Below are 144179 nucleotides of genomic sequence, written 5' to 3' on the forward strand. Positions count from 1 at the left end.
GTGGCCACTCGCCAAGGTCACCACACCGCTGCGGCTCCTTTCTGGGGCCTGAGATGCCCAGGGGTGGCTGGGGGAGGTGGGGGGGTGGCTGGGGGAGGTGGGGAGTTCGCTGTGATGGGGACGTGTGGGATGGGGGTCCTGGGCCCTGGGTCGCTCCCCGAGGAGGAGTGGGGGTCATGCCCAGAGGGGAGGCGGCCGGTGACCATCCTGGGTGTCAGCAGGCACAGTGCCACGCCCCGCAGGCCTGGTGTGGGATTCCTGTGGTCCTGGCATAGAACACCAGATGGGGGGCGGTGTTGGGACAGGGGATGCTTCCTCTCAGGCCTGGAGCCCAAGGTCAAGGTGCTGGGGGCCCGCTCCTCCGCGGGTTCTGGGCTCAGTCGGTCCCAGACCCCTCCCAGCCCCATCTCCGTCTCTGCCATGACATCGCCTTCTCCCCCGTGTGTGTGGGTCCAAATGCCCCCCATGAGGATGCCCGCACACAGGTCAGTGACCTCGGCTCACCCCGGGCAGCTCTGTGGTGGCCCATCTGCACACAAAGTCCCATTCTGAGGTCCCGGGGAGTCCGTCTTCCAGGGCCTCTTGAAGTGACAGTCCTTGTGGTTGACACAGCTCGTGGGGTCGTGTGGGTCCCCCAGGCCGAAATCCAGGAACCTCACGGAGGAAGCCATGTCCTGACTCAGGGAAGACGGACGGACGGGCAGCAGTGAGAGGGAGGCCGAGGGGCAGTCGGCCCTGCCCTCTGGGGAGTGGGGAGTCTCTAGAGGGCCGGGCCGGAACTGGCGGGGGGACGCGGCGGTCAGAGGTGGGGGGACGCGGCGGTCAGAGGTGGGCGGCCTGGGCTGCGACGGGTGGCGTCACTTAGGGGCAGGGGCACGGGGGCCTCATGGATGCCCTCTGTCTGCTCCTACGAAGGTGGCCAGCCGCGGGTTCCCAGCCAGTTTGGGCCAAACGTGGAGCGGTTTGAAGACACACCCCAGGGCCGCCTTCGAGAAGTGCCTTTTGCCTGGGGACATGGAGCCTCCAGCCTGCCGGGGAGTGTGTGGGCTGGTGGCACGTGGGGCTGCATCAGGGCCCTGAGGAGCTCGAGATGCCTGCTCCAGGCCTCACCTGGTCCAGGACGGAGGGCAGCTGCCCAGGGCCTCCTTCTTCGGGCACCACTCCTGGGCTGGGCGGGGCCAGCGGGTCCCCTGACCCGTCACTGCAGCCAAGCTGAGGCTGCTGAGCGGCCAGGGCCGGAGCACGACCTGTGGGTGGGAGGTGCGTGAGGAGGTCGCAGGACAGCGGTGGGGCGCCCGCATCAACGGAGGCGGGTCATCCACTGGACATACGACAGGAGCGAGCGGGACAGCAAGGCAGCCTGACGCCCAGCTCGGGTGGGGAGGCAGCTGCGTGTCCTCCATCTTCAGCACCCAGACGTGTGTGTAGAGATGCTCGTCCAGATGCCAAGAGGCTCTTTCCTCCGATGCCTTGTGTCTCATCATCTGGCAGGTGTGGGGGTCCTGGGGCGACCGTGACAACATGCCACAAGCTGGGGGGGTCACAACAGCAGAGATTTCTCTCTCGCAGCTCTGGACGCTGGAAATACAAAATGAAGGTGTGGTTGGTTCCTGCTGGAACTTCAGGAAATATGCCCTGGCCTCTCTCGGCTTCTCTGGTTTCCAGAAATCCTTGGCGCTCCTGGACTTGGGGCTGCATCACCCCCACCTCTGCCTCTATCGTCACGTGACTTCTCCTCTGTCTGTGTCCAGATTTCCCTCTTCTTATAAGGACGCCACCTGCTGGATTTAGGGCTCTCCCTAATCCAGCATGACCTCATCTTAACCACATCTGCAGAGACCCTGTTTCAGAAATAAGGCCTGATTCTGGGGTCAGAACGGATATAAATTGGGGGAGGGGGGACACTACTGAACCCACAGTAGTAAGTGAGGTGTTAGCGGATGGAGGGAACGAGAAGTGCCCACCAAACTGACAGGGCATCATCAGACTGAAAACCGAGGCAGACAGCTCCAGGTAATTAAAGGATCAGTTTATTATTGGGTAGTTTACTCACAGGGTGGGGTTGGGATGTGGTGAACGATGACCGGAAGCATGTGCCGCCGCGCTCTGCATGGCCAAGGGGCCACCGGGAAAAGTTATGGTTAACTTGTGGGCGGGGTGTGCTTGGAAACAGAACACACATTCCTAAGTCAAGGTTCATGAATGGGTAACTGGCCTCATGGGCACCGGGGACACATCAGCGAAGGTCTTCCTTGTTTGGGGACTAACAAAGCATACAGGCCACCTGGTCCTGATAATTACTAAACAGCCTCTATTAACTAGAAAAGGCTTGAGGACAGAGAAGTGACTGACCACACAGTACAGTCCTGGGTAAGGTCAGCGGAAGGACGAGCTCAGGATGGCATCAGTTATGCTGACAGCCTTACATGGCAGGGAGGCAGGGCTGGGGAAGTTGCGGGCTTGAGTCCCGCAGGTGCCCCAGAGAAAGGGACGTGGGCTGGCAGTGGGGTGGGCCTTGCACCTCGAGTGGGACAGGGGCATGGCCCTCAGAAGTGACCTGACACTTGTTCGTAGGGACCCCTCTGTGCAGGGTGGACACACCTGTGTCCAGAGTCATGTCCTGCTGCATGGGGCCCGACCTCTGCGTGACCTCTGCAGACCATCCTGAGTGGGAGTATATTGTGTCCGGAGCCTCAGGTAGGACATCCTCCGGGTTTGGGGAGGACCCCCAGGAGGCCTTGGAGGGCAATTCTGGTGGGGGAGGGGTGAGGGTTCAACTCTGCCGCCGTAAGGGCGTCCACACATGGAGGGGGCGGTGTTATCAGTTTACCTGAGAAAACACACTTTCAGGTCCCCCTTGCGTTACGGGAAAATCCTGTCTCTAACATGCGGGTGTTCAGGTAGCTGGAAGTGCTCTGGCCTTACTCTGTGGCTGGGCCCGTGCTCCTGCAGCTCCCGAAGACTGACTGCAGCGCCGTTGGCTTCACCTGGCAGGTCCCAGCCTTGGGGCGAGGGAGATTGGGCCACGGCCTCGGTGTCCAGGGCTGCAGTCAGGCAGTGCCCGGCCACCGGCCCCATGGGGCTGTTCACAGTGCAATGACAAATCCAAATGGATTCTGTCCTGTGCTGTTTGGAACAAGCTCTGGGTCTGCCTCTGCACTGTCCCTGTGTGGGGTTGTTCATGCCATCATTTACACTCCACAGCCCCCACGAGGTCACCTGGGGTCCCAGGAATCACCTGGGAAAGCAGACAGGTTCTCTTGGCAGAAATGGAAATTCCCTGAGGTGTCAAGTTCTTGATGTGACGAATTTTTTTTTTAGTTGTGATGAAAATATATGTAACATAAAATTCACCATTTACCATTAACTTGAACAACTCAGTGGTATTGATCACATTCACAATGTTGAGCCAGCACCACCTCCATCTGGTTGTAAAACATTCTCGTCCCCCCAAAAGGAGACCCCTCCCCCTCCCCTAGCCCTTGGCACCACTAAACCCCTCCTGTCTCTGTGGCTTTGCCTCTAATGGACATTTCATATAAATGGAATCATAGTTTGTGGTTGTTCTTGGCTGAATGTTTCTGTCCCTCCAAAATTCACATGTTGAAATCCTTACCCCCAAGGTGATGGTATTAGGAGGTTGTGCTTTTGGGAAGTGATTAGGTCATGAGGGTGGAGCCCCTATTATGGGATTAGTGTCCTTATAAAAGAGACGTCAGAGAGCTCCCTCACATCTTCTCCATGTGAGGACACAGGGAGAAGATGCCATGTATAACCAAGAAGAGAGCCTCACCAGAACCGGACCGTAGTGGCATCCTGATCTCTGACTTCTGTCCTCCAGAACTGTAGGAAATACATTTCTGTTGAATACCCCAGCCTGGTAGTTTCTTACGGCAGCCCAAGCCGACTAAGACAGTGTCCTTCTGTGTCTGGCTTCTCTCACTGAGCACTGTGTTCTCGAGGTTTGTCAACATTGTCACGAGTGTCAGTGCTTCACTCCTTTTCATGGCTGAGTAATATTCTATTGTGTGGATGGAGCACATTGCGTGTATCTGTTCTCTGTTTACCTGTTGATGGTCATTTGGGTGGTTTCCACATTTTGGCTGTTGTGATTCATGCTGCTATGAACATGCATGTACAAGTGTTTGTGTGGACGTGTGGTTTCCTTTCTCTTGGGTTTATACCTAGGAGTGGGATTGCTGAGTCTTGTAGCGACTCCGTGTTTGACACTTTGAGGAACTGCCAGACTGTCTTCCAAAATAGTGGCACCATTTCACATTCCCACTAGCGCTGTTTGAATGTTCCAATTTCTTCCCTATTTATTGTCTGTCTTTTGGATTCTAGCACCTTAGTAGGAATGAAATGCTGTGCATGGGTGTTCTGTCAGCCCATCAGACCCTCACCCCTTTTATATCAAGTACTTTGTAATGCTCCCCTCGCTTTCTGAAATCAGAGGCAAAGATAATCTCTCTACACATATAATTTAAGTATAATTATGTATATGTGTGTATGCATCTCTAGTTACAATAGAGAGAATTAAAGATAAATACACTTTATTGAAATAATACATAACTTAATAGGTAAATGCTTGGCTTCAACTACACTAAGTAATCAGATGTTTGCTTAAATTTTTCTTCAATTTAGATTTAAGAAAAGGCAGGTAACATTCAACTCGATTCAAACTTTATACTTAATGTTTTTAAATGAGGACAAATAGGCATTGTTTTATAGAATTCGAATTATTTTGGTGACAGCAATCCTAGTGCATTTACTGACAATTCAGAAACTCTGAGCCACTTTACCAGGAGATTTGATTTTCCAAAATGTCAAAGAATTCTTGGTAAAGTTCTGAATAACTGTGAGAACAAGCTTTCTTAGAATCACATGGTTGTTCTTTTCCTGAAAAATTCAGTATATCTTAAAGCCATATAGAAATAACTTGTGTGTAAAGCAGAAGAGAGTCAGAATCTCAGCTCAGAAAATCACGAGCAGGTCCTTCCCAGGAAGGGCGGGCAGGCACAGGACAGTGCCTAAAACAACTGTCAAATACATAGACCTATAAGATCAGTGATTGTAATAGTATAACTCTAGATATGGGAAGACTCTATAAGAGTGAACCATTTCCTGGACCCTAAGAGACTAGTAGGACAGGCAACCCAGTGGCTTTGGGCTACTGTTAACAGGGCCTAGTCCAGTAACAGCACATTGAGTGGCCTATCAACGAAATCCTCACCTGAACTGGGAATGAGTATTCCTAGCGCCGTGGGATAAATTCGTCCTGAAATGCCTCCTAAACCTTGGTCAAAATTAAGACCAAAAGAGAGGGGATTGTAACATAAAGAAAGTTGCCCACGATTCAGTTCCACAAGAATGAAGTCATCATCCACCACAATCGCTGACTTACAGGACACCCTGAAAGGAATTCAGGGCAAAGGTCAGGATGCGGCACTTTGTGCTCTGGGCCAGAACCAGCCCGCAGAGAGTTCGATATTTTCAGAGAAAATTTTTATGAACCTGGATTCTTGCCTCTTCCCACATTTAGAAAAGCGCTAAAACCATTAAGGTATCTGTCCCTCCTGAATAGCATTAACCTCCTATCAAGCTGTGTGCTTGGTTGCACGTACCCCTTCACCAAATTCACACAAATGGGTCACTTTTTAAATACAAGCAGTTCTTTTCAGCTTTCACGTAGAGGAAAGACAGTCATGAACAGCATTTCACAGGAGAGCAAACTGAATGGACCAAATGACAGTGGTGAGATGTGCGCCGTGTCCTACGTGGTCTGAGGTCCCATGTGGCGGTCCTTTCGCCCACCGTGTTGGGGGAAGATGAACCAGAATGTCCGGCCCTGTGTGTCTGACATGCCCCCACTGGACCCCCTGGATATGAGGCTCCTGGTGGGAGAAAGCGCAATCCCTCAAGTCCTTCTCTTTGGTCTCAGGTGCAGGGACAAGCCCTCTGCGGCCCGGATGCCTTGCTGAAAACATGCACTGGCAGGGGCGCCCCCACTGAGGCAGCAGAAGAGGAAGGTCGCCGTCACCACGGAGGCGACCCTCTTCAAGAAGTACTTGCCCAGGGGAAGTACTCTGTGCAGGTGCAGCCACTGTGCAGTCGCGGACGTGGGAGCTGCTGGGGCACGTGGTGGGGGAGGGATGCTCCACACCAGGCAGAGTTGGTGGCTCGAGCCCGTGGCAGCACTGCAGCCCTGTGGTGCCCTGCCCCCTAAGACGCCATGCGAACTTGATCATGTGAGTGTGTACCGCACCTGATCTCAGACACGTGCGCTCACTGCTGACCCATCACGTGTGCCTGATGTCACACACACAGATGTGCTCACCTGCTCACTGCAGGCCCGTCACATACACTTCATCACACACCCACCCACTGCTGCCTGTCGCCCCCAGTCCATGTGGGTCGAGTCCTCTAAGGAGCTCGGGGTTGCCCTGCTGGACCTCATCAGCTGGTCCACCACTGCCGCTGCGAAGGGGAGCCTCACACGGGTGCTTCCTGGTGTCCTTCACACTCGGGTCCTGAGCCACACTCTCCTGCCCAGTCAGTTTCCAAGAGACCAGGCAGGCTCAGACCTCTTCGAGGGGCTGGCTTAGGTAAGGGGCTTGCTTGTTTCGTGGGCAACATTACTGTTACCTCAGACTGAAGGGGCATTGTGTACCCCTCAAGGAAAGAGACGTCCATGCCCTGACCCCAGGGGCTCAGGCCAGGACCTCATTTGGAAGTAGGGCCTTGTCGTGTAACTAGATGAGACACGGGCCTTAGGGTGGTCCCAATCCTGTGTAACTGTGTCCTTATATGATGAGTGGAGACACAGACACAGAGGGGAAGCCACATGAAGATGAAGGCGGAAATGGGAGGGATGCAGCCAGAAACCCAGGGATGCCTGGGGCCCCAAGAAGCTGGAAGAAGCAGGAAGGACCCTCCCCTGGAGCCTCAGCACTTTCCAAATAGACAGTTAGTATGAGTGGGTCTGAACTGAAGGCAGCACCGTGGTCCCTGACCAGTCTGTCTTGCCCGCTTGGCACGGTGGGGAGCAGCTCTCACGAGACGCTGACGAGCGAATTGGTTTCCCATGAGACCGTAGGACGCTGGTCCTGTAAACAGGCAGGCCCATCTCACCCTTCCTCCTGGGCTCTGGTCACACACGGCGACTGTGCACCGTGTGGGGCTGGGCTTTCAGCCTCTGCACAAGACCCCTTGGTGTTGGTTCAAAGTTCAGCTTACAGCCCAAGAATGACGGAAGGTGAAATCCTCATCAGCCCTGTGTGGTGCAGGCAGGGAGACACAATTAATTATAGAGTTAAAAGCAGAGAGACTAAGGGTGACTCAGCCATGGAAAAGGAGAGAAGCACGGACACAGGCTATGATGTGGATGAACCTCGAAAACATGATGCCCAGTGAGAGAGGCCAGACAGAAAAAGACAATCAGTGGATTCCACGTACATGAGACATGCAGAACAGGCAAGCCCACAGAGACAGAACGTGGACCGGGGATGCCGGGGCTGTGGGAAATGAGGGGTGACCTCTAAAGAGTGGGGCTTTGGGGAGATGATGGAAATGTTGTCAAATGGATTGTGCTGGTGGGTGCACAACCCTGTGAATATGCAAAACACCACTGAGCTTAATACTTAAAATGGGTTAACTAACCGTGTGGTAAAGAAATTCAGTCTCAATAAAGCTGTTACCAAAAGCGAAAACCTGGAGGCTTCCAGGCCCACCTCCAGAATGTGATAGCAGAGGTGCGGGGTCGGACAGGACCTGCGTGTCTGAAAGCCCCGTGTGTCAAACCAGGTGGTCTGAGGGCACCTTGTGAAATTCTCCCTGTGGCACCGGAAGCGTGGGGTGCTAGTGTGGCCAGGCCTCAGGCAGAGAGGCTGGATTCCGTGGTCTTGCTGTCCTCTCTTAGGGACTGTGGCTTTGTCTCCATAGAAGGAGGTGGGTCAGCTGGAAATCCGGTTCCCTCTTCTGCACGTTTCTTCTTTTTCTCCCAGCGATGGTGCCGGCTGAGCTGTGCCAGAGCAACCAAGGCCAAAGGGTCGTGCACAAAAAGACTGAGAACTCTGGCCAGGTGCCGTGGGCACCGCAGAGGCAGTGACCCAGGACTGAGGCCCCAGAGCCTCCTTCTGAGTGTCGTGGCCGTGGTGCCCCTCTCACGGGAGTTGGTGTCAGGCTTGATGGTTGAAGCAGCCACGGTATCCATACCTCACCGGTAGAAACTATTCCTTTTCTTCCCTGGAAGAAGCAGGTCTCCTTCTACTTTGTTTGGGAGACCCCCTTTTTAATAAACAAAAATGATAAGCTGTAAGTACATATTAAGGATTAGGTTATATACATGTAAACAATAATCATAAACATCAAGAATCAGAACCTGATGGGTGGGCACCCAGGAGTGCCCTTCCCTCGTCCCAGCCTCCTCCCCGCCGTGAGGTAGCTGCTCTCCTGATGTTGTGTCAGTGACTTGTCCTCATAGTTTACACCCTAGCACGCATCCCTAAACAACGCAGCCCAGCTTTGCCTAGTTCCAATGTCCATAAGTGGGTGGACCGTGCTTGCTGCTTTGTTGCTCTTGATGGCTCAGCACTGTGTCCATGAGATTCTTTCATCTTGTGAATATAGTTTTTTTAAAAAATAATTTTTATAGTTTTACTACCTTTAAACAAATCATACTCCATTGCTGTGGAATATTCCTTCCTAGGAGCGTGCAGGGCTCACTTCTGCATCCACTTGTGATGGCCTTCAGGTTCTCTCAGGTTTGGCTCCTGTGGCTGCGGAGTCCATGTGTGTGTGTCCTGGTGCAGGCCTGGGTGGTTTGTGTTCAGCTGGGAGGAACACTGTGGGTCTGTGTGCATGGAGTGTGCTCTCTGAGGTCCGATTGTTTCAGAAGTGTTTGCACCGCCCGCTGCTCACCAGGCTTTCCATTGCTCCACGTCCTGCTGATATTTGATACTGTGTCTTCATGTCTGCCATTCTGGTAGGTGTGTGCACAGTAGTTTTCTTATGGTTTTAATCCCTTGGTTGTTAGTGAAGTTGTGTGTCTTGTGGTATTCACGGACTACTTCCTGTTTTTTTAAAAAAAGTTTTAAAAATTGTGGTCAAATACACATAACATAAAATTTACTATCTTAGCCATGTTTAAGTGCACATTTCAGGGTCATGAAGTAATTCGCACTGTTGTGCAAACCTGACCGCCATCGTCCTCCAGAACTTTTTCATCTTGCAAAACTGAAACAGTCCCCATGAAACACTCACTCCCCGTTCTCCCTCCCTCAGCCCCTGGCACCTACCACCCTACTTTCTGTCTCTGTTTCCGACTGCTCTAGGGGCCTTGTATGAGTGGATCAAGCACTGTTTGTTTTTTTGTGTCTAGCTTACATCACTGAGCATAATGCCCTCAAGGTTCATCCCTGCTGCAGCCTGTGTCAGAATTGCCTTCCTTTTTAGGCTGAATAACATCCCGTTGTATTGATGGACCATGGTTTGCTCCTCCATCATCCATTAGTGGACACATGTAATATCTACATTCATTTCTCATGTCCTAATATTTGTGGAATAACGTCAGAAAGTCCTATGAATCAAAAGTCATTTGCCATTAACTTTTTTGTTAAACTCTTTACTGTGAAAAACATCAAAGCTAAGAAAAAGAGATGAATACATGTCAGCTTCACTTGTGTTCAGGAATTAATGCTTTACGAATTCACTTTATTCCCTGTGTGTGTGCTATGCATGTTCATGTGCCTGTTTGCATACATGTGCTGTGCATGTGCATAGGTATGTTCGCTTGCACACGTTAACGTGTGCATGGGCATATGCGTGCATGTGTGTTCATATGCTAGTGTGTGAATATATTTGTGCTGTGCACGTGCATATGTTTGTGTGTGTGCTGTGCCTGCCTGTGTGCACAACTGTGTGTTTGCTGGAACCACTTGCAGATATATCCACACGCAGCTGCTCTAACAATCCTGCGTAGCCACGTAAAGGTCACAGATCTCAGGGGTTTAAATGGATGGAGCAGGATGTTCTGACACAGAGTCTGTCTTCCAATGACTGTCACTGTCTCAGTAACATCCTTCACACCTTCTTTAAGCCCCATTCAGGGTCCAGTTTAGACCCCCATTACATTCAGTCACCTGCCCCAGGTCCCCTAAAGCTACAATGTCACGGTTGGAGAGCCCGGCCAAGGCTGGGGGTGCCCCTCCTGTTGGCCTGGCCTCCAGGCTCTGCACTTGGCTCCTGTGTTCCCATCTCTCAGCCAGGCCCTGACTTGGATGGGGCCGCCACCTCTTTCCTCACAAGGTCGCATCGCCCAGTCAAGGGGGTTCATTCTCCCCAAACTCAGTATCAGGAGTGGGGGCGTGACAGCCCCATTGGATCTCCTTCATGTGGGACCCTGTGCTGTTGAAAGAGCAGGCGCCTTGCCCTCGGGGGTGGGAGCTGGGGGTGACATGCGGCCCACCATGGGCAGACGGGTCACCAGGTTGGGCGAGCCGGTGTGCAAGGATTTCCGTGGTGGGTTCTCCTCTCCAAAGGCTTCTGTGCCCCTACCTCTCCCCGTGCCTCCCCTCGAAGACAGCGCGGTGCCCGGGATCGGAGCCATGGGAGCCGTCAGCCACCGCCCTCTCTACATACACACAAACGCACATGCACACGCACACGTGGCAGGGAAGCAGGACCTGAGTGCAGGGCTCTCAGCGGCTCTGAGCTCCCCGCCCGGAATCGGCCAGCGGAATGGACAGACCGGATCTCCCGGCCCGGACCACGCAGGAGTGTCCTGCCTGGGCTTCCAGTGTGGCCGCCTCCTCTGGAAGCCTGGGAGGCTGGAATCAGGCCCCTTCTTGTCTGTCCTGGCAGCAGACTGGGCTGCACTCGAAGAAGTTCGTGGCTCACCCGTGGATCCTGACCATCAGGTGGCCAGAGAAATTGGTAACATTTCTGTTTTGCCTGTTGAAATGTTTAATGACAAAGATTTTGTTCAGTTTCCTGATGTGGGTGTCCAAAGATGAGAGACCCATGTGTGTGATCTGTACCTCCTGTGAGATCAGCCCTAAGCTAGTCTAAACATGATCAAGTTCTGTCTACACGGTAGATTTAGACCTCTGCCTGTCCTGTCTACTGACTATGTTTAGAGCTGACCATGTATTGTCTATAATAAGAAGATTTAGACTTGACCATGTTCTGCGCACGCTAGGACTATGGGAACATGGGTAGAGACCCGGCCTGGCCTCAGTACTGGGAAGCTCCGTGCCTCCATCTGAAGGTCAGTGCTTAGATGTCTGGGGTCTGGAGCTGAGGTGGGCTTGTCTAAGTAACAGCCTGTCTTCTGAGTGTGGTTACCTGGTCCTCCCAACGGTCAGTGGTATGGTCGGGGCCTTAGTCTATATCCCTGCAAGTTTCACCTTCCCTGGGGCTCGTGGAGAATCCTTAGGAGGGCTACCTGCCAATTATTCCAATTCACCAGCATGTGCATGGTGCATAGGGAGGCAGGTTTAGCTGGTGAATTGATTGCAGGGCAGATCGGGTAAAAGGCCGATGGGTAACAGCTGAGGCTGTTGCTGAGCTCTCCTTCCGGTCTCCCGTCCCTACTCAGCAGCGTCCAGAGCTGCCCCTAAGCTTTCAGCCCTGCTGTCCTGTGAGTTTTCTCAACAAGTATGTGAGACAAGAAAGGACTGAGCCTGCGAGAACCAAGGAAGTGCATTCAACTCTAGCATGAAAGCTTTAAAAACAGGTAAAATCAACAGAACCAAAGGGAAAAGAGGAGGGCTTCTCTGGGACAAGTGTGGGCAGAGGAGACCCACCTGCCACTTTTTCCCATCCCAGGGACCCAGCTTGTTTCCACAGTAGGGGAGCCACCAGCAGAGCCATGGTGTCCCGACCAAGGGGACGTGTGACCTCCAGGTGCAGGGTCTGGGGAGGTGGAGTCACCCTGGAGACTGTGCACCTGTGACCCCAAGGGGGGAAGTCTTGGGAGGGCAATTCACTCTGAGACTGTGGACATGTGACTCAGGTGGAGGGGTCTGGGTAGGAGGGGTCACTTTTTGAGAGAGCACGTGTGACTTTAGATGCAGGGTCTGTGTAGGAGAGGTCACCAGTTGAGATAGAATGTGTGACTTTAGGTGCAGGGTCTGGGGAGGTGGGTCACCCTGGTGAGTGTGGATGTGCGACCCCCGGTATAGGGTGCGGGGACTGTGTGGGTCTCACCACATCTGCATGGGTCAGGATCACATGTACGGGGAGACCGCATATGTACTCTTTGACTGCACTGTGTCCGGTCCCCTTTGAGATTTCCAACCTCTGCATTAAGGGTTTTGCCCTGATTAACCTGTGGTTCCTTTTCTTCTCTTAATCTTGTCACTTTCATATGAGGTCAGCCATGTTTGAGTGTGTTGCTGCTCTGTGTTTTGGTGAGTGACAACCCTTCGTGGTATCATATTAATATCATATCATATCATATGTCTAATCTATGGGGGTCTCCACTTCCTGGGTCCGCCTGGACAGAGGTCAGGTCAGCACAGACAAGTCCCTCTTAAGAATGGTCTCCCATGTGCTCTATGAGGGTACCGTGATGGGCCCTAAGGTAGGGGACTGTGTCTGGGCCTCCGACATTTGTGATGAAGGGGAGTCGAAATGGAATCTCAATTAACAAGACATTATTTTAAGAATTTATTTTAAGTGAAATAAAACACACGTCACATTCCCTTTACCATCATCACCATTTTAAGTGCATGTTTCTTTTTTTTTTTTTTTCGGTACGCAGGCCTCTCACTGTTGTGGCCTTTCCCATTGTGGAGCACAGCCTCCGTACGTGCAGGCTCAGTGGCCATGGCTCACGGGCCCAGCCGCTCCGCGGCATGTGGGATCTTCCCGGACCGGGGCACGAACCCGTGTCCTCTGCATCGGCAGGCAGACTCTCAACCATTGCGCCACCAGGGAAGCCCAAGTGCATGTTTCTGAGGCAACAGATCTATTCACTCTCTCGTGGAGCCATCACCACCATCCCTAGAACTTTTCGTCTTGCAAAACTAAAATTCCACAACCATGAAAGTCTCACTCCCCACTCCCTCTCACTGCCCCTGGCACCGATATCCACTTCAGTCCCTGAGTTGCTGACTCCAGGGCACCCACTGGAGTGGAATCCTGCAGTGTTTGCTGACGGGTCACTGTGGAAGAGCTGACTTTCAGTCTGAAGCTCTGCCTGTTTGCCTCTGAAGAATCTGCATTTAAGGAGAGGGTGTATGAGGAAGGGGGTGTATGAGGGACAAAGGTGTCCGGGGTGCAGATGAGCCAGGACCTGACCAGCTGCCTTTTGGGTCCTCTGGTTCCATCTCTAGGTCTGTGCCTCATCTGCATCATCACTGGCCCCGCTGGCAGCCCTGGGGTGTTGTTGTCTGAGTGAGATTCCCCTGGTGCCCCTGCTCTCCTCCCCTCCTCCTGCTGGTTGGGGAGGGAACTGTTTGCTGTGTGGTCTCTACTCCTGAGGCACGAAGGACCCCGCAGCATGGACCTGCAGAGTGTGGGTGTGGTCCCAAGAGCATGGGACCCACATAGGACACAGCACTGGGGTATGACAAGTGCTAGGGCTGCCTCATCACTGACAGGGAATGTTGCCAAGATCCTGCTCGGTAGAGCATGGTGGGTGGCCTCGGATCCCAGAGACCCCATTCCTATCCTGGAGCTTGGACAGTGCATCCCCATGGGCTCCCGATTCACCCCATATCTGAGCCATATCCCTCTGTCCTTTCTTTGAACTCAGGAAAACGAGCTCTCTTGGGCACAACATAGGCCTGGTCCTGTCGGTGTTAGGATTGTTTAATTTAGGCGTCCTGGGATAGCAGCTCTTTTTAGGCCTGAGAAGGAACAGCTCAGGAGTGTAAAACATTTTCAGATGAAACTAATATTCAATGACTGTCTCTAACTACTCCGTTGTTGACTTCTGTTAGTCATTATTCTCCTGGTTTCAGCTCTAATGTGGGGATTACAGGGGAGTCAACATTTAAACCTTCATAATCTGTGTATTTGTAGCTTCAGTATCATTACTGACCCATAGTTTGTATGGTTTGGGAAGAGTTATTGATTTCATGTATCATGTAAAGGATTCACAATGATGATAGGACAATTAAGATTACAATAATGGGGCTTCCCTGGTGGCACAGTGGTTGAGAGTCCGCCTGCTGAGGCAGGGGACACGGGTTCGTGCCCCGGTCCGGGAGGATCCCGCGTGCCGCGGAGCGGTTGAGCCCGTGAGCCATGGCCGCTGAGCCTGTGCATCCGGAGCCTGTGCTCTGCAACGGGAGAGGCCCGTGTACCGTAAAAAAAAAAAGATTACAATAATGGCTGGTAAATTGTTCACATTTTCTCCCCCTGTGCATCTATTGTACATATATGAGTTAGTTTAGTTGTCAATATTAGTGAAATAATATAGAGGACTAGAGAACTTATTTTAAAAATCACTATTGTGTGATGATGAATATGTAAAAGTTCTTCCATAATTGGTGATGCTGTATCTTGAGACCCTAGATGAAATTTATATGCCTTCGTGATAGACACTACTTTAGCCTATAATTTTACTTTGAAAAATTTGCATCACTTTTTACTTTTATCTCATTTATTGAGAAAGACATAATTGTTATGCTGTTGGCTTGAAACTGGTTGAAAAAGGCTTGAGTCCTTCCTTATTTTACATTTACAAAGGTAGGATCTTGAAACATAGGATATGGTGGAGTGCATTCGTGTAACCATTCTAGGTTAGGAGTAGCAGTTTCCACTGCTAAGACTTCTTGTTTAGATGCAAATGCTTTCCATACTATGAAGATTGTTAGCATTACTGCTGCTACTGAAATGAATGAGCCTAAAGACAAAATATTTAATGTTCTGTGTGCCTCAGAGTAATGTAGTGACATCCCTGAGAGACCAAGAAAGTGCTGCAGGAAGTCATATTTACTACTACAAATATACCTGTGAAGTGAATTTTGCTACTGCTGAGTTAACTGTATAACCTGAGAATCGTGGGAATCAGTGTAGGAACCTCCTATAATAGTGAAGACTTCTCCCATTGACACTCCATCATGGAAGTGTGTTACTACATAGTATGTATCCTGGAAGACAATGTCCGGGGATGAGTTGGCTAAGATGATTCCTGTCAAACCACCTACTGTAAAAAGATAAACTAAAGCCTAAAACTCATAATATATTGGGAGGTCATATAATATTACCTCCATGAACAGTTGCTAATCAGGGACATCTCTGGTGATGCAGTGGTTAAGAATTCGCCTGGCAATGCAGGGGACACGGGTTCGAGCCCTCGTCTGGGAAGATTCCACACGCCGCGGAGCAAAAAGCCCGTGTGCCACAACTACTGAGCCTGCCCTCTAGAGCCCGCAAGCCACAACTACTGAAGCCCATGCGCCTAGAGGCTGTGCTCTGCAACGAGAGAAGCCACTGCAATGAAAAGGCTGCGCACCGCAGCGAAGAGTAGCTGCCACTCACCGCAAGGAGAGAAAGCCCACTTGCAGCAACCAAGACCCAATGCAGCCAAAAAAAAAAAAAGAAAAGAAAAGAAAAGAAAAAGAATGAGTTGCTAATCAGCTAGATACTTTTACTCCTGTAGGGATAGAAGTAATTACGGTAGCTGATGCAAAGTGTGCTCCTGCGTCGACAGCTATCCCTATGGTAAACATATGATGGGCCCACAAGAGAAATCCTAAAAAGCCAGTAGACATGACTCATACTATTCCCAAATAGCTGAAAGGCACTTTTTGTCCTAAATAGTATGTAATGATATGTGAGTTTATAACAAACCCTGGTAGGCCATGAGTGCAGACTTCAGGGTGACCAAAGAATCAAAATAGGTGTTGGTATAGGATTCGGTCTCCTCCTGAAGGGTCAAAGAAAGTAGTGTTGAGATTTCTATCTCTTAACAGTATGGCAATTCTGGGTGCTCGGACTGAGAGTGGTAATTATATTAAGATGGCTATAGTTGGGGGAGATTAAACAAATAATGGTGTTTGGTATTGGGATATGACTGCTGCTTTTGTATGAAAGACTATAGTAATTAAAGTAATAACACCAAGAATTGAAGAGACACCTGCTAAATGGAAGGAGAAAATGGTTAGGTCGACAGAGAATCCTGCGTGGGTCAGATTGCAGGCTAGAGGTGCATATACGGTTCCACTGGTAACAGAACCAGCTTCTACTATTGGTGATATGAGTAGGAGTAAGAATGATGGGGGAAGTAGTCAAAAGTTTACGTGATTTTTTTGGGAAATGCTACCTCAGGTGTCCGAGTTATTAGTGGCCCAAGTCCATTTTCAAACCCTACAATATAATGGGTACAACTATAAAGAGAACTATTACAAGTGCAGGGACTGTTATGACTACCTTACAGTTTTGGGCATCTCCAAGTAGTGCTCCAGGTTAGCATAGCTCAGCCTGGATTAATATACTTAAGGTGCTGCCTGGTACTCCAGCTCAAGCACCAAATAGTAAATATAAAATATCTTTGTGATTTGTTGAAAATAATCAGCAGTGTATGAACAGAGGTAAAACGACTGAGCTAGCATTCGACTGTAAATCTAAAGACAGAGATTGAGCCCTCTTTCTCAAAAACCCTGTGCTGAATCAGCAAATTGAATTGTAGAAGCTGCAGAGAAGCAGCTTCAATTCTGCCCGTGATTTTCCTGCCTTTTTTTTTCTTTCTCTAATGAAGGAGAAGTAGACTGAAACCAGTTGACTGGAGGATTTGCCTGTTAACTAAAGTTTCCTGGGGTTAAAACTCATCAATATTGTAAAGATTTGGTTTAATTACAATGTTTGCTTTACATTCAATTGATGTAGGATAAAGTCTTGCAATCTTTATTTTTAGGAATTAAGTAAATTTTACTTGTTTAGGGTTTTGAAAGCTCTTGGTCTGAACTAACCTAAATTCCTAGTCCAGCACCGATAGAATGGGTGTTATGTGTAGTAATCGTGTGGGTATTATGATTGGTAATGAGAGGAAGGTTATATTTTGTATGTTCAAATTGTTTTATTTTTATGTTGTTTAATGAAGGGACATAGTTACTGATGTAGAGTATGTTAGCTGCAAGTAGAAATATATGTTGAGGACTGCTGTGATGGCTATTAGTGTTGGTAAAATGATGTTATCATTTTTGTTATCTCTTGGATAATTACTCATTTGGGTAAAAACCCTGATAGTGATGGGTGATGTCCTAATGATACTATAATGATGAGGAAAAGGATTGTGATGGGAGGTGTTTTATCTCATGTGTGTGATAATGATACTCTTGTAGTACATGATCTGGGCATAAGTAAGAAGAAGAGAGTGTTGTGATGATATAAATTAGTCTGTTTAGGATTGTTATAATTGGAATATACTTTATAATAGCTGTTACTCATCCTATATGGGCAATTGATGAGGAGGGTGTAATTTTTTCCAGGTGAGTATGGCTAAGTCAGCCTCAGCCTCCAGCTATGATTTATAATATCACTATGATTAACAGTATATTTAGGTTGATGGATGGTGACATGTGATATAAAACTGATAGGGGTGCAATTTTGTCAGGCTGATAGCATCGGGCCTGCTGTTCATGGGATGCCTTGTGTGACTTCAGGCACTCAGAAGTGAAATAAGGAAAGCCCTACTTTTGTGACAAGGGCGATTGTCATGAGAGTGGATGCTGCTGGATTAAAGATTTTTGTTATTCATTGTGTTCTTTGACCAGAGCATATTAGATTAATGATAATAGCCATTATAAGTACTATTGATGTGGTGGATTGTTTTAGGAAATATTTGTTGGATGCTTCTGTAGCTTATGGGTTCGTGTTTTTTATTAGAATGGGGATATCATTACCAAATGTGAGCTTGTTATACAATTATATTTCCTGAGATAATAGTCAGTAGAATGATAGTAAAAACAACGAGAGTTTATTGGTACAGGAAGGATATATGACAATATTTTGGGGGTATGGGCCTGAAGCTTACTTAGAGAACCTTACTATATAGCATGTGGTGTAATGTCGTAGCGTGGAGAATGTAAAATTCTTAGGAAGAATTCATTTCCAGGAATAAGAGCATTGAAACCTCTATGATTTACTCTATCAAAGTAACTCTTTTGTCAGACATATATCTTAAGTATGTGGTGGGTTGCCTGGTATTATGACAGGTAGTGAAAACTCTCATATACATCGGGCTAATGTTAGTAGTAAAAAAAGTTTTTATAAGAGATGTATATGTTGATCATATCAAACTTCTGGGTAGGATGCTCAAATTCATAGAAAGGAGATTGTTAGATGAGTTTGAATGATCACTTGGGCTGTATATAATTCTGGCACCTAGGGATTGTCGAATGCTCCGAAAAATAGATTGTTGTGGAAATGTTTATTATAAGGAAATTGACATATTCTCTAGGAAGGGCGGGCTGAATGGGCCTGCTACATTTTCTACATTGAAGACATATACAGGTTTTGATTCTACTTCTGTGAAATCAAGTGGGGCTTCATTGGATTTCTGCTACTGTGGAGATAATCTAATTCTCAGTAGGGGTCAGGAGAAAATTAGTCATAGGTGTTCTCGTGTAATAATTACTGTTGAAATTGTAAATGATCCATTTATCAGTAAGACTGAGAATGGAATAACTGCTCCATTACTTCATATGAGATTGTGTGTGCTATTGTCCCTAGAGCTCCAGTGAGTGAGTATTTTGAATGTGAAGCTCATCCAGATCTGAGGATGGAATAAATGGCTACGTGTGATATGGCTAATATAAATAATATGCCTACATTTATATTAATTAGTGGATAAGATACGGGAAGAGGAATTCATGTTGTGAGAGACAGGGTTAAGGCTAGCATTGGGGCAATAATATATAAATTGATGATGTTGATGGGCATAGTGGTTCTTTAATAAGAAATTTAAATGTCTCAGCAATGGGTTGCAATAATCCATGGGGGCTGATGATTTTTGGCCCTTTCTGCATTTGTATATAGCCTAGTATTTTCCATTTAGTTAATATGAGGAATGCTCTGGTCAATTAAATTGGATCATTTGTGAAAGAATGTTGATTATAAACATATTCTTAGGAAGAGGACTTGAACCAGTGCAGATAAAGGTTTCAGTTTTACATAATTACCGAGCTCCGCCACCGTAACAAACCGGGTTCTACAGTAGGGTATGTATAAATTACTTGAATGTAGATTATATCATCATTTACTTTGCAGACATTTTGTAAAGTAAGCTGTATTGCTCATGTCCTTTCATACTGGAAGAAATCTGCAAGGGACAGCAACCAGGATGACTCCAGTCTGAACTCAGAACACGTGAGACTTTAATCATTGAACAAAGAGACAATTAATAGCAGTTATACCATTGAAATGTCGTGATCCAGCATCAAGGTCATAAACCATATTGCCGAAATGAGCTCCAGAATACAGTTATACTGTTATCCCTAGTAAAACTGGTTGCGTTGATCAGAGTTTTAGAAGAACAGGTGATAAAGCATTTTGACTAGCTGGTCTAAATTTTAATCACTCAGAGGTGGTTGTATTCTCCAAAAAATAAATGGCGCACGGGCTCAAGGCGCACCAGCTTCAGTAGTTGTGGCGCACAGGCTCAGTAGTTGTGGCCCACTGGCTTAGTTGCTCTGTGGCACGTGGGATCTTCCCAGACCGGGGATCGAACCCATGTCCCCTGCATTTGCAGGTGAATTCTTAACCACTGCATCACCAGAGAAGTGCCAGAATCGCAGTCTCCCTTTTAATATACCTTAAGCCCAAAGAATCCATGGAAAATTGTTACAGAAAATAAGACAATAAAATATTGTAAGGACTATAATAGAAGCATATAGTACATAGTTCATATAGACACGTCCCAAGCAGTTACAAAGTATATTAAAAGGGAGGCTGCAGGGCTTCCCTGGTGGTGCAGTGGTTGAGAGTCCGCATGCCGATGCAGGGGACACGGGATCGTGCCCCGGTCTGGGAAGATCCCACATGCTGTGTGCTGGGCCTGTGAGCCATGGCCGCTGAGCTTGCGCGTCTGGAGCCTGTTCCCTGCAACGGGAGAGGCCACAACAGTGAGAGGCCCGTGTACCGCAAAAAAAAAAGGGAGGCTGCAATTTTATTTTAGTTTTTTATTATTTTTTAACATCTTTATTGGAGTATAATTGCTTTACAATCATGTGTTATTTTCTGCTTTATAACAAAGGGAATCAGTTATACATATGCATATGTTCCCATATTTCTTCCCTCTTGCATCTCCCTCCCTCCCACCCTCCCTATCCCACCCCTCTAGGTGGTTACAGAGCACCAAGCTGCTCTCCCTGTGCTATGTGGCTGAGGGAGGCTGCAATTTTAAAAGAATAAGATAAATTATACCCACAAACTCCCAATACTTCCTGAAACGTTGCAATGTGAAACCCTATTGTAGGAAGCAGAAGATTCCAGGAGACATTCTACAAATGAAGGACTCTAAACGCTGTGGTTGGATAAGGAATTCTAGAAGGAAGGTATCCTCACCCAAGGAGAGCAGGTTCCTATACTTGTCTAACATCACATCCCTGTACAATTCCCACTGATGTTGGTCCAGGCATTCTCACTCCTCTTGAGAGAAATGTATGGCCATATCCTTGAATGTCAGCAGTCCCTGAAATTAAAGGTACACATGCCATGTGGCCATGGGAAGAGTTCATAATGTGACCCAAGAAGAAAACAGCAAGTTAAGAGAACTGGTTTTAATTTAGAAGAGTGTTTTCAGTTATCCACTAATATATATATATATATATATATATATATATATATATATATATATATATATATACTTATATACTTATCTGGAAAAGAAATGATAAAATGATGGTTTCAACACAGGCATATACATTTTGAGTGTTTTATTTATATGAAATTGGATAAAATGTGTGTATTTCTCAGACACAAAAGACATGTAGAGGTAGAAATGTACCTTTCAACTATTCTTGGGTACACAAGTACACTGGGGAGATTGTAGAAGTGCAGATTGTGATTCAGTAGGTCCGGTGGGCCTGAGTTCTATTTTTTTTCACAAGCTCATTTTTAACTAGTGATGCCACAGTCTCTGATTCATTAACGACAATTCTGAATAGCAGAGACATAATTAGAAAGGTAAAAATTCATATTTAATTTTGAACTTAAAGTGTTTTATGGATTTTACACGTTTAATAGAATAGTCAGCACAGCAGCAACAATCATTTGTGAATATTTACTATAGACCGTGTATTTTTCTAACTTTTTTGTGTAGGATTCCAGGAAAAAGGCCTGGGCTGCGGCTACAATGGGCGGGGCCCCCAGGCCGGGCCGCCCCTCCAGGACCCCCGACGGGGCCCTGCGCTCCTGGCGGCTCCCTCCCCCGGCGCCCCTTTCCCTCCCGGAAGGCCTCGTGGCAGAGCGGTCCCACCCCCTGCGCCAAGAACGGAGCCCGCGTTTCCGCAGAGCTGGAACTCGCGGCTCGGAGTCTCTTCCCTCCGCCGTCACGGAACTGTCCCGGAGCCTGAGGGGAGGGCGGCCTCACTGAGGCTGCCGGCTCTGCAGGGGCCCCGGCGGCCGAAGCCGCCACAGTCGTGGGGACGGCGGGCCGGGTAAGTGGGCGCCGACCCTCCGCCTGGTCCGCTGCCCGGGCGGCAGCGCAGGTCCAGCTTCTGAGGGGCAGGGGTTGGCTGCCACCCGCCGCTGCTGTGCAGAAAGAGCGGTCCCCAGCGTCTGGCCCGGGAAACTTCGGTCCCTCCTCTCCCCCCTGCCCTCGGCCTGGCTCGCGGGGCCTGGGGGTCGTGGGAAGGGGGTCGGCCTGAGCGTCCTGAGGGGAAACGGGGCAAGGGAGGCACAGGGTCCGGCTGCAGCGTCAGCGCCCCTACTCCCGACTGCGGGGAAAGCGGCTGAAAACTCCTCCCAAGGCTCGCAGCCCCCTTATTCAGCTGAGTCCCTCTGCGCTCCTTCCTCCCTGAGCCTAAAGTACCGAGGTGAGGTGGGGGGACAGGGCAGGGGGCTGACGCAGGTAATGGGGAACATCAAAAGGTGATTGTCAACTAAGGAAAACCTGCTCTCCCAACGTGAGGAATGTAGCGCTTTTCTTTGTATGCGAAGATGCCAGAGTCTGGGCTCCCTGAAATCCTTCCTTTGATATGCACCTCAGCTCCCTGGGGCCTGCATTCTGTATTTGCATATCCTGAGTACCTCAGGGCCCGAGGCTCACACTGGAGGACTGCAAGTGCTGATGACTGTGACATCCTTTGTCTGCTGAGAAGAAATATTCCGTTTCTCACAGGCTTGAGGGGCAGACAATGAAACAGTGTCAGAGAATCTCATTCAGCTTGTACTTTAGTTTACATATAGATAATATTTATACGTAACTGTGTTAATAGAGGTTCTCAAGTCCAATCAACTTGTACTACTGCCCTCTATGTATTCATTTCATCAATATTCATAAGAAATGCCTATAGATTTGACTTAATCCATTTAAATAGGATAATGATTTTAAAGGAAACAATAGAAATAGAACAACAAAACCTTTACCACTAAAGGCTGGGTCTGGAACAACCTACATAAATGTTCCATTGTTAAAATATTGAAAGATGTATTCAATAGAAATATTAACAAAAGTGACAAATAATAAGGGCAGCAGAATGTTGAAATGTTCTATCTTTATCATTAAAGTGGCAGAAAATCATTTATTAGTAGGCACTGGGGGCAGAAGATGCCTGATTTTATATCTTTGTCATATTTGTACAATTGTTTCAACAAGTTACTTAAAGACAAAATGGAAAAACAAGGAGGTTTGTGCCTGAGATCACGTTGATGTGAAACCGGGGGTGGCCACCTTGTGCCAGGTGAGTTAAGTTTACCTGGCAGGTAGACCGCAGAGCTCCTGAGAAGCAAGGGTTGGAATTTTTCTGCTGGGTGCCCCTTAGGTTCTGTGACTTGACTGATTATGAGTCATGTTTCGGGAAAGACCTGATCACAGGAAAAGGGTGAGAATAGAGTGATTTGGGGAGCAGCTAACAACATTCATCACGGATCATGGCCTGAATGAATTTTAAAGAAACAGAAAAACAAATGCTTCTTATGGAATCAGAGAATGTGAGGGCTGGACAATCCCAGAAAATGAGGAACACCCGTCCCATTTTCCAGATGAGAAAACAGAGGCCCAGCAAGGTGAAATACCTCACCCAAGTTGCACCCGTCTCTCCTGTCCACTACGTGGTTCATGAAAGCAGGACTCTTCCTGTCGTGATCACTGCTGAACCCCAAAAAGGGCTAGGCATCTAGCATTTGCTCCACAAATTTTGGTTGGCTGTAAGAACAATGCTATTTCTTTCATTCTCACTCTTATTCAGGACTGTGCCAAGAACTCCCCAGTTTTCAATGTAATTCGATAAATGTAAATATGAATTGAGTTTTTTTGTGATGAGGACTTAGGCTTTGAAGGTAACAGACTTGGTTCAGATCTTGGTTCTGCGACTCAATAGCTGTTTGGCTTTGGGAAAATTACGAAACCTCTCTGAGCTTATTTCCTCCTTTGTAAAGTGGGGATAAATGTATCTGAGCCAGCAGAGCACCTGCATGAGAGATGTGCACTAAATATTGGTCTTTCTCACTCTCCCATGCCATCTCTCTGTTCTTCCCAGAGAAGTTGTACAGACGGATATAGTACTTCTTTTAAAATAATTAATTAATTAATTAATTTTTGGCTGCGATGGGTCTTCGTTGCTATGCGCGGGCTTTCTCTAGTTGCAGCGAGCGGGGGTGACTCTTTGTTGCGGTGCGCGGGCTTCTCATTGTGGTGGCTTCTGTTGCTGTACCTGCTGTGGAGCACCGCCTCTGGGTGTGCGGGCTTCAGTAATTGTGGCCTGCAGGCTCACTAATTGTGGCACATGGGCATTGCTGCTCCGCGGCATGTGGGATCTTCCCTGACCAGGGCTTGAACCCATGTCCCCTGCGTTGGCAGGCAGATTCTTAACCACTGAGCCACCATGGAAGTCCGATATAGTACTTTATAAAGAGGGGTTTTAATTTATTTCAGATAGTGTACATTTTTCTTCTTGTAGAAAAGATTATTCCACTATAGAAACATTAACATGCGATACCACTACAAATGCAGTATTCTATGGGCTAGATCTTATCAGTAAATTTTATAAGTAATTGTGCAAATGCCAAAGCACTAGGTACTGGGGATTAAGAAGACTCAAATATGGGGTGCCCCCCCACGTCAATTTTAAGAGCAGGGTGTGTTTTGCAAATCCATGTTTCATCTGGTCTTTGTTTCTCATCCATCCTCTGTGTCTGCCTTTCTCAAGAAGGCTCAGATCCTACACTTTCACACCCTCCCGGCTGGCTGTGCCCCAGCTCCCGTCCTGGACGCTCTGCATGCATGGGTGTGCCTGCTCTCCCTGTGCATCACCAGCTTTGCCAGGGAGCTGCTGTATCGTGCACTGCTCGCTGTACCCCAGGGTACCTAGACCCTTCTGGTACATGAAGTACACCCTCATCACCATGAGTGCACGCCCATCCCCTTACCTTATATCTTGCCTCTAAGCCAGGCTTGGGGGTGACTACAGTGTGCGTTCAGCTAGGTGAGCTGCTGGGATGAAAGCGAAGTTCCCAACTTTTGAAGTTGCAGGCTTGAGGGGCACAGAGTGATTTAAAGTCGGGTCACTTGACTTAAAGCGGGGGCTGATTGATTTAAAGCCAAGACAGCTGACTTAAACCCTGTGTCCCTCAGCTGCAGGACGAGACCAACTTTGGGGGTGCACGGGTTCGCTCCAAGCCAGCACTGCTGTTCAGGAAGAGCTTCCAGTAGCGCCTTAGTGCAGGGGGACTTGGTGCCTTGTCTTGCCCCTGCCCTCAGAGGGGGGCCACCGGCTCTTCTGGAGGAGAATCAGGGAGGGGGAAGTGCAGAACCCGGCTGGAGTTGAGGCACCCCTTGTCTGATGGCAGGGAAGGGGGGGCGGGGCTGTGTGGTGTCCTGGGGCTGGACTCACCAGGTCGACTCAGCTTCTCGGCCACCTAACCTACCCCCACACACCCCACAGGAGCTTCCAATAATATGTAATTGCGCCTTAGGTTCTCGGTCTTCAAACTCATACCCAGGCTCCCAGGTCCCTCGATTCAGCCAATTCCTCTGTGCTCTTTCTTCTATTATATACGGTCCCAGAGGGAGGGGCTGGAGGATGGGACTGGAGGGACCCCGGCAGCACTTGGCTCAGCTGACTGAATAGATCTGTGGCCTGCGCTCTCACACATGTGTGAGGACCCTCAAGGCGGAATCGAGGGGGCCAGTTAGAGGCAGTCCTTGCTGCATCAAGTGAGTATGGATCACTGTTGGGTGGGGAGCACGCTGATCCCTGAGAAGTACTGTTAGGAGCATGTGTTCCTCTCTCGGCTTCAAGGACATGGGTGGACTTCAGGGCTCCAGTTCCCCTCCAGGCCTCCAGGTCCGACTGCTCCCCAGCGGCCTTGCAGACCTGGCTTCCTGTCCCAGAACTTTCCAGGCTCCAGAAAGAATCCAGACTGCAGAGATGGTGCCTGAGGGCTCCAGCTTAAGAAGTGCTGTCCCTGGAGACCCAACAGTGGAGGGAGGAAGGCTGAAAGGAGTGTGGGGGTGGGGTAGGGAGGGGTGGCTGACCTGGGAGTTGTTGAGAGAGAAATATCGCCTTCCACAGCCCATGCCCCCTGCAACTGACGCACTGATGCCATAGGATCTCAGGGCCGTTTAGTCAGAGATGCCTCTGCTTCTTTACTCCTGTGTTCAAAACTATGCAAAACCAACTCTTCATCCTCTTGCTGCCTTGCCAGGACTTTTAAAGCACTGTTCTTTTGAAGCACTCGTTCCCTAAACTGCAGTTTGGAGCTGTCCCAGTTATTTAAAAGTGTTCTCCTTAAACTGAGACTAAATCCTACTCTTTTGGCAAACCGACCTTCACTTCAGAGGAGATCGTCTTTTCTGCCCATTCCTTCCTTCTACTTCCCTCTTAAGAACCCCTGTGCTCAAAGAGCTTGGTGATTTATTTTTTGCTTGATGTCAAAAACAAACCTTCCCCATGCACCCCAAAAAGCTTTTCTGGAACATAGATGTTTCAAAACCATGACAGTGTTTTGCAGTTAGTATACACTGGGTAGACTGCCTAGCAATCCCTCCAAGAGCCAGAGGTGAGCGACACCTTTACTTATTTGATTGGATGTCCTTCAAATTTAGGAAGGTCCCATTCTTATGCCCCAGCGGATAAGACAGAGCCCTGGATGGCTGTGGCTGTGATTAGATAATTTATGATGATTTTATTTCCCTTACTGAGCTGCTGCTTCTAGGTTAAATTCATTTTATTACCTGTCCCTTTTTTTTTTTTTTTTTTTGCAATACATGGGCCTCTCACTGTTGTGGTCTCTGCAGTTGCAGTGCACAGGCTCTGGACGCTCAGGCTCAGCGGCCATGGCTCACAGGCCCAGCTGCTCTGCGGCATGTGGGATCCTCCCGGACCGGGGCACAAACCCGTGTCCTCCGCATCGGCAGGAGTACTCTCAACCACTGTGCTACCAGGGAAGCCCTACCTGTCCAGTTTTAAAGAATGACTGACAAAGTCACTGTAATAGGTCAGGAGTCTGAGCTCAGGGTTGGTCAAAGGTACTCACAGGGAGGAAGGTCGATAAAAATAGGTGGGTAAAATAGGAGGGTTGGCAAGTACAGCCAGGACCACCGTGTTCACCGTGTGTACTAATAAAGGCCAGAATCTCCTCATTTATCTCTGGTGGGAAGTTCTGATGGTTTCACAGGATCAAACTCAAATCATATTCAAACTAGGGGGCTTCCCAGAGGGCGCTGAAGCACCGGCAGAGCCCACCTGCACTCCCACTTTGGCACTCCAGGGTCAGAGTTGGGTTTGGAGATGGGGTTGTTGTAACCCCAAGGAGGTGAGCAGAGAGGAGGAGTTGATTACCGGTCTCCTCTGACTCTGTGGCCCAAATTGCCTGGCTTCACAGGGGGGACAGGGTTTTGCTTTCAGCAACTGATGGGGCACTTCCAGGCTGGTGTGGTTGCCCAGTGGCCCGACAGCCTGACAGGCTGACTGCGCTGTGACCGCCCTTTGTTTCTCCAGAATCTGTACATCAGGTGCATGGCTGCGGGAGCCCATTCACTGCCTCCTCACAAGGGGGATGGCACCTTCCCTGGCTGTACCCTGTGATCACCAGGTAGAAATGAATGCAAGTTTTTTGAATTCAAGAAAGAGCCCACATAACCCCTTCTGCCTCATAATGTGTGGGATTTACTATAATGGAAGGACATTACAAAGAACAGGTAGAAAACTCACCTGTTGGTCTTCATGTAGGAGTTTATTTTGCACGAATCCCTCCTACATGAGTAGATAGCAGAGGTTTATTTTTGTTCCCGTGTGTGTAGTTGTGGCAGAGGATGTAGGTGTGGTGATTTGAAGCCCTCAAAGTAATATTTTCAGAATTCTTAAGACTTCTCTTGATTGGAACCGAAAGAGACGTGGAAAAGGAGGAAAAGAAAAGGAGGAGGGAGAACGAATGACTGTTTCTCAGTAAATTCACCTTCCTGGTTGATTGTTCTGTCTTCTCATTTCTTTTAAATTCTATGTATGTCTAATGGAATAATGTAGAAGATTTTACATCACAAAGAGACTAGAAGTGGCTAACAGAACTTATTCAAATCAATTTTACATAGAGACTTTGGTATTAAATTTGTATACTAAAATGGGTTAATCCAAATTTTCTCTTTCTTTTTGAGTGAATATTTGTAACATAGTTTTATAGATAATAATTTATCCTAGATATAGAAAATTATGTTAATGGGTACCATTTTTCTCCACTTAAATGAATAGGTTGTACACTTTAAATGCCAATGTTGTGTCTTACATGTTGTTTTTTAATTCCTTGATTTCCAAAACTTGTGTTTATTTAATTGATTTCTATCTAATAATCTGTCTCCCCTTTATTGTTTCTTACTTTATATTTTATTGATCTATAGTTAATTTACATTATTATATTAGTTTCAGAGGTACAACATAGTGATTCATAAATATTTAGGTTGTTCTCCATTTATATTTATTATAAAAGAGTGGCCCTATCCCCCATGCTATACAGTACGTCACTGTAGATTATTGATTTTATACATAGTGGATTCTTCCTCAGAATCTCCTACCATTATTTTGCTCCTCCACCCTGTCTCTCCCTGCTGGTAACCACTAGTCTGTTCTTTAATCTGGGAGTCTGTTTTGTTGTTGTTGTTGTTGTATTCAATTTTTTAGATGCCATGTGTAAGTGATGACCTACCAGGCTTGTTTTCTCTGCGGCTTATTTTACTAAGCATAATACCCTCCAAGTCCATCCATGTTCTTGCAAATGGCAAAATTTCATTTCTTGCTGAAGTCATCATAAAAAATCTTTTTTATCCCCTAACCTATTAATGAACACTTAGTTTAACTCTATATCTTGGCTATGACAAATAACACTGTTATGAACATTGGTGTGCAGTTATGTTTTTGAAATAGTGGTTTTGTTTTCTTCTGATATACCCAAGAGTGAAATTGCTGGATATTATGATAGTTCTATTTTTAGTTTCTTGTGGAAACTCCATTCTGCTTTCCACAGTAGTTGCACTACATCACATTCACATCAAGAGTGTACAAGAGGCGAAGACATGGGGGAGAAGCTGGAGCTGAGCCTGGAGTCGCTCTTGGGGACCTAGCCCGCCGTCTACCCGTGGCCGCTGCCGTTCTACATACACCAGAAATACATCTACACGTGGAACAACTCCTACAGAACACCTACTGAACGCTGGCAGAAGACCTCAGACCTCCCAAAAGGCAAGAAACTCCCCACGTACCTGGGTAGGGCAAAAGAAAAAAAAGAAAAAACAGAGACAAAAGAATAGGGATGGCACCTGCACCAGTGGGAGGGAGCTGTGAAGGAGGAAAAGTTTCCACACACTAGGAAGCCCCTTCGCGGGCGGAGCCTGCGGGGGGCGGAGGGGGAAGCTTCGGAGCCGCGGAGGAGTGCACAGCAACGGGTGCGGAGGGCAAAGCGGGGAGATTCCCGCACAGAGGATCGGTGCCGACCGGCACTCACCAGCCCGAGAGGCTTGTCTGCTCACCCGCCGGGGCGGGCGGGGCTGCGAGCTGAGGCTCTGAGACCCGGGATTCGGTCTCCGACGGAACGCAGGGAGAGGACTGGGGTTGGCGGCTTGAACATAGCCTGAAGGGGTTAGTGCACCACGGCTAGCTGGGAGGGAGTCCGGGGAAAAGTCTGCACCTGCCGAAGAGGCAAGAGACTTTTTCTTCCCTCTTTGTTTCCTGGTGCGTGAGGAGAGGGGTTTAAGAACGCTGCTTAAAGGAGCTCCAGAGACGGGCGCGAGCCGCGGCTAAAAGGGCGAACCCCAGAGACGGGCGCGAGCCGCGGCTAAAAGCGCGGACCCCAGAGACGGGCGCGAGCCGCTGCTGAAAGCGCGGACCCCAGAGACGGGCGGGAGACGATAAGGCTGCTGCTGCCGCCACCGAGGGGCCTGTGTGCGAGCACAGGTCACTCTCCACACCCCTCTTCCGCGGAGCCTGTGCAGCGCGCCACTGCCAGGTTCCCGGGATCCAGGGACAACTTCCGCGGGAGAACGCACAGCGGGCCTCAGGCTGGTGCAAAGTCATGCAGGGCTTTGCCGCCGCAGGCCCGCCCCGCACTCCGTGCCCCTCCCTCCCCGCCGGCCTGAGTGCGCCAGAGCCCCCGAATCAGCGGCTCTTTTAACCCCGCCCTGTCTGAGCAAAAAACAGACACCCTCCAGCGACCTACACGCAGTGGCAGGGCCAAATCCAAAGCTGAGCCCCTGGGAGCTGTGAGAACAAAGAAGAGAAAGGGAAATCTCTCCCAGCAGCCTCAGAAGCAGCGGATTAAAGCTCCACAATCAACTTGATATACCCTGCATCTGTGGAATACCTGAATAGACAACCAATCATCCCAAATTAAGGAAGTGGACTTTAGGAGCAAGATCTATGATTTTTTTCCCTTTTCCTCTTTTTGTGAATATATATGTGTATGCTTCTGTGTGAGATCTTGTCTGTATAGTCTTGCTTCCACCATTTGTCCTAGGGTTCTATCCGTCCATGATTTTTTTTAAAAAATTTTTTTCTTAATAATCAATTTTAATTTTAATAACGTTATTATACTTTTCTTTCTTTCTTTCTTTCTTTCTTTCTTTCTTTCTTTCTTTCTTTCTTTCTTTCTTTCTTTCTTTCTTCCTTCCTTTCTTTCTTTCCTTCCTTCCTTCCCTCCTTTAGACAACGAATCATCCCAAATTGAGGAGGTGGTCTCTGACAGCAAGATTTATGATTTTTCCCCCTTTAACTCTTTTAGTGAGGGTGTATGTGTACGCTTCTGTGTAAGATTTTGTCTGTATAGCTTTGCTTCCAACATTTGTCCTAAGGTTCTATCCGTCCCTTTTTTTTTTCTAAATAAGAATTTTTTAATTCAATAATTTTATTATACTTTATTTTATTTTTACTGTATCTTCTTTCTGTCTGTCTTTTTTCCTTCTTTCCCTCCTTCCTTCCTTCCTTCCTCCCTCCCTCCTTTCTTTCCTTCTTTCCTTCTTTGCTTCTTTCTTTCTTTCTTCCTTCCTTCCTTCCCTCCTTTCCTTCTTTCTTTCCTCATACTTCTACTAATTCCCTCTACTTTTTCTCCCTTTTATTCTGAGCCGTGTGGATGAAAAGCTCTTGGTGCTCCAGCCAGGAGTCAGGGCTCTGCCTCTGAGGTAGGAGAGCCAACTTCAGGACACTGGTCCACAAGAGACCTCCCAGCTCCACATAATATCAAACGGCGAAAATCTCCCAGAGACCTCCGTCTTAACACCAGCACCCAGCTTCACTCAACGACCAGCAAGCCACAGTGTTGGACAACCTAGGCCAAACAACTAGCAAGACAGGAACACAACCCCACCCATTAGCAGAGAGGCTGCCTAAAATAATAATAAGGCCACAGACACCCCAAACACACCAACAGACGTGAACCTGCCCACTAGAGAGACAAGATCCAGCCTCATCCACCACAACACAGGCACTAGTCCCCTCCACCAGGAAACCTACACAACCCACTGAACCAACCTTAGCCACTGGGGACAGACATCAAAAACAGCAGGAACTACGAACCTGCGGCCTGCAAAAAGGAGACCCCAAACACAGTAAGATAAGCAAAATGAGAAGACAGAAAAACACACAGCAGATAAAGGAGCAAGATAAAAATGCACCAGACCTAACAAATGAAGAGGAAATAGGCAGCTTACCTGAAAAAGAATTCAGAATAATGATAGTAAGGATGATCCGAAATCTTGGAGATAGAATGGACAATAGAATGGACAAAATGCAAGAATCAGTTAACAAGGACCTAGAAGAACTAAAGATGAAACAAGCAACGATGAACAACACAATAAATGAAATTAAAAGTACTCTAGATGGGATCAATAGCAGAATAACTGAGGCAGAAGAACGGATAAGTGACCTGGAAGATAAAATAGTGGAAATAACTACTGCAGAGCAGAATAAAGAAAAAAGAATGAAAAGAACTGAGGACAGTCTCAGAGACCTCTGGGACAACATTAAACGCACCAACATTCGAATTATAGGGGTTCCAGAAGAAGAAGAGAAAAAGAAAGGGACTGAGAAGATATTTGAAGAGATTATAGTTGAAAACTTCCCGAATATGGGAAAGGAAATAGTTAATCAAGTCCAGGAAGCACAGAGAGTCCCATACAGGATAAATACTAGGAGAAATACGCCAAGACACATATTAATCAAACTGTCAGAAATTAAATACAAAGAAAGCATATTAAAAGCAGCAAGGGAAAAACAACAAATAACACATAAGGGAATCCCCATAAGGTTAACAGCTGATCTCTCAGCAGAAACCCTACAAGCCAGAAGGGAGTGGCAGGACATACTGAAAGTGATGAAGGAGAAAAACCTGCAGCCAAGACTACTCTACCCAGCAAGGATCTCATTCAGATTTGATGGAGAAATTAAAACCTTTACAGACAAGCAAAAGCTGAGAGAGTTCAGCACCACCAAACCAGCTTTACAACAAATGCTAAAGGATCTTCTCTAGGCAAGAAACACAAGAGAAGGAAAAGACCTATAATAACGAACCCAAAACAATTTAGAAAATGGGAATAGGAACATACATATCGATAATTACCTTAAATGCAAACGGACTAAATGCTCCCACCAAAAGACACAGATTAGCTGAATGGATACAAAAACAAGACCCATATATATGCTGTCTACAAGAGACCCACTTCAGACCTAGAGACACATACAGACTGAAAGTAAGGGGATGGAAAAAGATATTCCATGCAAATGGAAACCAAAAGAAAGCTGGAGTAGCAATTCTCATATCAGACAAAATAGACTTTAAAATAAGGACTATTAAAAGAGACAAAGAAGGACACTACATAATGATCAAGGGATCGATCCAAGAAGAAGATATTACAATTGTAAATATTTATGCACCCAACATAGGAGCACCTCAATACATAAGGCAGATACTAACAGCCATAAAAGGGGAAATCGACAGTAACACATTCATAGTAGGGGACTTAAACACCCCACTTTCACCCATGGACAGATCATCCAAAATGAAAATAAATAAGGAAACACAAGCTTTAAATGATACATTAAACAAGATGGACTTAATTGATATTTATAGGACACTCCATCCAAAAACAACAGAATACACATTTTTCTCAAGTGCTCATGGAACATTCTCCAGGATAGATCATATCTTGGGTCACAAATCAAGCCTTGGTAAATTTAAGAAAATTGAAATTGTATCAAGTATCTTTTCTGACCACAATGCCATGAGACTAGATATCAATTACAGGAAAAGATCTGTAAAAAATACAAACACATGGAGGCTAAACAATACACTACTTAATAATGAAGAGATCACTGAAGAAATCAAAGAGGAAATCAAAAAATACCTAGAAACAAATGACAATGGAGACACAACGACCCAAAACCTGTGGGATGCAGCAAAAGCAGTTCTAAGGGGGAAGTTTATAGCAATACAAGCCCACCTTAAGAAGCAGGAAACATCTAGAATAAACAACCTAACCTTGCACCTCAAGCAATTAGAGAAAGAAAAACAAAAAAACCCCAAAGCTAGCAGAAGGAAAGAAATCATAAAAATCAGATCAGAAATAAATGAAAAAGAAATGAAGGAAACAATAGCAAAGATCAATAAAACTAAAAGCTGGTTCTTTGAGAAGATAAAATAGATAAACCACTAGCCAGACTCATCAAGAAAAAAAGGGAGAAGACTCAAATCAATAGAATTAGAAATGAAAAAGGAGAGGTAACAACTGACACTGCAGAAATAAAGGAGATCATGAGAGATTACTACAAGTAACTCTATGCCAATAAAATGGACAATCTGGAAGAAATGGACAAATTCTTAGAAATGCACAACCTGCCAAGACTGAATCAGGAAGAAATAGAAAATATGAACAGACCAATCACAAGCACTGAAATTGAAACTGTGATTAAAAATCTTCCAACAAAGAAAAGCCCAGGACCAGATGGCTTCACAGGCGAATTCTATCAAATATTTAGAGAAGAGCTAACACCTATCCTTCTCAAACTCTTCCAAAATATAGCAGAGGGAGGAACAGTCCCAAACTCCTTCTACGAGGCCACCATCACCTTGATACCGAAACCAGACAAGGATGTCACAAAGAAAGAAAACTACAGGCCAATATCACTGATGAACATAGATGCAAAAATCCTCAACAAAATACTAGCAAACAGAATCCAACAGCACATTAAAAGGATCATACACCATGATCAAGTGGGGTTTATTCCAGGAATGCAAGGATTCTTCAATATACGCAAATCTATCAATGTGATAAACCATATTAACAAATTGAAGGAGAAAAACCATATGATCATCTCAATAGATGCAGAAAAAGCTTTTGACAAAATTCAAAACCCATTTATGATAAAAACCCTGCAGAAAGTAGGCATAGAGGGAACTTTCCTCAACATAATAAAGGCCATATATGACAAGCCCACAGCAAACATCATCCTCAATGGTGAAAAACTGAAAGCATTTCCAGTAAGATCAGGAACAAGACAAGGTTGCCCACTCTCACCACTCTTATTCAACATAGTTTTGGAAGTTTTAGCCACAGCTATCAGAGAAGAAAAGGAAATAAAAGGAATCCAAATTGGAAAAGAAGAAGTAAAGCTGTCACTGTTTGCAGATGACGTGATCGTATACATAGAGAATCCTAAAGATGCTACCAGAAAACTACTAGAGCTAATCAATGAATTTGGTAAAGTGGCAGGATACAAAATTAATGCACAGAAATCTCTGGCATTCCTATATACTGATGATGAAAAATCTGAAAGTGAAATCAAGAAAACACTCCCATTTACCATTGCAACAAAAAGAATAAAATATCTAGGAATAAACCTACCTAAGGAGACAAAAGACCTGTATGCAGAAAATTATAAGACACTGATGAAAGAAATTAAAGATGATACAAATAGATGGAGACATATACCATGTTCTTGGATTGGAAGAATCAACATTGTGAAAATGACTCTACTACCCAAAGCAATCTATAGATTCAATGCAATCCCTATCAAACTACCACTGGCATTTTTCACAGAACTAGAACAAAAAATTTCGCAATTTGTATGGAAACACAAAAGACCCCGAATAGCCAAAGCAATCTTGAGAACGAAAAAAGGAACTGGAGGAATCAGGCTCCCTGATTTCAGACTATACTACAAAGCTACAGTTATCAAGACGGTATGGTACTGGCACAAAAACAGAAATATAGATCAATGGAACAGGATAGAAAGCCCAGAGATAAACCCATGCACATATGGACACCTTATCTTTGATAAAGGTGGCAGTAATGTACAGTGGAGAAAGGACAGCCTCTTCAATAAGTGGTGCTGGGAAAACTGGACAGGTACATGTAAAAGTATGAGATTAGATCACTCCCTAACTCCATACACAAAAATAAGCTCAAAATGGATTAAAGACCTAAATATAAGGCCAGAAACTATCAAACTCTTAGAGGAAAACATAGGCAGAACACTCTATGACATAAATCGCAGCAAGATCCTTTCTGACCCATCTTCTAGAGTAATGGAAATAAAAACAAAAATAAACAAATGGGACCTAATGAAACTTCAAAGCTTTTGCACAGCAAAGGAAACCATAAACAAGACCAAAAGACAACCCTCAGAATGGGAGAAAATATTTGCAAATGAAGTAACCGACAAAGGATTAATCTCCAAAATTTACAAGCAGCTCATGCAGCTCAATAACAAAAAAACAAACAACCCAATCCAAAAATGGGCAGAAGACCTAAATAGATATTTCTCCAAAGAAGATATACAGACTGCCAACAAACACATGAAAGAATGCTTAACATCATTAATCATTAGAGAAATGCAAATCAAAACTACAATGAGATATCATCTCACACCAGTCAGAATGGCCATCATCAAAAAATCTAGAAACAGTAAATGCTGGAGAGGGTGTGGAGAAAAGGGAACCCTCTTGCACTGCTGGTGGGAATGTGAATTGGTTCAGCCACTATGGAGAACAGTATGGAGGTTCCTTAAAAATCTACAAATAGAACTACCATATGACCCAGCAATCCCACTACTGGGCATATACCCTGAGAAAACCGAAATTCAAAAACAGTCATGTACCAAAATGTTCATTGCAGCTCTATTTACAATAGCCCGGAGATGGAAACAACCTAAGTGCCCATCATCGGATGAATGGATAAAGAAGATGTGGCACATATATACAATGGAATATTACTCAGCCATAAAAAGAAACGAAATTGAGCTATTTGTAATGAGGTGGATAGACCTAGAGTCTGTCATACAGAGTGAAGTAAGTCAGAAAGAAAAAGACAAATACCGTATGCTAACACATATATATGGAATTTAAGAAAAAAAAATGTCATGAAGAACCTAGGGGTAAGGCAGGAATAAAGACGCAGACCTCCTAGACAACGGACTTGAGGTTATGGGGAGGGGGAAGGGTGAGCTGTGACAGGGCGAGAGAGAGTCATGGACATATACACAGTAACAAACGTAGTAAGGTAGATAGCTAGTTGGAAGCAGCCGCATGGCACAGGGATATTGGCTTGGTGCTTTGTGACAGCCTGGAGAGGTGGGATAGGGAGGGTGGGAGGGAGGGAGACGCAAGAGGGAAGAGATATGGGAACATATGTATATGTATAACTGATACACTTTGTTATAAAGCAGAAACTAACACACCATTGTAAAGCAATTATATCCCAATAAAGATGTTAAAAAAAAAAAGTGTACAAGAGTTTCTCTTTCTCCAAATCTTCACTAACCTTTGTTATTTGTGACCTTTTTGATGACAGCCATTCTGACAAGACTGAGGTGATATATCTCATTGTTTTGATTTGCATTTTATTGCCAATGAGCTATGTTTAGCATCTTCGTGAGTTCTGGCTGTCTATCTGTATTTTCTCCTTGGAAAAATGTCTATTTAGGTCTTCCCATTTTTTAAAAAAAAGATTTAGGGTGTTGTTCTGATATTGAGTTTTATGTGCTGTTTCTGTAGTTTAGATATGAACCCTTGCTTGGTCATCTTTTTGGTGTTAACCTCTTATCATGTGCAAATATTGTGTCTCCTTCAGCAAGTTGTCTTTTCATTTTGTCTTTGGTTTCCTTTGCTGTGAAAAATCTTTTAAGTTTGGTGAAGTTCTATTAAGTTTGGTGAAGTCCCATTTATTTTTGCTTTTGTTTCATTTGCCTTAGTAGACTGAAACTAAAACTGTTGCTATCATTTATGTTGAAGAATGTTCTGTATTTTTCTCTAGGGGTTTTTGGGCCTACATTTAGGTCTTTATTCAGTTTTGCATTTATTTTATATATGGTGTGCTAAAATACTCTAATTTTATTCTTTGCCATCTAGCTGACCAGTTTTCCCAGTAACACTTAATGAAGAGACAGTTTTTTCTCCATATTGCCTGCTTTGTCATAAATCAAGTAAATATAAGTGTGTGGGCTTCTTTCTGGGATCTTTATTCTACACCAGTGATCTTTGTGTATATTTTGGCTGTGGCACAATTCTTTTTGATTACTGTCGCTTTGCAGTATAATCTGAAGTCAAGGTGCGTGAGGACTCCAGCTCTGTTCTTTCTCAAGATTGTTTGGTTATTTGGGGTCTTTGTGTTTCTATACAAATTTTAAAATTACTTTTCCAACTTCTGTGAAAATGCTTTGGTATTCTGATAGGGATTGCATTAAATCTGTAGATTGTCTTTGGTAGTATGGTTATTTAAAGGCGACTCCAATCTACCACTTGAAATCTGTTTCCTGTAATTCTGCCTTGTTTTGAAATCCTCTTCGTTGTCTTACTTCAATATATTTTGGGACGATAGCTGTCCTTTATAACTCTGCAGGTTTGTGAATAGCAGAGACCCTGAGCTCCATTTTTCAACTCGCTTTTTTGTGAGCTAGCCACAAAACTGCAGGATTGTTTCAGGCCCTATTCTGGTTCCGCGGTGGCAGGCTGAGACTTTGATTAATTCTTCTTCCTAATGGGAAACTAGAGTGACATGTGCCCATCCAAAACCCTACAGCTAGTCTCTCATTTGTTCCCCCTCTCCCCGTTCATCCTCCACCCTAATTGCAGACTGTGCGAAAGAGGAGGTTAAAGGCGCTGACTCTACAAGTGGGGAGATTGTTAGTAAAGCGGCTGGAATGCCAAACCCGAGTACCAGGAGAGGAAAAATGAGGTGCATTTTACAAACCTTTCCTGATGACACGGTGTGCCATCCTCTGGGTTCCCCATGCATGTTTAAGCTGAAGGAAGATACCCTTAAAAGTGGAGAGTTGGGACCCATGGAATGGGTAGCACGCAGATTGCTTGTAAAGGTCTGCATTTGCTCACCCAGCCTCACCAATCCTCTCAGCCCCAAGGGTCCAGCCTTATGTCTCATCCAGCTGTGTGTGTACAAGTGGTCAACCCAGGTGGCATCAGAGCCCCTGAACGCATTTTGTAAGAATTTCTCTCTCTTTCGCTGTCTCTGTGTTTTGTTTTTGAAATTTATTTTTATAGTGGGGTTTAGCTGATTTTCACTGCTGTGTTTATGCCGCTCTACACACACTTGATCCCTTACGAAGACATATCAATACATAGCTGTTAAGATCCTTACTAGTCAGATATATTCCTCTGCGGTGAATAGGCATTGTTGAGTCCAGTTAATTGAGCAAGGAGTAGGTCTTGTCTATTATATATTCGGTTTATTGAACGGTATCTGTGCTAATTTAAAACTCTGGTTTTATGCATCACCCCACCTCACCTTTCCCCTTAAGCAGGCATAAGTATGTTTTCTAAATGTGAGACTGTTCTGTTTTGTAATTCAGTTCCTGTGTAGCCAAGTTTACATTCCGTGTATTAGTGATATCTTATGATGTTTCTTTTTCTGTGTGACTTATTTCACTTAGAATCATCGTACCTGAATCCACTCATTATGCTGCTACGGGCCTGATGACATAGATTTCATTGCTGAGTGATATTGCATTGTACGTAAGTACCACAACTACTTTATCCATTTTTCGCTTTCTGCGATATTGAACTTGTACCGTAAACGAGGTTCTTGTAAAGAGAGCCGTCCCAAACTTTGGGGTGGCTGTGTCTTTTTGATTTTAATTTCCCTAAGCTATAGGACCATAAGTGGAAGTGCCCTAGGCTCTGTTGCTTTGTTTTTTAGATGTTTCAGGAAACACCATACACTTCTCCAGAGTGGCTGTTGGCAATTTACATCCCGCCCATCAGTATAACAAGGCTCCCAGTTCTCCATGGCCTGTCCTGCCTTTCTGGATTTGACACTTTTTTCAGATGGCCCTTTTGACCTGGGGGCAGTGAGACTTCATTGTAGTGCAGATTTCCTTTGCAAGCTTGCTTGGTTGGCCAAAAAGGGCGTATGCCTTTTTTCCTGAATATATTCAGGAAAAAAGGCATACGCCCTTTTTGGCCAAGTGCATCATTGTGGACGTTCTGCCTCTTTTCCTATGCTTTACATGCAATTCCAGTCTACCTCCTGAAATCGGTTTCCTGCAATTCTGCCCCGCTTTCAAGTCCTCTTGGCAGCCTTACTTCAATATATTTTTGGACGATAGCTGTCATTTATAACTCTGCAGGTTTGTGAATGACAGTGTCCCTGAGCTCCTTTCTTCAACTCGCTTTCTTGTGAGCTGGCCGCAACACCGCAGGATGGCTTCAGGCCCTAGTGTGGTTCCGGCACGGCACGCTGAGCCTTTGGTTAATTCCTCTTCCTGGTGGGAAATGAGAGTTAAATTTGCCCGTCCAGACACCTCCAGCTAGTCTCTCATTGGTTCTCCCTATTCCTGTTCATTTTCCGCTGAAATTGCAAACTGGGCCATACAGGAGGTTAAAGGGACTGACTCTCCAAGTGGGGAGAGTGTTAGTAAAGCGTCTGGAATGTTGCACCCGAGTACCAGGGGACGAAAACTGAGACACATTTGAATACGTTTCCCGATCACACGGTGGATCATACTCTGGGTTCCACATGCATGTTTTAGCTGAAGGAAGAATCCCTTAAACCTGGAGAGTTGAGACCCGTGGAATGGGTACCATGCAATATGACTTCAAAGGGTCTTCATTTGCTCACCGAACCTCACCAATCCTATCACTGCTGCGTTTATGCCACTGTACACACGATTGATTCTCTTTCGGAGACATATCAATCCATAGGTTTTAAGATTCTTACTAGTCAGGTATATTCTTAGGCGTTTAATATGGGGTGTTGTGTCCTCTTCGTTGAGCAAGGAGTAGCTCTTGTCTGTTACATATTTGGCTTATGGAACGGTATCTGTGCTAATTTCAATCTCTGGTTTTATGCAGCACCCCAACTCACCTTTCCCCTTAAGGAAGCATAAGTCGGTTTTCTACATTTGAGACCCTGTTCTGTTTTGTAATTCAGTTCCTGTGTAGCCAAGTTTAGATTCCGTGTAGTAGTGATATCTTATGATGTTTCTTTTTCTGTGTGACTTATTTCACTTAGAATCATCGTACCTGAATCCACTCATTATGCTGCTACGGGCCTGATGACATAGATTTCATTGCTGAGTGATATTGCATTGTACGTAAGTACCACAACTTCTTTATCCATTTTTCGCTTTCTGCGATATTGCACTTGTACCGTAAACGAGGTTCTTGTAAACAGAGGCGTCCCAAACTTTGGGGTGGCTGTGTCTTTTTGATTTTAATTTCCCTAAGCTATAGGACCATAAGTGGAAGTGCCCTAGGCTCTGTTGCTTTGTTTTTTGGATGTTTCAGGAAACACCATACACTTCTCCCGAGTGTCTGTTGGCAATTTACATCCCGCCCATCAGTATAACAAGGCTCCCAGTTCTCCATGGCCTGTTCTGCCTTTCTGGTTTTTACACTTTTTTCAGATGGCCCTTTTGACCGGGGGGAAGTGAGACTTCATTGTAGTGCAGATTTCCTTTGCCAGCTTGCTTGGTTGGCCAGAAAGGGCGTATGCGTTTCTTCCTGAATATATTCAGGAAAAAACGCATACGCCCTTTTTGGCCAAGTGCATGATTGTCGATGTTCTGAGTCTTTTCATATGTTTTCAATGCAATTCCAGTCTACCTCCTGAAATCGGTTTCCTGCAATTCTGCCTTGCTGTCAGTGCCTCTTCATAGCCTTACCTCAATATACTTTTGGAAAATAGTTGGCCTTTATAAGTCTGCAAGTTTTTGAATTGCAGTTGCCCTTAGTTCCATTTTTCAGCTCTTATTTTTGTGATCTTGCCTCATATCCACAGGATATCTTCAGGCCCTATTCTTCTTCTGGGGCGCCTTGCTGTGCCTTTGGTTAATTCTTCTTCCTATGTGAAATTAGAGTGACATGTGGCCATTGAAACCGCTACAGCTATTTTCTCACTGGTTCCCCCTATTCCCATTCATCCTCCGCACTAACTGCAGACTGTGCGATACCGGAACTTAAAGGCATTGACTCTCCATGTGGGGATGTTGTTAGTAAAGTGGCTGGAATGTTGATCCGGAGCCCCAGGAGAGGAAAATGAGGTGCGTTTTAGAAACCTTTCCCGATCATATGGTATACCATCTGCTGGATTTCCCATGCATAGTTTAGCTGTAGGAAGATTCCCTTCAACCTGGAGTGTTGGGACCCTTGGAATGAGTAGCATGAAGTATTGCATTAAACTTTCGGCAGTTGCTCACCAAAGCTCACCAATCCTCTCAGCCCCAAGTGTCCAGCCTTATGTCTTATCCAGCTGTGGGTTTATATGTGGTCATTCCAGGTTGCATCACAGCCCCTGAGCGAATTTTGTAAGAATTTTTCTCTCTTTCATTGTTTCTGCGTTTTGGTTTTAAAATTTATTTCTATAATGGGGTTTAGCTCATTTTCACTGCTGTGTTTGTGCCGTTTTGCACACACTTGATTCCCTTATGGAGATATATCAATACATGGGTTTTAAGATGCTTATTACTCAGATATATTTCTCTGCGGTGTATAGGGTGTGTTAGGCCAGTTCATTGAGCAAGGTGTAGATCTTGTCTAATACCTATTTGGTTTATTGAACGGTATCTGTGCTAATTTCAAACTCTGGTTTTATGCATCACCCCACCTCTCCTTTCCCCTTAAGCTGACATAAGTGTGTTTTCTAAATGTGAGACACTGTTCTGTTTTGTAATTCATTTTTTGTGCAGCCATATTTATCCTCCCTCTATAAGTGATATCTTATGATATGTTTCTTTTTCTGTTCGACTTATTTCAAGTAGTATTATCGGACCTAAATCCACTCTTTATCCTTCTACTAGCCTTATTACATTGATTTCATGGTGAAGAGATATTCCGTTGTACATAAGTACCACATTTTCTTTATCCATTGTTCTCTTTCCTGGGATATTTAAGGTGTACTGAAGTCGAGGTTCTTGTAAACAGAGTAGCCCTAAACTGTGGTGTGCTTGTGTCTTGTTGATTTTTAGACTTCCCTAGATATACTCCCGTGATTGGAAGTGCCCTATGCTCTGTAGCTCTGTTTTTTAGATGATTTAGAAACCACCATACACTCCTCCAGAGTGGCTCTTGGCAGTTCACACACTGTCCATCAGCGTATAAAGGCTCCCTGTTCTCCATGGCCTGTCCTGCATTTCTGGTTTTTACAATTTTTTCGGATGGCCCTTTTGACCGGTGGGAAATGAGACTTCTTTGTTGTGCACATTTGCATTGCTTGCTTGCTTCGTTGCCCATAAAGTGCGTATGCGTTTTTTCCTGGATATAATCAGGAAAAAACGCATACGCCCTTTTGGGCCAACTGCATCATTGTCGAAATTCTGCCGCTTTTCATGTGCGTTAAAGACGAGTCCAATCTATCTCTTGAAATCTGTTTCTTGCAATTCTGTCTTGCATTCAGATCCTCTTCTTTGCCTTACCTCAACATATTTTTGGATGTTAGTTTTCATTTATAACTCTGCAGGTTTGTGAATTGCAGTGACCCTGAGCTCCATTTTTTAAGTTGCTCTTTTGTGAGCTGGCCTCAAAGCCGCAGGATTGCTTCAGGCCCTATTTTGGCTCCGGCGAGGTGGGCTGAGCCTTTTTTTAATTCTTATTCTTAATGGGAAATTAGAGTGACATGTGCCCGTCCACACCCCTACAACTATTCTCTCATTGGTTCCCCCTCTTCCCGTTCATCCTCCTCACAATTTGCAAAATGTGTGAAACAGAAGTTGAAATGTGCTGATTCTCTAAGTGGGGAGATTCTAAGTAACGTGGCTGGAATGATGAACAGGAGCACCAGGAGAGGATAAATGAGGTGCATTTTAGACACATCTCCCGATCACATGGTGTACAGTCCTCTGGGTTTTCCATGCATGTTTTAGCTGTAGGAAGATTCCTTGAACCTGCAGATTTGGGACCCATTGAATGGGTACCAGGTAGTATTACTTTAAAGGGTGTGCATTTCCTCACCCAACCTCACATTTCTCTTAGCGCGAACAGTTTCCAGCCTTATGTCTCATCCTGCTGTGGGTCTAGATGTGTTCAAGCCATGTTGCATCACCGTCCCTGAGGAAAAGTTGTAAGAGGTTTTCTCTGTCTCTCTGTCGTTTATTTTTTTCAATTTATTACTATATTGGTTACAGCTGATTTTCAAAGCTCTGTTTCTTGCTGCTGTACATCCACTTGATTCACGTACAGAGAGACATCAATAAATTCTTTTTCAGATTCTTACCAGTCATAGATATTCTTTTCCGGTGACTTGAGTGTGCTGAGTGCAGTTCTTTTAGCTACCGTGTAGGCCTTGTTGATTATCAGTTTGGTATTTGGAATGGTATCTTTGCTAATTTCAACCTCCTGGATGATGCCTCACCCCTCCCCACCTTTCCGTTTAGCAGCCTTATGCGTGTTTTCTACATATTTGACTATGTTTTTGTTTTGTAATTTATTTCATGTGTAGCCATTTTGGATTCCACCTTTAAGTGATATCTTATGATATGTGTCTTTTTCTTTTTGAATTATGTCACTTAGAATGATCATACGTAACTCCTCCAGAGTTGTTACAACTGGCCATATTTCATTGATTTCCAGGCTGAATAATATTCCACTCTACCTAAGTACCACATCTCTATCCATTTTTTCCCTCCAGAGACATTTAAGTTATATCCTAGTCGAGGATCTTTTAAACAGAGAGGCGGTAAACATTGGGGTGCCTGTGTCCTCTCGATTTTTGTTTTTCCCAAGATATACGCCCATGAGTGCAAGTGCCCTATGCTCTGTAGCTCATTTTTTAGATGCTTTAGTAAACACAATACACTTCTCCAGAATGGCCGTTGGCAATATACATTTCCACTATAAGTCTCACAGGGCTCCCTCTTCTCGTTGCCCTGCCCTGCATTTCTGTTGTTTACACTTTATGAGGATGGCTCTTCTGACTGATGCGAAGTGATATCTTTTGTAGTATTGACTTCCAGTGCCCACCTGTTTGGTTGGCTAAAAAAGTGTATGCCCTTTTCTTGAATATATACAGAAAAAAACGCATACAGCCTTTTGGCCAACTGCAATGTTGGCAATGTTCAGCCCCTTTTCTTGTGCTTAATGGCGAGTCCTTTCTACCTCCTCAAATCCCTTTCCTGCCATTCTCCCTTGCTTACCAATCCTTTTCTCTGACTTTCCTCAAGACATTTTTCAGTGATAGATATTTTCAACTCTGCAGTTTCGTGAATTTTACTGCCCCTGAGTTCCATTGTTCAACTTGTGTTTATGGGAACTGGCCACAAAGCAGTGGGATTTCCTCAAGCCCTATACTGTTTCCATGGGCAACCCTAGCCTTTGGTCAATTCATCTTCCTGATTGGAAATTAGAGTGACATGTGCCTGTCTGAACACCTAGGACTTGTCTCTCATTGTTCCTCATCCTTCCGCTTCATCCTCTGGACAAATTCCAAACTGTACGCAACAGGATGTTGACAGTGCTGACATCTCCAAGTGGGGAGACTGTTAGTAAAGACGCTGGAGGGGTGAACCCGAGCACCAGGAGATGAGGAGATGAGATGCCTTTTCCAAACTCTTCCCGATCAGACGGTATACCATCCTCTGGATGTGACGGACATGTTTTAGCAGTAGGAAGAGTCCCGTTCATGTAAGGAGAACACCAGGGCTTTTTCAAAATCAGTGTCTCCCCGAAACCCAAACTGGGGAGTTTTTTAAGCTACGGCTACACATATGTTCATTAAGGGCCTTGGCAAGTAGGCAGAGTCCAAACTTTAGATGATTGAAGTCTTCAGGGTCAGAAGCACTCACCACCGGCTTCCCTTAGGTTACACTTTAACTGTCATTGATAGATGATGTCAATAAAAATATCTATTCTTTTTCCAATTATTTCCCCTTATAGGTTATTGCAAAATATTGAGTGTAGTTCCCTGTGCTATACAGTAGTTCCTTGTTGATGATCTATTTTATACATAGCAGTGTGTATGTGTTCATTCCAAACTGTTAATTTATCCCTCCTCCCACCTTTCCCCTTTGGTAATAATAAATTATAAGATTTTATACTTCTCAGAAATGGGGGAGCTGAAAGAGAGGTATCATTTTCAATGGAAAAGCATTTAAAACAAGATTGAAGGTTTAACCAAGATTATTAGATGTACATCCTTGGAAAGAAATCACTTTGTTTCTCTAATATTGACCTGACAAATAAGACAAACCTTTTCACTGAACTTGCTTATAAAAAGTGATGGAAATATCAAGTGGAAGTGTTAGAAACATCTTATTTTACCCGAGCCTTATACACTGTTCTATGTTAACTACAGTTTGGCTCACACATCTGTTCATTGAGGTTACAATAGTCTCAATTTCTGTTACTGATCCTCCAGAGTGGACCCCAACAAGTGTCCCCCTGCCCAGTGTCATTGGGGCCAACAGATCGAGACTGAGTTTGGTTCACAAGCAAAGGAAACTTTATATTTTGATCAGAGAATGGAGAGGTGAGAGCATGCACTACCCCGTGGGCTGTGGGCTGGGCTGCTGTGTAGAGATCCTGTCAGAGTCAGTGGGAGGGAGGGAGGGGGCGGAGCTCTCGAGGGCCGGGTTGGCTGTAGCTCAGGCTCTATATCGTGGAGTCTGCACTGGGCCCCAGGAGCTGAGGTGTCGACCCAGCCATTCTGCACTAGGAAATCTGGTCTGAAGTGCCGGGTGTGGAACCTCTGCATGCGGGACCCTAGGAGCACGTGAAATTAGACAAAGCACAAAGGATAAAAAAGGTTAGACTTGACTTTATTGCCCAGATTCTATTTTTATCTCCCAGGGATTTTTAATGGGCTTTGCTGGGGACAAACCCCTCCTCTGCCTTTTGTCCCGTTCCTCATTCTTAGAGTGCTGAGGGTGCAGACCCTTCTTCTGTAACTGCTGAGTGCTGAGTTGGGAGCCCTCATACCCTGGGGTGAGGGTCAGAGCTTCTCCCCAGCAGCCTCCCGGTGACATTGATTGTCCCCAGGACCCCTGCCTCCCTGCTCGTCCACCTGAGCACCAGCATTGGAAGTGTTATAGATTCTAATGACCTTTAAGGGTCCAGGAAAGAGATGTGCAGAGACGCTGTGGGGGCCGGCTTCACCCCGCCCCACATTTGTTCGGCCACCTTAGGCTGACCGTTTCTGCCAGCCTAGATGCTCTGACCAGTAGTCTGTGCTTTGTTCAATTAGGCCCCTGAATTAACGTACAAACAGCACCAGGTGTCAGAGCCCTGCCCGCTCAACTCCCAGACAGTCCAGGGTCAGTGGTGATCAAGGACCATGATGGCCACTGAGTCAACAGCCTTTTGAAGTAAACAGGAGTCCAGCCGGTCTTATTGGCCACCATCATCACGGTGTCTGTAGGCTTTTCTATGGTGACAGTGTGGTATACTGTTCCCCCGCCAAGATTATTAGCTCCCTTCTGGGTGCAGTAAGTCCTGCAAGCAGTAGTCTACTCTTTTGGGACACACTCTTGTTGTTTTATGAGAGAAACTCCAGGTCAAGTGATGTTCACACGAGTCGTCATGGTGCCCTGTTGCCCCCGGTTATCTCTCTGGATGTTGGGGTTGGAGGGCCTCCTCACTCGAGGTCGGTGTGCCCACGGAGCGAACCCTGCAACTTCAGGGCGTGGTTGGTGGTTAGGATCACCACGTGGGGTCCTTTTCCCTTAGGAGGGAGGTGGCCTTTTGGGCTGCTGATTTCCAGGTTTTTAGATACCGCCAGTATCTTGGCCAGATGTGGCAGTGGGCCAAGCCACTTGGTGACCGTAGTTTATCCTACCTGGATGGCATTCTTGCATTGTTCCATTTCAAGTGGTCCCAGTTTTTGCACTAATTCTCCAATGGCGATTCACCTTTCACCGGGAATGTAAAGGTCAAAGGGTTTAACTAAATTAGGGAGTTCCAGGGCAAGGGTCTGAATTGACTGCTCTTTCCGTTCTTGAAAGGCCACTTCTGGATTCTATTCAAAAGGATCACCATCTTTTCCTTTCAGTGTTTCATATAGAGGCCCAGCTAGTAGACTGTAGTTAGGGATCCAGAAGCAGCAAACCCTGGCCTCCCCAGGAACCCCTAAGCTGTCTTCTAGTTTTAGAAAGGGGTAAGGCTGAAAATGGTTTCTTCCCTTTCCTGGGATGGGCTTCTCCGACCTTCTGTGAGAATGAAGCCCAGGCAGGTCACCGCAGTCTGTGATATTTGAGCTTTTTCTTGGACAACTTCTATCCTTTATTGGCTTGGTAGTTCAGAGGCCTCCTTAGTAGGGCTGGCGATCAGAATGTCGTCTGCATATTGAAGGAGGGTTTCCTTTTCCAGAGGTAGAACTTTTAGGTCTTTAGCTAAGCTTTCCCCAAAGATGGTGTGGGAATTTTTGCACCCTTGGGGCCAGACGGCCCGGAAGTATTGTTTTAGTTGTATGTTGAGTCCTGCCACTCACAAGCCAAAATTTCTTGTGACTCTGGGACTAATGGAATACAAAAGAAGGCATCATTGAAGACTAATACAGAATACCATGTCCTGGTGGTTGGTAGAATGACCAGCAGGGTGTAGGAATTAGGAGCAACTGGAGGTATATCCTCGGTGGCTTCACTGACTGTCCTGACATCCTTTACCAGGTCCCCAGCAGCCCATGGGGCTCTCGTGGTCAGACCAATCCCAGAATATGGAGCTCACCTGGGCAGGTACCCCACCCCCACCCCAGCCCACGGGGCTCTCGTGGTCAGGCCCCTCCCAGGATACAGAGCTACCCTTGCAGGCACCGTGGCAGGGCTGGGCACACAGGAACCGTGCACATAGCCCTCATTGCAGAGCACCCCCAGCTCACCTGTCGCTCAGAGCTGACACAGAGCACCTCAGAGCAGGACTTGAACTAACAAACAGCAGCTGCGACAGGTCTGTGACCCTGGGCATCACTCCGTGAGGCCTCCCTCCACCTGGTCTTCCAGAGACTTCCACTGCACCCGGGGCACCAGGCCTCTGTCTCCAACCACCACCCACCCCTCCTCTCCCTGACTCCTGGGTTCCTCTCATTAGGAGAGGGTTTTCTTGAAGTTGTCTCCCACTCATGGGCCAGATAAAATGATTAGAAAACAAGCCAAAGCTGCAGCCCCTTGTCTATCCTGACTCTCAGGAGCCCACACCTGTTCCTTGGACCTGGCCGGTTCAGCAAGTTCCATTTTCTGCAACTGTGAGCCCCTGAGGGGTGATGATTGGCTGACCTGGGCAGCCTTACCGTGCCGGCCAGCCCTCCCCAGGTGTGCCTGGGTTGAGATCAATATAAATACCACTCCAGGCAGCAAGAGCCCCTGCAGCCGTGCCTGACGCCATTTTCTCTGCCCTGTCAGCAGTCTCGGGGCTGGGCTGGTGGGAGGGAGTGAGAGGCCACGGCTTTGTGGGTGGCCCAGTGTGAGTGGGGCTCTGCTGGACTTTCTGCAGCAGTTGCCAGGCTGCCACCTGCTAAAGAAGAGGATGTGTCACCCATACCTGCTGCTGGAATTTCTCCCTGGGCAGAGGTGAGGAAGGAAAAAAGCAGTGGGGGCAGGGACAGGACGGGTATCTCAGGCAGGGAAATGGAAATCTTCCAGAAGAGCACCCAGGGCCAGGACCATCCTGGCTGGCCTGCAGGCACCAAGTCGGCCGGCATGCTGTCACTCGTGTGGCTCTATGGCCCTTCCTCTAGGCTTTCAAGTCCTTGTATATATTCAGGTGTTTTACCTGGGACGGGTGGGAATAGTTCAGCAGCAACTGGCCTGGGGCTCAGCTCACGTTTACTCACAGATGCCTCGGCACGGTGCCCCAGCTTTGCAATGAGGACGCTTGTTGCGTGGGGGCTGCTGGCTGAATGGGAGACGATTCCCCACCACTGACCAACTTCAGAATTGTTTACAACTGGAGCAAGTGCCCTGATACGGTTTTCCTCTGTGTAACTGGTGGGTTCTGTGTGTTTTTCTCTTTTTCGTTTTTGGTTCAAGGTAGATTTTATTCCTCTTTTTTGTATTTACAGATATAAGCATGGAAATAATTTATTCATATAAATACATGTATGTGCAGGGAATAATTGTTTTTCCTGTTTTATTTTTTAAATTTTATTTCTTTTTAATTTTGAATTTTATTTTATATTTTTATACAGCAGGTTCTTATTGGTTATCTATTTTATACATATAAATGTATACATGCCAATCCCAGTCTCTCAACTCCTCCCACCACCACCCCCCCAACAGCTTTCCCCCCTTGTTGTCCATACGTTTGTTGTCTACATCTGTTGCTCTATTTATGCCTTGCAAAATGGTTAATCTGTACAGTTTTTCTAGGTTCCACATATATGCATGAATATACAAGATTTGTTTTTCTCTTTCTGACTTACTTCACTCTGTATGACAGTCTCTAGATCCATCGACGTCTCTACAAATGACCCAAATTCATTCCTTTTCATGGCTTAGTAATATTCCATTTTATATATTTACCACAGCTTTATGCATTCGTCTGTCTGTGGGCATTTAGGTTGCTTCCATTACCTCGATATTGTAAATAGTGATGCAATGAACATTGCGGTGAATGACTCTTTTTGATTTATGGTTTTGTCTGGGTATATGTCCAGTACTGGGATTGCTGTATCATATGGTAATTCTATTGTTAGTTTCTTAAGAAATTCCATATTGTTCTCCATAATGGCTGTATCAATTTATATTCCCAACACTAGTGGAAGAGGGTTCCTTTTCTCCACACCCTTTCCAGCATTTTTTGTTTGTAGATTTTCTATGATGCCTATTCTACCAGGTGTGAGGTGATACCTCACTGTTGAATCCATTTTGTTGAGCAAGGGGTAGGTCTTGTCTATTACATATTTGGCTTATGGAACGGTATCTGTGCTCATTTCAAACTCTGCTTTTATGCAGCACGCCAACTCACCTTTCCCCTTAAGCAAGCATAAGTTGGTTTTCTAAATTTGAGACCCTGTTCTGTTTTGTAATTCAGTTCATGTGTAGCCAAATTCACATTCCGTGTATTAGTGATATCTTATGATGTTTCTTTTTCTGTGTGACTTATTTCACTTAGAATCATCGTGCCTCAAACCACTCATTATGCTGGTATGGGCCTGGTGACATAGATTTCATTGCTGAGTGGTATTCTGTTGTACATAAGTACCGCAACTTCTTTATCCATTATTTGCCCTCTGGGATATTTAACTTGTGCCGCAGGAGAGATTCCTGTAAAAAGAGCCGTCACAAATTTTGGGGTGGCTGTGTCTTTTTGATTTTAATTTCCCTAAGCTATAGGACCATAAGTGGAAGTGCCCTAGGCTCTGTTGCTTTGTTTTTTAGATGTTTCAGGAAACACCATACACTTCTCCCGAGTGTCTGTTGGCAATTTCCATCCCGCCCATCAGCATAACAAGGCTCCCAGTTCTCCATGGCCTGTCCTGCCTTTCTGGATTTTACACTTTTTTCAGATGGCCCTTTTGACCGGGGGGAAAGTGAGACTTCATTTTAGTGCAGATTTCCTTTGCAAGCTTGCTTGGTTGGCCAAAAAGGGCGTATGCGTTTTTTCCTGAATATATTCAGGAAAAAACGCATACGCCCTTTTTGGCCAAGTGCATCATTGTGGACGTTCTGCCTCTTTTCCTATGCTTTCAATGCAATTCCAGTCTACCTCCTGAAATCGGTTTCCTGCAATTCTGCCCCGCTTTCAAGTCCTCTTGGCAACCTTACTTCAGTATATTTTTGGACGATAGCTGTCATTTATAACTCTGCAGGTTTGTGAATTACAGTGCCCCTGAGCTCCTTTCTTCAACTCGCTTTCTTGTGACCTGACCGCAACATCGCAGGATGGCTTCAGGCCCTAATCTGGTTCCGGCACGGCACGCTGAGCCTTTGGTTATTTCCTCTTCCTGGTGGGAAATGAGAGTTAAATTTGCCCGTCCAGACACCTCCAGCTAGTCTCTCATTGGTTCTCGCTATTCCTGTTCATCTTCCGCAGAAATTGCAAACTGGGCCAAACAGGAGGTTAAAGGGACTGACTCTCCAAGTCGGGAGAGTGTTAGTAAAGCGTCTGGAATGTTGCACCCGAGTACCAGGGGAGGAAAACTGAGACATATTTGAACACGTCTCCCGTTCACACGGTTGATCATACTCTGGGTTCCACATGCATGTTTTAGCTGAAGGAAGAATACCTTAAACCTGGAGAGTTGAGACCCGTGGAATGGGTACCATGCAATATAACTTCAAAGGGTCTTCATTTGCTCACCGAACCTCTCCAATCCTATCACTGCTGCGTTTATGCCCCTGTACACACGCTTGATTCTCTTTCGGAGACATAGCAATCCATAGGTTTTAAGATACTTACTAGTCAGGTACATTCTTAGGCGTTTAATATGCGGTGTTGAGTCCATTTCGTTGAGCAAGGAGTAGCTTTTGTCTATTCCATATTTGGCTTAAGGAACTTTATCTGTGCTCATTTCAATCTCTGGTTTTATGCAGCACCCCAACTCACCTTTACCCTTAAGCAAGCATAAGTTGGTTTTCTAAATTTGAGACCCTGTTCTGTTCTGTAATTCAGTTCCTGTGTAGCCAAGTTTACATTCCGTGTATTACTGATATCTTATGATGTTTCTTTTTCTGTGTGACTTATTTCAGTTAGAATCATCATACCTGAATCCACTCATTGTGCTGCTAAGGGCCTGATGACATAGATTTCATTGCTGAGTGATATTGCTTTGTAAGTAAATACCACAACTTCTTTATCCATTTTTCACTTTCTGCGATGTTGAACTTGTACTGTAAACGAGGTTCTTGTACACAGAGGCGTCCCAAACTTTGGGGTGGCTGTGTCTTTTTGATTTTAATTTCCCTAAGCTATAGGACCATAAGTGGATGTGCCCTAGGCTCTGTTGCTTTGTTTTTTAGATGTTTCAGGAAACACCATACACTTCTCCCGAGTGTCTGTTGGCAATTTACATCCCGCCCCTCAGCATAACAAGGCTCCCAGTTCTCCATGGCCTGTCCTGCCTTTCTGGATTTTACACTTTTTTCAGATGGCCCTTTTGACCGGGGGGAAGTGAGACTTCATTGTAGTGCAGATTTCCTTTGCAAGTTTGCTTGGTTGGCCAAAAGGGCGTATGCGTTTTTTCCTGAATATATTCAGGAAAAAACGCATACGCCCTTTTTGGCCAAGTGCATCATTGTGGACGTTCTGCCTCTTTTCCTATGCTTTCAATGCAATTCCAGTCTACCTCCTGAAATCGGTTTCCTGCAATTCTGCCCCGCTTTCAAGTCCTCTTGGCAGCCTTACTTCAGTATATTTTTGGACGATAGCTGTCATTTATAACTCTGCAGGTTTGTGAATTACAGTGCCCCTGAGCTCCTTTCTTCAACTCGCGTTCTTGTGACCTCGCCGCAACACCGCAGGATGGCTTCAGGCCCTAATCTGGTTCCGGCACGGCACGCTGAGCCTTTGGTTAATTCCTCTTCCTGGTGGGAAATGAGAGTTAAATTTGCCCGTCCAGACACCTCCAGCTAGTCTCTCATTGGTTCTCGCTATTCCTGTTCATCTTCCGCAGAAATTGCAAACTGGGCCAAACAGGAGGTTAAAGGGACTGACTCTCCAAGTCGGGAGAGTGTTAGTAAAGCGTCTGGAATGTTGCACCCGAGTACCAGGGTACGAAAACTGAGACATATTTGAACACGTCTCCCGATCACATGGTTGATCATACTCTAGGTTCCACATGCATGTTTTAGCTGAAGGAAGAATACCTTAAACCTGGGTAGTTGAAACCCGTGGAATGGGTACCATGCAATATGACTTCAAAGGGTCTTCATTTGCTCACCGAACCTCTCCAATCCTATCACTGCTGCGTTTATACCCCTGTACACACGCTTGATTCTCTTTCGGAGACATAGCAATCCATAGGTTTTAAGATACTTACTAGTCAGGTACATTCTTAGGCGTTTAATATGGGGTGTTGAGTCCATTTCGTTGAGCAAGGAGTAGCTCTTGTCTATTCCATATTTGGCTTAAGGAACTTTATCTGTGCTCATTTCAATCTCTGGTTTTATGCAGCACCCCAACTCACCTTTCCCCTTAAGCAAGCATAAGTTGGTTTTGTAAATTTGAGACCCTGTTCTGTTTTGGAGTTCAGTTCCTGTGTAGCCAAGTTTACATTCCGTGTATTACTGATATCTTATGATGTTTCTTTTTCTGTGTGACTTATTTCAGTTAGAATCATCGTACCTGAATCCACTCATTATGCTGCTACGGGACTGATGACATAGATTTCATTGCTGAGTGATACTGCATTGTACGTAAGTACCACAAGTTCTTTATCCATTTTTCACTTTCTGTGATATTGAACTTGTACGGTAAACGAGGTTCTTGTAAACAGAGGCGTCCGAAACTTTGGGGTGCCTGTGTCTTTTTGATTTTAATTTCCCTAAGCTATAGGACCATAAGTGGAAGTGCCCTAGGCTCTGTTGCTTTGTTTTTTAGATGTTTCAGGAAACACCATACACTTCTCCCGAGTGTCTGTTGGCAATTTACATCCCGCCCATCAGCATAACAAGGCTCCCAGTTCTCCATGGCCTGTCCTGCCTTTCTGGATTTTACACTTTTTTCAGATGGCCCTTTTGACCGGGGGGAAGTGAGACTTCATTGTAGTGCAGATTTCCTTTGCAAGTTTGCTTGGTTGGCCAAAAAGGGCGTATGCGTTTTTTCCTGAATATATTCAGGAAAAAACGCATACGCCCTTTTTGGCCAAGTGCATCATTGTGGACGTTCTGCCTCTTTTCCTATGCTTTCAATGCAATTCCAGTCTACCTCCTGAAATCGGTTTCCTGCAATTCTGCCCCGCTTTCAAGTCCTCTTGGCACCCTTACTTCAGTATATTTTTGGACGATAGCTGTCATTTATAACTCTGCAGGTTTGTGAATTACAGTGCCCCTGAGCTCCTTTCTTCAACTCGCTTTCTTTTGAGCTGGCCGCAACACCCCAGGATGGCTTCAGGCCCTAATCTAGTTCCGGCACGGCACGCTGAGCCTTTGGTTAATTCCTCTTCCTGGTGGGAAATGAGAGTTAAATTTGCCCGTCCAGACACCTCCAGCTAGTCTCTCATTGGTTCTCGCTATTCCTGTTCATCTTCCACAGAAATTGCAAACTGGGCCAAACAGGAGGTTAAAGGGACTGACTCTCCAAGTCGGGAGAGTGTTAGTAAAGCATCTGGAATGTTGCACCCGAGTACCAGGTACGAAAACTGAGACATATTTGAACACGTCTCCCGATCACATGGTTGATCATACTCTAGGTTCCACATGCATGTTTTAGCTGAAGGAAGAATACTTTAAACCTGGAGAGTTGAGACCCGTGGAATGGGTACCATGCAATATGACTTCAAAGGGTCTTCATTTGCTCACCGAACCTCTCCAATCCTATCACTGCTGCGTTTATGCCCCTGTACACACGCTTGATTCTCTTTCGGAGACATAGCAATCCATAGGTTTTAAGATACTTACTAGTCAGGTACATTCTTAGGCGTTTAATATGCGGTGTTGAGTCCATTTCGTTGAGCAAGGAGTAGCTCTTGTCTATTCCATATTTGGCTTAAGGAACTTTATCTGTGCTCATTTCAATCTCTGGTTTTATGCAGCACCCCAACTCACCTTTACCCTTAAGCAAGCATAAGTTGGTTTTCTAAATTTGAGACCCTGTTCTGTTCTGTAATTCAGTTCCTGTGTAGCCAAGTTTACATTCCGTGTATTACTGATATCTTATGATGTTTCTTTTTCTGTGTGACTTATTTCAGTTAGAATCATCATACCTGAATCCACTCATTGTGCTGCTAAGGGCCTGATGACATAGATTTCATTGCTGAGTGATATTGCTTTGTAAGTAAATACCACAACTTCATTATCCATTTTTCACTTTCTGCGATGTTGAACTTGTACTGTAAACGAGGTTCTTGTATACAGAGGCGTCCCAAACTTTGGGGTGGCTGTGTCTTTTTGATTTTAATTTCCCTAAGCTATAGGACCATAAGTGGATGTGCCCTAGGCTCTGTTGCTTTGTTTTTTAGATTTTTCAGGAAACACCATACACTTCTCCCGAGTGTCTGTTGGCAATTTACATCCCGCCCATCAGCATAACAAGGCTCCCAGTTCTCCATGGCCTGTCCTGCCTTTCTGGATTTTACATTTTTTCAGATGGCCCTTTTGACCGGGGGGAAGTGAGACTTCATTGTAGTGCAGATTTCCTTTGCAAGTTTGCTTGGTTGGCCAAAAGGGCGTATGCGTTTTTTCCTGAATATATTCAGGAAAAAACGCATACGCCCTTTTTGGCCAAGTGCATCATTGTGGACGTTCTGCCTCTTTTCCTATGCTTTCAATGCAATTCCAGTCTACCTCCTGAAATCGGTTTCCTGCAATTCTGCCCCGCTTTCAAGTCCTCTTGGCAGCCTTACTTCAGTATATTTTTGGACGATAGCTGTCATTTATAACTCTGCAGGTTTGTGAATTACAGTGCCCCTGAGCTCCTTTCTTCAACTCGCGTTCTTGTGACCTCGCCGCAACACCGCAGGATGGCTTCAGGCCCTAATCTGGTTCCGGCACGGCACGCTGAGCCTTTGGTTAATTCCTCTTCCTGGTGGGAAATGAGAGTTAAATTTGCCCGTCCAGACACCTCCAGCTAGTCTCTCATTGGTTCTCGCTATTCCTGTTCATCTTCCGCAGAAATTGCAAACTGGGCCAAACAGGAGGTTAAAGGGACTGACTCTCCAAGTCGGGAGAGTGTTAGTAAAGCGTCTGGAATGTTGCACCCGAGTACCAGGGTACGAAAACTGAGACATATTTGAACACGTCTCCCGATCACATGGTTGATCATACTCTAGGTTCCACATGCATGTTTTAGCTGAAGGAAGAATACCTTAAACCTGGGTAGTTGAAACCCGTGGAATGGGTACCATGCAATATGACTTCAAAGGGTCTTCATTTGCTCACCGAACCTCTCCAATCCTATCACTGCTGCGTTTATACCCCTGTACACACGCTTGATTCTCTTTCGGAGACATAGCAATCCATAGGTTTTAAGATACTTACTAGTCAGGTACATTCTTAGGCGTTTAATATGGGGTGTTGAGTCCATTTCGTTGAGCAAGGAGTAGCTCTTGTCTATTCCATATTTGGCTTAAGGAACTTTATCTGTGCTCATTTCAATCTCTGGTTTTATGCAGCACCCCAACTCACCTTTCCCCTTAAGCAAGCATAAGTTGGTTTTGTAAATTTGAGACCCTGTTCTGTTTTGGAGTTCAGTTCCTGTGTAGCCAAGTTTACATTCCGTGTATTACTGATATCTTATGATGTTTCTTTTTCTGTGTGACTTATTTCAGTTAGAATCATCGTACCTGAATCCACTCATTATGCTGCTACGGGACTGATGACATAGATTTCATTGCTGAGTGATACTGCATTGTACGTAAGTACCACAAGTTCTTTATCCATTTTTCACTTTCTGTGATATTGAACTTGTACGGTAAACGAGGTTCTTGTAAACAGAGGCGTCCGAAACTTTGGGGTGCCTGTGTCTTTTTGATTTTAATTTCCCTAAGCTATAGGACCATAAGTGGAAGTGCCCTAGGCTCTGTTGCTTTGTTTTTTAGATGTTTCAGGAAACACCATACACTTCTCCCGAGTGTCTGTTGGCAATTTACATCCCGCCCATCAGCATAACAAGGCTCCCAGTTCTCCATGGCCTGTCCTGCCTTTCTGGATTTTACACTTTTTTCAGATGGCCCTTTTGACCGGGGGGAAGTGAGACTTCATTGTAGTGCAGATTTCCTTTGCAAGTTTGCTTGGTTGGCCAAAAAGGGCGTATGCGTTTTTTCCTGAATATATTCAGGAAAAAACGCATACGCCCTTTTTGGCCAAGTGCATCATTGTGGACGTTCTGCCTCTTTTCCTATGCTTTCAATGCAATTCCAGTCTACCTCCTGAAATCGGTTTCCTGCAATTCTGCCCCGCTTTCAAGTCCTCTTGGCAGCCTTACTTCAGTCTATTTTTGGACGATAGCTGTCATTTATAACTCTGCAGGTTTGTGAATTACAGTGCCCCTGAGCTCCTTTCTTCAACTCGCTTTCTTTTGAGCTGGCCGCAACACCCCAGGATGGCTTCAGGCCCTAATCTAGTTCCGGCACGGCACGCTGAGCCTTTGGTTAATTCCTCTTCCTGGTGGGAAATGAGAGTTAAATTTGCCCGTCCAGACACCTCCAGCTAGTCTCTCATTGGTTCTCGCTATTCCTGTTCATCTTCCACAGAAATTGCAAACTGGGCCAAACAGGAGGTTAAAGGGACTGACTCTCCAAGTCGGGAGAGTGTTAGTAAAGCATCTGGAATGTTGCACCCGAGTACCAGGTACGAAAACTGAGACATATTTGAACACGTCTCCCGATCACATGGTTGATCATACTCTAGGTTCCACATGCATGTTTTAGCTGAAGGAAGAATACTTTAAACCTGGAGAGTTGAGACCCGTGGAATGGGTACCATGCAATATGACTTCAAAGGGTCTTCATTTGCTCACCGAACCTCTCCAATCCTATCACTGCTGCGTTTATGCCCCTGTACACACGCTTGATTCTCTTTCGGAGACATAGCAATCCATAGGTTTTAAGATACTTACTAGTCAGGTACATTCTTAGGCGTTTAATATGCGGTGTTGAGTCCATTTCGTTGAGCAAGGAGTAGCTCTTGTCTATTCCATATTTGGCTTAAGGAACTTTATCTGTGCTCATTTCAATCTCTGGTTTTATGCAGCACCCCAACTCACCTTTACCCTTAAGCAAGCATAAGTTGGTTTTCTAAATTTGAGACCCTGTTCTGTTCTGTAATTCAGTTCCTGTGTAGCCAAGTTTACATTCCGTGTATTACTGATATCTTATGATGTTTCTTTTTCTGTGTGACTTATTTCAGTTAGAATCATCATACCTGAATCCACTCATTGTGCTGCTAAGGGCCTGATGACATAGATTTCATTGCTGAGTGATATTGCTTTGTAAGTAAATACCACAACTTCATTATCCATTTTTCACTTTCTGCGATGTTGAACTTGTACTGTAAACGAGGTTCTTGTATACAGAGGCGTCCCAAACTTTGGGGTGGCTGTGTCTTTTTGATTTTAATTTCCCTAAGCTATAGGACCATAAGTGGATGTGCCCTAGGCTCTGTTGCTTTGTTTTTTAGATTTTTCAGGAAACACCATACACTTCTCCCGAGTGTCTGTTGGCAATTTACATCCCGCCCATCAGCATAACAAGGCTCCCAGTTCTCCATGGCCTGTCCTGCCTTTCTGGATTTTACATTTTTTCAGATGGCCCTTTTGACCGGGGGGAAGTGAGACTTCATTGTAGTGCAGATTTCCTTTGCAAGCTTGCTTGGTTGGCCAAAAAGGGCGTATGCGTTTTTTCCTGAATATATTCAGGAAAAAACGCATACGCCCTTTTTGGCCAAGTGCATCATTGTGGACGTTCTGCCTCTTTTCCTATGCTTTCAATGCAATTCCAGTCTACCTCCTGAAATCGGTTTCCTGCAATTCTGCCCCGCTTTCAAGTCCTCTTGGCAGCCTTACTTCAGTCTATTTTTGGACGATAGCTGTCATTTATAACTCTGCAGGTTTGTGAATTACAGTGCCCCTGAGCTCCTTTCTTCAACTCGCGTTCTTGTGACCTCGCCGCAACACCGCAGGATGGCTTCAGGCCCTAATCTGGTTCCGGCACGGCACGCTGAGCCTTTGGTTAATTCCTCTTCCTGGTGGGAAATGAGAGTTAAATTTGCCCGTCCAGACACCTCCAGCTAGTCTCTCATTGGTTCTCGCTATTCCTGTTCATCTTCCGCAGAAATTGCAAACTGGGCCAAACAGGAGGTTAAAGGGACTGACTCTCCAAGTCGGGAGAGTGTTAGTAAAGCGTCTGGAATGTTGCACCCGAGTACCAGGGTACGAAAACTGAGACATATTTGAACACGTCTCCCGATCACATGGTTGATCATACTCTAGGTTCCACATGCATGTTTTAGCTGAAGGAAGAATACCTTAAACCTGGGTAGTTGAGACCCGTGGAATGGGTACCATGCAATATGACTTCAAAGGGTCTTCATTTGCTCACCGAACCTCTCCAATCCTATCACTGCTGCGTTTATGCCCCTGTACACACGCTTGATTCTCTTTCGGAGACATAGCAATCCATAGGTTTTAAGATACTTACTAGTCAGGTACATTCTTAGGCGTTTAATATGGGGTGTTGAGTCCATTTCGTTGAGCAAGGAGTAGCTCTTGTCTATTCCATATTTGGCTTAAGGAACTTTATCTGTGCTCATTTCAATCTCTGGATTTATGCAGCACCCCAACTCACCTTTCCCCTTAAGCAAGCATAAGTTGGTTTTGTAAATTTGAGACCCTGTTCTGTTTTGGAGTTCAGTTCCTGTGTAGCCAAGTTTACATTCCGTGTATTACTGATATCTTATGATGTTTCTTTTTCTGTGTGACTTATTTCAGTTAGAATCATCGTACCAGAATCCACTAATTATGCTGCTACGGGCATGATGACATAGATTTCATTGCTGAGTGATACTGCATTGTACGTAAGTACCACAAGTTCTTTACCCATTTTTCACTTTCTGTGATATTGAACTTGTACGGTAAACGAGGTTCTTGTAAACAGAGGCGTCCCAAACTTTGGGGTGGCTGTGTCTTTTTGATTTTAATTTCCCTAAGCTATAGGACCATAAGTGGAAGTGCCCTAGGCTCTGTTGCTTTTTTTTTTAGATGTTTCAGGAAACACCATACACTTCTCCCGAGTGTCTGTTGGCAATTTACATCCCGCCCATCAGCATAACAAGGCTCCCAGTTCTCCATGGCCTGTCCTGCCTTTCTGGATTTTACACTTTTTTCAGATGGCCCTTTTGACCGGGGGGAAGTGAGACTTCATTGTAGTGCAGATTTCCTTTGCAAGCTTGCTTGGTTGGCCAAAAAGGGCGTATGCGTTTTTTCCTGAATATATTCGGGAAAAAACGCATACGCTCTTTTTGGCCAAGTGCATCATTGTGGACGTTCTGCCTCTTTTCCTATGCTTTCAATGCAATTCCAGTCTACCTCCTGAAATCGGTTTCCTGCAATTCTGCCCCGCTTTCAAGTCCTCTTGGCAGCCTTACTTCAGTCTATTTTTGGACGATAGCTGTCATTTATAACTCTGCAGGTTTGTGAATTACAGTGCCCCTGAGCTCCTTTCTTCAACTCGCTTTCTTGTGACCTGGCCGAAACACCGCAGGATGGCTTCAGGCCCTAATCTGGTTCCGGCACTGCACACTGAGCCTTTGGTTAATTCCTCTTCCTGGTGGGAAATGAGAGTTAAATTTGCCCGTCCAGACACCTCCAGTTAGTCTCTCATTGGTTCTCGCTATTCCTGTTCATCTTCCGCAGAAATTGCAAACTGGGCCAAACAGGAGGTTAAAGGGACTGACTCTCCAAGTCGGGAGAGTGTTAGTAAAGCGTCTGGAATGTTGCACCCGAGTACCAGGGTATGAAAACTGAGACATATTTGAACACGTCTCCCGATCACATGGTTGATCATACTCTAGGTTCCACATGCATGTTTTAGCTGAAGGAAGAATACCTTAAACCTGGGTAGTTGAAACCCGTGGAATGGGTACCATGCAATATGACTTCAAAGGGTCTTCATTTGCTCACCGAACCTCTCCAGTCCTATCACTGCTGCGTTTATGCCCCTGTACACATGCTTGATTCTCTTTCGGAGACATAGCAATCCATAGGTTTTAAGATACTTACTAGTCAGGTACATTCTTAGGCGTTTAATATGCGGTGTTGAGTCCATTTCGTTGAGCAAGGAGTAGCTCTTGTCTATTCCATATTTGGCTTAAGGAACTTTATCTGTGCTCATTTCAATCTCTGGTTTTATGCAGCACCCCAACTCACCTTTACCCTTAAGCAAGCATAAGTTGGTTTTCTAAATTTGAGACCCTGTTCTGTTCTGTAATTCAGTTCCTGTGTAGCCAAGTTTACATTCCGTGTATTACTGATATCTTATGATGTTTCTTTTTCTGTGTGACTTATTTCAGTTAGAATCATCATACCTGAATCCACTCATTATGCTGCTACGGGCCTGATGACATAGATTTCATTGCTGAGTGATACTGCATTGTACGTAAGTACCACAAGTTCTTTATCCATTTTTCACTTTCTGTGATATTGAACTTGTACGGTAAACGAGGTTCTTGTAAACAGAGGCGTCCCAAACTTTGGGGTGGCTGTGTCTTTTTGATTTTAATTTCCCTAAGCTATAGGACCATAAGTGGAAGTGCCCTAGGCTCTGTTGCTTTGTTTTTTAGATGTTTCAGGAAACACCATACACTTGTCCCGAGTGTCTGTTGGCAATTTACATCCCGCCCATCAGCATAACAAGGCTCCCAGTTCTCCATGGCCTGTCCTGCCTTTCTGGATTTTACACTTTTTTCAGATGGCCCTTTTGACCGGGGGGAAGTGAGACTTCATTGTAGTGCAGATTTCCTTTGCAAGCTTGCTTGGTTGGCCAAAAAGGGCGTATGCGTTTTTTCCTGAATATATTCAGGAAAAAACGCATACGCCCTTTTTGGCCAAGTGCATCATTGTGGACGTTCTGCCTCTTTTCCTATGCTTTCAATGCAATTCCAGTCTACCTCCTGAAATCGGTTTCCTGCAATTCTGCCCCGCTTTCAAGTCCTCTTGGCAGCCTTACTTCAGTCTATTTTTGGACGATAGCTGTCATTTATAACTCTGCAGGTTTGTGAATTACAGTGCCCCTGAGCTCCTTTCTTCAACTCGCTTTCTTGTGACCTGGCCGCAACACCGCAGGATGGCTTCAGGCCCTAATCTGGTTCCGGCACGGCACGCTGAGCCTTTGGTTAATTCCTCTTCCTGGTGGGAAATGAGAGTTAAATTTGCCCGTCCAGACACCTCCAGCTAGTCTCTCATTGGTTCTCGCTATTCCTGTTCATCTTCCGCAGAAATTGCAAACTGGGCCAAACAGGAGGTTAAAGGGACTGACTCTCCAAGTCGGGAGAGTGTTAGTAAAGCGTCTGGAATGTTGCACCCGAGTACCAGGGTACGAAAACTGAGACATATTTGAACACGTCTCCCGATCACATGGTTGATCATACTCTAGGTTCCACATGCATGTTTTAGCTGAAGGAAGAATACCTTAAACCTGGGTAGTTGAAACCCGTGGAATGGGTACCATGCAATATGACTTCAAAGGGTCTTCATTTGCTCACCGAACATCTCCAATCCTATAACTGCTGCTTTTATGCCCCTGTACACACGCTTGATTCTCTTTCGGAGACATAGCAATCCATAGGTTTTAAGATACTTACTAGTCAGGTACATTCTTAGGCGTTTAATATGCGGTGTTGAGTCCATTTCGTTGAGCAAAGAGTAGCTCTTGTCTATTCCATATTTGGCTTAAGGAACTTTATCTGTGCTCATTTCAATCTCTGGTTTTATGCAGCACCCCAACTCAACTTTCCCCTTAAGCAAGCATAAGTTGGTTTTATCAATTTGAGACCCTGTTCTGTTCTGTAATTCAGTTCTTGTGTAGCCAAGTTTATATTCCGTGTGTTAGTGATATATTATGGTGTTTCTTTCTCTGTGTGACTTATTTCAGTTAGAATCATCGTACCTGAATCCACTCATTATGCTGCTACGGGCCTGATGACATAGATTTCAATGCTGAGTGATACTGCATTGTACGTAAGTACCACAAGTTCTTTCTCCATTTTTCACTTTCTGTGATATTGAATTTGTACGGTAAACGAGGTTCTTGTAAACAGAGGCGTCCCAAACTTTGGGGTGGCTGTGTCTTTTTGATTTTAATTTCCCTAAGCTATAGGACCATAAGTGGAAGTGCCCTAGGCTCTGTTGCTTTGTTTTTTAGATGTTTCAGGAAACACCATACACTTGTCCCGAGTGTCTGTTGGCAATTTACATCCCGCCCATCAGCATAACAAGGCTCCCAGTTCTCCATGGCCTGTCCTGCCTTTCTGGATTTTACACTTTTTTCAGATGGCCCTTTTGACCCGGGGGAAGTGAGACTTCATTGTAGTGCAGATTTCCTTTACAAGCTTGCTTGGTTGGCCAAAAGGGGCGTATGCGTTTTTTCCTGAATATATTCAGGAAAAAACGCATACGCCCTTTTTGGCCAAGTGCATCATTGTGGACGTTCTGCCTCTTTTCCTATGCTTTCAATGCAATTCCAGTCTACCTCCTGAAATCGGTTTCCTGCAATTCTGCCCCGCTTTCAAGTCCTCTTGGCAGCCTTACTTCAGTCTATTTTTGGACGATAGCTGTCATTTATAACTCTGCAGGTTTGTGAATTACAGTGCCCCTGAGCTCCTTTCTTCCACTCGCTTTCTTGTGACCTGGCCGCAAAACCGCAGGATGGCTTCAGGCCCTAATCTGGTTCCGGCACGGCACGATGAGCCTTTGGTTAATTCCTCTTCCTGGTGGGAAATGAGAGTTAAATTTGCCCGTCCAGACACCTCCAGCTAGTCTCTCATTGGTTCTCGCTATTCCTGTTCATCTTCCGCAGAAATTGCAAACTGGGCCAAACAGGAGGTTAAAGGGACTGACTCTCCAAGTCGGGAGAGTGTTAGTAAAGCGTCTGGAATGTTGCACCCGAGTACCAGGGTATGAAAACTGAGACATATTTGAACACGTCTCCCGATCACATGGTTGATCATACTCTAGGTTCCACATGCATGTTTTAGCTGAAGGAAGAATACCTTAAACCTGGGTAGTTGAAACCCGTGGAATGGGTACCATGCAATATGACTTCAAAGGGTCTTCATTTGCTCACCGAACCTCTCCAGTCCTATCACTGCTGCGTTTATGCCCCTGTACACATGCTTGATTCTCTTTCGGAGACATAGCAATCCATAGGTTTTAAGATACTTACTAGTCAGGTACATTCTTAGGCGTTTAATATGCGGTGTTGAGCCCATTTCGTTGAGCAAGGAGTAGCTCTTGTCTATTCCATATTTGGCTTAAGGAACTTTATCTGTGCTCATTTCAATCTCTGGTTTTATGCAGCACCCCAACTCACCTTTACCCTTAAGCAAGCATAAGTTGGTTTTCTAAATTTGAGACCCTGTTCTGTTCTGTAATTCAGTTCCTGTGTAGCCAAGTTTCCATTCCGTGTATTACTGATATCTTATGATGTTTCTTTTTCTGTGTGACTTATTTCAGTTAGAATCATCATACCTGAATCCACTCATTATGCTGCTACGGGCCTGATGACATAGATTTCATTGCTGAGTGATACTGCATTGTACGTAAGTACCACAAGTTCTTTATCCATTTTTCACTTTCTGTGATATTGAACTTGTACGGTAAACGAGGTTCTTGTAAACAGAGGCGTCCCAAACTTTGGGGTGGCTGTGTCTTTTTGATTTTAATTTCCCTAAGCTATAGGACCATAAGTGGAAGTGCCCTAGGCTCTGTTGCTTTGTTTTTTAGATGTTTCAGGAAACACCATACACTTGTCCCGAGTGTCTGTTGGCAATTTACATCCCGCCCATCAGCATAACAAGGCTCCCAGTTCTCCATGGCCTGTCCTGCCTTTCTGGATTTTACACTTTTTTCAGATGGCCCTTTTGACTGGGGGGAAGTGAGACTTCATTGTAGTGCAGATTTCCTTTGCAAGCTTGCTTGGTTGGCCAAAAAGGGCGTATGCGTTTTTTCCTGAATATATTCAGGAAAAAACGCATACGCCCTTTTTGGCCAAGTGCATCATTGTGGACGTTCTGCCTCTTTTCCTATGCTTTCAATGCAATTCCAGTCTACCTCCTGAAATCGGTTTCCTGCAATTCTGCCCCGCTTTCAAGTCCTCTTGGCAGCCTTACTTCAGTCTATTTTTGGACGATAGCTGTCATTTATAACTCTGCAGGTTTCTGAATTACAGTGCCCCTGAGCTCCTTTCTTCAACTCGCTTTCTTGTGACCTGGCCGCAACACCGCAGGATGGCTTCAGGCCCTAATCTGGTTCCGGCACGGCACGCTGAGCCTTTGGTTAATTCCTCTTCCTGGTGGGAAATGAGAGTTAAATTTGCCCGTCCAGACACCTCCAGCTAGTCTCTCATTGGTTCTCGCTATCCCTGTTCATCTTCCGCAGAAATTGCAAACTGGGCCAAAGAGGAGGTTAAAGGGACTGACTCTCCAAGTCGGGAGAGTGTTAGTAAAGCGTCTGGAATGTTGCACCCGAGTACCAGGGGAGGAAAACTGAGACATATTTGAACGCGACTCCCGATCACACGGTTGATCATACTCTGGATTCCACATGCATGTTTTAGCTGAAGGAAGAATACCTTAAACCTGGAGAGTTGAGACCCGTGGAATGGGTACCATGCAATACGACTTCAAAGGGTCTTCATTTGCTCACCGAACCTCTCCAATCCTATCACTGCTGCGTTTATGCCCCTGTACACACGCTTGATTCTCTTTTGGAGACATAGCAATCCATAGGTTTTAAAATACTTACTAGTCAGGTACATTCTTAGGCGTTTAGTATGGGGTGTTGAGTCCATTTCGTTGAGCAAGGAGTAGCTCTTGTCTATTCCATATTTGGCTTAAGGAACTTTATCTGTGCTCATTTCAATCTCTGGTTTTATGCAGCACCCCAACTCACCTTTCCCCTAAAGCAAGCATAAGTTGGTTTGCTAAATTTGAGACCCTGTTCTGTTTTGGAATTCAGTTCCTGTGTAGGCAAGTTTACATTCCGTGTATTACTGATATCTTATGATGTTTCTTTTTCTGTGTGACTTATTTCAGTTAGAATCATCATACCTGAATCCACTCATTATGCTGCTAAGGGCCTGATGACATAGATTTCTTTGCTGAGTGATATTGCTTTGTAAGTAAATACCACAACTTCTTTATCCATTTCTCACTTTCTGTGATGTTGAACTTGTACGGTAAACGAGGTTCTTGTAAACAGAGGCGTCCCAAACTTTGGGGTGGCTGTGTCTTTTTGATTTTAATTTCCCTAAGCTATAGGACCATAAGTGGAAGTGCCCTAGGCTCTGTTGCTTTGTTTTTTAGATGTTTCAGGAAACACCATACACTTCTCCCCAGTGGCTGTTGGCAATTTACATCCCGCCCATCAGCATAACAAGGCTCCCAGTTCTCCATGGCCTGTCCTGCCTTTCTGGATTTTACACTTTTTTCAGATGGCCCTTTTGACCGGGGGGGAAGTGAGACTTCATTGTAGTGCAGATTTCCTTTGCAAGTTTGCTTGGTTGGCCAAAAAGGGCGTATGCGTTTTTTCCTGAATATATTCAGGAAAAAACGCATACGCCCTTTTTGGCCAAGTGCATCATGTGGACGTTCTGCCTCTTTTCCTATGCTTTCAATGCAATTCCAGTCTACCTCCTGAAATCGGTTTCCTGCAATTCTGCCCCGCTTTCAAGTCCTCTTGGCAGCCTTACTTCAGTATATTTTTGGACGATAGCTGTCATTTATAACTCTGCAGGTTTGTGAATTACAGTGCCCCTGAGCTCCTTTCTTCAACTCGCTTTCTTGAGACCTGGCCGCAACACCACAGGATGGCTTCAGGCCCTAATCTGGTTCCGGCACGGCACGCTGAGCCTTTGGTTCATTCCTCTTCCTGGTGGGAAAGAGAGTTAAATTTTCCCGTCCAGACACCTCCAGCTAGTCTCTCATTGGTTCTCGCTATCCCTGTTCATCTTCCGCAGAAATTGCAAACTGGGCCAAACAGGAGGTTAAAGGCGCTGACTCTCCAAGTGGGGAGAGTGTTAGTAAAGCGTCTGGAATGTTGCACCCGAGTACCAGGGGAGGAAAACTGAGACATATTTGAACACGTCTCCCGTTCACATGGTTGATCATACTCTGGGTTCCACATGCATGTTTTAGCTGAAGGAAGAATACCTTAAACCTGGAGAGTTGAGACCCGTGTAATGGGTACCATGCAATATGACTTCAAAGGGTCTTCATTTGCTCACCGAACCTCTCCAATCCTATCACTGCTGCGTTTATGCCCCTGTACACACGCTTGGTTCTCTTTTGGAGACATAGCAATCCATAGGTTTTAAGATACTTACTAGTCAGGTACATTCTTAGGCGTTTAATATGCGGTGTTGAGTCCATTTCGTTGAGCAAGGAGTAGCTCTTGTCTATTCCATATTTGGCTTAAGGAACTTTATCTGTGCTCATTTCAATCTCTGGTTTTATGCAGCACCCCAACTCACCTTTACCCTTAAGCAAGCATAAGTTGGTTTGCTAAATTTGAGACCCTGTTCTGTTTTGGAATTCAGTTCCTGTGTAGGCAAGTTTACATTCCGTGTATTAGTGATATCTTATGATGTTTCTTTTTCTGTGTGACTTATTTCAGTTAGAATCATCATACCTGAATCCACTCATTATGCTGCTAAGGGCCTGATGACATAGATTTCATTGCTGAGTGATATTGCTTTGTAAGTAAATACCACAACTTCTTTATCCATTTCTCACTTTCTGTGATGTTGAACTTGTACGGTAAACGAGGTTCTTGTAAACAGAGGCGTTCCAAACTTTGGTGTGGCTGTGTCTTTTTGATTTTAATTTCCCTAAGCTATAGGACCATAAGTGGAAGTGCCCTAGGCTCTGTTGCTTTGTTTTTTAGATGTTTCAGGAAACACCATACACTTCTCCCAAGTGTCTGTTGGCAATTTACATCCCGCCCATCAGCATAACAAGGCTCCCAGTTCTCCATGGCCTGTCCTGCCTTTCTGGATTTTACACTTTTTTCAGATGGCCCTTTTGACCGGGGGGAAGTGAGACTTCATTGTAGTGCAGATTTCCTTTGCAAGCTTGCTTGGTTGGCCAAAAAGGGCGTATACGTTTTTTCCTGAATATATTCAGGAAAAAACGCATACGCCCTTTTTGGCCAAGTGCATCATTGTGGACGTTCTGCCTCTTTTCCTATGCTTTCAATGCAATTCCAGTCTACCTCCTGAAATCGGTTTCCTGCAATTCTGCCCCGCTTTCAAGTCCTCTTGGCAGCCTTACTTCAGTATATTTTTGGACGATAGCTGTCATTTATAACTCTGCAGGTTTGTGAATTACAGTGCCCCTGAGCTCCTTTCTTCAACTCGCTTTCTTGTGAGCTGGCCGCAACACCGCAGGATGGCTTCAGGCTCTAATCTGGTTCCGGCACGGCATGCTGAGCCTTTGGTTAATTCCTCTTCCTGGTGGGAAATCAGAGTTAAATTTGCCCGTCCAGACACCTCCAGCTAGTCTCTCATTGGTTCTCGCTATTCCTGTTCATCTTCCGCAGAAATTGCAAACTGGGCCAAATAGGAGGTTAAAGGGACTGACTCTCCAAGTCGGGAGAGTGTTAGTAAAGCGTCTGGAATGTTGCACCCGAGTACCAGGGTACGAAAACTGAGACATATTTGAACACGTCTCCCGATCACATGGTTGATCATACTCTAGGTTCCACATGCATGTTTTAGCTGAAGGAAGAATACCTTAAACCTGGGTAGTTGAAACCCGTGGAATGGGTACCATGCAATATGACTTCAAAGGGTCTTCATTTGCTCACCGAACCTCTCCAATCCTATCACTGCTGCGTTTATGCCCCTGTACACATGCTTGATTATCTATCGGAGACATAGCAATCCATAGGTTTTCAGATACTTACTAGTCAGGTACATTCTTAGGCGTTTAATATGGGGTGTTGAGTCCATTTCGTTGAGCAAGGAGTAGCTCTTGTCTATTCCATATTTGGCTTAAGGAACTTTATCTGTGCTCATTTCAATCTCTGGTTTTATGCAGCAACCCAACTCACCTTTCCTCTTAAGTAAGCATAAGTTGGTTTTCTAAATTTGAGACCCTGTTCTGTTTTGGAATTCAGTTCCTGTGTAGCCAAGTTTACATTCCGTGTATTAGTGATATCTTATGATGTTTCTTTTTCTGTGTGACTTATTTCAGTTAGAATCATCATACCTGAATCCACTCATTATGCTGCTAAGGGCCTGATGACATAGATTTCATTGCTGAGTGATACTGCATTGTACGTAAGTACCACAACTTCTTTATCCATTTTTCACTTTCTGTGATGTTGAACTTGTACGGTAAACGAGGTTCTTGTAAACAGAGGCGTCCCAAACTTTGGGGTGGCTGTGTCTTTTTGATTTTAATTTCCCTAAGCTATAGGACCATAAGTGGAAGTGCCCTAGGCTCTGTTGCTTTGTTTCTTCGATGTTTCAGGAAACACCATACACTTGTCCCGAGTGTCTGTTGGCAATTTACATCCCGCCCATCAGCATAACAAGGCTCCCAGTTCTCCATGGCCTGTCCTGCTTTTCTGGATTTTACACTTTTTTCAGATGGCCCTTTTGACCGGGGGGAAGTGAGACTTCATTGTAGTGCAGATTTCCTTTGCAAGTTTGCTTGGTTGGCCAAAAAGGGCGTATGCGTTTTTTCCTGAATATATTCAGGAAAAAACGCATACGCCCTTTTTGACCAAGTGCATCATTGTGGACGTTCTGCCTCTTTTCCTATGCTTTCAATGCAATTCCAGTCTACCTCCTGAAATTGGTTTCCTGCAATTCTGCCCCGCTTTCAAGTCCTCTTGGCAGCCTTACTTCAGTCTATTTTTGGACGATAGCTGTCATTTATAACTCTGCAGGTTTGTGAATTACAGTGCCCCTGAGCTCCTTTCTTCAACTGGCTTTCTTGTGACCTGGCCGCAACACCGCAGGATGGCTTCAGGCCCTAACCTGGTTCCGGCACGGCACGCTGAGCCTTTGGTTAATTCCTCTTCCTGGTGGGAAATGAGAGTTAAATTTGCCCGTCCAGACACCTCCAGCTAGTCTCTCATTGGTTCTCGCTATTCCTGTTCATCTTCCGCAGAAATTGCAAACTGGGCCAAACAGGAGGCTAAAGGGACTGACTCTCCAAGTGGGGAGAGTGTTAGTAAAGCGTCTGGAATGTTGCACCCGAGTACCAGGGTATGAAAACTGAGACATATTTGAACACGTCTCCCGATCACATGGTTGATCATACTCTAGGTTCCACATGCATGTTTTAGCTGAAGGAAGAATACCTTAAACCTGGGTAGTTGAAACCCATGGAATGGGTACCATGCAATATGACTTCAAAGGGTCTTCATTTGCTCACCGAACCTCTCCAATCCTATCACTGCTGCGTTTATGCCCCTGTACACATGCTTGATTCTCTTTCGGAGACATAGCAATCCATAGGTTTTAAGATACTTACTAGTCAGGTACATTCTTAGGCGTTTAATATGCGGTGTTGAGTCCATTTCGTTGAGCAAGGAGTAGCTCTTGTCTATTCCATATTTGGCTTAAGGAACTTTATCTGTGCTCATTTCAATCTCTGGTTTTATGCAGCACCCCAACTCACCTTTACCCTTAAGCAAGCATAAGTTGGTTTTCTAAATTTGAGACCCTGTTCTGTTCTATAATTCAGTTCTTGTGTAGCCAAGTTTACATTCTGTGTATGACTGATATCTTATGATGTTTCTTTTTCTGTGTGACTTATTTCAGTTAGAATCATCATACCTGAATCCACTCATTGTGCTGCTAAGGGCCTGATGACATAGATTTCATTGCTGAATGATATTGCTTTGTAAGTAAATACCACAACTTCTTTATCCATTTTTCACTTTCTGTGATGTTGAACTTGTACGGTAAACGAGGTTCTTGTAAACAGAGGCGTCCCAAATTTTGGGGTGGCTGTGTCTTTTTGATTTTAATTTCCCTAAGCTATAGGACCATAAGTGGAAGTGCCCTAGGCTCTGTTGCTTTGTTTCTTCGATGTTTCAGGAAACACCATACACTTGTCCCGAGTGTCTGTTGGCAATTTACATCCCGCCCATCAGCATAACAAGGCTCCCAGTTCTCCATGGCCTGTCCTGCTTTTCTGGATTTTACACTTTTTTCAGATGGCCCTTTTGACCGGGGGGAAGTGAGACTTCATTGTAGTGCAGATTTCCTTTGCAAGTTTGCTTGGTTGGCCAAAAAGGGCGTATGCGTTTTTTCCTGAATATATTCAGGAAAAAACGCATACGCCCTTTTTTGCCAAGTGCATCATTGTGGAGGTTCTGCCTCTTTTCCTATGCTTTCAATGCAATTCCAGTCTACCTCCTGAAATCGGTTTTCTGCAATTCTGCCCCGCTTTCAAGTCCTCTTGGCAGCCTTACTTCAGTCTATTTTTGGACGATAGCTGTCATTTATAACTCTGCAGGTTTGTGAATTACAGTGCCCCTGAGCTCCTTTCTTCAACTGGCTTTCTTGTGAGCTGGCCGCAACACCGCAGGATGGCTTCAGGCCCTAATCTCGTTCCGGCACGGCACGCTGAGCCTTTGATTATTTCCTCTTCCTGCTGGGAAATGAGATTTAAATTTGCCCGTCCAGACACCTCCAGCTAGTCTCTCATTGGTTCTCCCTATTCCTGTTCATCTTCCGCAGAAATTGCAAACTGGGCCAAACAGGAGGTTAAAGGGACTGACTCTCCAAGTGGGGAGAGTGTTAGTAAAGCGTCTGGAATGTTGCACCCGAGTACCAGGGGAGGAAAACTGAGACATATTTGAACACGACTCCCGATCACATGGTTGATCATACTCTAGGTTCCACATGCATGTTTTAGCTGAAGGGAAAATACCTTAAGCCTGGGTAGTTGAAACCCGTGGAATGGGTACCATGCAATATGACTTCAAAGGGTCTTCATTTGCTCACCGAACCTCTCCAATCCTATCACTGCTGCGTTTATGCCCCTGTACACATGCTTGATTCTCTTTTCGAGACATAGCAATCCATAGGATTTAAGATACTTTTTAGTCAGGTAATTCTTAGGCGTTTAATATGGGGTGTTGAGTCCATTTCGTTGAGCAAGGAGTAGCTCTTGTCTATTCCATATTTGGCTTAAGGAACTTTATCTGTGCTCATTTCAATCTCTGGTTTTATGCAGCACCCCAACTCACCTTTCCCCTTAAGCAAGCATAAGTTGGTTTTCTAAATTTGAGACCCTGTTCTGTTTTGGAATTCAGTTCCTGTGTAGCCAAGTTTACATTCCGTGTATTACTGATATCTTATGATGTTTCTTTTTCTGTGTGACTTATTTCAGTTAGAATCATCGTACCTGAATCCACTAATTATGCTGCTAGGGGCCTGATGACATAGATTTCATTGCTGAGTGATACTGCATTGTACGTAAGTACCACAAGTTCTTTCTCCATTTTTCACTTTCTGTGATATTGAACTTGTACGGTAAATGAGGTTCTTGTAAACAGAGGCGTCCCAAACTTTGGGGTGGCTGTGTCTTTTTGATTTTAATTTCCCTAAGCTATAGGACCATAAGTGGAAGTGCCCTAGGCTCTGTTGCTTTGTTTTTTAGATGTTTCAGGAAACACCATACACTTGTCCCGAGTGTCTGTTGGCAATTTACATCCCGCCCATCAGCATAACAAGGCTCCCAGTTCTCCATGGCCTGTCCTGCCTTTCTGGATTTTACACTTTTTTCAGATGGCCCTTTTGACCGGGGGGAAGTGAGACTTCATTGTAGTGCAGATTTCCTTTGCAAGTTTGCTTGGTTGGCCAAAAAGGGCGTATGCGTTTTTTCCTGAATATATTCAGGAAAAAACGCATACGCCCTTTTTGGCCAAGTGCATCTTGTGGACGTTCTGCCTCTTTTCCTATGCTTTCAATGCAATTCCAGTCTACCTCCTGAAATCGGTTTCCTGCAATTCTGCCCCGCTTTCAAGTCCTCTTGGCAGCCTTACTTCAGTCTATTTTTGGACGATAGCTGTCATTTATAACTCTGCAGGTTTGTGAATTACAGTGCCCCTGAGCTCCGTTCTACAACTCGCTTTCTTGAGACCTGGCCGCAACACCACAGGATGGCTTCAGGCCCTAATCTGGTTCCGGCACGGCATGCTGAGCTTTTGGTTCATTCGTCTTCCTGGTGGGAAATGAGAGTTAAATTTGCCCGTCCAGACACCTCCAGCTAGTCTCTCATTGGTTCTCCCTATTCCTGTTCATCTTCCGCAGAAATTGCAAACTGGGCCAAACAGGAGGTTAAAGGGACTGACTCTCCAAGTCGGGAGAGTGTTAGTAAAGCGTCTGGAATGTTGCACCCGAGTACCAGGGTACGAAAACTGAGACATATTTGAACACGTCTCCCGATCACATGGTTGATCATACTCTAGGTTCCACATGCATGTTTTAGCTGAAGGAAGAATACCTTAAACCTGGGTAGTTGAAACCCGTGGAATGGGTACCATGCAATATGACTTCAAAGGGTCTTCATTTGCTCACCGAACCTCTCCAATCCTATCACTGCTGCGTTTGTGCCCCTGTACACATGCTTGATTCTCTTTCGGAGACATAGCAATCCATAGGTTTTAAGATACTTACTAGTCAGGTACATTCTTAGGCGTTTAATATGCGGTGTTGAGTCCATTTCGTTGAGCAAGGAGTAGCTCTTGTCTATTCCATATTTGGCTTAAGGAACTTTATCTGTGCTCATTTCAATCTCTGGTTTTATGCAGCACCCCAACTCACCTTTCCCCTTAAGCAAGCATAAGTTGGTTTTCTAAATTTGAGACCCTGTTCTGTTTTGGAATTCAGTTCCTGTGTAGCCAAGTTTACATTCCGTGTATTAGTGATATCTTATGATGTTTCTTTTTCTGTGTGACTTATTTCAGTTAGAATCATCGTACCTGAATCCACTCATTATGCTGCTACGGGCCTGATGACATAGATTTCATTGCTGAGTGATATTGCTTTGTAAGTAAATACCACAACTTCTTTATCCATTTTTCACTTTCTGCGATGTTGAACTTGTACTGTAAACGAGGTTCTTGTAAACAGAGCCGTTCCATACTTTGGGGTGGCTGTGTCTTTTTGATTTTAATTTCCCTAAGCTATAGGACCATAAGTGGAAGTGCCCTAGGCTCTGTTGCTTTGTTTTTTAGATGTTTCAGGAAACACCATACACTTCTCCCGAGTGTCTGTTGGCAATTTACATCCCGCCCATCAGCATAACAAGGCTCCCAGTTCTCCATGGCCTGTCCTGCCTTTCTGGATTTTACACTTTTTTCAGATGGCCCTTTTGACTGGGGGGAAGTGAGACTTCATTGTAGTGCAGATTTCCTTTGCAAGCTTGCTTGGTTGGCCAAAAAGGGCGTATGCGTTTTTTCCTGAATATATTCAGGAAAAAACGCATACGCCCTTTTTGGCCAAGTGCATCATTGTGGACGTTCTGCCTCTTTTCCTATGCTTTCAATGCAATTCCAGTCTACCTCCTGAAATCGGTTTCCTGCAATTCTGCCCCGCTTTCAAGTCCTCTTGGCAGCCTTACTTCAGTATATTTTTAGACGATAGCTGTCATTTATAACTCTGCATGTTTGTGAATTACAGTGCCCCTGAGCTCCTTTCTTCAACTCGCTTTCTTGTGAGCTGGCCGCAACACCGCAGGATGGCTTCAGGCCCTAATCTGGTTCCGGCACGGCATCCTGAGCCTTTGGTTAATTCCTCTTCCTGGAGGGAAATGAGAGTTAAATTTGCCCGTCCAGACACCTCCAGCTAGTCTCTCATTGGTTCTCCCTATTCCTGTTCATCTTCCGCAGAAATTGCAAACTGGGCCAAACAGGAGGTTAAAGGCGCTGACTCTCCAAGTGGGGAGAGTGTTAGTAAAGCGTCTGGAATGTTGCACCCGAGTACCAGGGGAGGAAAACTGAGACATATTTGAACACGTCTCCCGATCACATGGTTGATCATAGTCTAGGTTCCACATGCATGTTTTAGCTGAAGGAAGAATACCTTAAACCTGGGTAGTTGAAACCCGTGGAATGGGTACCATGCAATATGACTTCAAAGGGTCTTCATTTGCTCACCGAACCTCTCCAATCCTATCACTGCTGCGTTTATGCCCCTGTACACATGCTTGATTCTCTTTCGGAGACATAGCAATCCATAGGTTTTAAGATACTTACTAGTCAGGTACATTCTTAGGCGTTTAATATGCGGTGTTGAGTCCATTTCGTTGAGCAAGGAGTAGCTCTTGTCTATTCCATATTTGGCTTAAGGAACTTTATCTGTGCTCATTTCAATCTCTGGTTTTATGCAGCACCCCAACTCACCTTTCCCCTTAAGCAAGCATAAGTTGGTTTTCTAAATTTGAGACCCTGTTCTGTTTTGGAATTCAGTTCCTGTGTAGCCAAGTTTACATTCCGTGTATTACTGATATCTTATGATGTTTCTTTTTCTGTGTGACTTATTTCAGTTAGAATCATCGTACCTGAATCCACTCATTATGCTGCTACGGGCCTGATGACATAGATTTCATTGCTGAGTGATACTGCATTGTACGTAAGTACCACAAGTTCTTTATCCATTTTTCACTTTCTGTGATATTGAACTTGTACGGTAAATGAGGTTCTAGTAAACAGAGGCGTCCCAAACTTAGGGTGGCTGTGTCTTTTTGATTTTAATTTCCCTAAGCTATAGGACCTTAAGTGGAAGTGCCCTAGGCTCTGTTGCTTAGTTTTTTAGATGTTTCAGGAAACACCATACACTTCTCCCGAGTGTCTGTTGGCAATTTACATCCCGCCCATCAGCATAACAAGGCTCCCAGTTCTCCATGGCCTGTCCTGCCTTTCTGGATTTTACACTTTTTTCAGATGGCCCTTTTGACCGGGGGGAAGTGAGACTTCATTGTAGTGCAGATTTCCTTTGCAAGCTTGCTTGGTTGGCCAAAGAGCGCGAATGCGTTTTTTCCTGAATATATTCAGGAAAAAACACATACGCCCTCTTTGGCAAAGTGCATCATTGTGGCCGCTCTTCCTCTTTTCCTATGCTTTCAATGTAATTCCAGTCTACCTCCTGAAATCCGTTTCCTGCAATTCTGCCCCGCTTTCAAGTCCTCTTGGCAGCCTTACTTCAGTATATTTTTGGACGATAGCTGTCATTTATAACTCTGCAAGTTTGTGAATTCCAGTGCCCCTGAGCTCCTTTCTTCAACTCGCTTTCTTTTGAGCTGGCCGCAACACCGCAGGATGGCTTCAGGCCCTAATCTGGTTCCGGAACGGCACACTGAGCCTTTGGTTATTTCCTCTTCCTGGTGGGAAATGAGAGTTAAATTTGCCCGTCCAGACACCTCCAGCTAGTCTCTCACTGGTTCTCCCTATTCCTGTTCATCTTCCGCAGAAACTGCAAACTGGGCCAAACAGGAGGTGAAAGGCGCTGACTCTCCAAGTGGGGAGAGTGTTAGTAAAGCGTCTGGAATGTTGCACCCGAGTACCAGGGGAGGAAAATTGAGACATATTTGAACACGTCTCCCGTTCACACGGTTGATCATACTCTGGGTTCCACATGCATGTTTTAGCTGAAGGAAGAATACCTTAAACCTGGAGAGTTGAGACCCGTGGAATGGGTACCATGCAATATGACTTCAAAGGGTCTTCATTTGCTCACCGAACCTCTCCAATCCTATCACTGCTGCGTTTATGCCCCTGTACACACGCTTGATTCTCTTTTGGAGAGATAGCAATCCATAGGTTTTAAAATACTTACTAGTCAGGTACATTCTTAGGCGTTTAATATGGGGTGTTGAGTCCATTTCATTGAGCCAAGAGTAGCTCTTGTCTATTCCATATTTGGTTTAAGGAACTTTATCTGTGCTCATTTCAATCTCTGGTTTTATGCAGCAACCCAACTCACCTTTCCCCTTAAGCAAGCATAAGTTGCTTTTCTAAATTTGAGACCCTGTTCTGTTTTGGAATTCAGTTCCTGTGTAGCCAAGTTTACATTCCGTGTATTAGTGATATCTTATGATGTTTCTTTTTCTGTGTGACTTATTTCAGTTAGAATCATCGTACCTGAATCCACTCATTATGCTGCTACGGGCCTGATGACATAGATTTCATTGCTGAGTGATACTGCATTGTACGTAAGTACCACAAGTTCTTTATCCATTTTTCACTTTCTGCGATATTGAACTTGTTCGGTAAACGAGGTTCTTGTAAACAGAGGCGTCCCAAACTTTGGGGTGGCTGTGTCTTTTTGATTTTAATTTCCCTAAGCTATAGGACCATAAGTGGAAGTGCCCTAGGCTCTGTTGCTTTGTTTTTTAGATGTTTCAGGAAACACCATACACTTCTCCCGAGTGTCTGTTGGCAATTTCCATCCCGCCCATCAGCATAACAAGGCTCCCAGTTCTCCATGGCCTGTCCTGCCTTTCTGGATTTTACACTTATTTCAGATGGCCCTTTTGACCGGGGGGATGTGAGACTTCATTGTAGTGCAGATTTCCTTTGCAAGCTTGCTTGGTTGGCCAAAAAGGGCGTATGCGTTTTTTCCTGAATATATTCAGGAAAAAACGCATACGCCCTTTTTGGCCAAGTGCATCATTGTGGACGTTCTGCCTCTTTTCCTATGCTTTCAATGCAATTCCAGTCTACCTCCTGAAATCGGTTTCCTGCAATTCTGCCCCGCTTTCAAGTCCTCTTGGCAGCCTTACTTCAGTATATTTTTGGACGATAGTTCTCATTTATAACTCTGCAGGTTTGTGAATTACAGTGCCCCTGAGCTCCTTTCTTCAACTCGCTTTCTTTTGAGCTGGCCGCAACACCGCAGGATGACTTCAGGCCCTAATCTGGTTCCGGCACGGCACGCTGAGCCTTTGGTTATTTCCTCTTCCTGGTGGGAAATGAGAGTTAAATTTGCCCGTCCAGACACCTCCAGCTAGTCTCTCATTGGTTCTCCCTATTCCTGTTCATCTTCCGCAGAAATTGCAAACTGGGCCAAGCAGGAGGTTAAAGGGACTGACTCTCCAAGTCGGGAGAGTGTTAGTAAAGTGTCTGGAATGTTGCACCCGAGTACCAGGGTACGAAAAATGAGACATATTGTACACGTCTCCCGATCACATGGTTGATCATACTCTAGGTTCCACATGCATGTTTTAGCTGAAGGAAGAATACCTTAACCCTGGGTAGGTGAAACCTGTGGAATGGGTACCATGCAATATGACTTCAAAGGGTCTTCATTTGCTCACCGAACCTCTCCAATCCTATCACTGCTGCGTTTATGCTCCTGTACACATGCTTGATTCTCTTTTGGAGACATAGCAATCCATAGGTTTTAAGGTACTTACTAGTCAGGTGCATTCTTTGGCGTTTAATATGGGGTGTTGAGTCCATTTCGTTGAGCAAGGAGTAGCTCTTGTCTATTCCATATTTGGCTTAAGGAACTTTATCTGTGCTCATTTCAATCTCTGGTTTTATGCAGCACCCCAACTCACCTTTCCCCTTAAGCAAGCATAAGTTGGTTTTCTAAATTTGAGACCCTGTTGTGTTTTGGAATTCAGTTCCTGTGTAGCCAAGTTTACATTCCGTGTATTAGTGATATCTTATGATGTTTCTTTTTCTGTGTGACTTATTTCAGTTAGAATCATCGTACCTGAATCCACTCATTATGCTGCTACGGGCCTGATGGCATAGATTTCATTGCTGAGTGATACTGCATTGTACGTAAGTACCACAAGTTCTTTATCCATTTTTCACTTTCTGTGATATTGAACTTGTACTGTAAACGAGGTTCTTGTAAACAGAGGCGTCCCAAACTTTGGGGTGGCTGTGTCTTTTTGATTTTAATTTCCCTAAGCTATAGGACCATAAGTGGAAGTGCCCTAGGCTCTGTTGCTTTGTTTTTTTAGATGTTTCAGGAAACACCATACACTTCTCCCGAGTGTCTGTTGGCAATTTCCATCCCGCCCATCAGCATAACAAGGCTCCCAGTTCTCCATGGCCTGTCCTGCCTTTCTGGATTTTACACTTTTTTCAGATGGCCCTTTTGACCCGGGGGAAGTGAGACTTCATTGTAGTGCAGATTTCCTTTGCAAGCTTGCTTGGTGGGCCAAAAAGGGCGTATGCGTTTTTTCCTGAATATATTCAGGAGAAAACGCATACGCCCTTTTTGGCCAAGTGCATCATTGTGGACGTTCTGCCTCTTTTCCTATGCTTTCAATGCAATTCCAGTCTACCTCCTGAAATCGGTTTCCTGCAATTCTGCCCCGCTTTCAAGTCCTCTTGGCAGCCTTACTTCAGTCTATTGTTGGACGATAGCTGTCATTTATAACTCTGCAGGTTTGTGAATTACAGTGCCCCTGAGCTCCTTTCTTCAACTCGCTTTCTTGTGACCTGGCCGCAACACCGCAGGATGGCTTCAGGCCCTAATCTGGTTCCGGCACGGCACGCTGAGCCTTTGGTTAATTCCTCTTCCTGGTGGGAAATGAGAGTTAAATTTGCCCGTCCAGACACCTCCAGCTAGTCTCTCATTGGTTCTCGCTATTCGTGTTCATCTTCCGCAGAAATTGCAAACTGGGCCAAACAGGAGGTTAAAGGGACTGACTCTCCAAGTCGGGAGAGTGTTAGTAAAGCGTCTGGAATGTTGCACCCGAGTACCAGGGTATGAAAACTGAGACATATTTGAACACGTCTCCCGATCACATGGTTGATCATACTCTAGGTTCCACACGCATGTTTTAGCTGAAGGAAGAATACCTTAAACCTGGGTAGTTGAAACCCGTGGAATGGGTACCATGCAATATGACTTCAAAGGGTCTTCATTTGCTCACCGAACCTCTCCAATCCTATCACTGCTGCGTTTATACCCCTGTACACACGCTTGATTCTCTTTTGGAGACATAGCAATCCATAGGTTTTAAGATACTTACTAGTCAGGTACATTCTTAGGCGTTTAATATGGGGTGTTGAGTCCATTTCGTTGAGCAAGGAGTAGCTCTTGTCTATTCCATATTTGGCTTAAGGAACTTTATCTGTGCTCATTTCAATCTCTGGTTTTATGCAGCACACCAACTCACCTTTCCCCTTAAGCAAGCATAAGTTGGTTTTCTAAATTTGAGACCTTGTTCTGTTTTGGAATTCAGTTCCTGTGTAGCCAAGTTTACATTCCGTGTATTAGTGATATCTTATGATGTTTCTTTTGCTGTGTGACTTATTTCAGTTAGAATCATCATACCTGAATCCACTCATTATGCTGCTACGGGCCTGATGACATAGATTTCATTGCTGAGTGATACTGCATTGTACGTAAGTACCACAAGTTCTTTATCCATTTTTCACCTTCTGTGATATTGAACTTGTTCGGTAAACGAGGTTCTTGTAAACATAGGCGTCCCAAACTTTGGGGTGGCTGTGTCTTTTTGATTTTAATTTCCCTAAGCTATAGGACCATAAGTGGAAGTGCCCTAGGCTCTGTTGCTTTGTTTTTTAGATGTTTCAGGAAACACCATACACTTCTCCCGAGTGTCTGTTGGCAATTTACATCCCGCCCATCAGCATAACAAGGCTCCCAGTTCTTCATGGCCTGTCCTGCGTTTCTGGATTTTACACTTTTTTCAGATGGCCCTTTTGACCCGGGGGAAGTGAGACTTCATTGTAGTGCAGATTTCCTTTGCAAGCTTGCTTGGTTGGCCAAAAAGGGCGTATGCGTTTTTTCCTGAATATATTCAGGAAAAAACGCATACGCCCTTTTTGGCCAAGTGCATCATTGTGGACGTTCTGCCTCTTTTCCTATGCTTTCAATGCAATTCCAGTCTACCTCCTGAAATCGGTTTCCTGCAATTCTGCCCCGCTTTCAAGTCCTCTTGGCAGCCTTACTTCAGTCTATTTTTGGACGATAGCTGTCATTTATAACTCTGCAGGTTTGTGAATTACAGTGCCCCTGAGCTCCTTTCTTCAACTCGCTTTCTTGTGACCTGGCCGCAACACCGCAGGATGGCTTCAGGCCCTAATCTGGTTCCGGCACGGCACGCTGAGCCTTTGGTTAATTCCTCTTCCTGGTGGGAAATGAGAGTTAAATTTGCCCGTCCAGACACCTCCAGCTAGTCTGTCATTGGTTCTCGCTATTCGTGTTCATCTTCCGCAGAAATTGCAAACTGGGCCAAACAGGAGGTTAAAGGGACTGACTCTCCAAGTCGGGAGAGTGTTAGTAAAGCGTCTGGAATGTTGCACCCGAGTACCAGGGTATGAAAACTGAGACATATTTGAACACGTCTCCCGATCACATGGTTGATCATACTCTAGGTTCCACACGCATGTTTTAGCTGAAGGAAGAATACCTTAAACCTGGGTAGTTGAAACCCGTGGAATGGGTACCATGCAATATGACTTCAAAGGGTCTTCATTTGCTCACCGAACCTCTCCAATCCTATCACTGCTGCGTTTATGCCCCTGTACACATGCTTGATTCTCTTTCGGAGACATAGCAATCCATAGGTTTTAAGATACTTACTAGTCAGGTACATTCTTAGGCGTTTAATATGCGGTGTTGAGTCCATTTCGTTGAGCAAGGAGTAGCTCTTGTCTATTCCATATTTGGCTTAAGGAACTTTATCTGTGCTCATTTCAATCTCTGGTTTTATGCAGCACCCCAACTCACCTTTACCCTTAAGCAAGCATAAGTTGGTTTTCTAAATTTGAGACCCTGTTCTGTTCTATAATTCAGTTCCTGTGTAGCCAAGTTTACATTCCGTGTATTACTGATATCTTATGATGTTTCTTTTTCTGTGTGACTTATTTCAGTTAGAATCATCATACCTGAATCCACTCATTGTGCTGCTAAGGGCCTGATGACATAGATTTCATTGCTGAGTGATATTGCTTTGTAAGTAAATACCACAGCGTCTTTATCCATTTTTCACTTTCTGCGATGTTGAACTTGTACTGTAAACGAGGTTCTTGTAAACAGAGGCGTCCCAAACTTTGGGGTGGCTGTGTCCTTTTGATTTTAATTTCCCTAAGCTATAGGACCATAAGTGGAAGTGCCCTAGGCTCTGTTGCTTTGTTTTTTAGATGTTTCAGGAAACACCATACACTTCTCCCGAGTGTCTGTTGGCAATTTCCATCCCGCCCATCAGCATAACAAGGCTCCCAGTTCTCCATGGCCTGTCCTGCCTTTCTGGATTTTACACTTTTTTCAGATGGCCCTTTTGACCGGGGGGAAGTGAGACTTCATTGTAGTGCAGATTTCCTTTGCAAGCTTGCTTGGTTGGCCAAAAAGGGCGTATGCGTTTTTTCCTGAATATATTCAGGAAAAAACGCATACGCCCTTTTTGGCCAAGTGCATCATTGTGGACGTTCTGCCTCTTTTCCTATGCTTTCAATGCAATTCCAGTCTACCTCCTGAAATCCGTTTCCTGCAATTCTGCCCCGCTTTCAAGTCCTCTTGGCAGCCTTACTTCAGTCTATTTTTGGACGATAGCTGTCATTTATAACTCTGCAGGTTTGTGAATTACAGTGCCCCTGAGCTCCTTTCTTCAACTCGCTTTCTTGTGACCTGGCCGCAACACTGCAGGATGGCTTCAGGCCCTAATATGGTTCCGGCATGGCACGCTGAGCCTTTGGTTAATTCCTCTTCCTGGTGGGAAATGAGAGTTAAATTTGCCCGTCCAGACACCTCCAGCTAGTCTGTCATTGGTTCTCGCTATTCGTGTTCATCTTCCGCAGAAATTGCAAACTGGGCCAAACAGGAGGTTAAAGGGACTGACTCTCCAAGTCGGGAGAGTGTTAGTAAAGCGTCTGGAATGTTGCACCCGAGTACCAGGGTATGAAAAGTGAGACATATTTAAACACGTCTCCCGATCACATGGTTGATCATACTCTAGGTTCCACATGCATGTTTTAGCTGAAGGAAGAATACCTTAAACCTGGGTAGTTGAAACCCGTGGAATGGGTACCATGCAATATGACTTCAAAGGGTCTTCATTTGCTCACCGAACCTCTCCAATCCTATCACTGCTGCGTTTATGCCCCTGTACACATGCTTGATTCTCTTTCGGAGACATAGCAATCCATAGGTTTTAAGATACTTACTAGTCAGGTACATTCTTAGGCGTTTAATATGCGGTGTTGAGTCCATTTCGTTTAGCAAGGAGTAGCTCTTGTCTATTCCATATTTGGCTTAAGGAACTTTATCTGTGCTCATTTCAATCTCTGGTTTTATGCAGCACCCCAACTCACCTTTCCCCTTAAGCAAGCATAAGTTGGTTTTCTAAATTTGAGACCCTGTTCTGTTCTGTAATTCAGTTCCTGTGTAGCCAAGTTTACATTCCGTGTATTAGTGATATCTTATGATGTTTCTTTTGCTGTGTGACTTATTTCAGTTAGAATCATCATACCTGAATCCACTCATTATGCTGCTACGGGCCTGATGACATAGATTTCATTGCTGAGTGATACTGCATTGTACGTAAGTACCACAAGTTCTTTATCCATTTTTCACCTTCTGTGATATTGAACTTGTTCGGTAAACGAGGTTCTTGTAAACATAGGCGTCCCAAACTTTGGGGTGGCTGTGTCTTTTTGATTTTAATTTCCCTAAGCTATAGGACCATAAGTGGAAGTGCCCTAGGCTCTGTTGCTTTGTTTTTTAGATGTTTCAGGAAACACCATACACTTCTCCCGAGTGTCTGTTGGCAATTTCCATCCCGCCCATCAGCATAACAAGGCTCCCAGTTCTCCATGGCCTGTCCTGCCTTTCTGGATTTTACAGTTATTTCAGATGGCCCTTTTGACCGGGGGGATGTGAGACTTCATTGTAGTGCAGATTTCCTTTGCAAGCTTGCTTGGTTGGCCAAAAAGGGCGTATGCGTTTTTTCCTGAATATATTCAGGAAAAAACGCATACGCCCTTTTTGGCCAAGTTCATCATTGTGGACGTTCTGCCTCTTTTCCTATGCTTTCAATGCAATTCCAGTCTACCTCCTGAAATCGGTTTCCTGCAATTCTGCCCCGCTTTCAAGTCCTCTTGGCAGCCTTACTTCAGTATATTTTTGGACGATAGTTTTCATTTATAACTCTGCAGGTTTGTGAATTACAGTGCCCCTGAGCTCCTTTCTTCAACTCGCTTTCTTTTGAGCTGGCCGCAACACCGCAGTATGGCTTCAGGCCCTAATCTGGTTCCGGCACGGCACGCTGAGCCTTTGGTTATTTCCTCTTCCTGGTGGGAAATGAGAGTTAAATTTGCCCGTCCAGACACCTCCAGCTAGTCTCTCATTGGTTCTCCCTATTCCTGTTCATCTTCCGCAGAAATTGCAAACTGGGCCAAGCAGGAGGTTAAAGGGACTGACTCTCCAAGTCGGGAGAGTGTTAGTAAAGTGTCTGGAATGTTGCACCCGAGTACCAGGGTACGAAAAATGAGACATATTTGAACACGTCTCCCGATCACATGGTTGATCATACTCTAGGTTCCACATGCATGTTTTAGCTGAAGGAAGAATACCTTAACCCTGGGTAGTTGAAACCTGTGGAATGGGTACCATGCAATATGACTTCAAAGGGTCTTCATTTGCTCACCGAACCTCTCCAGTCCTATCACTGCTGCGTTTATGCCGCTGTACACATGCTTGATTCTCTTTTGGAGACATAGCAATCCATAGGTTTTAAGATACTTACTAGCCAGGTGCATTCTTTGGCGTTTAATATGGGGTGTTGAGTCCATTTCGTTGAGCAAGGAGTAGCTCTTGTCTATTCCATATTTGGCTTAAGGAACTTTATCTGTGCTCATTTCAATCTCTGGTTTTATGCAGCACCCCAACTCACCTTTCCCCTTAAGCAAGCATAAGTTGGTTTTCTAAATTTGAGACCCTGTTCTGTTTTGGAATTCAGTTCCTGTGTAGCCAAGTTTACATTCCGTGTATTACTGATATCTTATGATGTTTCTTTTTCTGTGTGACTTATTTCATTTAGAATCATCGTACCTGAATCCACTCATTATGCTGCTACGGGACTGATGACATAGATTTCATTGCTGAGTGATACTGCATTGTACGTAAGTACCACAAGTTCTTTATCCATTTTTCACTTTCTGTGATATTGAACTTGTACTGTAAACGAGGTTCTTGTAAACAGAGGCGTCCCAAACTTTGGGGTGGCTGTGTCTTTTTGATTTTAATTTCCCTAAGCTATAGGACCATAAGTGGAAGTGCCCTAGGCTCTGTTGCTTTGTTTTTTAGATGTTTCAGGAAACACCATACACTTCTCCCGAGTGTCTGTTGGCAATTTCCATCCCGCCCATCAGCATAACAAGGCTCCCAGTTCTCCATGGCCTGTCCTGCCTTTCTGGATTTTACACTTTTTTCAGATGGCCCTTTTGACCGGGGGGAAGTGAGACTTCATTGTAGTGCAGATTTCCTTTGCAAGCTTGCTTGGTTGGCCAAAAAGGGCGTATGCGTTTTTTCCTGAATATATTCAGGAAAAAACGCATACGCCCTTTTTGGCCAAGTGCATCATTGTGGACGTTCTGCCTCTTTTCCTATGCTTTCAGTGCAATTCCAGTCTACCTCCTGAAATCGGTTTCCTGCAATTCTGCCCCGCTTTCAAGTCCTCTTGGCAGCCTTACTTCAGTATATTTTTGGACGATAGCTGTCATTTATAACTCTGCAGGTTTGTGAATTACAGTGCCCCTGAGCTCCTTTCTTCAACTCGCTTTCTTGTGACCTGGCCGCAACACTGCAGGATGGCTTCAGGCCCTAATCTGGTTCCGGCATGGCACGCTGAGCCTTTGGTTAATTCCTCTTCCTGGTGGGAAATGAGAGTTAAATTTGCCCGTCCAGACACCTCCAGCTAGTCTCTCATTGGTTCTCGCTATTCGTGTTCATCTTCCGCAGAAATTGCAAACTGGGCCAAACAGGAGGTTAAAGGGACTGACTCTCCATGTCGGGAGAGTGTTAGTAAAGCGTCTGGAATGTTGCACCCGAGTACCAGGGTATGAAAACTGAGACATATTTGAACACGTCTCCCCATCACATGGTTGATCATACTCTAGGTTCCACACGCATGTTTTAGCTGAAGGAAGAATACCTTAAAGCTGGGTAGTTGAAACCCGTGGAATGGGTACCATGCAATATGACTTCAAAGGGTCTTCATTTGCTCACCGAACCTCTCCAATCCTATCACTGCTGCGTTTATACCCCTGTACACACGCTTGATTCTCTTTTGGAGACATAGTAATCCATAGGTTTTAAGATACTTACTAGTCAGGTACATTCTTAGGCGTTTAATATGGGGTGTTGAGTCCATTTCGTTGAGCAAGGAGTAGCTCTTGTCTATTCCATATTTGGCTTAAGGAACTTTATCTGTGCTCATTTCAATCTCTGGTTTTATGCAGCACACCAACTCACCTTTCCCCTTAAGCAAGCATAAGTTGGTTTTCTAAATTTGAGACCCTGTTCTGTTTTGGAATTCAGTTCCTGTGTAGCCAAGTTTACATTCCGTGTATTAGTGATATCTTATGATGTTTCTTTTGCTGTGTGACTTATTTCAGTTAGAATCATCATACCTGAATCCACTCATTATGCTGCTACGGGCCTGATGACATAGATTTCATTGCTGAGTGATACTGCATTGTACGTAAGTACCACAAGTTCTTTATCCATTTTTCACCTTCTGTGATATTGAACTTGTACGGTAAACGAGGTTCTTGTAAACATAGGCGTCCCAAACTTTGGGGTGGCTGTGTCTTTTTGATTTTAATTTCCCTAAGCTATAGGACCATAAGTGGAAGTGCCCTAGGCTCTGTTGCTTTGTTTTTTAGATGTTTCAGGAAACACCATACACTTGTCCCGAGTGTCTGTTGGCAATTTACATCCCGCCCATCAGCATAACAAGGCTCCCAGTTCTTCATGGCCTGTCCTGCGTTTCTGGAGTTTACACTTTTTTCAGATGGCTCTTTTGACCCGGGGGAAGTGAGACTTCATTGTAGTGCAGATTTCCTTTGCAAGCTTGCTTGGTTGGCCAAAAAGGGCGTATGCGTTTTTTCCTGAATATATTCAGGAAAAAACGCATACGCCCTTTTTGGCCAAGTGCATCATTGTGGACGTTCTGCCTCTTTTCCTATGCTTTCAATGCAATTCCAGTCTACCTCCTGAAATCGGTTTCCTGCAATTCTGCCCCGCTTTCAAGTCCTCTTGGCAGCCTTACTTCAGTATATTTTTGGACGATAGCTGTCATTTATAACTCTGCAGGTTTGTGAATTACAGTGCCCCTGAGCTCCTTTCTTCAACTCGCTTTCTTGTGAGCTGGCCGCAACACCGCAGGATGGCTTCAGGCCCTAATCTGGTTCCGGCACGGCACGCTGAGCCTTTGGTTAATTCCTCTTCCTGGTGGGAAATGAGAGTTAAATTTGCCCGTCCAGACACCTCCAGCTAGTCTGTCATTGGTTCTCGCTATTCGTGTTCATCTTCCGCAGAAATTGCAAACTGGGCCAAACAGGAGGTTAAAGGGACTGACTCTCCAAGTCGGGAGAGTGTTAGTAAAGCGTCTGGAATGTTGCACCCGAGTACCAGGGTATGAAAAGTGAGACATATTTGAACACGTCTCCCGATCACATGGTTGATCATACTCTAGGTTCCACATGCATGTTTTAGCTGAAGGAAGAATACCTTAAACCTGGGTAGTTGAAACCCGTGGAATGGGTACCATGCAATATGACTTCAAAGGGTCTTCATTTGCTCACCGAACCTCTCCAATCCTATCACTGCTGCGTTTATGCCCCTGTACACATGCTTGATTCTCTTTCGGAGACATAGCAATCCATAGGTTTTAAGATACTTACTAGTCAGGTACATTCTTAGGCGTTTAATATGCGGTGTTGAGTACATTTCGTTGAGCAAGGAGTAGCTCTTGTCTATTCCATATTTGGCTTAAGGAACTTTATCTGTGCTCATTTCAATCTCTGGTTTTATGCAGCACCCCAACTCACCTTTACCCTTAAGCAAGCATAAGTTGGTTTTCTAAATTTGAGACCCTGTTCTGTTCTGGAATTCAGTTCCTGTGTAGCCAAGTTTACATTCCGTGTATTAGTGATATCTTATGATGTTTCTTTTTCTGTGTGACTTATTTCAGTTACAATCATCGTACCTGAATCCACTCATTATGCTGCTTCGGGCCTGATGACATAGATTTCATTGCTGAGTGATACTGCATTGTACGTAAGTACCACAAGTTCTTTATCCATTTTTCAATTTCTGTGATATTGAACTTGTACGGTAGACGAGGTTCTTGTAAACAGAGGCGTCCCAAACTTTGGGGTGGCTGTGTCTTTTTGATTTTAATTTCCCTAAGCTATAGGACCATAAGTGGAAGTGCCCTAGGCTCTGTTGCTTTGTTTTGTAGATGTTTCAGGAAACACCATACACTTCTCCCCAGTGTCTGTTGGCAATTTACATCCCGCCCATCAACATAACAAGGCTCCCACTTCTCCATGGCCTGTCCTGTCTTTCTGGATTTTACAGGTTTTTCAGATGGCCCTTTTGACCGGGGGGAAGTGAGACTTCATTGTAGTGCAGATTTCCTTTGCAAGTTTGCTTGCTTGGCCAAAAAGGGCGTATGCGTTTTTTCCTGAATATATTCAGGAAAAAACGCATATGCCCTTTTTGGCCAAGTGCATCATTGTGGACGTTCTGCCTCTTTTCCTATGCTTTCAATGCAATTCCAGTCTACCTCCTGAAATCGATTTTCTGCAATTCTGCCCCGCTTTCAAGTCCTCTTGGCAGCCTTACTTCAGTCTATTTTTGGACGATAGCTGTCATTTATAACTCTGCAGGTTTGTGAATTACAGTGCCCCTGAGCTCCTTTCTTCAACTCGCTTTCTTGTGACCTGGCCGCAACACCCCAGGATGGCTTCAGGCCCTAATCTGGTTCTGGCATGGCACGCTGAGCCTTTGGTTAATTCCTCTTCCTGGTGGGAAATGAGAGTTAAATTTGCCCGTCCAGACACCTCCAGCTAGTCTCTCATTGGTTCTCGCTATTCCTGTTCATCTTCCGCAGAAATTGCAAACTGGGCCAAACAGGAGGTTAAAGGGACTGACTCTCCAAGTCGGGAGAGTGTTAGTAAAGCGTCTGGAATGTTGCACCCGAGTACCAGGGTATGAAAAGTGAGACATATTTGAACACGTCTCCCGATCACATGGTTGATCATACTCTAGGTTCCACATGCATGTTTTAGCTGAAGGAAGAATACCTTAAACCTGGGTAGTTGAAACCCGTGGAATGGGTACCATGCAATATGACTTCAAAGGGTCTTCATTTGCTCACCGAACCACTCCAATCCTATCACTGCTGCTTTTATGCCCCTGTACACATGCTTGATTCTCTTTCGGAGACATAGCAATCCATAGGTTTTAAGATACTTACTAGTCAGGTACATTCTTAGGCGTTTAATATGCGGTGTTGAGTCCATTTCGTTGAGCAAGGAGTAGCTCTTGTCTATTCCATATTTGGCTTAAGGAACTTTATCTGTGCTCATTTCAATCTCTGGTTTTATGCAGCACCCCAACTCACCTTTCCCCTTAAGCAAGCATAAGTTGGTTTTCTAAATTTGAGACCCTGTTCTGTTTTGGAATTCAGTTCCTGTGTAGCCAAGTTTACATTCCGTGTATTAGTGATATCTTATGATGTTTCTTTTTCTGTGTGACTTATTTCAGTTAGAATCATCATACCTGTATCCACTCATTGTGCTGCTAAGGGCCTGATGACATAGATTTCATTGCTGAGAGATATTGCTTTGTAAGTAAATACCACAACTTCTTTATCCATTTTTCACTTTCTGCGATATTGAACTTGTACTGTAAACGAGGTTCTTGTAAACAGAGCCGTTCCAAACTTTGGGGTGGCTGTGTCTCTTTGATTTTTATTTCCCTAAGCTATTAGATCATAAGTGGAAGTGACCTAGGCTCTGTTGCTTTGTTTTTTAGATGTTTCAGGAACCTCCATACACTTCTCCCCAGTGTCTGTTGGCAATTTACATCCCGCTCATCAGCATAACAAGGCTCCCAGTTCTCCATGGCCTGTCCTGCCTTTCTGGATTTTACACTTTTTTCAGATGGCCCTTTTGACCGGGGGGAAGTGAGACTTCATTGTAGTGGAGATTTCCTTTGCAAGTTTGCTTGGTTGGCCAAAAAGGGCGTATGCGTTTTTTCCTGAATATATTCAGGAAAAAACGCATACGCCCTTTTTGGCCAAGTGCATCATTGTGGACGTTCTGCCTCTTTTCCTATGCTTTCAATGCAATTCCAGTCTACCTCCTGAAATCGGTTTCCTGCAATTCTGCCCCGCTTTCAAGTCCTCTTGGCAGCCTTACTTCAGTCTATTTTTGGACGATAGCTGTCATTTATAACTCTGCAGGTTTGTGAATTACAGTGCCCCTGAGCTCCTTTCTTCAACTCGCTTTCTTGTGAGCTGGCCGCAACACCGCAGGATGGCTTCAGGCCCTAATCTGGTTCCGGCACGGCACGCTGAGCCTTTGGTTAATTCCTCTTCCTGGTGGGAAATGAGAGTTAAATTTGCCCGTCCAGACACCTCCAGCTAGTCACTCAGTGGTTCTCGCTATTCCTGTTCATCTTCCGCAGAAATTGCAAACTGGGCCAAACAGGAGGTTAAAGGGACTGACTCTCCAAGTCGGGAGAGTGTTAGTAAAGCGTCTGGAATGTTGCACCCGAATACCAGGGTACGAAAAATGAGACATATTTGAACACGTCTCCCGATCACATGGTTGATCATACTCTAGGTTCCACATGCATGTTTTAGCTGAAGGAAGAATACCTTAAACCTGGGTAGTTGAAACCCGTGGAATGGGTACCATGCAATATGACTTCAAAGGGTCTTCATTTGCTCTCCGAACGTCTCCAATCCTATCACTGCTGCGTTTATGCCCCTGTACAAATGCTTGTTTCTCTTTCGGAGACATAGCAATCCATAGGTTTTAAGATACTTACTAGTCAGGTACATTCTTAGGCGTTTAATATGGGGTGTTGAGTCCATTTCGTTGAGCAAGGAGTAGCTCTTGTCTATTCCATATTTGGCTTAAGGAACTTTATCTGTGCTCATTTCAATCTCTGGTTTTATGCAGCACCCCAACTCACCTTTCCCCTTAAGCAAGCATAAGTTGGTTTTCTAAATTTGAGACCTTGTTCTGTTCTGGAATTCAGTTCCTGTGTAGCCAAGTTTACATTCCGTGTATTAGTGATATCTTATGATGTTTCTTTTGCTGTGTGACTTATTTCAGTTAGAATCATCATACCTGAATCCACTCATTATGCTGTTACGGGCCTGATGACATAGATTTCATTGCTGAGTGATACTGCATTGTACGTAAGTACCACAAGTTCTTTATCCATTTTTCACTTTCTGTGATATTGAACTGGTACGGTAAACCAGGTTCTTGTAAACAGAGGCGTCCCAAACTTTGGGGTGGCTGTGTCTTTTTGATTTTAATTTCCCTAAGCTATAGGACCATAAGTGGAAGTGCCCTAGGCTCTGTTGCTTTGTTTTTTAGATGTTTCAGGAAACACCATACACTTCTCCCGAGTGTCTGTTGGCAATTTACATTCCGCCCATCAGCATAACAAGGCTCCCACTTCTCCATGGCCTGTCCTGCCTTTCTGGATTTTACACTTTTTTCAGATGGCCCTTTTGACCAGGGGGAAGTGAGACTTCATTGTAGTGCAGATTTCCTTTACAAGCTTGCTTGGTTGGCCAAAAAGGGCGTATGCGTTTTTTCCTGAATATATTCAGGAAAAAACGCATACGCCCTTTTGGCCAAGTGCATCATTGTGGACGTTCTGCCTCTTTTCCTATGCTTTCAATGCAATTCCAGTCTACCTCCTGAAATCGGTTTCCTGCAATTCTGCCCCGCTTTCAAGTCCTCTTGGCAGCCTTAGTTCAGTATATTTTTGGACGATAGCTGTCATTTATAACTCTGCAGGTTTGTGAATTACAGTGCCCCTGAGCTCCTTTCTTCCACTCGCTTTCTTGTGACCTGGCCGCAACACCCCAGGATGGCTTCAGGCCTTAATCTGGTTCTGGCACAGCACGCTGAGCCTTTGGTTAGTTCCTCTTCCTGGTGGGAAATGAGAGTTAAATTTGCCCGTCCAGACACCTCCACCTAGTCTCTCATTGGTTCTCGCTATTCCTGTTCATCTTCCGCAGAAATTGCAAACTGGGCCAAACAGGAGGTTAAAGGGACTGACTCTCCAAGTCGGGAGAGTGTTAGTAAAGCGTCTGGAATGTTGCACCCGAGTACCAGGGTATGAAAACTGAGACATATTTGAACACGTCTCCCTTTCACACGGTTGATCATACTCTAGGTTCCACATGCATGTTTTAGCTGAAGGAAGAATACCTTAAACCTGGAGAGTTGAGACCTGTGTAATGGGTACCATGCAATATGACTGCAAAGGGTCTTCATTTGCTCACCGAACCTCTCCAATCCTATCACTGCTGCGTTTATGCCCCTGTACACACGCTTGATTCTCTTTCGGAGACATAGCAATCCATAGGTTTTAAGATACTTACTAGTCAGGTACATTCTTAGTTGTTTAATATGGGGTGTTGAGTCCATTTCGTTGAGTAAGGAGTAGCTCTTGTCTATTCCATATTTGGCTTAAATAACTTTATCTGTGCTCATTTCAATCTCTGGTTTTATGCAGCACCCCAACTCACCTTTACCCTTAAGCAAGCATAAGTTGGTTTTCTAAATTTGAGACCCTGTTCTGTTCTGGAATTCAGTTCCTGTGTAGCCAAGTTTACATTCCGTGTATTAGTGATATCTTATGATGTTTCTTTTTCTGTGTGACTTATTTCAGTTAGAATCATCGTACCTGAATCCACTCATTATGCTGCTTCGGGCCTGATGACATAGATTTCATTGCTGAGTGATATTGCTTTGTAAGTAAATACCACAATTTCTTTATCCATTTTTCAATTTCTGCGATGTTGAACTTGTACTGTAAACGAGGTTCTTGTAAACAGAGGCGTCCCAAACTTTGGGGTGGCTGTGTCTTTTTGATTTTAATTTCCCTAAGCTATAGGACCATAAGTGGAAGTGCCCTAGGCTCTGTTGCTTTGTTTTTTAGATGTTTCAGGAAACACCATACACTTCTCCCAAGTGTCTGTTGGCAATTTACATCCCGCCCATCAGCATAACAAGGCTCCCAGTTCTCCATGGCCTGTCCTGCCTTTCTGGATTTTACACTTTTTTCAGATGGCCCTTTTGACCGGGGGGAAGTGAGACTTCATTGTAGTGCACATTTCCTTTGCAAGCTTGCTTGGTTGGCCAAAAAGGGCGTATGCGTTTTTTCCTGAATATATTCAGGAAAAAACGCATACGCCCTTTTTGGCCAAGTGCATCATTGTGGACGTTCTGCCTCTTTTCCTATGCTTTCAATGCAATTCCAGTCTACCTCCTGAAATCGGTTTCCTGCAATTCTGCCCCGCTTTCAAGTCCTCTTGGCAGCCTTACTTCAGTATATTTTTGGACGATAGCTGTCATTTATAACTCTGTAGGTTTGTGAATTACAGTGTCCCTGAGCTCCTTTCTTCAACTCGCTTTCTTGTGACCTGGCCGCAACACCGCAGGATGGCTTCAAGCCCTAGTCTGGTTCCGGCACGGCTCGCTGAGCCTTTGGTTATTTCCTCTTCCTGGTGGGAAATGAGAGTTAAATTTGCCCGTCCAGACACCTCCAGCTAGTCTCTCATTGGTTCTCCCTATTCCTGTTCATCTTCCGCAGAAATTGCAAACTGGGCCAAACAGAAGGTTAAAGGGGCTGACTCTCCAAGTGGGGAGAGTGTTAGTAAAGCGTCTGGAATGTTGCACCCGAGTACCAGGGGAGGAAACCTGAGACATATTTGAACACGTCTCCCGTTCACTCGGTTGATCATACTCTGGGTTCCACATGCATGTTTTAGCTGAAGGAAGAATACCTTAAACCTGGAGAGTTGAGACCCGTGGAATGGGTACCATGCAACATGACTTCAAAGGGTCTTCATTTGCTCCCCGAACCTCTCCAATCCTATCACTGCTGTGTTTATGCCCCTGTACACACGCTTGATTCTCTTTTGGAGACATAGCAATCCATCGGTTTTAAGATACTTACTAGTCAGGTACATTCTTAGGCGTTTAATATGTGGTGTTGAGTCCATTTCGTTGAGCAAGGAGTAGCTCCTGTCTATTCCATATTTGGCTTAAGGAACTTTATCTGTGCTCATTTCAATCTCTGGTTTTATGCAACACCCCAACTCACCTTTCCCCTTAAGCAAGCATAAGTTGGTTTTCTAAATTTGAGACCCTGTTCTGTTTTGGAATTCAGTTCCTGTGTAGCCAAGTTTACATTCCGTGTATTAGTGATATCTTATGATGTTTATTTTTCTGTGTGACTTATTTCAGTTAGAATCATCATACCTGAATCAACTCATTGTGCTGCTAAGGGCCTGATGACATAGATTTCATTGCTGAGTGATATTGCTTTGTAAGTATATACCACAACTTCTTTATCCATTTTTCACTTTCTGCGATGTTGAACTTGTACTGTAAACGAGGTTCTTGTAAACAGAGGCGTCCCAAACTTTGGGGTGGCTGTGTCTTTTTGATTTTAATTTCCCTAAGCTATAGGACCATAAGTGGAAGTGCCCTAGGCTCTGTTGCTTTGTTTTTGAGATGTTTCAGGAAACACCATACACTTCTCCCGAGTGTCTGTTGGCAATTTCCATCCCGCCCATCAGCATAACAAGGCTCCCAGTTCTCCATGGCCTGTCCTGCCTTTCTGGATTTTACAGGTTTTTCAGATGGCCCTTTTGACCGGGGGGAAGTGAGACTTCATTGTAGTGCAGATTTCCTTTGCAAGTTTGCTTGCTTGGCCAAAAAGGGCGTATGCGTTTTTTCCTGAATATATTCAGGAAAAAACGCATATGCCCTTTTTGGCCAAGTGCATCATTGTGGACGTTCTGCCTCTTTTCCTATGCTTTCAATGCAATTCCAGTCTACCTCCTGAAATCGATTTTCTGCAATTCTGCCCCGCTTTCAAGTCCTCTTGGCAGCCTTACTTCAGTCTATTTTTGGACGATAGCTGTCATTTATAACTCTGCAGGTTTGTGAATTACAGTGCCCCTGAGCTCCTTTCTTCAACTCGCTTTCTTGTGACCTGGCCGCAACACCCCAGGATGGCTTCAGGCCCTAATCTGGTTCTGGCATGGCACGCTGAGCCTTTGGTTAATTCCTCTTCCTGGTGGGAAATGAGAGTTAAATTTGCCCGTCCAGACACCTCCAGCTAGTCTCTCATTGGTTCTCGCTATTCCTGTTCATCTTCCGCAGAAATTGCAAACTGGGCCAAACAGGAGGTTAAAGGGACTGACTCTCCAAGTCGGGAGAGTGTTAGTAAAGCGTCTGGAATGTTGCACCCGAGTACCAGGGTATGAAAAGTGAGACATATTTGAACACGTCTCCCGATCACATGGTTGATCATACTCTAGGTTCCACATGCATGTTTTAGCTGAAGGAAGAATACCTTAAACCTGGGTAGTTGAAACCCGTGGAATGGGTACCATGCAATATGACTTCAAAGGGTCTTCATTTGCTCACCGAACCACTCCAATCCTATCACTGCTGCTTTTATGCCCCTGTACACATGCTTGATTCTCTTTCGGAGACATAGCAATCCATAGGTTTTAAGATACTTACTAGTCAGGTACATTCTTAGGCGTTTAATATGCGGTGTTGAGTCCATTTCGTTGAGCAAGGAGTAGCTCTTGTCTATTCCATATTTGGCTTAAGGAACTTTATCTGTGCTCATTTCAATCTCTGGTTTTATGCAGCACCCCAACTCACCTTTCCCCTTAAGCAAGCATAAGTTGGTTTTCTAAATTTGAGACCCTGTTCTGTTTTGGAATTCAGTTCCTGTGTAGCCAAGTTTACATTCCGTGTATTAGTGATATCTTATGATGTTTCTTTTTCTGTGTGACTTATTTCAGTTAGAATCATCATACCTGTATCCACTCATTGTGCTGCTAAGGGCCTGATGACATAGATTTCATTGCTGAGAGATATTGCTTTGTAAGTAAATACCACAACTTCTTTATCCATTTTTCACTTTCTGTGATATTGAACTTGTACTGTAAACGAGGTTCTTGTAAACAGAGCCGTTCCAAACTTTGGGGTGGCTGTGTCTCTTTGATTTTTATTTCCCTAAGCTATTAGATCATAAGTGGAAGTGACCTAGGCTCTGTTGCTTTGTTTTTTAGATGTTTCAGGAACCTCCATACACTTCTCCCCAGTGTCTGTTGGCAATTTACATCCCGCTCATCAGCATAACAAGGCTCCCAGTTCTCCATGGCCTGTCCTGCCTTTCTGGATTTTACACTTTTTTCAGATGGCCCTTTTGACCGGGGGGAAGTGAGACTTCATTGTAGTGGAGATTTCCTTTGCAAGTTTGCTTGGTTGGCCAAAAAGGGCGTATGCGTTTTTTCCTGAATATATTCAGGAAAAAACGCATACGCCCTTTTTGGCCAAGTGCATCATTGTGGACGTTCTGCCTCTTTTCCTATGCTTTCAATGCAATTCCAGTCTACCTCCTGAAATCGGTTTCCTGCAATTCTGCCCCGCTTTCAAGTCCTCTTGGCAGCCTTACTTCAGTCTATTTTTGGACGATAGCTGTCATTTATAACTCTGCAGGTTTGTGAATTACAGTGCCCCTGAGCTCCTTTCTTCAACTCGCTTTCTTGTGAGCTGGCCGCAACACCGCAGGATGGCTTCAGGCCCTAATCTGGTTCCGGCACGGCACGCTGAGCCTTTGGTTAATTCCTCTTCCTGGTGGGAAATGAGAGTTAAATTTGCCCGTCCAGACACCTCCAGCTAGTCACTCAGTGGTTCTCGCTATTCCTGTTCATCTTCCGCAGAAATTGCAAACTGGGCCAAACAGGAGGTTAAAGGGACTGACTCTCCAAGTCGGGAGAGTGTTAGTAAAGCGTCTGGAATGTTGCACCCGAATACCAGGGTACGAAAAATGAGACATATTTGAACACGTCTCCCGATCACATGGTTGATCATACTCTAGGTTCCACATGCATGTTTTAGCTGAAGGAAGAATACCTTAAACCTGGGTAGTTGAAACCCGTGGAATGGGTACCATGCAATATGACTTCAAAGGGTCTTCATTTGCTCTCCGAACGTCTCCAATCCTATCACTGCTGCGTTTATGCCCCTGTACAAATGCTTGTTTCTCTTTCGGAGACATAGCAATCCATAGGTTTTAAGATACTTACTAGTCAGGTACATTCTTAGGCGTTTAATATGGGGTGTTGAGTCCATTTCGTTGAGCAAGGAGTAGCTCTTGTCTATTCCATATTTGGCTTAAGGAACTTTATCTGTGCTCATTTCAATCTCTGGTTTTATGCAGCACCCCAACTCACCTTTCCCCTTAAGCAAGCATAAGTTGGTTTTCTAAATTTGAGACCTTGTTCTGTTCTGGAATTCAGTTCCTGTGTAGCCAAGTTTACATTCCGTGTATTAGTGATATCTTATGATGTTTCTTTTGTTTGCTGTGTGACTTATTTCAGTTAGAATCATCATACCTGAATCCACTCATTATGCTGTTACGGGCCTGATGACATAGATTTCATTGCTGAGTGATACTGCATTGTACGTAAGTACCACAAGTTCTTTATCCATTTTTCACTTTCTGTGATATTGAACTGGTACGGTAAACCAGGTTCTTGTAAACAGAGGCGTCCCAAACTTTGGGGTGGCTGTGTCTTTTTGATTTTAATTTCCCTAAGCTATAGGACCATAAGTGGAAGTGCCCTAGGCTCTGTTGCTTTGTTTTTTAGATGTTTCAGGAAACACCATACACTTCTCCGAGTGTCTGTTGGCAATTTACATTCCGCCCATCAGCATAACAAGGCTCCCACTTCTCCATGGCCTGTCCTGCTTTCTGGATTTTACACTTTTTTCAGATGGCCTTTTGACCAGGGGGAAGTGAGACTTCATTGTAGTGCAGATTTCCTTTACAAGCTTGCTTGGTTGGCCAAAAAGGGCGTATGCGTTTTTTCCTGAATATATTCAGGAAAAAACGCATACGCCCTTTTGGCCAAGTGCATCATTGTGGACGTTCTGCTCTTTTCCTATGCTTTCAATGCAATTCCAGTCTACCTCCTGAAATCGGTTTCCTGCAATTCTGCCCCGCTTTCAAGTCCTCTTGGCAGCCTTAGTTCAGTATATTTTTGGACGATAGCTGTCATTTATAACTCTGCAGGTTTGTGAATTACAGTGCCCCTGAGCTCCTTTCTTCCACTCGCTTTCTTGTGACCTGGCCGCAACACCCCAGGATGGCTTCAGGCCTTAATCTGGTTCTGGCACAGCACGCTGAGCCTTTGGTTAGTTCCTCTTCCTGGTGGGAAATGAGAGTTAAATTTGCCCGTCCAGACACCTCCACCTAGTCTCTCATTGGTTCTCGCTATTCCTGTTCATCTTCCGCAGAAATTGCAAACTGGGCCAAACAGGAGGTTAAAGGGACTGACTCTCCAAGTCGGGAGAGTGTTAGTAAAGCGTCTGGAATGTTGCACCCGAGTACCAGGGTATGAAAACTGAGACATATTTGAACACGTCTCCCTTTCACACGGTTGATCATACTCTAGGTTCCACATGCATGTTTTAGCTGAAGGAAGAATACCTTAAACCTGGAGAGTTGAGACCTGTGTAATGGGTACCATGCAATATGACTGCAAAGGGTCTTCATTTGCTCACCGAACCTCTCCAATCCTATCACTGCTGCGTTTATGCCCCTGTACACACGCTTGATTCTCTTTCGGAGACATAGCAATCCATAGGTTTTAAGATACTTACTAGTCAGGTACATTCTTAGTTGTTTAATATGGGGTGTTGAGTCCATTTCGTTGAGTAAGGAGTAGCTCTTGTCTATTCCATATTTGGCTTAAATAACTTTATCTGTGCTCATTTCAATCTCTGGTTTTATGCAGCACCCCAACTCACCTTTACCCTTAAGCAAGCATAAGTTGGTTTTCTAAATTTGAGACCCTGTTCTGTTCTGGAATTCAGTTCCTGTGTAGCCAAGTTTACATTCCGTGTATTAGTGATATCTTATGATGTTTCTTTTTCTGTGTGACTTATTTCAGTTAGAATCATCGTACCTGAATCCACTCATTATGCTGCTTCGGGCCTGATGACATAGATTTCATTGCTGAGTGATATTGCTTTGTAAGTAAATACCACAATTTCTTTATCCATTTTTCAATTTCTGCGATGTTGAACTTGTACTGTAAACGAGGTTCTTGTAAACAGAGGCGTCCCAAACTTTGGGGTGGCTGTGTCTTTTTGATTTTAATTTCCCTAAGCTATAGGACCATAAGTGGAAGTGCCCTAGGCTCTGTTGCTTTGTTTTTTAGATGTTTCAGGAAACACCATACACTTCTCCCAAGTGTCTGTTGGCAATTTACATCCCGCCCATCAGCATAACAAGGCTCCCAGTTCTCCATGGCCTGTCCTGCCTTTCTGGATTTTACACTTTTTTCAGATGGCCCTTTTGACCGGGGGGAAGTGAGACTTCATTGTAGTGCACATTTCCTTTGCAAGCTTGCTTGGTTGGCCAAAAAGGGCGTATGCGTTTTTTCCTGAATATATTCAGGAAAAAACGCATACGCCCTTTTTGGCCAAGTGCATCATTGTGGACGTTCTGCCTCTTTTCCTATGCTTTCAATGCAATTCCAGTCTACCTCCTGAAATCGGTTTCCTGCAATTCTGCCCCGCTTTCAAGTCCTCTTGGCAGCCTTACTTCAGTATATTTTTGGACGATAGCTGTCATTTATAACTCTGTAGGTTTGTGAATTACAGTGTCCCTGAGCTCCTTTCTTCAACTCGCTTTCTTGTGACCTGGCCGCAACACCGCAGGATGGCTTCAAGCCCTAGTCTGGTTCCGGCACGGCTCGCTGAGCCTTTGGTTATTTCCTCTTCCTGGTGGGAAATGAGAGTTAAATTTGCCCGTCCAGACACCTCCAGCTAGTCTCTCATTGGTTCTCCCTATTCCTGTTCATCTTCCGCAGAAATTGCAAACTGGGCCAAACAGAAGGTTAAAGGGGCTGACTCTCCAAGTGGGGAGAGTGTTAGTAAAGCGTCTGGAATGTTGCACCCGAGTACCAGGGGAGGAAACCTGAGACATATTTGAACACGTCTCCCGTTCACTCGGTTGATCATACTCTGGGTTCCACATGCATGTTTTAGCTGAAGGAAGAATACCTTAAACCTGGAGAGTTGAGACCCGTGGAATGGGTACCATGCAACATGACTTCAAAGGGTCTTCATTTGCTCCCCGAACCTCTCCAATCCTATCACTGCTGTGTTTATGCCCCTGTACACACGCTTGATTCTCTTTTGGAGACATAGCAATCCATCGGTTTTAAGATACTTACTAGTCAGGTACATTCTTAGGCGTTTAATATGTGGTGTTGAGTCCATTTCGTTGAGCAAGGAGTAGCTCCTGTCTATTCCATATTTGGCTTAAGGAACTTTATCTGTGCTCATTTCAATCTCTGGTTTTATGCAACACCCCAACTCACCTTTCCCCTTAAGCAAGCATAAGTTGGTTTTCTAAATTTGAGACCCTGTTCTGTTTTGGAATTCAGTTCCTGTGTAGCCAAGTTTACATTCCGTGTATTAGTGATATCTTATGATGTTTATTTTTCTGTGTGACTTATTTCAGTTAGAATCATCATACCTGAATCAACTCATTGTGCTGCTAAGGGCCTGATGACATAGATTTCATTGCTGAGTGATATTGCTTTGTAAGTATATACCACAACTTCTTTATCCATTTTTCACTTTCTGCGATGTTGAACTTGTACTGTAAACGAGGTTCTTGTAAACAGAGGCGTCCCAAACTTTGGGGTGGCTGTGTCTTTTTGATTTTAATTTCCCTAAGCTATAGGACCATAAGTGGAAGTGCCCTAGGCTCTGTTGCTTTGTTTTTGAGATGTTTCAGGAAACACCATACACTTCTCCCGAGTGTCTGTTGGCAATTTCCATCCCGCCCATCAGCATAACAAGGCTCCCAGTTCTCCATGGCCTGTCCTGCCTTTCTGGATTTTACACTTTTTTCAGATGGCCCTTTTGACCGGGGGGAAGTGAGACTTCATTGTAGTGCAGATTTCCTTTGCAAGCTTGCTTGGTTGGCCAAAAAGGGCGTATGCGTTTTTTCCTGAATATATTCAGGAAAAAACGCATACGCCCTTTTTGGCCAAGTGCATCATTGTGGACGTTCTGCCTCTTTTCCTATGCTTTCAATGCAATTCCAGTCTACCTCCTGAAATCGGTTTCCTGCAATTCTGCCCCGCTTTCAAGTCCTCTTGGCAGCCTTACTTCAGTATATTTTTGGATGATAGCTGTCATTTATAACTCTGCAGGTTTGTGAATTACAGTGTCCCTGAGCTCCATTCTTCAACTCGCTTTCTTGTGACCTGGCCGCAACACCGCAGGATGGCTTCAGGCCCTAATCTGGTTCCGGCACGGCACGCTGAGCCTTTGGTTAATTCCTCTTCCTGGTGGGAAATGAGAGTTAAATTTGCCCGTCCAGACACCTCCAGCTAGTCTCTCATTGGTTCTCGCTATTTCTGTTCATCTTCCGCAGAAATTGCAAACTGGGCCAAGCAGGAGGTTAAAGGGACTGACTCTCCAAGTCGGGAGAGTGTTAGTAAAGTGTCTGGAATGTTGCACCCGAGTACCAGGGTACGAAAAATGAGACATATTTGTACACGTCTCCCGATCACATGGTTGATCATACTCTAGGTTCCACATGCATGTTTTAGCTGAAGGAAGAATACCTTAACCCTGGGTAGTTGAAACCTGTGGAATGGGTACCATGCAATATGACTTCAAAGGGTCTTCATTTGCTCACCGAACCTCTCCAATCCTATCACTGCTGCGTTTATGCTCCTGTACACATGCTTGATTCTCTTTTGGAGACATAGCAATCCATAGGTTTTAAGGTACTTACTAGTCAGGTGCATTCTTTGGCGTTTAATATGGGGTGTTGAGTCCATTTCGTTGAGCAAGGAGTAGCTCTTGTCTATTCCATATTTGGCTTAAGGAACTTTATCTGTGCTCATTTCAATCTCTGGTTTTATGCAGCACCCCAACTCACCTTTCCCCTTAAGCAAGCATAAGTTGGTTTTCTAAATTTGAGACCCTGTTCTGTTTTGGAATTCAGTTCCTGTGTAGCCAAGTTTACATTCCGTGTATTAGTGATATCTTATGATGTTTCTTTTTCTGTGTGACTTATTTCAGTTAGAATCATCGTACCTGAATCCACTCATTACGCTGCTACGGGCCTGATGGCATAGATTTCATTGCTGAGTGATACTGCATTGTACGTAAGTACCACAAGTTCTTTATCCATTTTTCACTTTCTGTGATATTGAACTTGTACTGTAAACGAGGTTCTTGTAAACAGAGGCGTCCCAAACTTTGGGGTGGCTGTGTCTTTTTGATTTTAATTTCCCTAAGCTATAGGACCATAAGTGGAAGTGCCCTAGGCTCTGTTGCTTTGTTTTTTAGATGTTTCAGGAAACACCATACACTTCTCCCGAGTGTCTGTTGGCAATTTCCATCCCGCCCATCAGCATAACAAGGCTCCCAGTTCTCCATGGCCTGTCCTGCCTTTCTGGATTTTACACTTTTTTCAGATGGCCCTTTTGACCGGGGGGAAGTGAGACTTCATTGTAGTGGAGATTTCCTTTGCAAGTTTGCTTGGTTGGCCAAAAAGGGCGTATGCGTTTTTTCCTGAATATATTCAGGAAAAAACGCATACGCCCTTTTTGGCCAAGTGCATCATTGTGGACGTTCTGCCTCTTTTCCTATGCTTTCAATGCAATTCCAGTCTACCTCCTGAAATCGGTTTCCTGCAATTCTGCCCCGCTTTCAAGTCCTCTTGGCAGCCTTACTTCAGTCTATTTTTGGACGATAGCTGTCATTTATAACTCTGCAGGTTTGTGAATTACAGTGCCCCTGAGCTCCTTTCTTCAACTCGCTTTCTTGTGAGCTGGCCGCAACACCGCAGGATGGCTTCAGGCCCTAATCTGGTTCCGGCACGGCACGCTGAGCCTTTGGTTAATTCCTCTTCCTGGTGGGAAATGAGAGTTAAATTTGCCCGTCCAGACACCTCCAGCTAGTCACTCAGTGGTTCTCGCTATTCCTGTTCATCTTCCGCAGAAATTGCAAACTGGGCCAAACAGGAGGTTAAAGGGACTGACTCTCCAAGTCGGGAGAGTGTTAGTAAAGCGTCTGGAATGTTGCACCCGAATACCAGGGTACGAAAAATGAGACATATTTGAACACGTCTCCCGATCACATGGTTGATCATACTCTAGGTTCCACATGCATGTTTTAGCTGAAGGAAGAATACCTTAAACCTGGGTAGTTGAAACCCGTGGAATGGGTACCATGCAATATGACTTCAAAGGGTCTTCATTTGCTCTCCGAACGTCTCCAATCCTATCACTGCTGCGTTTATGCCCCTGTACAAATGCTTGTTTCTCTTTCGGAGACATAGCAATCCATAGGTTTTAAGATACTTACTAGTCAGGTACATTCTTAGGCGTTTAATATGGGGTGTTGAGTCCATTTCGTTGAGCAAGGAGTAGCTCTTGTCTATTCCATATTTGGCTTAAGGAACTTTATCTGTGCTCATTTCAATCTCTGGTTTTATGCAGCACCCCAACTCACCTTTCCCCTTAAGCAAGCATAAGTTGGTTTTCTAAATTTGAGACCTTGTTCTGTTCTGGAATTCAGTTCCTGTGTAGCCAAGTTTACATTCCGTGTATTAGTGATATCTTATGATGTTTCTTTTGCTGTGTGACTTATTTCAGTTAGAATCATCATACCTGAATCCACTCATTATGCTGTTACGGGCCTGATGACATAGATTTCATTGCTGAGTGATACTGCATTGTACGTAAGTACCACAAGTTCTTTATCCATTTTTCACTTTCTGTGATATTGAACTGGTACGGTAAACCAGGTTCTTGTAAACAGAGGCGTCCCAAACTTTGGGGTGGCTGTGTCTTTTTGATTTTAATTTCCCTAAGCTATAGGACCATAAGTGGAAGTGCCCTAGGCTCTGTTGCTTTGTTTTTTAGATGTTTCAGGAAACACCATACACTTCTCCCGAGTGTCTGTTGGCAATTTACATTCCGCCCATCAGCATAACAAGGCTCCCACTTCTCCATGGCCTGTCCTGCCTTTCTGGATTTTACACTTTTTTCAGATGGCCCTTTTGACCAGGGGGAAGTGAGACTTCATTGTAGTGCAGATTTCCTTTACAAGCTTGCTTGGTTGGCCAAAAAGGGCGTATGCGTTTTTTCCTGAATATATTCAGGAAAAAACGCATACGCCCTTTTGGCCAAGTGCATCATTGTGGACGTTCTGCCTCTTTTCCTATGCTTTCAATGCAATTCCAGTCTACCTCCTGAAATCGGTTTCCTGCAATTCTGCCCCGCTTTCAAGTCCTCTTGGCAGCCTTAGTTCAGTATATTTTTGGACGATAGCTGTCATTTATAACTCTGCAGGTTTGTGAATTACAGTGCCCCTGAGCTCCTTTCTTCCACTCGCTTTCTTGTGACCTGGCCGCAACACCCCAGGATGGCTTCAGGCCTTAATCTGGTTCTGGCACAGCACGCTGAGCCTTTGGTTAGTTCCTCTTCCTGGTGGGAAATGAGAGTTAAATTTGCCCGTCCAGACACCTCCACCTAGTCTCTCATTGGTTCTCGCTATTCCTGTTCATCTTCCGCAGAAATTGCAAACTGGGCCAAACAGGAGGTTAAAGGGACTGACTCTCCAAGTCGGGAGAGTGTTAGTAAAGCGTCTGGAATGTTGCACCCGAGTACCAGGGTATGAAAACTGAGACATATTTGAACACGTCTCCCTTTCACACGGTTGATCATACTCTAGGTTCCACATGCATGTTTTAGCTGAAGGAAGAATACCTTAAACCTGGAGAGTTGAGACCTGTGTAATGGGTACCATGCAATATGACTGCAAAGGGTCTTCATTTGCTCACCGAACCTCTCCAATCCTATCACTGCTGCGTTTATGCCCCTGTACACACGCTTGATTCTCTTTCGGAGACATAGCAATCCATAGGTTTTAAGATACTTACTAGTCAGGTACATTCTTAGTTGTTTAATATGGGGTGTTGAGTCCATTTCGTTGAGTAAGGAGTAGCTCTTGTCTATTCCATATTTGGCTTAAATAACTTTATCTGTGCTCATTTCAATCTCTGGTTTTATGCAGCACCCCAACTCACCTTTACCCTTAAGCAAGCATAAGTTGGTTTTCTAAATTTGAGACCCTGTTCTGTTCTGGAATTCAGTTCCTGTGTAGCCAAGTTTACATTCCGTGTATTAGTGATATCTTATGATGTTTCTTTTTCTGTGTGACTTATTTCAGTTAGAATCATCGTACCTGAATCCACTCATTATGCTGCTTCGGGCCTGATGACATAGATTTCATTGCTGAGTGATATTGCTTTGTAAGTAAATACCACAATTTCTTTATCCATTTTTCAATTTCTGCGATGTTGAACTTGTACTGTAAACTAGGTTCTTGTAAACAGAGGCGTCCCAAACTTTGGGGTGGCTGTGTCTTTTTGATTTTAATTTCCCTAAGCTATAGGACCATAAGTGGAAGTGCCCTAGGCTCTGTTGCTTTGTTTTTTAGATGTTTCAGGAAACACCATACACTTCTCCCAAGTGTCTGTTGGCAATTTACATCCCGCCCATCAGCATAACAAGGCTCCCAGTTCTCCATGGCCTGTCCTGCCTTTCTGGATTTTACACTTTTTTCAGATGGCCCTTTTGACCGGGGGGAAGTGAGACTTCATTGTAGTGCACATTTCCTTTGCAAGCTTGCTTGGTTGGCCAAAAAGGGCGTATGCGTTTTTTCCTGAATATATTCAGGAAAAAACGCATACGCCCTTTTTGGCCAAGTGCATCATTGTGGACGTTCTGCCTCTTTTCCTATGCTTTCAATGCAATTCCAGTCTACCTCCTGAAATCGGTTTCCTGCAATTCTGCCCCGCTTTCAAGTCCTCTTGGCAGCCTTACTTCAGTATATTTTTGGACGATAGCTGTCATTTATAACTCTGTAGGTTTGTGAATTACAGTGTCCCTGAGCTCCTTTCTTCAACTCGCTTTCTTGTGAGCTGGCCGCAACACCGCAGGATGGCTTCAAGCCCTAGTCTGGTTCCGGCACGGCTCGCTGAGCCTTTGGTTATTTCCTCTTCCTGGTGGGAAATGAGAGTTAAATTTGCCCGTCCAGACACCTCCAGCTAGTCTCTCATTGGTTCTCCCTATTCCTGTTCATCTTCCGCAGAAATTGCAAACTGGGCCAAACAGAAGGTTAAAGGGGCTGACTCTCCAAGTGGGGAGAGTGTTAGTAAAGCGTCTGGAATGTTGCACCCGAGTACCAGGGGAGGAAACCTGAGACATATTTGAACACGTCTCCCGTTCACTCGGTTGATCATACTCTGGGTTCCACATGCATGTTTTAGCTGAAGGAAGAATACCTTAAACCTGGAGAGTTGAGACCCGTGGAATGGGTACCATGCAACATGACTTCAAAGGGTCTTCATTTGCTCCCCGAACCTCTCCAATCCTATCACTGCTGTGTTTATGCCCCTGTACACACGCTTGATTCTCTTTTGGAGACATAGCAATCCATCGGTTTTAAGATACTTACTAGTCAGGTACATTCTTAGGCGTTTAATATGTGGTGTTGAGTCCATTTCGTTGAGCAAGGAGTAGCTCCTGTCTATTCCATATTTGGCTTAAGGAACTTTATCTGTGCTCATTTCAATCTCTGGTTTTATGCAACACCCCAACTCACCTTTCCCCTTAAGCAAGCATAAGTTGGTTTTCTAAATTTGAGACCCTGTTCTGTTTTGGAATTCAGTTCCTGTGTAGCCAAGTTTACATTCCGTGTATTAGTGATATCTTATGATGTTTATTTTTCTGTGTGACTTATTTCAGTTAGAATCATCATACCTGAATCAACTCATTGTGCTGCTAAGGGCCTGATGACATAGATTTCATTGCTGAGTGATATTGCTTTGTAAGTATATACCACAACTTCTTTATCCATTTTTCACTTTCTGCGATGTTGAACTTGTACTGTAAACGAGGTTCTTGTAAACAGAGGCGTCCCAAACTTTGGGGTGGCTGTGTCTTTTTGATTTTAATTTCCCTAAGCTATAGGACCATAAGTGGAAGTGCCCTAGGCTCTGTTGCTTTGTTTTTGAGATGTTTCAGGAAACACCATACACTTCTCCCGAGTGTCTGTTGGCAATTTCCATCCCGCCCATCAGCATAACAAGGCTCCCAGTTCTCCATGGCCTGTCCTGCCTTTCTGGATTTTACACTTTTTTCAGATGGCCCTTTTGACCGGGGGGAAGTGAGACTTCATTGTAGTGCAGATTTCCTTTGCAAGCTTGCTTGGTTGGCCAAAAAGGGCGTATGCGTTTTTTCCTGAATATATTCAGGAAAAAACGCATACGCCCTTTTTGGCCAAGTGCATCATTGTGGACGTTCTGCCTCTTTTCCTATGCTTTCAATGCAATTCCAGTCTACCTCCTGAAATCGGTTTCCTGCAATTCTGCCCCGCTTTCAAGTCCTCTTGGCAGCCTTACTTCAGTATATTTTTGGATGATAGCTGTCATTTATAACTCTGCAGGTTTGTGAATTACAGTGTCCCTGAGCTCCATTCTTCAACTCGCTTTCTTGTGACCTGGCCGCAACACCGCAGGATGGCTTCAGGCCCTAATCTGGTTCCGGCACGGCACGCTGAGCCTTTGGTTAATTCCTCTTCCTGGTGGGAAATGAGAGTTAAATTTGCCCGTCCAGACACCTCCAGCTAGTCTCTCATTGGTTCTCGCTATTTCTGTTCATCTTCCGCAGAAATTGCAAACTGGGCCAAGCAGGAGGTTAAAGGGACTGACTCTCCAAGTCGGGAGAGTGTTAGTAAAGTGTCTGGAATGTTGCACCCGAGTACCAGGGTACGAAAAATGAGACATATTTGTACACGTCTCCCGATCACATGGTTGATCATACTCTAGGTTCCACATGCATGTTTTAGCTGAAGGAAGAATACCTTAACCCTGGGTAGTTGAAACCTGTGGAATGGGTACCATGCAATATGACTTCAAAGGGTCTTCATTTGCTCACCGAACCTCTCCAATCCTATCACTGCTGCGTTTATGCTCCTGTACACATGCTTGATTCTCTTTTGGAGACATAGCAATCCATAGGTTTTAAGGTACTTACTAGTCAGGTGCATTCTTTGGCGTTTAATATGGGGTGTTGAGTCCATTTCGTTGAGCAAGGAGTAGCTCTTGTCTATTCCATATTTGGCTTAAGGAACTTTATCTGTGCTCATTTCAATCTCTGGTTTTATGCAGCACCCCAACTCACCTTTCCCCTTAAGCAAGCATAAGTTGGTTTTCTAAATTTGAGACCCTGTTCTGTTTTGGAATTCAGTTCCTGTGTAGCCAAGTTTACATTCCGTGTATTAGTGATATCTTATGATGTTTCTTTTTCTGTGTGACTTATTTCAGTTAGAATCATCGTACCTGAATCCACTCATTACGCTGCTACGGGCCTGATGGCATAGATTTCATTGCTGAGTGATACTGCATTGTACGTAAGTACCACAAGTTCTTTATCCATTTTTCACTTTCTGTGATATTGAACTTGTACTGTAAACGAGGTTCTTGTAAACAGAGGCGTCCCAAACTTTGGGGTGGCTGTGTCTTTTTGATTTTAATTTCCCTAAGCTATAGGACCATAAGTGGAAGTGCCCTAGGCTCTGTTGCTTTGTTTTTTAGATGTTTCAGGAAACACCATACACTTCTCCCGAGTGTCTGTTGGCAATTTCCATCCCGCCCATCAGCATAACAAGGCTCCCAGTTCTCCATGGCCTGTCCTGCCTTTCTGGATTTTACACTTTTTTCAGATGGCCCTTTTGACCCGGGGGAAGTGAGACTTCATTGTAGTGCAGATTTCCTTTGCAAGCTTGCTTGGTGGGCCAAAAAGGGCGTATGCGTTTTTTCCTGAATATATTCAGGAGAAAACGCATACGCCCTTTTTGGCCAAGTGCATCATTGTGGACGTTCTGCCTCTTTTCCTATGCTTTCAATGCAATTCCAGTCTACCTCCTGAAATCGGTTTCCTGCAATTCTGCCCCGCTTTCAAGTCCTCTTGGCAGCCTTACTTCAGTCTATTGTTGGACGATAGCTGTCATTTATAACTCTGCAGGTTTGTGAATTACAGTGCCCCTGAGCTCCTTTCTTCAACTCGCTTTCTTGTGACCTGGCCGCAACACCGCAGGATGGCTTCAGGCCCTAATCTGGTTCCGGCACGGCACGCTGAGCCTTTGGTTAATTCCTCTTCCTGGTGGGAAATGAGAGTTAAATTTGCCCGTCCAGACACCTCCAGCTAGTCTCTCATTGGTTCTCGCTATTCGTGTTCATCTTCCGCAGAAATTGCAAACTGGGCCAAACAGGAGGTTAAAGGGACTGACTCTCCATGTCGGGAGAGTGTTAGTAAAGCGTCTGGAATGTTGCACCCGAGTACCAGGGTATGAAAACTGAGACATATTTGAACACGTCTCCCGATCACATGGTTGATCATACTCTAGGTTCCACACGCATGTTTTAGCTGAAGGAAGAATACCTTAAAGCTGGGTAGTTGAAACCCGTGGAATGGGTACCATGCAATATGACTTCAAAGGGTCTTCATTTGCTCACCGAACCTCTCCAATCCTATCACTGCTGCGTTTATACCCCTGTACACACGCTTGATTCTCTTTTGGAGACATAGCAATCCATAGGTTTTAAGATACTTACTAGTCAGGTACATTCTTAGGCGTTTAATATGGGGTGTTGAGTCCATTTCGTTGAGCAAGGAGTAGCTCTTGTCTATTCCATATTTGGCTTAAGGAACTTTATCTGTGCTCATTTCAATCTCTGGTTTTATGCAGCACACCAACTCACCTTTCCCCTTAAGCAAGCATAAGTTGGTTTTCTAAATTTGAGACCCTGTTCTGTTTTGGAATTCAGTTCCTGTGTAGCCAAGTTTACATTCCGTGTATTAGTGATATCTTATGATGTTTCTTTTGCTGTGTGACTTATTTCAGTTAGAATCATCATACCTGAATCCACTCATTATGCTGCTACGGGCCTGATGACATAGATTTCATTGCTGAGTGATACTGCATTGTACGTAAGTACCACAAGTTCTTTATCCATTTTTCACCTTCTGTGATATTGAACTTGTACGGTAAACGAGGTTCTTGTAAACATAGGTGTCCCAAACTTTGGGGTGGCTGTGTCTTTTTGATTTTAATTTCCCTAAGCTATAGGACCATAAGTGGAAGTGCCCTAGGCTCTGTTGCTTTGTTTTTTAGATGTTTCAGGAAACACCATACACTTGTCCCGAGTGTCTGTTGGCAATTTACATCCCGCCCATCAGCATAACAAGGCTCCCAGTTCTCCATGGCCTGTCCTGCCTTTCTGGATTTTACACTTTTTTCAGATGGCCCTTTTGACCCGGGGGAAGTGAGACTTCATTGTAGTGCAGATTTCCTTTGCAAGCTTGCTTGGTTGGCCAAAAAGGGCGTATGCGTTTTTTCCTGAATATATTCAGGAAAAAACGCATACGCCCTTTTTGGCCAAGTGCATCATTGTGGACGTTCTGCCTCTTTTCCTATGCTTTCAATGCAATTCCAGTGTACCTCCTGAAATCGGTTTCCTGCAATTCTGCCCCGCTTTCAAGTCCTCTTGGCAGCCTTACTTCAGTCTATTTTTGGACAATAGCTGTCATTTATAACTCTGCAGGTTTGTGAATTACAGTGCCCCTGAGCTCCTTTCTTCAACTCGCTTTCTTGTGAGCTGGCCGCAACACCGCAGGATGGCTTCAGGCCCTAATCTGGTTCCGGCACGGCACGCTGAGCCTTTGGTTAATTCCTCTTCCTGGTGGGAAATGAGAGTTAAATTTGCCCGTCCAGACACCTCCAGCTAGTCTGTCATTGGTTCTCGCTATTCGTGTTCATCTTCCGCAGAAATTGCAAACTGGGCCAAACAGGAGGTTAAAGGGACTGACTCTCCAAGTCGGGAGAGTGTTAGTAAAGCGTCTGGAATGTTGCACCCGAGTACCAGGGTATGAAAAGTGAGACATATTTGAACACGTCTCCCGATCACATGGTTGATCATACTCTAGGTTCCACATGCATGTTTTAGCTGAAGGAAGAATACCTTAAACCTGGGTAGTTGAAACCCGTGGAATGGGTACCATGCAATATGACTTCAAAGGGTCTTCATTTGCTCACCGAACCTCTCCAATCCTATCACTGCTGCGTTTATGCCCCTGTACACATGCTTGATTCTCTTTCGGAGACATAGCAATCCATAGGTTTTAAGATACTTACTAGTCAGGTACATTCTTAGACGTTTAATATGCGGTGTTGAGTCCATTTCGTTTAGCAAGGAGTAGCTCTTGTCTATTCCATATTTGGCTTAAGGAACTTTATCTGTGCTCATTTCAATCTCTGGTTTTATGCAGCACCCCAACTCACCTTTCCCCTTAAGCAAGCATAAGTTGGTTTTCTAAATTTGAGACCCTGTTCTGTTCTGTAATTCAGTTCCTGTGTAGCCAAGTTTACATTCCGTGTATTAGTGATATCTTATGATGTTTCTTTTGCTGTGTGACTTATTTCAGTTAGAATCATCATACCTGAATCCACTCATTATGCTGCTACGGGCCTGATGACATAGATTTCATTGCTGAGTGATACTGCATTGTACGTAAGTACCACAAGTTCTTTATCCATTTTTCACCTTCTGTGATATTGAACTTGTTCGGTAAACGAGGTTCTTGTAAACATAGGCGTCCCAAACTTTGGGGTGGCTGTGTCTTTTTGATTTTAATTTCCCTAAGCTATAGGACCATAAGTGGAAGTGCCCTAGGCTCTGTTGCTTTGTTTTTTAGATGTTTCAGGAAACACCATACACTTCTCCCGAGTGTCTGTTGGCAATTTACATCCCGCCCATCAGCATAACAAGGCTCCCAGTTCTCCATGGCCTGTCCTGCCTTTCTGGATTTTACATTTTTTCAGATGGCCCTTTTGACCCGGGGGAAGTGAGACTTCATTGTAGTGCAGATTTCCTTTGCAAGCTTGCTTGGTTGGCCAAAAAGGGCGTATGCGTTTTTTCCTGAATATATTCAGGAAAAAACGCATACGCCCTTTTTGGCCAAGTGCATCATTGTGGACGTTCTGCCTCTTTTCCTATGCTTTCAATGCAATTCCAGTCTACCTCCTGAAATCGGTTTCCTGCAATTCTGCCCCGCTTTCAAGTCCTCTTGGCAGCCTTACTTCAGTCTATTTTTGGACGATAGCTGTCATTTATAACTCTGCAGGTTTGTGAATTACAGTGCCCCTGAGCTCCTTTCTTCAACTCGCTTTCTTGTGACCTGGCCGCAACACCGCAGGATGGCTTCAGGCCCTAATCTGGTTCCGGCACGGCACGCTGAGCCTTTGGTTAATTCCTCTTCCTGGTGGGAAATGAGAGTTAAATTTGCCCGTCCAGACACCTCCAGCTAGTCTCTCATTGGTTCTCGCTATTCGTGTTCATCTTCCGCAGAAATTGCAAACTGGGCCAAACAGGAGGTTAAAGGGACTGACTCTCCAAGTCGGGAGAGTGTTAGTAAAGCGTCTGGAATGTTGCACCCGAGTACCAGCGTATGAAAACTGAGACATATTTGAACACGTCTCCCGATCACATGGTTGATCATACTCTAGGTTCCACACGCATGTTTTAGCTGAAGGAAGAATACCTTAAACCTGGGTAGTTGAAACCCGTGGAATGGGTACCATGCAATATGACTTCAAAGGGTCTTCATTTGCTCACCGAACCTCTCCAATCCTATCACTGCTGCGTTTATGCCCCTGTACACATGCTTGATTCTCTTTCGGAGACATAGCAATCCATAGGTTTTAAGATACTTACTAGTCAGGTACATTCTTAGGCATTTAATATGCGGTGTTGAGTCCATTTCGTTGAGCAAGGAGTAGCTCTTGTCTATTCCATATTTGGCTTAAGGAACTTTATCTGTGCTCATTTCAATCTCTGGTTTTATGCAGCACCCCAACTCACCTTTACCCTTAAGCAAGCATAAGTTGGTTTTCTAAATTTGAGACCCTGTTCTGTTCTATAATTCAGTTCCTGTGTAGCCAAGTTTACATTCCGTGTATTACTGATATCTTATGATGTTTCTTTTTCTGTGTGACTTATTTCAGTTAGAATCATCATACCTGAATCCACTCATTGTGCTGCTAAGGGCCTGATGACATAGATTTCATTGCTGAGTGATATTGCTTTGTAAGTAAATACCACAACTTCTTTATCCATTTTTCACTTTCTGTGATTTTGAACTTGTACGGTAAACGAGGTTCTTGTAAACAGAGGCGTCCCAAACTTTGGGGTGGCTGTGTCTTTTTGATTTTAATTTCCCTAAGCTATAGGACCATAAGTGGAAGTGCCCTAGGCTCTGTTGCTTTGTTTTTTAGATGTTTCAGGAAACACCATACACTTCTCCCGAGTGTCTGTTGGCAATTTCCATCCCGCCCATCAGCATAACAAGGCTCCCAGTTCTCCATGGCCTGTCCTGCCTTTCTGGATTTTACAGTTATTTCAGATGGCCCTTTTGACCGGGGGGATGTGAGACTTCATTGTAGTGCAGATTTCCTTTGCAAGCTTGCTTGGTTGGCCAAAAAGGGCGTATGCGTTTTTTCCTGAATATATTCAGGAAAAAACGCATACGCCCTTTTTGGCCAAGTTCATCATTGTGGACGTTCTGCCTCTTTTCCTATGCTTTCAATGCAATTCCAGTCTACCTCCTGAAATCGGTTTCCTGCAATTCTGCCCCGCTTTCAAGTCCTCTTGGCAGCCTTACTTCAGTATATTTTTGGACGATAGTTTTCATTTATAACTCTGCAGGTTTGTGAATTACAGTGCCCCTGAGCTCCTTTCTTCAACTCGCTTTCTTTTGAGCTGGCCGCAACACCGCAGTATGGCTTCAGGCCCTAATCTGGTTCCGGCACGGCACGCTGAGCCTTTGGTTATTTCCTCTTCCTGGTGGGAAATGAGAGTTAAATTTGCCCGTCCAGACACCTCCAGCTAGTCTCTCATTGGTTCTCCCTATTCCTGTTCATCTTCCGCAGAAATTGCAAACTGGGCCAAGCAGGAGGTTAAAGGGACTGACTCTCCAAGTCGGGAGAGTGTTAGTAAAGTGTCTGGAATGTTGCACCCGAGTACCAGGGTACGAAAAATGAGACATATTTGAACACGTCTCCCGATCACATGGTTGATCATACTCTAGGTTCCACATGCATGTTTTAGCTGAAGGAAGAATACCTTAACCCTGGGTAGTTGAAACCTGTGGAATGGGTACCATGCAATATGACTTCAAAGGGTCTTCATTTGCTCACCGAACCTCTCCAGTCCTATCACTGCTGCGTTTATGCCCCTGTACACATGCTTGATTCTCTTTTGGAGACATAGCAATCCATAGGTTTTAAGATACTTACTAGCCAGGTGCATTCTTTGGCGTTTAATATGGGGTGTTGAGTCCATTTCGTTGAGCAAGGAGTAGCTCTTGTCTATTCCATATTTGGCTTAAGGAACTTTATCTGTGCTCATTTCAATCTCTGGTTTTATGCAGCACCCCAACTCACCTTTCCCCTTAAGCAAGCATAAGTTGGTTTTCTAAATTTGAGACCCTGTTCTGTTTTGGAATTCAGTTCCTGTGTTGCCAAGTTTACATTCCGTGTATTACTGATATCTTATGATGTTTCTTTTTCTGTGTGACTTATTTCATTTAGAATCATCGTACCTGAATCCACTCATTATGCTGCTACGGGACTGATGACATAGATTTCATTGCTGAGTGATACTGCATTGTACGTAAGTACCACAAGTTCTTTATCCATTTTTCACTTTCTGTGATATTGAACTTGTACTGTAAACGAGGTTCTTGTAAACAGAGGCGTCCCAAACTTTGGGGTGGCTGTGTGTTTTTGATTTTAATTTCCCTAAGCTATAGGACCATAAGTGGAAGTGCACTAGGCTCTGTTGCTTTGTTTTTTAGATGTTTCAGGAAACACCATACACTTGTCCCGAGTGTCTGTTGGCAATTTCCATCCCGCCCATCAGCATAACAAGGCTCCCAGTTCTCCATGGCCTGTCCTGCCTTTCTGGATTTTACACTTTTTTCAGATGGCCCTTTTGACCGGGGGGAAGTGAGACTTCATTGTAGTGCAGATTTCCTTTGCAAGCTTGCTTGGTTGGCCAAAAAGGGCGTATGCGTTTTTTCCTGAATATATTCAGGAAAAAACGCATACGCCCTTTTTGGCCAAGTGCATCATTGTGGACGTTCTGCCTCTTTTCCTATGCTTTCAGTGCAATTCCAGTCTACCTCCTGAAATCGGTTTCCTGCAATTCTGCCCCGCTTTCAAGTCCTCTTGGCAGCCTTACTTCAGTTTATTTTTGGACGATAGCTGTCATTTATAACTCTGCAGGTTTGTGAATTACAGTGCCCCTGAGCTCCTTTCTTCAACTCGCTTTCTTGTGACCTGGCCGCAACACTGCAGGATGGCTTCAGGCCCTAATCTGGTTCCGGCATGGCACGCTGAGCCTTTGGTTAATTCCTCTTCCTGGTGGGAAATGAGAGTTAAATTTGCCCGTCCAGACACCTCCAGCTAGTCTCTCATTGGTTCTCGCTATTCGTGTTCATCTTCCGCAGAAATTGCAAACTGGGCCAAACAGGAGGTTATAGGGACTGACTCTCCATGTCGGGAGAGTGTTAGTAAAGCGTCTGGAATGTTGCACCCGAGTACCAGGGTATGAAAACTGAGACATATTTGAACACGTCTCCCGATCACATGGTTGATCATACTCTAGGTTCCACACGCATGTTTTAGCTGAAGGAAGAATACCTTAAAGCTGGGTAGTTGAAACCCGTGGAATGGGTACCATGCAATATGACTTCAAAGGGTCTTCATTTGCTCACCGAACCTCTCCAATCCTATCACTGCTGCGTTTATACCCCTGTACACACGCTTGATTCTCTTTTGGAGACATAGTAATCCATAGGTTTTAAGATACTTACTAGTCAGGTACATTCTTAGGCGTTTAATATGGGGTGTTGAGTCCATTTCGTTGAGCAAGGAGTAGCTCTTGTCTATTCCATATTTGGCTTAAGGAACTTTATCTGTGCTCATTTCAATCTCTGGTTTTATGCAGCACACCAACTCACCTTTCCCCTTAAGCAAGCATAAGTTGGTTTTCTAAATTTGAGACCCTGTTCTGTTTTGGAATTCAGTTCCTGTGTAGCCAAGTTTACATTCCGTGTATTAGTGATATCTTATGATGTTTCTTTTGCTGTGTGACTTATTTCAGTTAGAATCATCATACCTGAATCCACTCATTATGCTGCTACGGGCCTGATGACATAGATTTCATTGCTGAGTGATACTGCATTGTACGTAAGTACCACAAGTTCTTTATCCATTTTTCACCTTCTGTGATATTGAACTTGTACGGTAAACGAGGTTCTTGTAAACATAGGCGTCCCAAACTTTGGGGTGGCTGTGTCTTTTTGATTTTAATTTCCCTAAGCTATAGGACCATAAGTGGAAGTGCCCTAGGCTCTGTTGCTTTGTTTTTTAGATGTTTCAGGAAACACCATACACTTGTCCCGAGTGTCTGTTGGCAATTTACATCCCGCCCATCAGCATAACAAGGCTCCCAGTTCTTCATGGCCTGTCCTGCGTTTCTGGAGTTTACACTTTTTTCAGATGGCCCTTTTGACCCGGGGGAAGTGAGACTTCATTGTAGTGCAGATTTCCTTTGCAAGCTTGCTTGGTTGGCCAAAAAGGGCTTATGCGTTTTTTCCTGAATATATTCAGGAAAAAACGCATACGCCCTTTTTGGCCAAGTGCATCATTGTGGACGTTCTGCCTCTTTTCCTATGCTTTCAATGCAATTCCAGTCTACCTCCTGAAATCGGTTTCCTGCAATTCTGCCCCGCTTTCAAGTCCTCTTGGCAGCCTTACTTCAGTATATTTTTGGACGATAGCTGTCATTTATAACTCTGCAGGTTTGTGAATTACAGTGCCCCTGAGCTCCTTTCTTCAACTCGCTTTCTTGTGAGCTGGCCGCAACACCGCAGGATGGCTTCAGGCCCTAATCTGGTTCCGGCACGGCACGCTGAGCCTTTGGTTAATTCCTCTTCCTGGTGGGAAATGAGAGTTAAATTTGCCCGTCCAGACACCTCCAGCTAGTCTGTCATTGGTTCTCGCTATTCGTGTTCATCTTCCGCAGAAATTGCAAACTGGGCCAAACAGGAGGTTAAAGGGACTGACTCTCCAAGTCGGGAGAGTGTTAGTAAAGCGTCTGGAATGTTGCACCCGAGTACCAGGGTATGAAAAGTGAGACATATTTGAACACGTCTCCCGATCACATGGTTGATCATACTCTAGGTTCCACATGCATGTTTTAGCTGAAGGAAGAATACCTTAAACCTGGGTAGTTGAAACCCGTGGAATGGGTACCATGCAATATGACTTCAAAGGGTCTTCATTTGCTCACCGAACCTCTCCAATCCTATCACTGCTGCGTTTATGCCCCTGTACACATGCTTGATTCTCTTTCGGAGACATAGCAATCCATAGGTTTTAAGATACTTACTAGTCAGGTACATTCTTAGGCGTTTAATATGCGGTGTTGAGTCCATTTCGTTGAGCAAGGAGTAGCTCTTGTCTATTCCATATTTGGCTTAAGGAACTTTATCTGTGCTCATTTCAATCTCTGGTTTTATGCAGCACCCCAACTCACCTTTCCCCTTAAGCAAGCATAAGTTGGTTTCCTAAATTTGAGACCCTGTTCTGTTCTGGAATTCAGTTCCTGTGTAGCCAAGTTTGCATTCCGTGTATTAGTGATATCTTATGATGTTTCTTTTTCTGTGTGACTTATTTCAGTTAGAATCATCGTACCTGAATCCACTCATTATGCTGCTTCGGGCCTGATGACATAGATTTCATTGCTGAGTGATACTGCATTGTACGTAAGTACCACAAGTTCTTTATCCATTTTTCACTTTCTGCGATATTGAACTTGTACTGTAAACGAGGTTCTTGTAAACAGAGCCGTTCCAAACTTTGGGGTGGCTGTGTCTTTTTGATTTTAATTTCCCTAAGCTATTAGATTATAAGTGGAAGTGACCTAGGCTCTGTTGCTTTGTTTTGTAGATGTTTCAGGAACCTCCATACACTTCTCCCCAGTGTCTGTTGGCAATTTACATCCCGCTCATCAGCATAACAAGGCTCCCAGTTCTCCATGGCCTGTCCTGCCTTTCTGGATTTTACACTTTTTTCAGATGGCCCTTTTGACCGGGGGGAAGTGAGACTTCATTGTAGTGGAGATTTCCTTTGCAAGTTTGCTTGCTTGGCCAAAAAGGGCGTATGCGTTTTTTGCTGAATATATTCAGGAAAAAACGCATACGCCCTTTTTGGCCAAGTGCATCATTGTGGACGTTCTGCCTCTTTTCCTATGCTTTCAATGCAATTCCAGTCTACCTCCTGAAATCGGTTTCCTGCAATTCTGCCCCGCTTTCAAGTCCTCTTGGCAGCCTTACTTCAGTCTATTTTTGGACGATAGCTGTCATTTATAACTCTGCAGGTTTGTGAATTACAGTGCCCCTGAGCTCCTTTCTTCAACTCGCTTTCTTGTGAGCTGGCCGCAACACCGCAGGATGGCTTCAGGCCCTAATCTGGTTCCGGCACGGCACGCTGAGCCTTTGGTTAATTCCTCTTCCTGGTGGGAAATGAGAGTTAAATTTGCCCGTCCAGACACCTCCAGCTAGTCACTCAGTGGTTCTCGCTATTCCTGTTCATCTTCCGCAGAAATTGCAAACTGGGCCAAACAGGAGGTTAAAGGGACTGACTCTCCAAGTCGGGAGAGTGTTAGTAAAGCGTCTGGAATGTTGCACCCGAATACCAGGGTACGAAAAATGAGACATATTTGAACACGTCTCCCGATCACATGGTTGATCATACTCTAGGTTCCACATGCATGTTTTAGCTGAAGGAAGAATACCTTAAACCTGGGTAGTTGAAACCCGTGGAATGGGTACCATGCAATATGACTTCAAAGGGTCTTCATTTGCTCACCGAACGTCTCCAATCCTATCACTGCTGCGTTTATGCCCCTGTACAAATGCTTGTTTCTCTTTCGGAGACATAGCAATCCATAGGTTTTAAGATACTTACTAGTCAGGTACATTCTTAGGCGTTTAATATGGGGTGTTGAGTCCATTTCGTTGAGCAAGGAGTAGCTCTTGTCTATTCCATATTTGGCTTAAGGAACTTTATCTGTGCTCATTTCAATCTCTGGTTTTATGCAGCACCCCAACTCACCTTTCCCCTTAAGCAAGCATAAGTTGGTTTTCTAAATTTGAGACCTTGTTCTGTTCTGGAATTCAGTTCCTGTGTAGCCAAGTTTACATTCCGTGTATTAGTGATATCTTATGATGTTTGTTTTTCTGTGTGACTTATTTCAGTTAGAATCATCATACCTGAATCCACTCATTATGCTGTTACGGGCCTGATGACATAGATTTCATTGCTGAGTGATACTGCATTGTACGTAAGTACCACAAGTTCTTTATCCATTTTTCACTTTCTGTGATATTGAACTGGTACGGTAAACCAGGTTCTTGTAAACAGAGGCGTCCCAAACTTTGGGGTGGCTGTGTCTTTTTGATTTTAATTTCCCTAAGCTATAGGACCATAAGTGGAAGTGCCCTAGGCTCTGTTGCTTTGTTTTTTAGATGTTTCAGGAAACACCATACACTTCTCCCGAGTGTCTGTTGGCAATTTACATCCCGCCCATCAGCATAACAAGGCTCCCACTTCTCCATGGCCTGTCCTGCCTTTCTGGATTTTACACTTTTTTCAGATGGCCCTTTTGACCAGGGGGAAGTGAGACTTCATTGTAGTGCAGATTTCCTTTACAAGCTTGCTTGGTTGGCCAAAAAGGGCGTATGCGTTTTTTCCTGAATATATTCAGGAAAAAACGCATACGCCCTTTTGGCCAAGTGCATCATTGTGGACGTTCTGCCTCTTTTCCTATGCTTTCAATGCAATTCCAGTCTACCTCCTGAAATCGGTTTCCTGCAATTCTGCCCCGCTTTCAAGTCCTCTTGGCAGCCTTAGTTCAGTATATTGTTGGACGATAGCTGTCATTTATAACTCTGCAGGTTTGTGAATTACAGTGCCCCTGAGCTCCTTTCTTCCACTCGCTTTCTTGTGACCTGGCCGCAACACCCCAGGATGGCTTCAGGCCTTAATCTGGTTCTGGCACAGCACGCTGAGCCTTTGGTTAGTTCCTCTTCCTGGTGGGAAATGAGAGTTAAATTTGCCCGTCCAGACACCTCCACCTAGTCTCTCATTGGTTCTCGCTATTCCTGTTCATCTTCCGCAGAAATTGCAAACTGGGCCAAACAGGAGGTTAAAGGGACTGACTCTCCAAGTCGGGAGAGTGTTAGTAAAGCGTCTGGAATGTTGCACCCGAGTACCAGGGTATGAAAACTGAGACATATTTGAACACGTCTCCCTTTCACACGGTTGATCATACTCTAGTTTCCACATGCATGTTTTAGCTGAAGGAAGAATACCTTAAACCTGGAGAGTTGAGACCTGTGTAATGGGTACCATGCAATATGACTGCAAAGGGTCTTCATTTGCTCACCGAACCTCTCCAATCCTATCACTGCTGCGTTTATGCCCCTGTACACACGCTTGATTCTCTTTCGGAGACATAGCAATCCATAGGTTTTAAGATACTTACTAGTCAGGTACATTCTTAGTTGTTTAATATGGGGTGTTGAGTCCATTTCGTTGAGTAAGGAGTAGCTCTTGTCTATTCCATATTTGGCTTAAATAACTTTATCTGTGCTCATTTCAATCTCTGGTTTTATGCAGCACCCCAACTCACCTTTACCCTTAAGCAAGCATAAGTTGGTTTTCTAAATTTGAGACCCTGTTCTGTTCTGGAATTCAGTTCCTGTGTAGCCAAGTTTACATTCCGTGTATTAGTGATATCTTATGATGTTTCTTTTGCTGTGTGACTTATTTCAGTTAGAATCATCGTACCTGAATCCACTCATTATGCTGCTTCGGGCCTGATGACATAGATTTCATTGCTGAGTGATACTGCATTGTACGTAAGTACCACAAGTTCTTTATCCATTTTTCAATTTCTGCGATGTTGAACTTGTACTGTAAACGAGGTTCTTGTAAACAGAGGCGTCCCAAACTTTGGGGTGGCTGTGTCTTTTTGATTTTAATTTCCCTAAGCTATAGGACCATAAGTGGAAGTGCCCTATGCTCTGTTGCTTTGTTTTGTAGATGTTTCAGGAAACACCATACACTTCTCCCCAGTGCCTGTTGGCAATTTACATCCCGCCCATCAACATAACAAGGCTCCCAGTTCTCCATGGCCTGTCCTGTCTTTCTGGATTTTACAGGTTTTTCAGATGGCCCTTTTGACCGGGGGGAAGTGAGACTTCATTGTAGTGCACATTTCCTTTGCAAGCTTGCTTGGTTGGCCAAAAAGGGCGTATGCGTTTTTTCCTGAATATATTCAGGAAAAAACGCATACGCCCTTTTTGGCAAAGTGCATCATTGTGGACGTTCTGCCTCTTTTCCTATGCTTTCAATGCAATTCCAGTCTACCTCCTGAAATCGGTTTCCTGCAATTCTGCCCCGCTTTCAAGTCCTCTTGGCAACCTTACTTCAGTATATTTTTGGACGATAGCTGTCATTTATAACTCTGCAGGTTTGTGAATTACAGTGCCCCTGATCTCCTTTCTTCATCCCGCTTTCTTGTGACCTGACCGCAACATCGCAGGATGGCTTCAGGCCCTAATCTGGTTCCGGCACGGCACGCTGAGCCTTTGGTTATTTCCTCTTCCTGGTGGGAAATGAGAGTTAAATTTGCCCGTCCAGACACCTCCAGCTAGTCTCTCATTGGTTCTCGCTATTCCTGTTCATCTTCCGCAGAAATTGCAAACTGGGCCAAACAGGAGGTTAAAGGGACTGACTCTCCAAGTCGGGAGAGTGTTAGTAAAGCGTCTGGAATGTTGCACCCGAGTACCAGGGGAGGAAAACTGAGACATATTTGAACACGTCTCCCGTTCACACGGTTGATCATACTCTGGGTTCCACATGCATGTTTTAGCTGAAGGAAGAATACCTTAAACCTGGAGAGTTGAGACCCGTGGAATGGGTACCATGCAATATGACTTCAAAGGGTCTTCATTTGCTCACCGAACCTCTCCAATCCTATCACTGCTGCGTTTATGCCCCTGTACACACGCTTGATTCTCTTTCGGAGACATAGCAATCCATAGGTTTTAAGATACTTACTAGTCAGGTACATTCTTAGGCGTTTAATATGGGGTGTTGAGTCCATTTCGTTGAGCAAGGAGTAGCTCTTTTCTATTCCATATTTGGCTTAAGGAACTTTATCTGTGCTCATTTCAATCTCTGGTTTTATGCAACACCCCAACTCACCTTTCCCCTTAAGCAAGCATAAGTTGGTTTTCTAAATTTGAGACCCTGTTCTGTTTTGGAATTCAGTTCCTGTGTAGCCAAGTTTACATTCCGTGTATTAGTGATATCTTATGATGTTTCTTTTTCTGTGTGACTTATTTCAGTTAGAATCATCGTACCTGAATCCACTCATTATGCTGCTATGGGCCTGATGACATAGATTTCATTGCTGAGTGATACTGCATTGTACGTAAGTACCACAAGTTCTTTATCCATTTTTCACTTTCTGTGATATTGAACTTGTACGGTAAATGAGGTTCTTGTAAACAGAGGCATCCCAAACTTTGGGGTGGCTGTGTCTTTTTGATTTTAATTTCCCTAAGCTATAGGACCATAAGTGGAAGTGCCCTAGGCTCTGTTGCTTTGTTTTTTAGATGTTTCAGGAAACACCATACACTTCTCCCGAGTGTCTGTTGGCAATTTACATCCCGCCCATCAGCATAACAAGGCTCCCAGTTCTCCATGGCCTGTCCTGCCTTTCTGGATTTTACACTTTTTTCAGATGGCCCTTTTGACCGGGGGGAAAGTGAGACTTCATTTTAGTGCAGATTTCCTTTGCAAGCTTGCTTGGTTGGCCAAAAAGGGCGTATGCGTTTTTTCCTGAATATATTCAGGAAAAAACGCATACGCCCTTTTTGGCCAAGTGCATCATTGTGGACGTTCTGCCTCTTTTCCTATGCTTTCAATGCAATTCCAGTCTACCTCCTGAAATCGGTTTCCTGCAATTCTGCCCCGCTTTCAAGTCCTCTTGGCAGCCTTACTTCAGTATATTTTTGGACGATACCTGTCATTTATAACTCTGCAGGTTTGTGAATTACAGTGCCCCTGAGCTCCTTTCTTCAACTCGCTTTCTTGTGAGCTGGCCGCAACACCGCAGGATGTCTTCAGGCCCTAATCTGGTTCCGGCACGGCACGCTGAGCCTTTGGTTAATTCCTCTTCCTGGTGGGAAATGAGAGTTAAATTTGCCCGTCCAGACACCTCCAGCTAGTCTCTCATTGGTTCTCGCTATTCCTGTTCATCTTCCGCAGAAATTGCAAACTGGGCCAAACAGGAGGTTAAAGGGACTGACTCTCCAAGTCGGGAGAGTGTTAGTAAAGCGTCTGGAATGTTGCACCCGAGTACCAGGGGAGGAAAACTGAGACATATTTGAACACGTCTCCCGTTCACACGGTTGATCATACTCTGGGTTCCACATGCATGTTTTAGCTGAAGGAAGAATACCTTAAACCTGGAGAGTTGAGACCCGTGGAATGGATACCATGCAATATGACTTCAAAGGGTCTTCATTTGCTCACCGAACCTCTCCAATCCTATCACTGCTGCGTTTATGCCCCTGTACACACGCTTGATTCTCTTTCGGAGACATAGCAATCCATAGGTTTTAAGATACTTACTAGTCAGGTACATTCTTAGGCGTTTAATATGGGGTGTTGAGTCCATTTCGTTGAGCAAGGAGTAGCTCTTTTCTATTCCATATTTGGCTTAAGGAACTTTATCTGTGCTCATTTCAATCTCTGGTTTTATGCAACACCCCAACTCACCTTTCCCCTTAAGCAAGCATAAGTTGGTTTTCTAAATTTGAGACCCTGTTCTGTTTTGGAATTCAGTTCCTGTGTAGCCAAGTTTACATTCCGTGTATTAGTGATATCTTATGATGTTTCTTTTTCTGTGTGACTTATTTCAGTTAGAATCATCGTACCTGAATCCACTCATTATGCTGCTATGGGCCTGATGACATAGATTTCATTGCTGAGTGATACTGCATTGTACGTAAGTACCACAAGTTCTTTATCCATTTTTCACTTTCTGTGATATTGAACTTGTACGGTAAACGAGGTTGTTGTAAACAGAGGCGTCCCAAACTTTGGGGTGGCTGTGTCTTTTTGATTTTAATTTCCCTAAGCTATAGGACCATAAGTGGAAGTGCCCTAGGCTCTGTTGCTTTGTTTTTTAGATGTTTCAGGAAACACCATACACTTCTCCCGAGTGTCTGTTGGCAATTTACATCCCGCCCATCAGCATAACAAGGCTCCCAGTTCTCCATGGCCTGTCCTGCCTTTCTGGATTTTACACTTTTTTCAGATGGCCCTTTTGACCGGGGGGAAAGTGAGACTTCATTGTAGTGCAGATTTCCTTTGCAAGCTTGCTTGGTTGGCCAAAGAGGGCGTATGCGTTTTTTCCTGAATATATTCAGGAAAAAACGCATACGCCCTTTTTGGCCAAGTGCATCATTGTGGACGTTCTGCCTCTTTTCCTATGCTTTCAATGCAATTCCAGTCTACCTCCTGAAATCGGTTTCCTGCAATTCTGCCCCGCTTTCAAGTCCTATTGGCAACCTTACTTCAGTATATTTTTGGACGATAGCTGTCATTTATAACTCTGCAGGTTTGTGAATTACAGTGCCCCTGAGCTCCTTTCTTCAACTCGCTTTCTTGTGACCTGACCGCAACATCGCAGGATGGCTTCAGGCCCTAATCTGGTTCCGGCACGGCACGCTGAGCCTTTGGTTATTTCCTCTTCCTGGTGGGAAATGAGAGTTAAATTTGCCCGTCCAGACACCTCCAGCTAGTCTCTCATTGGTTCTCGCTATTCCTGTTCATCTTCCGCAGAAATTGCAAACTGGGCCAAACAGGAGGTTAAAGGGACTGACTCTCCAAGTCGGGAGAGTGTTAGTAAAGCGTCTGGAATGTTGCACCCGAGTACCAGGGGAGGAAAACTGAGACATATTTGAACACGTCTCCCGTTCACACGGTTGATCATACTCTGGGTTCCACATGCATGTTTTAGCTGAAGGAAGAATACCTTAAACCTGGAGAGTTGAGACCCGTGGAATGGATACCATGCAATATGACTTCAAAGGGTCTTCATTTGCTCACCGAACCTCTCCAATCCTATCACTGCTGCGTTTATGCCCCTGTACACACGCTTGATTCTCTTTCGGAGACATAGCAATCCATAGGTTTTAAGATACTTACTAGTCAGGTACATTCTTAGGCGTTTAATATGGGGTGTTGAGTCCATTTCGTTGAGCAAGGAGTAGCTCTTGTCTATTCCATATTTGGCTTAAGGAACTTTATCTGTGCTCATTTCAATCTCTGGTTTTATGCAACACCCCAACTCACCTTTCCCCTTAAGCAAGCATAAGTTGGTTTTCTAAATTTGAGACCCTGTTCTGTTTTGGAATTCAGTTCCTGTGTAGCCAAGTTTACATTCCGTGTATTAGTGATATCTTATGATGTTTCTTTTTCTGTGTGACTTATTTCAGTTAGAATCATCGTACCTGAATCCACTCATTATGCTGCTATGGGCCTGATGACATAGATTTCATTGCTGAGTGATACTGCATTGTACGTAAGTACCACAAGTTCTTTATCCATTTTTCACTTTCTGTGATATTGAACTTGTACGGTAAATGAGGTTCTTGTAAACAGAGGCGTCCCAAACTTTGGGGTGGCTGTGTCTTTTTGATTTTAATTTCCCTAAGCTATAGGACCATAAGTGGAAGTGCCCTAGGCTCTGTTGCTTTGTTTTTTAGATGTTTCAGGAAACACCATACACTTCTCCCGAGTGTCTGTTGGCAATTTACATCCCGCCCATCAGCATAACAAGGCTCCCAGTTCTCCATGGCCTGTCCTGCCTTTCTGGATTTTACACTTTTTTCAGATGGCCCTTTTGACCGGGGGGTAAGTGAGACTTCATTTTAGTGCAGATTTCCTTTGCAAGCTTGCTTGGTTGGCCAAAAAGGGCGTATGCGTTTTTTCCTGAATATATTCAGGAAAAAACGCATACGCCCTTTTTGGCCAAGTGCATCATTGTGGACGTTCTGCCTCTTTTCCTATGCTTTCAATGCAATTCCAGTCTACCTCCTGAAATCGGTTTCCTGCAATTCTGCCCCGCTTTCAAGTCCTCTTGGCAGCCTTACTTCAGTATATTTTTGGACGATACCTGTCATTTATAACTCTGCAGGTTTGTGAATTACAGTGCCCCTGAGCTCCTTTCTTCAACTCGCTTTCTTGTGACCTGGCCGCAACACCGCAGGATGGCTTCAGGCCCTACTCTGCTTCCGGCACGGCACGCTGAGCCTTTGGTTAATTCCTCTTCCTGGTGGGAAATGAGAGTTAAATTTGCCCGTCCAGACACCTCCAGCTAGTCTCTCATTGGTTCTCGCTATTCCTGTTCATCTTCCGCAGAAATTGCAAACTGGGCCAAACAGGAGGTTAAAGGGACTGACTCTCCAAGTGGGGAGAGTGTTAGTAAAGCGTCTGGAATGTTGCACCCGAGTACCAGGGGAGGAAAACTGAGACATATTTGAACACGTCTCCCGTTCACATGGTTGATCATACTCTGGGTTCCACATGTATGTTTCAGCTGAAGGAAGAATACCTTAAACCTGGAGAGTTGAGACCCGTGGAATGGGTACCATGCAATACGATTTCAAAGGGTCTTCATTTGCTCACCGAACCTCTCCAATCCTATCACTGCTGCGTTTATGCCCCTGTACACACGCTTGATTCTCTTTTGGAGACATAGCAATCCATAGGTTTTAAGATACTTACTAATGAGGTACATTCTTAGGCGTTTAATATGGGGTGTTGAGTCCATTTCGTTGAGCAAAGAGTAGCTCTTGTCTATTCCATATTTAGCTTAAGGAACTTTATCTGTGCTCATTTCAATCTCTGGTTTTATGGAGCACCCCAACTCAACTTTCCCCTTAAGCAAGCATAAGTTGGTTTTCTCAATTTGAGACCCTGTTCTGTTCTGTAATTCAGTTCTTGTGTAGCCAAGTTTACATTCCGTGTGTTAGTGATATATTATGGTGTTTCTTTCTCTGTGTGAATTATTTCAGTTAGAATCATCGTACCTGAATCCACTCATTATGCTGCTACGGGCCTGATGACATAGATTTCATTGCTGAGTGATACTGCATTGTACATAAGTACCACAAGTTCTTTATCCATTTTTCACTTTCTGTGATATTGAATTTGTACGGTAAACGAGGTTCTTGTAAACAGAGGCGTCCCAAACTTTGGGGTGGCTGTGTCTTTTTGATTTTAATTTCCCTAAGCTATAGGACCATAAGTGGAAGTGCCCTAGGCTCTGTTGCTTTGTTTTTTAGATGTTTCAGGAAACACCATACACTTCTCCCGAGTGTCTGTTGGCAATTTACATCCCGCCCATCAGCATAACAAGGCTCCCAGTTCTCCATGGCCTGTCCTGCCTTTCTGGATTTTACACTTTTTTCAGATGGCCCTTTTGACCGGGGGGAAAGTGAGACTTCATTTTAGTGCAGATTTCCTTTGCAAGCTTGCTTGGTTGGCCAAAAAGGGCGTATGCGTTTTTTCCTGAATATATTCAGGAAAAAACGCATACGCCCTTTTTGGCCAAGTGCATCATTGTGGACGTTCTGCCTCTTTTCCTATGCTTTCAATGCAATTCCAGTCTACCTCCTGAAATCGGTTTCCTGCAATTCTGCCCCGCTTTCAAGTCCTCTTGGCAGCCTTACTTCAGTATATTTTTGGACGATACCTGTCATTTATAACTCTGCAGGTTTGTGAATTACAGTGCCCCTGAGCTCCTTTCTTCAACTCGCTTTCTTGTGACCTGGCCGCAACACCGCAGGATGGCTTCAGGCCCTAATCTGGTTCCGGCACGGCACGCTGAACCTTTGGTTAATTCCTCTTCCTGGTGGGAAATGAGAGTTAAATTTGCCCGTCCAGACACCTCCAGCTAGTCTCTCATTGGTTCTCGCTATTCCTGTTCATCTTCCGTAGAAATTGCAAACTGGGCCAAACAGGAGGTTAAAGGGACTGACTCTCCAAGTCGGGAGAGTGTTAGTAAAGCGTCTGGAATGTTGCACCCAAGTACCAGGGTACGACAACTGAGATATTTGAACACGTCTCCCGATCAAATGGTTGATCATACTCTAGGTTCCACATGCATGTTTTAGCTGAAGGAAGAATACCTTAAACCTGGAGAGTTGAGACCCGTGTAATGGGTACCATGCAATATGACTTCAAAGGGTCTTCATTTGCTCACCGAACCTCTCCAATCCTATCACTGCTGCGTTTATGCCCCTGTACACACGCTTGATTCTCTTTTGGAGACATAGCAATCCATAGGTTTTAAGATACTTACTAGTCAGGTACATTCTTAGGCGTTTAATATGCGGTGTTGAGTCCATTTCGTTGAGCAAGGAGTAGCTCTTGTCTATTCCATATTTGGCTTAAGGAACTTTATCTGTGCTCATTTCAATCTCTGGTTTTATGCAGCACCCCAACTCACCTTTCCCCTTAAGCAAGCATATGTTGGTTTTCTAAATTTGAGACCCTGTTGTGTTCTGTAATTCAGTTCCTGTGTAGCCAAGTTTACATTCCGTGTGTTAGTGATATATTATGATGTTTCTTTCTCTGTGTGACTTATTTCAGTTAGAATCATCGTACCTGAATCCACTCATTATGCTGCTACGGGCCTGATGACATAGATTTCATTGCTGAGTGATACTGCATTGTACGTGAGTACCACAACTTCTTTATCCATTTTTCACTTTCTGTGATATTGAATTTGTACCGTAAACGAGGTTTTTGTAAACAGAGCCGTCCCAAACTTTGGGGTGGCTGTGTCTTTTTGATTTTAATTTCCCTAAGCTATAGGACCATAAGTGGAAGTGCCCTAGGCTCTGTTGCTTTGTTTTTTAGATGTTTCAGGAAACACCATACACTTCTCCAGAGTGTCTGTTGGCAATTTACATCCCTCCCATCAGCATAACACGGCTCCCAGTTCTCCATGGCCTGTCGTGCCTTTCTGGATTTTACACTTTTTTCAGATGGCCCTTTTGACCGGGGGAAAGTGAGACTTCATTGTAGTGCAGATTTCCTTTGCAAGCTTGCTTGGTTGGCCAAAAAGTGTGTATGCGTTTTTTCCTGACTATATTCACGAAAAAACACATACGCCCTTTTTGGCCAAGTGCATCATTTTCGAGGTTCTGACTCTCTTCATATGTTTTCAATGCTATTCCATTGTACCTCCTGAAATCGGTTTCCTGCAATTCTGCCTTGCTTTCAATGCTTCTTCATAGCCTTACCTCAATATATTTTTTGAAAATAGTTGGCCTTTATAACTCTGCAGGTTTTTGAATTGCAGTGGCCCTTAGCTCCATTTTTCAGCTCTTATTTTTGTGATCTTGCCCCATAAACACAGGATTCCTTGAAGCTCTATTCTTCTTGTGGGACGCCTTGCTGTGCCTTTGGTTAATTCTTCTTACTGATGTGAAATTAGAGTGACATGTGCCCATTGAAACCACTACATTAGTTTCTCACTGGTTCCCCCTAACCCATTCATCCTCCGCACTATCTGCAGACTGTGCGATACTGGAACTTAAAGGCATTGACTCTCCATGTGGGGTTGTTGTTAGTAAAGCAGCTGGAATGTCGATCCGGAGCCCCAGGAGAGGAACAATGAGGTGCGTTTTAGAAACCTTTCCCGATCATATGGTATACCAGTCGCTGGGTTTCCCAAGCATGGTTTAGCTGTAGGAAGATTCCCTTCAACCTGGAGTGTTGGGACCCTTGGAATGAGTAGCATGAAGTATTGCATTAAACTTTTGGCAGTTGCTCACCAAAGCTCACCAATCCTCTCAGCCCCAAGTGTCCAGCCTTATGTCTTATCCAGCTGTGGGTTTATATGTGGTCATTCCAGGTTGCATCACAGCCCCTGAGCGAATTTTGTAAGAATTTTTCTCTCTTTCATTGTTTCTGCGTTTTGGTTTTAAAATTTATTTCTATAATGGGGTTTAGCTCATTTTCACTGCTGTGTTTGTGCCGCTCTGCACACACTTGATTCCCTTATGGAGATATATCAATACATGGGTTTTAAGATTCTTATTACTCAGATATATTTCTCTGCGGTGTATAGGGTGTGTTGAGGCCAGTTCATTGAGCAAGGTGTAGATCTTGTCTAATACCTATTTGGTTTATTGAACGGTATCTGTGCTAATTTCAAACTCTGGTTTTATGCATCACCCCACCTCTCCTTTCCCCTTAAGCTGACATAAGTGTGTTTTCTAAATGTGAGACACTGTTCTGTTCTGCAATTCATTTCTTGTGCAGCCATATTTACCCTCCCTCTATAAGTGATATCTTATGATATGTTTCTTTTTCTGTTTGACTTATTTCAAGTAGTATTATCGGACCTAAATCCACTCTTTATCCTTCTACTAGCCTTATTACATTGATTTCATGGTGAAGAGATATTCCATTGTACATAAGTACCACATCTTCTTTATCCATTGTTCTCTTTCCTGGGATATTTAAGGTGTACTGAAGTTGAGGTTCTTGTAAACAGAGTAGCCCTAAACTGTGGTGTGCTTGTGTCTTGTTGATTTTTAGACTTCCCTAGATATACTCCCATGATTGGAAGTGTCCTATGCTCTGTAGCTCTGTTTTTTAGATGATTTAGAAACCACCATACACTTCTCCAGAGTGGCTCTCGGCAGTTCACACACTGCCCATCAGCGTATAAAGGCTCCCTGTTCTCCATGGCCTGTCCTGCATTTCTGGTTTTTACAATTTTTTAGGATGGCCCTTTTGACCGGGGGGAAGTGAGACTTCTTTGTTGTGCACATTTGCATTGCTTGCTTGCTTCGTTGCCCATAAAGTGCGTATGCGTTTTTTCCTGGATATAATCAGGAAAAAACGCATACGCCCTTTTGGGCCAACTGCATCATTGTCGAAATTCTGCCGCTTTTCATGTGCGTTAAAGACGAGTCCAATCTATCTCTTGAAATCTGTTTCTTGCAATTCTGTCTTGCATTCAGATCCTCTTCTTTGCCTTACCTCAACATATTTTTGGACGTTAGTTTTCATTTATAACTCTGCAGGTTTGTGAATTGCAGTGACCCTGAGCTCCATTTTTTAAGTTGCTCTTTTGTGAGCTGGCCTCAAACCCGCAGGATTGCTTCAGGCCCTATTTTGGCTCCGGCGAGGCAGGCTGAGCCTTTCTTTAATTCTTATTCTTAATGGGAAATTAAAGTGATATGTGCCCGTCCAAACCCCTACAACTATTCTCTCATTGGTTCCCCCTCTTCCCGTTCATCCTCCTCACAATTTGCAAAATGTGTGAAACAGAAGTTTAAATGTGCTGATTCTCCAAGTGGGGAGATTCTAAGTAACGTGGCTGGAATGGTGAACAGGAGCACCAGGAGAGGATAAATGAGGTGCATTTTAGACACATCTCCCGATCACATGGTGTACAGTCCTCTGGGTTTTCCATGCATGTTTTAGCTGTAGGAAGATCCCTTGAACCTGCAGATTTGGGACCCATTGAATGGGTACCAGGTAGTATTACTTTAAAGGGTGTGCATTTCCTCACCCAACCTCACATTTCTCTTAGCGCAAACAGTTTCCAGCCTTATGTCTCATCCTGCTGTGGGTCTAGATGTGTTCAATCCATGTTGCATCACCGTCCCTGAGGAAAAGTTGTAAGAGGTTTTCTCTGTCTCTCTGTCGTTTATTTTTTCAATTTATTACTATATTGGTTACAGCTGATTTTCAAAGCTCTGTTTCTTGCTGCTGTACATCCACTTGATTCACGTACAGAGAGACATCAATAAATTCTTTTTCAGATTCTTACCAGTCGTATATATTCTTTTCCGGTGACTTGAGTGTGCTGAGTGCAGTTCTTTTAGCTACCGTGTAGGCCTTGTTGATTATCAGTTTGGTATTTGGAATGGTATCTTTGCTAATTTCAACCTCCTGGATGATGCCTCACCCCTCCCCACCTTTCCCGTTTAGCAGCCTTATGCGTGTTTTCTACATATTTGACTATGTTTTTGTTTTGTAATTTATTTCATGTGTAGCCATTTTGGATTCCACCTTTAAGTGATATCTTATGATATGTCTTTTTCTTTTTGAATTCTGTCACTTAGAATGATCATACGTAACTCCTCCGGAGTTGTTACAACTGGCCATATTTCATTGATTTCCAGGCTGAATAATATTCCACTCTACCTAAGTACCACATCTCTACCCATTTTTTCCCTCCAGAGACATTTAAGTTATATCCTAGTCGAGGATCTTTTAAACAGAGAGGGGGTAAACATTGGGGTGCCTGTGTCCTCTCGATTTTTGTTTTTCCCAAGATATACGCCCATGAGTGCAAGTGCCCTATGCTCTGTAGCTCATTTTTTAGATGCTTTAGTAAACACAATACACTTCTCCAGAATGGCCGTTGGCAATATACATTTCCACTATAAGTCTCACAGGGCTCCCTCTTCTCGTTGCCCTGCCCTGCATTTCTGTTGTTTACACTTTATGAGGATGGCTCTTCTGACTGATGCGAAGTGATATCTTTTGTAGTATTGACTTCCAGTGCCCACCTGTTTGGTTGGCTAAAAAAGTGTATGCCCTTTTCTTGAATATATACAGAAAAAAACGCATACACCCTTTTTGGCCAACTGCAATGTTGGCAATGTTCAGCTCCTTTTCTTGTGCTTAATGGCGAGTCCTTTCTACCTCCTCAAATCCCTTTCCTGCCATTCTCCCTTGCTTACAAGTCCTTTTCTCTGACTTTCCTCAAGACATTTTTCAGTGATGGATATTTTCAACTCTGCAGTTTTGTGAATTTTACTGCCCCTGAGTTCCATTGTTCAACTTGTGTTTATGGGAACTGGCCACAAAGCAGCGGGATTTCCTCAAGCCCTATACTGTTTCCATGGGCAACCCTAGCCTTTGGTCAATTCGTCTTCCTGATTGGAAATTAGAGTGACATGTGCCTGTCTGAACACCTAGGACTTGTCTCTCATTGTTCCTCATCCTTCCGCTTCATCCTCTGGACAAATTCCAAACTGTACGCAACAGGATGTTGACAGTGCTGACATCTCCAAGTGGGGAGACTGTTAGTAAAGACGCTGGAGGGGTGAACCCGAGCACCAGGAGATGAGGAGATGAGATGCCTTTTCCAAACTCTTCCCGATCAGACGGTATACCATCCTCTGGGTGTGACAGACATGTTTTAGCAGTAGGAAGAGTCCCATTCATGTAAGGAGAACACCAGGGCTTTTTCAAAATCAGTGTCTCCCCGAAACCCAAACTGGGGAATTTTTTAAGCTACGGCTACACATATGTTCATTAAGGGCCTTGGGAAGTAGGCAGAGTCCAAACTTTAGATGATTGAAGTCTTCAGGGTCAGAAGCACTCACCACCAGCTTCCCTTAGGCTACACTTTAACTGTCATTGATAGATGATGTCAATAAAAATATCTATTCTTTTTCAGATTATTTCCCCTTATAGGTTATTGCAAAATGTTGAGTGTAGTTCCCTGTGCTATACAGTAGTTCCTTGTTGATGATCTATTTTATACATAGCAGTGTGTATGTGTTCATTCCAAACTGTTAATTTATCCCTCCTCCCACCTTTCCCCTTTGGTAATAATAAATTATAAGATTTTATACTTCTCAGAAATGGGGGAGCTGAAAGAGAGGTATCATTTTCAATGGAAAAGCATTTAAAACAAGATTGAAGGTTTAACCAAGATTATTAGATGTACATCCTTGGAAAGAAATCACTTTGTTTCTCTAATATTGACCTGACAAATAAGACAAACCTTTTCACTGAACTTGCTTATAAAAAGTGATGGAAATATCAAGTGGAAGTGTTAGAAACATCTTATTTTACCCGAGCCTTATACACTGTTCTATGTTAACTACAGTTTGGCTCACACATCTGTTCATTGAGGTTACAATAGTCTCAATTTCTGTTACTGATCCTCCAGAGTGGACCCCAACAAGTGTCCCCCTGCCCAGTGTCATTGGGGCCAACAGATCGAGACTGAGTTTGGTTCACAAGCAAAGGAAACTTTATATTTTGATCAGAGAATGGAGAGGTGAGAGCATGCACTACCCCGTGGGCTGTGGGCTGGGCTGCTGTGTAGAGATCCTGTCAGAGTCAGTGGGAGGGAGGGAGGGGGCGGAGCTCTCGAGGGCCGGGTTGGCTGTAGCTCAGGCTCTATATCGTGGAGTCTGCACTGGGCCCCAGGAGCTGAGGTGTCGACCCAGCCATTCTGCACTAGGAAATCTGGTCTGAAGTGCCGGGTGTGGAACCTCTGCATGCGGGACCCTAGGAGCACGTGAAATTAGACAAAGCACAAAGGATAAAAAAGGTTAGACTTGACTTTATTGCCCAGATTCTATTTTTATCTCCCAGGGATTTTTAATGGGCTTTGCTGGGGACAAACCCCTCCTCTGCCTTTTGTCCCGTTCCTCATTCTTAGAGTGCTGAGGGTGCAGACCCTTCTTCTGTAACTGCTGAGTGCTGAGTTGGGAGCCCTCATACCCTGGGGTGAGGGTCAGAGCTTCTCCCCAGCAGCCTCCCGGTGACATTGATTGTCCCCAGGACCCCTGCCTCCCTGCTCGTCCACCTGAGCACCAGCATTGGAAGTGTTATAGATTCTAATGACCTTTAAGGGTCCAGGAAAGAGATGTGCAGAGACGCTGTGGGGGCCGGCTTCACCCCGCCCCACATTTGTTCGGCCACCTTAGGCTGACCGTTTCTGCCAGCCTAGATGCTCTGACCAGTAGTCTGTGCTTTGTTCAATTAGGCCCCTGAATTAACGTACAAACAGCACCAGGTGTCAGAGCCCTGCCCGCTCAACTCCCAGACAGTCCAGGGTCAGTGGTGATCAAGGACCATGATGGCCACTGAGTCAACAGCCTTTTGAAGTAAACAGGAGTCCAGCCGGTCTTATTGGCCACCATCATCACGGTGTCTGTAGGCTTTTCTATGGTGACAGTGTGGTATACTGTTCCCCCGCCAAGATAATTAGCTCCCTTCTGGGTGCAGTAAGTCCTGCAAGCAGTAGTCTACTCTTTTGGGACACACTCTTGTTGTTTTATGAGAGAAACTCCAGGTCAAGTGATGTTCACACGAGTCGTCATGGTGCCCTGTTGCCCCCGGTTATCTCTCTGGATGTTGGGGTTGGAGGGCCTCCTCACTCGAGGTCGGTGTGCCCACGGAGCGAACCCTGCAACTTCAGGGCATGGTTGGTGGTTAGGATCACCACGTGGGGTCCTTTTCCCTTAGGAGGGAGGTGGCCTTTTGGGCTGCTGATTTCCAGGTTTTTAGATACCGCCAGTATCTTGGCCAGATGTGGCAGTGGGCCAAGCCACTTGGTGACCGTAGTTTATCCTACCTGGATGGCATTCTTGCATTGTTCCATTTCAAGTGGTCCCAGTTTTTGCACTAATTCTCCAATGGCGATTCACCTTTCACCGGGAATGTAAAGGTCAAAGGGTTTAACTAAATTAGGGAGTTCCAGGGCAAGGGTCTGAATTGACTGCTCTTTCCATTCTTGAAAGGCCACTTCTGGATTCTATTCAAAAGGATCACCATCTTTTCCTTTCAGTGTTTCATATAGAGGCCCAGCTAGTAGACTGTAGTTAGGGATCCAGAAGCAGCAAACCCTGGCCTCCCCAGGAACCCCTAAGCTGTCTTCTAGTTTTAGAAAGGGGTAAGGCTGAAAATGGTTTCTTCCCTTTCCTGGGATGGGCTTCTCCGACCTTCTGTGAGAATGAAGCCCAGGCAGGTCACCGCAGTCTGTGATATTTGAGCTTTTTCTTGGACAACTTCTATCCTTTATTGGCTTGGTAGTTCAGAGGCCTCCTTAGTAGGGCTGGCGATCAGAATGTCGTCTGCATATTGAAGGAGGGTTTCCTTTTCCAGAGGTAGAACTTTTAGGTCTTTAGCTAAGCTTTCCCCAAAGATGGTGTGGGAATTTTTGCACCCTTGGGGCCAGACGGCCCGGAAGTATTGTTTTAGTTGTATGTTGAGTCCTGCCACTCACAAGCCAAAATTTCTTGTGACTCTGGGACTAATGGAATACAAAAGAAGGCATCATTGAAGACTAATACAGAATACCATGTCCTGGTGGTTGGTAGAATGACCAGCAGGGTGTAGGAATTAGGAGCAACTGGAGGTATATCCTCGGTGGCTTCACTGACTGTCCTGACATCCTTTACCAGGTCCCCAGCAGCCCATGGGGCTCTCGTGGTCAGACCAATCCCAGAATATGGAGCTCACCTGGGCAGGTACCCCACCCCCACCCCAGCCCACGGGGCTCTCGTGGTCAGGCCCCTCCCAGGATACAGAGCTACCCTTGCAGGCACCGTGGCAGGGCTGGGCACACAGGAACCGTGCACATAGCCCTCATTGCAGAGCACCCCCAGCTCACCTGTCGCTCAGAGCTGACACAGAGCACCTCAGAGCAGGACTTGAACTAACAAACAGCAGCTGCGACAGGTCTGTGACCCTGGGCATCACTCCGTGAGGCCTCCCTCCACCTGGTCTTCCAGAGACTTCCACTGCACCCGGGGCACCAGGCCTCTGTCTCCAACCACCACCCACCCCTCCTCTCCCTGACTCCTGGGTTCCTCTCATTAGGAGAGGGTTTTCTTGAAGTTGTCTCCCACTCATGGGCCAGATAAAATGATTAGAAAACAAGCCAAAGCTGCAGCCCCTTGTCTATCCTGACTCTCAGGAGCCCACACCTGTTCCTTGGACCTGGCCGGTTCAGCAAGTTCCATTTTCTGCAACTGTGAGCCCCTGAGGGGTGATGATTGGCTGACCTGGGCAGCCTTACCGTGCCGGCCAGCCCTCCCCAGGTGTGCCTGGGTTGAGATCAATATAAATACCACTCCAGGCAGCAAGAGCCCCTGCAGCCGTGCCTGACGCCATTTTCTCTGCCCTGTCAGCAGTCTCGGGGCTGGGCTGGTGGGAGGGAGTGAGAGGCCACGGCTTTGTGGGTGGCCCAGTGTGAGTGGGGCTCTGCTGGACTTTCTGCAGCAGTTGCCAGGCTGCCACCTGCTAAAGAAGAGGATGTGTCACCCATACCTGCTGCTGGAATTTCTCCCTGGGCAGAGGTGAGGAAGGAAAAAAGCAGTGGGGGCAGGGACAGGACGGGTATCTCAGGCAGGGAAATGGAAATCTTCCAGAAGAGCACCCAGGGCCAGGACCATCCTGGCTGGCCTGCAGGCACCAAGTCGGCCGGCATGCTGTCACTCGTGTGGCTCTATGGCCCTTCCTCTAGGCTTTCAAGTCCTTGTATATATTCAGGTGTTTTACCTGGGACGGGTGGGAATAGTTCAGCAGCAACTGGCCTGGGGCTCAGCTCACGTTTACTCACAGATGCCTCGGCACGGTGCCCCAGCTTTGCAATGAGGACGCTTGTTGCGTGGGGGCTGCTGGCTGAATGGGAGACGATTCCCCACCACTGACCAACTTCAGAATTGTTTACAACTGGAGCAAGTGCCCTGATACGGTTTTCCTCTGTGTAACTGGTGGGTTCTGTGTGTTTTTCTCTTTTTCGTTTTTGGTTCAAGGTAGATTTTATTCCTCTTTTTTGTATTTACAGATATAAGCATGGAAATAATTTATTCATATAAATACATGTATGTGCAGGGAATAATTGTTTTTCCTGTTTTATTTTTTAAATTTTATTTCTTTTTAATTTTGAATTTTATTTTATATTTTTATACAGCAGGTTCTTATTGGTTATCTATTTTATACATATAAATGTATACATGCCAATCCCAGTCTCTCAACTCCTCCCACCACCACCCCCCCAACAGCTTTCCCCCCTTGTTGTCCATACGTTTGTTGTCTACATCTGTTGCTCTATTTATGCCTTGCAAAATGGTTAATCTGTACAGTTTTTCTAGGTTCCACATATATGCATGAATATACAAGATTTGTTTTTCTCTTTCTGACTTACTTCACTCTGTATGACAGTCTCTAGATCCATCGACGTCTCTACAAATGACCCAAATTCATTCCTTTTCATGGCTTAGTAATATTCCATTTTATATATTTACCACAGCTTTATGCATTCGTCTGTCTGTGGGCATTTAGGTTGCTTCCATTACCTCGATATTGTAAATAGTGATGCAATGAACATTGCGGTGAATGACTCTTTTTGATTTATGGTTTTGTCTGGGTATATGTCCAGTACTGGGATTGCTGTATCATATGGTAATTCTATTGTTAGTTTCTTAAGAAATTCCATATTGTTCTCCATAATGGCTGTATCAATTTATATTCCCAACACTAGTGGAAGAGGGTTCCTTTTCTCCACACCCTTTCCAGCATTTTTTGTTTGTAGATTTTCTATGATGCCTATTCTACCAGGTGTGAGGTGATACCTCACTGTTGAATCCATTTTGTTGAGCAAGGGGTAGGTCTTGTCTATTACATATTTGGCTTATGGAACGGTATCTGTGCTCATTTCAAACTCTGCTTTTATGCAGCACGCCAACTCACCTTTCCCCTTAAGCAAGCATAAGTTGGTTTTCTAAATTTGAGACCCTGTTCTGTTTTGTAATTCAGTTCATGTGTAGCCAAATTCACATTCCGTGTATTAGTGATATCTTATGATGTTTCTTTTTCTGTGTGACTTATTTCACTTAGAATCATCGTGCCTCAAACCACTCATTATGCTGGTATGGGCCTGGTGACATAGATTTCATTGCTGAGTGGTATTCTGTTGTACATAAGTACCGCAACTTCTTTATCCATTATTTGCCCTCTGGGATATTTAACTTGTGCCGCAGGAGAGATTCCTGTAAAAAGAGCCGTCACAAATTTTGGGGTGGCTGTGTCTTTTTGATTTTAATTTCCCTAAGCTATAGGACCATAAGTGGAAGTGCCCTAGGCTCTGTTGCTTTGTTTTTTAGATGTTTCAGGAAACACCATACACTTCTCCCGAGTGTCTGTTGGCAATTTCCATCCCGCCCATCAGCATAACAAGGCTCCCAGTTCTCCATGGCCTGTCCTGCCTTTCTGGATTTTACACTTTTTTCAGATGGCCCTTTTGACCGGGGGGAAAGTGAGACTTCATTTTAGTGCAGATTTCCTTTGCAAGCTTGCTTGGTTGGCCAAAAAGGGCGTATGCGTTTTTTCCTGAATATATTCAGGAAAAAACGCATACGCCCTTTTTGGCCAAGTGCATCATTGTGGACGTTCTGCCTCTTTTCCTATGCTTTCAATGCAATTCCAGTCTACCTCCTGAAATCGGTTTCCTGCAATTCTGCCCCGCTTTCAAGTCCTCTTGGCAACCTTACTTCAGTATATTTTTGGACGATAGCTGTCATTTATAACTCTGCAGGTTTGTGAATTACAGTGCCCCTGAGCTCCTTTCTTCAACTCGCTTTCTTGTGACCTGACCGCAACATCGCAGGATGGCTTCAGGCCCTAATCTGGTTCCGGCACGGCACGCTGAGCCTTTGGTTATTTCCTCTTCCTGGTGGGAAATGAGAGTTAAATTTGCCCGTCCAGACACCTCCAGCTAGTCTCTCATTGGTTCTCGCTATTCCTGTTCATCTTCCGCAGAAATTGCAAACTGGGCCAAACAGGAGGTTAAAGGGACTGACTCTCCAAGTCGGGAGAGTGTTAGTAAAGCGTCTGGAATGTTGCACCCGAGTACCAGGGGAGGAAAACTGAGACATATTTGAACACGTCTCCCGTTCACACGGTTGATCATACTCTGGGTTCCACATGCATGTTTTAGCTGAAGGAAGAATACCTTAAACCTGGAGAGTTGAGACCCGTGGAATGGGTACCATGCAATATGACTTCAAAGGGTCTTCATTTGCTCACCGAACCTCTCCAATCCTATCACTGCTGCGTTTATGCCCCTGTACACACGCTTGATTCTCTTTCGGAGACATAGCAATCCATAGGTTTTAAGATACTTACTAGTCAGGTACATTCTTAGGCGTTTAATATGGGGTGTTGAGTCCATTTCGTTGAGCAAGGAGTAGCTCTTTTCTATTCCATATTTGGCTTAAGGAACTTTATCTGTGCTCATTTCAATCTCTGGTTTTATGCAACACCCCAACTCACCTTTCCCCTTAAGCAAGCATAAGTTGGTTTTCTAAATTTGAGACCCTGTTCTGTTTTGGAATTCAGTTCCTGTGTAGCCAAGTTTACATTCCGTGTATTAGTGATATCTTATGATGTTTCTTTTTCTGTGTGACTTATTTCAGTTAGAATCATCGTACCTGAATCCACTCATTATGCTGCTATGGGCCTGATGACATAGATTTCATTGCTGAGTGATACTGCATTGTACATAAGTACCACAAGTTCTTTATCCATTTTTCACTTTCTGTGATATTGAATTTGTACGGTAGACGAGGTTCTTGTAAACAGAGGCGTCCCAAACTTTGGGGTGGCTGTGTCTTTTTGATTTTAATTTCCCTAAGCTATAGGACCATAAGTGGAAGTGCCCTAGGCTCTGTTGCTTTGTTTTTTAGATGTTTCAGGAAACACCATACACTTCTCCCGAGTGTCTGTTGGCAATTTACATCCCGCCCATCAGCATAACAAGGCTCCCAGTTCTCCATGGCCTGTCCTGCCTTTCTGGATTTTACACTTTTTTCAGATGGCCCTTTTGACCGGGGGGAAAGTGAGACTTCATTTTAGTGCAGATTTCCTTTGCAAGCTTGCTTGGTTGGCCAAAAAGGGCGTATGCGTTTTTTCCTGAATATATTCAGGAAAAAACGCATACGCCCTTTTTGGCCAAGTGCATCATTGTGGACGTTCTGCCTCTTTTCCTATGCTTTCAATGCAATTCCAGTCTACCTCCTGAAATCGGTTTCCTGCAATTCTGCCCCGCTTTCAAGTCCTCTTGGCAGCCTTACTTCAGTATATTTTTGGACGATACCTGTCATTTATAACTCTGCAGGTTTGTGAATTACAGTGCCCCTGAGCTCCTTTCTTCAACTCGCTTTCTTGTGACCTGGCCGCAACACCGCAGGATGGCTTCAGGCCCTAATCTGGTTCCGGCACGGCACGCTGAGCCTTTGGTTAATTCCTCTTCCTGGTGGGAAATGAGAGTTAAATTTGCCCGTCCAGACACCTCCAGCTAGTCTCTCATTGGTTCTCGCTATCCCTGTTCATCTTCCGCAGAAATTGCAAACTGGGCCAAACAGGAGGTTAAAGGGACTGACTGTCCAAGTCGGGAGAGTGTTAGTAAAGCGTCTGGAATGTTGCACCGAGTACCAGGGGAGGAAAACTGAGACATATTTGAACACGTCTCCCGTTCACATGGTTGATCATACTCTGGGTTCCACATGTATGTTTCAGCTGAAGGAAGAATACCTTAAACCTGGAGAGTTGAGATCCGTGGAATGGGTACCATGCAATACGACTTCAAAGGGTCTTCATTTGCTCACCGAACCTCTCCAATCCTATCACTGCTGCGTTTATGCCCCTGTACACAGGCTTGATTCTCTTTCGGAGACATAGCAATCCATAGGTTTTAAGATACTTACTAGTCAGGTACATTCTTAGGCGTTTAATATGGGGTGTTGAGTCCATTTCGTTGAGCAAAGAGTAGCTCTTGTCTATTCCATATTTGGCTTAAGGAACTTTATCTGTGCTCATTTCAATCTCTGGTTTTATGCAGCACCCCAACTCACCTTTACCCTTAAGCAAGCATAAGTTGGTTTTCTAAATTTGAGACCCTGTTCTGTTTTGGAATTCAGTTCCTGTGTAGCCAAGTTTACATTCCGTGTATTACTGATATCTTATGATGTTTCTTTTTCTGTGTGACTTATTTCAGTTAGAATCATCGTACCTGAATCCACTCATTATGCTGCTACGGGCCTGATGACATAGATTTCATTGCTGAGTGATACTGCATTGTACGTAAGTACCACAAGTTCTTTATCCATTTTTCACTTTCTGTGATATTGAACTTGTCCGGTAAACGAGGTTCTTGTAAACAGAGGCGTCCCAAACATTGGGGTGGCTGTATCTTTTTGATTTTAATTTCCCTAAGCTATAGGACCATAAGTGGAAGTGCCCTAGGCTCTGTTGCTTTGTTTTTCAGATGTTTCAGGAAACACCATACACTTCTCCCGAGTGTCTGTTGGCAATTTACATCCCGCCCATCAGCATAACAAGGCTCCCAGTTCTCCATGGCCTGTCCTGCCTTTCTGGATTTTACACTTTTTTCAGATGGCCCTTTTGACCGGGGGGAAGTGAGACTTCATTGTAGTGCAGATTTCCTTTGCAAGCTTGCTTGGTTGGCCAAAAAGGGCGTATGCGTTTTTTCCTGAATATATTCAGGGAAAATCGCATACGCCCTTTTTGGCCAAGTGCATCATTGTGGACATTCTGCCTCTTTTCCTATGCTTTCAATGCAATTCCAGTCTACCTCCTGAAATCGGTTTCCTGCAATTCTGCCCCGCTTTCAAGTCCTCTTGGCAGCCTTACTTCAGTATATTTTTGGACAATAGCTGTCATTTATAACTCTGCAGGTTTGTGAATTACAGTGCCCCTGAGCTCCTTTCTTCAACTCGCTTTCTTGTGACCTGACCGCAACACCGCAGGATGGCTTCAGGCCCTAATCTGGTTCCGGCACGGCACGCTGAGCCTTTGGTTAATTCCTCTTCCTGGTGGGAAATGAGAGTTAAATTTGCCCGTCCATACACCTCCAGCTAGTCTCTCATTGGTTCTCCCTATTCCTGTTCATCTTCCGCAGAAATTGCAAACTGGGCCAAACAGGAGGTTAAAGGCGCTGACTCTCCAAGTGGGGAGAGAGTTAGTAAAGCGTCTGGAATGTTGCACCCGAGTACCAGGGGAGGAAAACTGAGACATATTTGAACACGTCTCCCGTTCACACGGTTGATCATACTCTGGGTTCCACATGCATGTTTTAGCTGAAGGAAGAATACCTTAAACCTGGAGAGTTGAGACCCGTGTAATGGGTAGCATGCAATATGACTTCAAAGGGTCTTCATTTGCTCACCGAACCTCTCCAATCCTATCACTGCTGCGTTTATGCCCCTGTACACACTCTTGATTCTCTTTCGGAGACATAGCAATCCATAGGTTTTAAGATACTTACTAGTCAGGTACATTCTTAGGCGTTTAATATGGGGTGTTGAGTCCATTTCGTTGAGCAAGGAGTAGCTCTTGTCTATTCCATATTTGGCTTAAGGAACTTTATCTGTGCTCATTTCAATCTCTGGTTTTATGCAGCACCCCAACTCACCTTTCCCCTTAAGCAAGCATAAGTTGGTTTTCTAAATTTGAGACCTTGTTCTGTTCTGTAATTTAGTTCTTGCGTAGCCAAGTTTACATTCCGTGTGTTAGTGATATGTTATAAGATACTTTTTCTGTGTGACTTATTTCAGTTTGAATCATCGTACCTGAATCCACTCATTGTGCTGCTAAGGGCCTGATGACATAGATTTCATTGCTGAGTGATATTGCATTGTACGTAAATACCACAACTTCTTTATCCATTTTTCACTTTCTGCGATGTTGAACTTGTACTGTAAACGAGGTTCTTGTAAACAGAGCCATCCCAAATTTTGGGGTGGCTGTGTCTTTTTGATTTTAATTTCCCTAAGCTATAGGACCATAAGTGGAAGTGCCCTAGGCTCTGTTGCTTTGTTTTTTAGATGTTTCAGGAAACACCATACACT

This window comes from Delphinus delphis, chromosome 1, assembly GCF_949987515.2.
Source record: "Delphinus delphis chromosome 1, mDelDel1.2, whole genome shotgun sequence".
In the NCBI taxonomy this organism is placed as follows: domain Eukaryota; kingdom Metazoa; phylum Chordata; class Mammalia; order Artiodactyla; family Delphinidae; genus Delphinus; species Delphinus delphis.